General features: G+C 45.1%; 17 non-coding genes across 17 annotated transcripts; all 17 read left to right on the top strand.

Moving 5' to 3' along the window:
* The first annotated feature begins 10,553 nt into the window (after positions 1-10,553).
* LOC142205207 (U4 spliceosomal RNA) lies at positions 10,554-10,688 on the top strand. The gene has a single exon (XR_012716235.1). It is a non-coding gene; the product is annotated as a U4 spliceosomal RNA (small nuclear RNA).
* Positions 10,689-13,939: 3,251 nt separating this feature from the next.
* On the top strand, positions 13,940-14,080 carry LOC142205830 (U4 spliceosomal RNA). Its single transcript, XR_012716790.1, has one exon. It is a non-coding gene; the product is annotated as a U4 spliceosomal RNA (small nuclear RNA).
* Positions 14,081-17,296: 3,216 nt separating this feature from the next.
* Positions 17,297-17,369, top strand: TRNAK-UUU (transfer RNA lysine (anticodon UUU)). Its single transcript has one exon. It is a non-coding gene; the product is annotated as a tRNA-Lys (tRNA).
* A 1,221-nt stretch (positions 17,370-18,590) lies between these two features.
* On the top strand, positions 18,591-18,663 carry TRNAK-UUU (transfer RNA lysine (anticodon UUU)). The gene has a single exon. It is a non-coding gene; the product is annotated as a tRNA-Lys (tRNA).
* Positions 18,664-18,980: 317 nt separating this feature from the next.
* Positions 18,981-19,053, top strand: TRNAK-UUU (transfer RNA lysine (anticodon UUU)). The gene has a single exon. It is a non-coding gene; the product is annotated as a tRNA-Lys (tRNA).
* Positions 19,054-20,119: 1,066 nt separating this feature from the next.
* TRNAK-UUU (transfer RNA lysine (anticodon UUU)) lies at positions 20,120-20,192 on the top strand. The gene has a single exon. It is a non-coding gene; the product is annotated as a tRNA-Lys (tRNA).
* A 1,798-nt stretch (positions 20,193-21,990) lies between these two features.
* TRNAK-UUU (transfer RNA lysine (anticodon UUU)) lies at positions 21,991-22,063 on the top strand. Its single transcript has one exon. It is a non-coding gene; the product is annotated as a tRNA-Lys (tRNA).
* Positions 22,064-27,256: 5,193 nt separating this feature from the next.
* Positions 27,257-27,397, top strand: LOC142205819 (U4 spliceosomal RNA). The gene has a single exon (XR_012716779.1). It is a non-coding gene; the product is annotated as a U4 spliceosomal RNA (small nuclear RNA).
* Positions 27,398-46,021: 18,624 nt separating this feature from the next.
* Positions 46,022-46,094, top strand: TRNAK-UUU (transfer RNA lysine (anticodon UUU)). The gene has a single exon. It is a non-coding gene; the product is annotated as a tRNA-Lys (tRNA).
* A 1,253-nt stretch (positions 46,095-47,347) lies between these two features.
* LOC142205912 (U4 spliceosomal RNA) lies at positions 47,348-47,488 on the top strand. Its single transcript, XR_012716866.1, has one exon. It is a non-coding gene; the product is annotated as a U4 spliceosomal RNA (small nuclear RNA).
* Positions 47,489-51,378: 3,890 nt separating this feature from the next.
* On the top strand, positions 51,379-51,451 carry TRNAK-UUU (transfer RNA lysine (anticodon UUU)). The gene has a single exon. It is a non-coding gene; the product is annotated as a tRNA-Lys (tRNA).
* A 1,210-nt stretch (positions 51,452-52,661) lies between these two features.
* TRNAK-UUU (transfer RNA lysine (anticodon UUU)) lies at positions 52,662-52,734 on the top strand. The gene has a single exon. It is a non-coding gene; the product is annotated as a tRNA-Lys (tRNA).
* A 204-nt stretch (positions 52,735-52,938) lies between these two features.
* TRNAK-UUU (transfer RNA lysine (anticodon UUU)) lies at positions 52,939-53,011 on the top strand. Its single transcript has one exon. It is a non-coding gene; the product is annotated as a tRNA-Lys (tRNA).
* A 4,158-nt stretch (positions 53,012-57,169) lies between these two features.
* Positions 57,170-57,242, top strand: TRNAK-UUU (transfer RNA lysine (anticodon UUU)). The gene has a single exon. It is a non-coding gene; the product is annotated as a tRNA-Lys (tRNA).
* Positions 57,243-59,614: 2,372 nt separating this feature from the next.
* LOC142205200 (U4 spliceosomal RNA) lies at positions 59,615-59,755 on the top strand. The gene has a single exon (XR_012716228.1). It is a non-coding gene; the product is annotated as a U4 spliceosomal RNA (small nuclear RNA).
* Positions 59,756-62,924: 3,169 nt separating this feature from the next.
* On the top strand, positions 62,925-63,065 carry LOC142205221 (U4 spliceosomal RNA). Its single transcript, XR_012716248.1, has one exon. It is a non-coding gene; the product is annotated as a U4 spliceosomal RNA (small nuclear RNA).
* Positions 63,066-68,291: 5,226 nt separating this feature from the next.
* Positions 68,292-68,364, top strand: TRNAK-UUU (transfer RNA lysine (anticodon UUU)). The gene has a single exon. It is a non-coding gene; the product is annotated as a tRNA-Lys (tRNA).
* The last annotated feature ends 75,815 nt before the right edge of the window (positions 68,365-144,179 follow it).

Raw genomic sequence — 144,179 nt, forward strand, 5'->3', positions numbered from 1 at the left:
CATTATCCGCAATCCAGTATATTGTATGGGTGATCAGACTCCCAAGGGGTCTAAAAACAATAAAAAAGTAAAAGTTTCAAAAACTATTAAAAAAATCCAAAACTGTAAACCACCCCCTGCTCCCTGGACTGGACATAAAAATAAGCAACGGAAAATGAACATAAATTAGATATCCCGATGTCCGAAATGCCCGACGCTAGGGTCACACTTGCGCCTGGTGTCCGATTGCTTACAAACCATTTAAAAAAAAACACAACACAGTTTGTACAAAAAGGATTTAGAATTTTTGAACATTTTTGAAAGTTTAGAATTTTTGTAAATTCCCGCCTTCCCGCCGATGGCACTTTTTGACTTCCTGACCAAGCTCGATTTTTCATAACGGACATGTGTCACTTTATGTGGCAATAACTTTGGAACGCTTTAACTTACCAAAGTAATTTTGAGATTGTTTTTTTCGTAACACATTGTACTTCATGTTAGTGGTAAATTTTGGTTGATATGTTTTGTGTTTAATTATGAAAAAATAGGAAATTTGGTGGAAATTTTGAAAAATATGCATTTTATAAAGTTTGAAATGATGTGCATTGCATACAGAAAGTCAGACCGCCAAAATTATATCCTAAATCTCATGTCCCAGATCTCTGCTTTTTGTCGGCATCAAACTTTAGTCACCCTTTTATTTTTTACGGACATTAGAAGATTTACAAGTGAAACAACAATATTCAAAATTTTCAAGAAATTTCCAAAACCCATTTTTTAAGGGACTAATCCAGTTATGAAGGGGTTTTGAAAGACCCTTGTATTAAAGCCCCCCCATAAATCACCCCATTTTCAAAACTGCACCCCTTAAATAAGCCAAAACAACATACACCTAGTAATTTAACCCTATAAGTGCTTAACAGGAATTAATACAAAATGGAGGTGAAATTTTCAAATTTCATTTTATTTTACTAATATTTTTGTTTAGCCCTAGAATTTGCACATTCACAAGGGGTTAAAGGAGAAAACGCATCTCACAATTTGTTAGGCAAGTTCTCCCGACTACCATAGTACCCCACTTGTGGGTGTAAACTAATATATGGACGCACCGCGAGACACAGAAGGGAAGGCGCGCCAAGGAGCTTTTAGAGGGCAGATGTAGCTGTGATCAGTTTCAGGCACCATGTCGCTTTTACAAAGCCCTTGAGGTGTCAAAACAGTGGAAACCTCTAGAAAGTGACCCCATTTTGAAAACCGCACCCCTCAAAGAATTTATCAAGTGATGTCGTGAGCATTAGTAACCCCAAAGTGAATATGTAAGCTGTGCGGAGTAAATTGGGTAAACCAAATCCTATTCTATTTTCCCACTAGCTCCTATGACACGGATGGGGAAGAGGGGCATTCTGGGGGATCAGCGCTGGTGTATTTTCTCTCATCAGCTCTAAATATGGGGTGTCCCCTGAAAACGCTCACACCGCTTACACATTTCCTTCTAGTCACAGCCACTTATGTCCTAATGATTTGGCGACTTTTAGGGTTTTTGTCTTCACATTGTACAAGGTAGATTTTTATTTTTATTTTCTGGCAATGTGGCCATATGAGGGCTTGGTGTTTGCGGTATTAGATGTGCTTTTCAATGGCACCATTTTGGGGCCTGTAACTTATTGACTACATTTTATTAACTCTTTCTGGGTGGGATGTAAAAGGAAAAATCAATTCTGGCATAGATTTTTAGCATTTACTTTTTTTCCCGTGCAGCGTACAGCATAAGTAACATGTTACCTTTATTCTGCGGGTCGGTACGGTTACGGGGACACCTCATTTATATTATTTTTTAATGTGTTGCTATTTGTGCAGAATAAAATTCAATTTAGGGAAAAAAATCTACTATTTTTGCATCGCCATCTTCTGAAAGGCATAACATTTTTATTTTTCGCTAGACAGAGCTGGTTGAGGGCTTATTTTTTGCAGGAAGACCTCTTCTTTTTATTGGTACCATTTTGGTTTTCATCTAACCATTTGATTACTTTTTATTGAACATTTTGTAAGGGAAAGGTGGTGAATAATCATTATTTTGTGCGGTTTTCTACGTTTTTTTTTTTACGCCGTTCGCCGTTCGGGTTAAATAATGTTTTAATTTTATTGTTCAGGTTATTACGGACGCGGCGATACCAAATATGTAATGTTTTTTTCTCTTTTTCTTTATTTTACATAATAAAACATTTTATATGGGGAAAAAGGGATTTTTGGGGCTTTATTTATTTGTAATTTATTTTAAACTTATTTAAACTTTTTTATTTTTACTTTTTTTTCACTGTTTTTTTCTGTCCCCATGGGGGATTGAAGCAGTGATCGGCTGATCACTGCTTCGGTAGATATACGCTGCAATACACGTGTTACACGTGTATTGCAGAGTATAGGAAGCTGTCAGCCTGTGTGGACGCACAGGCTGACAGCTTCATTTACGGCAGGATCGGCCAGGCGCGAGGACGGGGTAAGTGAAGGGGCAGACCCGGGGTCACTGATCAGACCCCGGGCTGCCCCCTACGAACACTGGCACCCCCCGAAACCAGCGCGGGGGGTGCCGATCGGCACCATGTTATGTTGAAACCCCGGAGGTGCCGGTGGTCATGTTGACCGCCGGCATCTCAGGGGTTAACACCCGCGATCGGACCCGGTTCCGACCGCGGGTGTTACGGGGCATTGTCAGCCGTGTATTACGGCTGACACCCGCTGTGCATGGTGCGCACACAGTTTCTGTGTGCGCACCATGCATCCGCTGTAATAGTACGGCGGTTTGCGGGAAGCCCTTCCCTGCAGCGCCTTACTATTACGGCGAATGTCGGGAAGGGGTTAAACATAATAAAAACTATATAAATTTGATATTCCCGTGATCGTCCCGTCCCACAGAATATAGGGAAAGTGTCATTTCCGCACGGTGAACGCTCTAAAAATTAAGTCTTTCAGAAGATTACCAGTTGTGGTTTTTTTTCCCCATATCTGCTCCATTCTGAATTTTGTTGGAAAATTAAATACTACCGCTATATAGTACTGTAAAAAGAAGCTTTCATAGGACTGTCAGCAGAGAAATAAAAAAGTTATAGCTATTAGAAGGTTGAGAAGGAAAAAAAATGAAACGCAAAATCAGAAAATCAATGTGATTAAGGGGTTAATGCGATGTATGATCAGTGAATACGATAGAAGAAGACAGTGAGCTACATAAACAAAGTAATAGCAGTCGGACAGTAGGTGGCTCCACCAGTGAGTCGTTAACTCAGTGCTGTGTACAGAGCCCGGATAGCTCAGTCGGTAGAGCATCAGACTTTTAATCTGAGGGTCCAGGGTTCAAGTTCCTGTTCGGGCACAAGATTTTAATAAAATTAAAGGGGCTCTATCAGCAAAATCATGCTGATAGAGCCCCACATATGTGTGAATAGCCTTTAAAAAGCCGTCTTCTTCAGCCACGCCTCCTCTTCCTGCGATGTCCTCGGGTCCCGTCTTACTCGCGAACTGACATTGCTAAAAAAAAAAAAAAATGGCCTGGGCACATGCTCAGTAGCCGTAGTAGAAGCAGCATGCTACTGCACATGCACCCAGGCCATTTTTTTTTAGCAATGTCAGTTCGCGAGTAAGACGGGACCCGAGGACATCGCAGGAAGAGGAAGCGTGGCTGAAGAAGACGGCGCACGCTGAATGCCCGCCCACCGTGCACTATGGGTAAGTAGATCACATTCTTTTTTAGGGTATTATTTTAAAACTGGGGGGTAGTTTAATATAACATTAGCGGTGCCTGAATAGCCTTTTTAAAGGCTATTCACACATATGTGGGGCATGATTTTGCTGATAGAGCCCCTTTAAGTAAACATGTTTATGGACATGAATGGGAATCATATATAACCTGGATATCATCCAAGCGAATTGTACTATAAAATCCTGTGAAGTTAACCCTTTCATTACCAATAATCTAAAATTGTCTAAGACTAGATTCATATCTGGGTTATATATGATTCCCATCCATGTCCATAAACATGTTTACTTAATTTTATTAAAATCTTGCGCCCAAACAGGTTCATACCTGTGTTGGGTTTAGTCGTAGCAGTAAAACAAGTGATTATGAAGATAATCTTGTTTCTCTTAGTCCTAACAGCGGCACAATGTGGGGTATTTCTGCCCCTGTGTGCTGGTAGGACAGGCGGATATTTAATTAGCCAATCAAATGCGTGGCAGGCCCTATAAGAGGGCACAAGAACCTCCCCTCTGCGTGTAAATACAAAAGTACCTCCATAACATTTATATACAGTTTTATACATAAGATATGATTCCCAGGGTGGAAAATCTTGTGCCGCTGTTAGGACTAAGGGAAACAAGATTATCTTCATAATCACTTGTTCCCTGTCATCCGTACCAGTGGCACAATGTGGGGATATAGCAAGCAGGTCCCCAAGATGGGTGGGACTAACCCATGACCGAACTTAAAACGGTCTGGGCAAAGGCAGTGGAATCTGCCACTTGGTTCTTCAGGCGGTAATGCCGAATGAAGGTGGATTTAGATGCCCAAGAGGCAGCTGCGCATATTTGGTCCACAGACAAAGCACTTCTTTCTGCCCGTGAAGTGGACACTGCCCTGGTTGAATGGGCATGAAGGAAAGATGGAGCCGACAGCCCTTGGGCGGTATAGGCGACTCTAATAGTCTCGGTAACCCACCGGGATATTGTAGCTTTGGCGGCTTTGGCGCCCTTGTTTTTCCCCGTGTAGCTGACCAACAGGTTTTCAGTCCGCCTAAAGGGGCGAGTGCGCTGCAAGTAGATCTAAAGGCATCTAACCACATCCAGCTTGTGCCATCTTTCTTCTTCAGCAGAAGAAGGGAAAGGAAAAAATACTGGAAGGGAAATCAGTTGGTTCCTGCTTACAGCAGATGGCACCTTGGGACGAAACCCAGGGAGGAACCTAAGCTGTACATGGTCAGAGAAAAAGGTGGTATATGGCTCCTCAGCGGACAAAGCTTGTAGTTCACTAACGCGTTTGGCAGTTGTGACTGCCAATAGCAGCGCCATTTTGCCGGTTAGCGACTTGAGGGAGACCTCTTCCAGAGGTTCAAATGGCTGGCCACATAGGGCGTTCAGGACTGGAATAAGGTCCCATTGGTGGACAGGGGTGTTTACCACCGGCCTCAGCCTAGTTGCCCCTTTAATAAAGGTGCTCACTAAGGAATCCTGAGACAAACGCCTCCCCAGATAGGTGGACAGGGCTGCTACGTGTACCTTGAGTGTGGCCGCAGCAAGACCTCTGTCTAGTCCGTCTTGAAGGAAGTCCAGGATCGCCTCCGTAGGGGGATCGGTGGAGTCCACTTGATGCTGCAGACACCAGGCATTAAAGATGTTACCTATTCGACGGTAGTTCCTGTTAGTCGAATCTGCTCTGGTGCTGGATAGGGTCTTCAAGACGGCTTGTGACAGTCCTCTATTCCTCAATAGGGACTGGTCAACCTCCAGGCTGTCAGGTTGAGTCTCCTCAGATCCTGGCATCTCAGCTCCCCTTGGGTTACCAGGTCTGGGAGAGGCGGAAGCCTCCAATATATGCCCTGACTCATTTGTATGAGCTGGGAAAACCAAGCCCTTTTTTGGCCAGAACGGGATTATGGCTATTCCCGAGGCTTGGTCCTGTCTTATTTTTATCAATACCTTCGGTATGATTGGAATTGGAGGGAATAAGTAAAACAGCCTGAACCTCCATGGGATGGACAGGGCATCCACCGCCAAGGGATTGTCCTCCTGGTACAGAGAGCAGAAGGTCCCCACCTTGGCGTTGAGTCGGGTAGCCATAAGATCGACCTCCGGGAGATCCCATCTCTGGACGATCTGTTGAAATACGCCTGGATTGAGAGACCATTCTCCTGATACGGTAATACCCCGACTCAGCTGATCCGCTACTATGTTCAGGGAGCCCTTTATGTGAACAGCGGATAACTGGACCAGATTCTTCTCTGCCCAGGCAAATATGAGATTCGTCTCTCTCAGCAAGGTTGGTGACCTGGTGCCCCCTTGTTTGTTTATATAGACTACCACCGTCGTATTGTCTGACCGGATTTTGACAGACTTGCCTTTCAATTCTGGGGCAAAGTGTACTAGGGCCAGGTACACTGCTCTGAGTTCCTTGAGATTGGATGACCCCAGCTCCGGACATCTCCATCGTCCATGTACAGTTTTGTCTTGACAATGGGCTCCTCATCCCCACTGGGATGCATCTGTTGTCAACAGAGTCCACACTGTCGGGACCATGGACCTTCCGTCTTTCAAGTGTATCCACCATCTGAGGGAAAGACGGGTAGCGGGAGAAAAGGCAGATCTTCTTGTGCAATCCCCATGGAGACCTGTTCCAGGTTCTCAACACTTCCATCTGCAGGGGACGCAAATGCCATAAAGCCCAAGGGACCGCCCTGGCCGAGGATGACATCAGGCCCAGGACTCTCATGGTGGTCCAGATGGCTACCTGCCGAGTGCGCAATAGGAATCGTGCACTGGCTTGGATTCTTTCCTTCCTTGGACTGGAGAGGAAGATCTGCATCGCTTCTGAATCCACTATAAAGGAATTTTCTTCGGGTGGATGGAACGATTTCGGACTTCTCCCAATTGATAATCCATCCTAACTCCTGTAGGAAGTTGATGGCAAGGTTGAGCTGCTGGAGGAGGGCAGTAGGAGACTGAGCTTTCAGTAGCCAGTCGTCTAGATAAGGGACGATGAAAAGACCCTGAAGTATGAGGGCCGCGGCGACCGGAGCAATCACCTTGGTGAATACCAGTGGGGCGGATGTGATGCCGAATGGCAGAGCTGTGAATTGATAGTGCTCCCTGTGGCCGGCCATAGAGATGGCAATCCTGAGGAACTTCCTGTGGAAATGAGCAATGGGGACATGTAGATAGGCGTCCTTCAAATCGAGGGTAAACATCACCTCTCCTGGCTGAAGAAACACAGCCATGGAATCCACGGTTTCCATTCGAAATGACCTCTTCCTGATAAACCGATTGAGGTACCTCAGATCTATTATCATCCTCCAGCCCCCGGTGACCTTGGGGACCAGAAAGACGGGGGAGTAGACTCCCAGACCGAGGTCTGAGGCTGGTACCTTCTCCAGGGAGCCCTTGGTAACATATTCGGCGACCGAGGCTTCTAGACTGGCATGCTGAGAAGGTGGAACAGTTCAGGTGGAAACGAACCGATCTGGAGGTGGAAGATGAAAGTCGATGTGATACCCGTGCTGTATGATCTTCAACACCCATGGGTCTTGGATATGGGTGAACCATGCTCTGGAAAAGGAGGAAAGACGTCCTCCCACAGGAAGGGGGGCCACAGGGAGCTGCCCCACGTCAAAACTCAGGCTTCCTCTTGGTGTCCTCCTTGGAAGCGCCACGACCAGCTCCCCTAGGGCGATATCTAGAACGCCGTTGTGGGAGGGCGTCTATAATTAGAGGAAGAACCTCTGCCTCTAGAGGGAGCACGTCTGCCCCTGGATGCTTGAGGTAGGGACCTTCCCCTACCTTCAGCTAATCCCTCCATAATGGCGTCTAAGCTTTGGCCAAACACCCTTCCCGGCTCAAAGGCAGCACAGAGAGCTGCTTTAGACGCAAAATCTGCCCGCCAAGGCTTTAGCCAAAGGGGTCTACGGGCCGCAGTAGACAACACCATAGATTTGGCGGAGATTTTTAATTGATGGCGGGAGGATTCCGCCAAGTAATCTGCAGCCCTATGAACTCTTTTCATAGAGGTCAGAATCACATCTCTGTCTACACCCGAGTCTATATCCCGCTCCATGGCGGCTAAGCGGTTGCGCAAAAAGTCACCAACCGTAGAGGAGGCTATGGCCACAGAGGCTTGTGCGGAGGAAGCTGAGTAGACCTTCTTCAGAACGGAGTCCGCCCTACGATCCAGAGGGTCCTGAAGATTTGAACCATCTTCCAAGGGCACCAGGGTTCTGCGGGACAGCTTTGCTACGGCCAAATCCACCTTAGGGGAGGCCCCCAGGAATCCCACTGGGCAGTGACCTCTGCACCCGCGACAACGGGCCCACTCGTAGCCTGAAAATAATCGGCAAGTTATAGGACCAGTAGTACCCCGCAGGGAACAACCTTTCAAGCCGCTACCTACCATCAGGGAGCGGTGTGTCGCAATCGAAGCAGGAAAGATGTTTCCTCTTGGAAGAGGTTTTCCTCCTACCATCCCCAGGAGGGGTAGTAGAGGATGACATATCCTACAGAAAGAGATAATAGACCATGCAACACTGTCACCATGACATCATACCAGCTTTAAAAAAGGGTAGATCTTACCAGGTCCTGTAGACCGGACAGTGAGGTGACAGATCTCAATAAAGTTTGCAAACTGGCAAAGAGTTCAAGATCAATGAACACCACAATCGCACGCCTTCAGCAGATACTGCAGGAAGGTCTCTGACACCAGGCCAGCCAGCCTTTTAATTCTGACCGGCTGGAAGTGGGCGGAGCCACAATCAAAGCAGGTGAGGCAACCTGCCCAGACAACTACTCCTGTAATCAGGGGTCTGCAAAGATATACATCCCCCCCCCCCACATCTCCCCGTCTTTTCCGACCTTTAATAAGGCCTGAATCTCAGGATACACAGGATACACAACAGTGTGGTTCCACCTGCCGGCAGTACGCGCGGCCACCAGAGGCGGCATGCGGAGTCCCCGGACTCTCACCAAAATGTCAGGTAAGTCACAAGGAGTGGGGGAAGCGGAGGAGAGGGGGGTAGCCACACATGGCTAACAAGCACCTTCTCCGCACAGGGCACAGAAGGTGACAAGAAGAAAACAACCGCTCAGGAGGTGAGTGATCTTGCTGAGCTTCTCTAAGAGGACACAAGTCCTCCCACCTGTCCTGTGTCCACACAGGACAGAAAAAAACACGCAGAGGGGAGGTTCTTGTGCCCTCTTATAGGGCCTGCCACGCATTTGATTGGCTAATTAAATATCCGCCTGTCCTACCAGCACACAGGGGCAGAAATACCCCACATTGTGCCGCTGGTACGGACAATAGGGAACAGCAGTTACCGTGGACCCCACAGATTATAATGGTCTCCACGTTAAATGTTACATAACAAACATACAATGTACTGTGATATAGAGTCAGACAGTAGGGGGCTCCACCAGTAAATCACAAGCAGAGGAGTGAAGCCTAGAGCTGGGATAGTTCAGTCACGTAAACAGCAGAGTTTTAATCTGGGGCGCTTTTTTTTTTTGTAATTGAAAAGTTATAATTTTATCACTTTTCATCAAAATGGAGTAATTTTTGCACTATATCTGACGTGTGTCTAAAATACCCCACACCAATCTGTTGTTCCGTAGAAATACATCTCACTTCACTTCGACATAACTTCAGCTGTGTTTGCCGTAGAGAGCTAGAAATTACAAACAAAGGCCTCTGAGAAGGTCGGCATGATGTTAAAGAGAGCGCCCTCTATTGGTTTGCTTGACTGAGACTCTGTCTTCCTAATTACATCATGGAAGATAGACTTGCACATTCTCAGTCAGCGCCCTCTATTGGAGTGCATACTTGAGGCATTGGCATCCTAATTACATCATGGAAGTCACATTTGCATATTCTTCCCATGTTCCTTTGCACAGTGGAGCGCTCATGGCTTAATAAGACTCCACACACCTAAATGGTGGTTCTCTCCCTATGGAGTGACGATATCCCCTCAACTAAGTTTATTCACAAATTAATTGTTAAATTGCAAACATTCACTGTACATCACACATCAATATACAGGATGTTCTATCTATCAATCAATCAATCAATCAATCAATCAATCAATCAGTAGCAGACTCATCTATGGGGAAAATACAGATATATACAGAGGTCAATGTGGACAAGAGGGACAGTAATATAAGTAAGGGGCTCGTTCACATCTGCGCCGGCACTCCATACTTCAGGTTTCCGTTTCCTGCATAAAACAGAGCAGGAGACAGAAACCTGCAGGAGTCTTTCCCACCCATTCATTTACTTTACTTACTTTTGGTAGAGTTGGAAGGGACCTCAAGGGCCATCGGGTCCAACCCCCTGCGAGTGCAGGTGTTCCTAAATCATCCCAGCTAAAAATTGTTTCTGCGCGGTTTCGAACCAGGGACCTTTCGCGTGTGAGGCAAATGTGATAACCACTACACTACAGAAACTTGTGTGAGAAAGCTGAATTTGAATGGGTGAGAAAGCTGTCCGTCCATGAGCGGCGGTGAGCGTTTTAGGCTCTCTGCTGTGAAACCGGGCTTTATAATCCGGACACAGAGTCGGACATGCAGTACCCTAAAACGCTCACCGCAGCTCACGGCCGGGTCCGGTCTATGGTTTCCGTCTTCTGGCATGCAGACCATAGAACGGAGACCCTGAACGCAGGTGTGAACCTAGCGTTAGGATTCAGTCCTTACAGCCCGCCTACTGTGACAGAATGAGCTATTAGCATATTCACTCCCAGAATCCCCTGCTCTGTATGTCCTGTCTGCTGGTGTCTCCTTAGGCTTACTGACTACCGTGTATAAGGTGCTCCAGACCTCACCAGTAGGTCTTTAGCTTTGCGCAGTGGCAGTATCATAGCCCATGAGGTTTATCCGAGGTGTGATTATTGCTGATTGAAAACTTTACCCAATACCCCGCCATGATGACTTGAAATAGCATTGGCAATTTTTGACAGTCTCTCAGGAGACTGATATGTGTTGTAAAGGAAATAGATTGTTGAACCTAAGGTTTGTAGGAAGGTGTAAGAAAAACTTATTCGTCATATTCACTTTACTTCTCTGAAGTTGTAATTTTTTAGCATGGAGAGTTCTTCACAGATCAGCCCAATCCAAACTTTTGGGAACAGACTGTTAACCCTTTAGATGCCTCATTCAATTGTCTCCGAGGCACCTAAATATCATGACAGCTGGGAGCCTATAGACGTCTCATAGGTTTGTCATCACTAAGATTCTATGGCAGCGTGTAATAGAAGTAAATGAAGGTTGCAATATACCGCAATCTTGTATATTGTATGGGTGATCAGACTACCAAGGGGTCTAAAAAAATAAAAGTTTCAAAAACTATAAAAAAATATCCAAAAAAAAATGTAAATCACCCCCTGCTCCCTGGACTGGACATAAAAATAAGCAAAGGAAAATGAACATTAACAAATTAGATATCCCGATGTCTGAAATGCCCGAGGCTAGGGTCACACTTGAGCCTGGTGTCCGATTGCTTACAAACCATTAAAAAAAAGGATTTAGAATTTTATAGATAGGTCCCTAGGAGCCCTGACAGTATTCTACACTATGTTATTATTATTGTTTATTTATATAGCACCATTAATTCCCTTGTACTGTATATTATTATATTAATTCCATGGTGCTGTACATTATTATATTAATCCCACACAATACACAAAATATACAAACAGATATAATACTAACAATGACCGACTGGCACAGTGGGGTAGAGGGCCCTGCCCGCGAGGGCTTGCAATCTATGAGGGAAGAGGGATAGAGACAGAAGGAGAGGGGGAGACTGTACAGATGGCGGTGCGGTGATAGTGTTATTGGAGGTTGTAGGCCTTCCTGAATAGGTGAGTCTTCAGGGCCTTCTTGAATCCTGAGCAAACCAGACACCAGACACCCACCAACCAAACAGCCAACCACCAAACCAAAAACACCAACAGATGATAACCAAGGCCGAAATAAAGGCGACCACATAAGGCAAACAGAGAGCGGTACATTGAAGAATGGAGAAACGAAATATATAACTCCAAGAAACTCACTGTGTACCAATCCCTACAAAGAGACTACACCATGGCCACCTACCTGGAGAGAATTCGCCACCCCAAACACAGACAGACCCTGAGCCGGTACAGACTGAGCGCCCACAACCTAGAGATAGAGACGGGGCGATACAGGCAGACGTACAAGCCACGGGAGAACAGACTGTGCCAGCACTGTGACCAGGGGCCCTAGAAGACGAGACCCACTTCCTGCTACACTGCACCAAATACTCAGCTGTGAGGGCCGTCTACTACCAAAGACTCTCTGCCCACATCCCAGACTTCATATCTGCAGACGAGAAGAGGAAACTCTACATCCTACTGGGAGAAGAAGAGGCCACTGTGGAGATCGCTGCCCAATACGTGTCCAGCTGTCACCAAACAAGAGGAAGATGAGACCCCACGGACTGTTATACCCCAAATCACCCCCCCCCCCCTCCCATACAGCTGGCACCAACGAAGAGGAAGATGAGACTCCACGGACTGTTATACCCCAAACCACCCGCCCCACCCCCCCATATAGCGGCCACTAACTAAGAGGAAGATGAGACTCCATGGACTGTAATATTTATCCCAATACACCTGCCCCAACCCACCTCCCCATATAGCGGTCACCAACGAAGAGGAAGATGAGACTCCACGGACTGTTATACCCCAAACCATCCGCTCCACCCCCACCTACCCATATAGCGGTCACCAACGAAGAGGAAGATGAGACTCCACGGACTGTTATACCCCAAACCACCCCCCCCCCATACCCACCCGAATCCAACTCCCCCCCACACACACTTTACTAGCTTTGGCAATGCCAAATATCTATTCGGACGTGCCAATAAAGCTTGTTTGATTTGATTTGATTGTGGGGATCAGTCTTATGTGTCTTGGTAAGGAGTTCCAGAGTATGGGGGATGCACGGGAGAAATCTTGGAGACGGTTGTGTGAGGAGCAGATGAGAGCAGAGCAGAGTAGGAGGTCGTTGGAGGATCTGAGGTTACATGTGGGCAGGTAACGGGAGATTAGGTCAGAGATATATGGAGGGGCCAGGTTGTGGATGGCTTTGTATGTTAGCGTTAGTAGCTTGAACTCAATTCACTGGGCTATAGGTAACCAGTGGAGGGACTGGCAGAGGGGAGCAGCCGATGAAGAACGGGGGGTGAGGTGGATTAAGCGAGCAGCACGGTTTAAGGTGGACTGTTTTATAGATAGGTTCCTAGGAGCCCTGACTGTATTCTACACTATATTTTATAGATAGGTTCCTAGGAGCCCTGACAGTGTTCTACACTATGTTTTATAGATAGGTTCCTAGGAGCCCTGACTGTATTCTACACTATGTTTTATAGATAGGTTCCTAGGAGCCCTGACAGTGTCATACACTATGTTTTATAGATAGGTTCCTAGGAGGCAATGATGTTGGGATTTAGCCAAGAGACTATACCTGGTAAAATCCCAACATCATTACAGACAAAGGCCTCTGAGAAGGTCAGCATGATGTTACAGAGAGCACCCTCTATTGGTTTGCTTGACTGAGACTCTGTCTTCCTAATTACATCATGGAAGATAGACTTGCACATTCTCAGTCAGCGCCCTCTATTGGTGTGCATACTTGAGGCACTGGCATCCTAATTACATCATGGAAGTCAGATTTGCATATTCTTCCCATGTTCCTTTGCACAGTGGCGCGCTCATGGCTTAATAAGACTCCACACACCTAAATGGTGGTTCTCTCCCTATGGAGTGACGATATCCCCTCAACTAAGTTTATTCACAAATTATTTGATAAATTGCAAACATTTACTGTACTGCGACACTGTATAGGATGGAACATAGTACAGTAAATATCTCAGATATACTAAGTAGCGCATAAGTACAACATAGAGCAGAGACAGAGATCCTGCACTAGACATCACACATTGATATATGTTTCATATATCTATAATCAATAAGTAAGAGACAAGTCTATGGGGAAAATACTGATATATACAGAGGTCAATGTGGACAAGAGGGACAGTAATATAAGTAAGGATTCTGTCCTTACAGCCCGTGACTTAATGAGCTATTAGCATATTCACTCCCAGAATCCCCTGCTCTGTATTTCCTGTGTGCTGGTGTCTCCTTAGGCTTACTGACTACCCTGTATAAGGTGCTCCAGACCTCATCAATGTATCTTTAGCTTTGCGCAGTGGCAGTATCATAGCCCATGAGGTTTATCCGAGGCGTGATTATTGCTGATTGAAAACTTAACCCAATACCCCGCCATGATGACTTGAAATACAGTCAGCATTGGCAATTTTTGACAGTCTCTCAGGAGACTGAAATGTGTTGTAAAGGACAGAGATTGATAAAACCCAAGGTTTGTAGGGAGGTGTAAGGAGAACTTGTTGGTCATATTTACTTTACTGTTCTTGAGTTGTACATTTTTAGCATGAAGGGTTTTTCACAATTCAACCCTATCCAAACCTTTGGGAACAGACTGTTAACCCTTTAGATGCCTCATTCAATTGCGTTCCAGGCACCTAAATCTCATGACAGCTGGGAGCCTATAGACGTCTCATAGGTTTGTCATCACTAAGATTCTATGGCAGCGTGTAATAGAAATAAATGAAGGTTACAATATACCGCAATCCAGTATATTGTATGGGTGATCAGACTCCCAAGGGGTCTACAAAAAATAAAAAAGTAAAAGTTTCAAAAACTATAAAAAAAAAATCCAAAAATGTAAATTTCCCCCTGCTCCTTGGACTGGACATAAAAATAAGCAAAGGAAAATGAACATTAACAAATTAGCTAGATGTAGCAGTAAAACAGCAGTTGCTGTGGACCCCACAGATTATAATGTCAGGGCTACACTATGTTTTATAGATAGGTTCCTAGGAGCCCTGACAGTGTTATACACTATGTTTTATAGATAGGTTCCCAGGAGCCCTGACAGTGTCATACACTATGTTTTATAGATAGGTTCCTAGGAACACCGATAGTGTCATACACTATGTTTTATAGATAGGTTCCTAGGAGCCCTGACAGTGTCATACACTATGTTTTATAGATAGGTTCCTAGGAGCCCTGACAGTGTTCTACACTATGTTTTATAGATAGGTTCCTAGGAGCCCTGACAGTGTTCTACACTATGTTTTATAGATAGGGAGCCTGGAGGGGGGAGGGGAGAGAGGGGAGGGGGGAGAGTTGAGGGGGGAGAGAGCCTGGAGGGAGCCTGGAGGGGGGGGGTAGTTTACCCTTTGGGGGGGAGGGAGCCTGGAGGGGGGAAGGGGGGTAGTTTACCCTTTGTGGGGGGAGGGGGGTAGTTTACCCTTTGTGGGGGGAGGGGGGGTAGTTTACCCTTTGGGGGGGAGGGAGCCAGGAGGGGGGGTAGTTTACCCTTTGGGGGGAGGGAGCCTGGAGGCAGGGAGGGGGGGGTAGTTTTCCCTTTGGGGGGGAGGGAGCCTGGAGGGGGGGAGGGGGGTAGTTTACCCTTTGGGGTGGAGGGAGCCTGGAGGGGGGGAGGGGGGTAGTTTACCCTTTGGGGGGAGGGAGCCTGGAGGGGGGGAGGGGGGGTAGTTTACCCTTTGGGGGGGAGGGAGCCTGGAGGGGGGAGGGGGGTAGTTTACCCTTTGGGGGGAGGGAGCCTGGAGGGGGGAGGGGGGTAGTTTTCCCTTTTGGGGGGGGAGGGAGCCTGGAGGAGCCTGGAGGGGGGAATGGAGCCTGGAGGGGGGGAGGAGGGTTAGTTTACCCTTTGGGGGGGAGGGAGCCTGGAGGGGGGGTAGTTTACCCTTTGGGGGAGGGAGCCTGGAGGGGGGGTAGTTTACCCTTTGGGGGGGATGGAGCCTTGAGGGGGGGTAGTTTACCCTTTGGGGGGGAGGGAGCCTGGAGGAGGGGGATAGTTTACCCTTTGGGGGGAGGGAACCTGGAGGGGGGGTAGTTTACCCTTTGGGGGGAGGGAGCCTGGAGGAGGGGGGGTAGTTTACCCTTTGGGGGAAGGGACCGCCAATACAGACCATGTCGGCGTCTACACTCCCCGGCATCCGCCTCTCTATTACAGCGGATGCCGGGTCTGTAGTCGCACTGTGAAGGCTACACTGGTCTCACTAGCTATGAGCGTGCACGCAGGGCCAACGGCATCTCGCCGCTGGCTTTGCATATGTAAACCCCGCCCACCAATGATGCAACAAAGCCGGAAGAAAGAAGAATTTACAGCAACGAAGACTGGTGAGTATGCGACGTGGGAATACCCCTTTAACTTATTGTCCCACTGCTTGGTCTTCTCCACCTGTCAATAGTCAGTGGTAGGAGGACACGTTATAGTACTGGTGTCATATACACTATATAATGTGCTATAGGCTTGAACATGAGGCATTTCAGTGATGGAGGAAGTGTGGATGGATGTGTGATTCGTCACAGCATGATACAGAGGGCTACAAAGCTTGCATTACACCCAGGAGTAGGAGAATTACAACAGAGCTTAGTCAGATGTAATCAAATACAGGCAGGTTATGCTTTCCAACCTGCGTTTGAGTCTCCGTCCTCCATTCCACTTAAAGTTGACGGAGAGAAAAGTCTTGCAAGCAGACTTTTTCTCTCAGTGGTTTTCGGCAGCAACCTGACGAACCCCATTATAGTTTTCATGTGTAACCGCTTTTTAAACAGATAGGGTTTCCATCTTTCAGGTCAACAAGCAAACCCGAAGCAAAGGACGAAAACCTAAACGCTATTGTGAACCTAGTGCTAGTGATAGGTGATTGCACTTTTGGCAGTGGACAGGGATCAGCATGGTCGCTCTGACCGGATTGATGTTACTCACCTCCATACGCAGCAAGCTAGGATCCCCTGTGTATTCGGACCTTTCTGTCATGGCCAGCAGAAACTATTTCAGCAGTTTTGTACTACATTTGCTCTTCACTGGTAATGGATTAGATGGGCTAGTCTTCACCGTACATAGCATCAAAATGCTTTGGGTGTCATTGACCCTGAATGCAGTTCACCTGTTGCCGATATTTCCAGCTTCAAACACTTCATCCTCTAGAACTGACCTTTCACTTGCTGTATGTTGTATTCCCGCACTGCACCATTGTCATGAGCTAGTGGTATTCCCTTCACCTGTCTGTGGTTTTAACCCTTTACAACACATGGCACTGAACCCTCTCTATATCCATAATACAGCCAAGACCTGCCCGATCACAGCTGTCAACCCTTTAGATGCCTTGGTCAATTACAATTGAGGCATCTACTGTATATAGCAAGTATGGCAATTTTCTTTAGTTTTTTTTCCATGCCACAAAACATATAACAAATGGCGATCAAAGCGTCAGACAATTCACAAAGTGTTATTAATAAAACTACAACTTGTCCCACTAAAAAAGAGCCCTTAGACAGCAACGTACATGGAAATATAAAAAAGTTACGGCTGCCACAATATGGTGACGGTAAGAAAGGTTTTTGTGTTTTAGAAGACATTGACATTGCATATCCAGAGTAATAGCAGTTGGATAGTAGGTGGCTCCACCAGTGAGTTATTAGTGCACATTGTGTACAGAGCCCGGATAGCTCAGTCGGTAGAGCATCAGACTTTTAATCTGAGGGTCCAGGGTTCAAGTCCCTGTTCGGGCGCAAATTTTTAATAAAATAAAGCAAACGTGAAAAACTAAATATTACTGACAAAATGAAGACTGTAATAGTCCATCTGCTCTTCACTGTACACTGCATTCTATATAGCGGAACGGTACAAAACAATTCCAAAAGATCTAGATGGTGAGACTAAGGGTAAGTTCACATGGAAGAATTTGACTTCTTGTATTGCTCCATGCTCCAATTGTGAGACTGACGTGTCCATTGTAGGCACTTTTGGCAGTGGACAGGGTTCGGCATGGGCACTCTGACTGGTCTGATGTTACTCACCTGGCGTCTCGCAGCAAAAAAGTGCTGCGGGAAAAGTGGTGGCGGCAACGCATCGCAGATCTTTCCGCAGCGCTTTGCACAAAAAGTTTGCAAAGTTTTCCTATGCAGGATTCTGCTTCAGTTATATCTATAGAGAGACTTCTGGCATCTCCGTCGACAAAATTGACATGGTGCGATTTCCAAAACCGCAATGATTTAAAAAAAAAAAACAAAAAACCCACAATTAACATAAATAAGTGAGATATCCTCACATTTGAAAATGTCTGAACTATTAATGTATAATGCTATTTATGTCTGATGCAGCAGAGCTGAGTGTGCAGCAGGGTTCAGCGGTTCTCCGGTGTAGCAGTGCTGGCCGTGCGCTGAGCTTGGCTGCATCTCCAGAGTAGCCGAGCTGAGCGCACGGCCAGCACTGCTACATCTCCGCATAGGAATGCATTGACCAGCGTCGATTGGCCGAATGCTGTACTCTGTATGGCATTCGGCCAATTAACGTTGGTCAATGCATTCCTATGGGAAAAATTCAGTTCCCGCATATTGCAAGCTGACAGAGATCCTGACATAATACAGTGACTTGGGCATGTTAGATGCCCCCAGACATGCTTCCCCTGCTGTCCCATTTGCATTGCAGAGGTGTTGGCATCATTTGCTGAGGTGTCATAGTGGACTTGGTGACTCTCCTGAGTCGAATGGTGGGATACCCTGAAACAAAGCATTTTTTTCCCATAGACTATAAAGGGGTTCGATATTCGTTCGAATAGTCGAATATTGAGGGGCTATTCGAAACGAATATCGAATATTTTACTGTTCGCTCATCTCTAGTAATGGAAAGAGAGCAAAAATTTTTAAAGTTTTGACACTACATATAGAGCGTAAATTCAGAGTCAGTAGGTGGCTCCACCAGTGAAGTATTGTCTCAGCAGTCTCTGTAGAGCCCGGATAGCTCAGTCGGTAGAGCATCAGACTTTTAATCTGAGGGTCCAGGGTTCAAGTCCCTGTTCGGGCGTAAGTTTTTAATAAAATTAAGCAAACATGTTAAAAAATGAATATCACAGACACAATGAAGACTGTAATGTCTGCTCTGCGCTCCTCCATGTTCTAGAGTGTGGAGACTAAGGGCGAGTTGGCGTGGTGGAATTTGCCATAGATACTACCCCTGAAAAACTAAGCGTCCTGCACTGGCATCCTAATTACATCATGGAAGTCAGATTTGCATATTCTTCCCATGTACGATAGAAGAAGTTTAGCTACATAAACAAAGTAATAGCAGTCGGACAGTAGGTGGCTCCACCAGTGCGTCATTAGCTCAATACTATGTACAGAGCCCGGATAGCTCAGTCGGTAGAGCATCAGACTTTTAATCTGAGGGTCCAGGGTTCAAGTCCCTGTTCGGGCGCACGTTTTTAATAAAATTAAGCAAACATGAAAAACTAAATATTACTGGCAAAATGAAGACTGCAAGCAGTTTTTTCTGTGGACTTTCTGCTTCAGTTATATCTATAGGGAAACTACCGGCGTCTCCGTAGATAAAATTTATTCGAGCTTCCCATTCCAGCGAATGGAAATGAATTAATGCCGCTATATAGCACAACACATCCTGCAGAAAATAAGCCCTCGCATAAAAAAAATGAACTAAAAAATAATTAAAGTTATAGCCTGTATAGTCCATCTGATCTTCACTGTACACTGCATTCTATATAGAGGAACAATTCCAAAAGATCTAGATGGTGAAGACTAAGGGTAAGTTCACATGGAGGAATTTGACTTCTTGTATTGCTCCATGCTCCAATTCTGAGACTCACGTGTCCATTGTAGGCACTTTTGGCAGGGGATAGGGTTCGGCATGGGCACTCTGACCGGTCTTATGTTACTAAGGGCTCGTTCACATCTGCGTCCAGGACTCCGTTCTGCAGGTTTCACGGCCAGACTTGGCATGACAGGTTTCTGTCTTCTGCAAGCAGAAGACGGAAACCTGATAACTGAGTCCAGATGTTGGTGTGAACCCAGCGTCTCCTGGCGTCTCTCAGCAAAAAAGCGCTGCGGGAAAACCTATAGCGGCAACGCATCGCGCACAAAAAGTTTGCAGAAGTTTTTTCTGTGGACTTTCTGCTTCAGTTATATCTATAGGGAAACTACCGGCGTCTCCGTAGATAAAATTTATTCGAGCTTCCCATTCCAGCGAATGGAAATGAATTAATGCCGCTATATAGCACAACACATCCTGCAGAAAATAAGCCCTCGCATAAAAAAAATGAACTAAAAAATAATTAAAGTTATAGCCTGTGGAAAATGGAGATGGACAAAATGAAAAATCAAAATCAATGTTACATAAGGGGTTAATGCTATGTCTGCTCAGTGAACATGGATAGTACAAGACACTGACACTACATGTAGAGAGTAAATACAGAGTCAGACAGTAGGTGGCTCCACCAGTGAAGCATTGTCTCAGCCAACTCTATAGAGCCCGGATAGCTCAGTCGGTAGAGCATCAGACTTTTAATCTGAGGGTCCAGGGTTCAAGTCCCTGTTCGGGCGCAAGTTTTTAATAAAATTAAGCAAACATGTTATAAACAAAATATCACTGACACAATAAAGACTGTAATGTCTGCTCTGCGCTCCTCCATGTTCTAGATTGTGGAGACTAAGGGCGAGATGGTGTGGCAGAATTTGCCATAGATACTACCCCTGAAAAAGTAAGCGTCCTGCCTGGTCGTAGGCTGAATTCACATGGGTTTTTTTGGTCCGGATTTCGAAGTGGAATCCGCCTCAGAATTCGGCTCCAAAAAACGCCTCCCATTGACCTTAATGGCAGTCGTTCACTACTCTTTTCCACTAGTGTTTTTTTGCTGCTCGCGGAGAAAGTGAGGTGCCCTATCTTGATGTGGATGCAGTGCACCGACATCCAGTCACGGCTAGCCATTTTTTGGACCGACGCTGAGGCAGCCTCCGCATCAAAATCCGGTCCAAAAATACTCCATGTGAACTCACCCTTAGGCTTAGACCACGCGGGCCGTATCCGCAGCACTAAAGCACTGCGGGAAGAACCGCGGCGTGAACGCATTGTGGTTCTTTCCACAGCGCTTTTAAGAGAAAGTTCACAGAGTTTTCCTCTGCGGATTTTCGCTTAACATTATATATACGGGAAAGCCGCCGGTGTTTCCGTAGATATAATTGACATGCTGCGACTTGCAAAGCTGCAATGGCTTTGCAAATCACAGCATGTCCGCACTGCAATCTTTTCCACAAAGTGGGGACTTTGCCTGCACTGTACAACGCTGCGATTTTTCCAGGCAAATTGCAGCGTTTACGGTCCGTGGGGCCCCGGCCTTACTGTGGATTCTGACACAGTTAACCCTTTCATTGACAACTATCTAATTTTGTCTAAGGCTAAGTTCACGCCTGCGCTGGGCTAGTTGGACCGCTACAACAGCTCTCTGTGCAGGACTTTTATCTCCTCGTATTTTCGTTGGTCTCTGCAGCGCAGATGTGAACTTGTCCTAAGACTGTTTTCCAATAGAGCAGTTTGATCTGTTCACAAAGTATCGAAGATAGTTTTTACTGACAAAGTCATTCTTGAGATGAATCGCACCCACCTACCCTACTTCTTCTATTGCTCCATTCTCCTGTTCTGAGGTTCACGTGTCCATTGTAGGCACTTTGGACAGGGATCAGCATGGGCGCTCTGACCGGTCTGATGTTACTCACCTCCATACACAGCAAGCTGGGATCCCCTGTGTATTAGGACACTTTTCTATCATGGCCAGCTGTGGTTGGTGCCTACAACCTTTAGATGTCTTGGTCAATTGCAACTGAGACATCTATATAGCATGGAAATATATAAAACTTACAGATGTCATAACATGGTAATGGAAAGAAAGTTTAACATTTTTGAATTTTTGTAAATAAAAACTTTATAAATTTGGGATTACCGTGATTGTTCCACCGCACAGAATATAAGTCATGTGTCATTTTTACTGCATGCTGAATGACGTAAAAAAATTTGTTTTAAAATTGTCCAATTTTTTTAATTTTATTCCAATTTTGCTCTATTCTAAATTTGGTTCCAGATTCTCAGTCCAGCAAATGGAAAATTAAATAGTATTACTAGATAGTACAATTTGTCCTGTAAAAAATAAGTTCTAGCTTTCGGAGGGTGGAGAGGGAAAAAACAAAAAGCAAAATCAGAAAATCAATTTGACTTAAGGGGTTAATGCTATGTCTGGTCAGTGAAAGTGGATAGTAGAAGACATGGACACTACGTCAACAGAGTAAATACAGAGTCAGACAGTAGGTGGCTCCACCAGTGAATCATTAGCTCAGCACTATGTACAGAGCCCGGATAGCTCAGTCGGTAGAGCATCAGACTTTTAATCTGAGGGTCCAGGGTTCAAGTCCCTGTTCGGGCGCAAGATTTTAATAAAATTAAGTAAAGGTGTGAAAACCAAAGTGTTACTGGCAAAATGAAGACTGGAAAAGTCCATCTGCTCTCCTCATAGTACATTGCATTCTCTATAGCAAAAAGATATGAAACAATTCCAAAAGGTCTAGATTGGCAAGATTTAGGGGGAGGAATTTGCGGTGGGGATTTCACAGATTCCCATTGTTTCAATGGGAGACATAGATTGCAGCAGGATGCCGAAAAAAATAAGGGCAGTTGAATGGCAGGGTCACTCTGACCGGTCTGATATTACTCACCTCCATATACCGCAAGCTGTGACCCTCTGTGTATTATGACACCTTTCTATTATAGCCAGCAGGAACTTTTTCAGCAGTTTTGTACTACATTAGTGCTTTCCCTCCATGACATCAAAGAGCTTTGGGTGCCATTGACCTGGCCAGCAGTTCACCCATTGCCCATTTGTTGACCTTTCAAATGCTGCCTAATATACCCCACCCCTTGTTATGAGTTAGTAATATTCGCTTTACCCGTCTGTTTATTACTAGAGATGAGCAAACACTGTTCGGAACAGCACGCTCACAGCACGCTCCCATAGAAATGAATGGAAGCGGCCGGCACGCGGGGGTTAAGCGGCCGGCCGCCGGCAAAGTCTGCTTCCATTCATTTCTATGGGAGCGTGCTGTTCAGATCGGCTGATCCGAACAGTGTTCGCTTATCTCTATTTATTACCCATTAGCAACACATGACATACAAAAAAAATGACGTACAGAAAAAAAAACTGAGAAAAAAAGACAAATTGGACATAATTTCACTCAAAAATCCAAAAATGGGCTGGACAAAATTGTTGCCACCTTTTCAAAATTGTGGATAAGTAACTTTGTTTCAAGTATGTGATGCACATTAAATCTAACCTGTGGCAAGTAACAGGTGTGGGCAATATAAAAATCACACCTGAAAATAGATAATAAAGGAAAGAAGTTGGCACAATCCAGGAGGACCCAACTGCTGACACAGAGACATTTAAAAAAGGAAAAAAAACAACAGAAACTAGACTGCGGTTTGCCAAAATGCACGTGAGTAAGTCAATTTCGTTCTGGGAAAATGTTGTGGCCAGATAAGACCAAGATAGAGCTTTTTGGTAAAGCACATCATTCTACTGTTTACTGAAAACAGAATGAGGCCAGCAAAGAAAAGAACCCAACACCAAATGTCACATATGGTGGAGGGTCAAAGAGGTTTTGGGGTTGCTTTGCTGCCTCTGGCACTGGGTGCCCTGACTGTGTGCAAGGCATCATGAAATCTGAAGATTACCAAACATACTTCAAAAAAGCCTCCAGAAATAGATGGAAACAAAGAGCTGGAGAGATCGAGGTGTCAGCAATGAGTCCGGCTCTAAATCACATTGAACAACTGTGGAAAGCGGCCATTTTCTTGTGTCTGGTGGGCACACGCAGTCGGCTTTGCCCGAGGCCTAAAAATTTGAAGCCAACCCCCTGATGAAGACGTATGAAGACCCCGTTCCGGAAGAAGATGGAGGCGGAGCTGGAGAGTTCTCTCGCAGCATTGGCAACACCCCCCAGTGCTGTTTGAGTGCTGGGGCCCGCCCCCAGTGCTGCGAGAGAACTCAATTGCATATCCGCAAAAACGGGATTTTAACCGAACGGCGGGGCAGAAAAGACCTCTAAAGGTAGGAGAAGAATAGCCTTTCTTAAGGCTATTCCGTCGTGTCAACAAGAAAAAAAAGGTTTTTAATGGTAGAATCTCTTTAAAATTGCTGTTGGGAAAAGAGAAGGTGCCCCCCAAATATGAGAGACCTGGAACAGTTTTCGAAAGAAGGGTCCAAAATTCCAGTTGAGAGGTGTAAGAAGTTTGTTGAGATTTGTAGGAAGCGATTGATTTATTTTTTTACAAAGGGTGTGTAACTAAAAATTAAGTTGAGGGTGCCAGCTGTCACATGACTCTGAACAGAAAAATCAAAAAAATGGAGAGTGTAGAAGAAAACAAACGAAACACAAAATCAGAAAATCTATGTGGTTTAAGGGGTTAATGTCATGTCTGGTCAGTGAACATGGATAGCACAAGACATGGACACTACATAAATGGAGTATAATAGAGTCAGACAGTAGGTGGCTCCACCAGTGAATCTTTAGTAGAGGAGCCATGTACAGAGCCCGGATAGCTCAGTCGGTAGAGCATCAGACTTTTAATCTGAGGGTCCAGGGTTCAAGTCCCTGTTCAGGCGCAAGTTTTTAATAAAATTAAGCAAACATGTTAAAAACAAAATATTACTGGCAAAAAGAAGAATAGAAAAGTCTCTCCACTAGTACGCTACCTTCTCTATGATACAAAACAATTCTATAAGGTCTAGACTGGGAAGACTAAGGGCAAGTTCACATGGAGGAATTTGTTGCGAATTCTACAGATTGCAGCAAGACACTGAAAAAATAAGCGTCCTGCTCGATCTTGTTGTGGATTCTGCGGCCTGAGACTCCCCATTCATCTCTAGGCCTAAACAGCAGCAGAAAGCCACGACTCGTCCACAACACATCCATGTCGTGCTGTAATATCCCGCATGGTTAACCCTTTCATTGCCAATCATCTAAACTGGTATCCATCGCAGGTAGACCATGACTGGTCCTCTTCATTCTCTGCTGTGTGAACTTACCCCTCTCATACAAACAACCAAGTCTCCAGGCCAAGACACAGTGGCGTAACTACCACCATAGCAGCAAATGTAAAGCACCATGGAATTAATGGTGCTATATAAATAAATAATAATAATAATAGCAGCAGAGGCAGCTGGCACAGGGCCCGGGACATTAGGGGCCCGGTGACAGCTACCCCTGCTACCCTCGCTCTTATCACAGACAAACTGTTGTAACTGTGATAAGATCGGAGGAAAGCTTGTAGGACCTGTAGATGAAGGACCTTGTGTGACGTCAGCCGTCACATAACTAGGTGGGCGTGTCTTTATAGCCCGTGCAGTCCTGCAAGAGATGAAGAGTATAAATGTGCTGTTAGGTACTGAAGGGGAGGGGAATGTGAGATGCAAAATGGAGAGTGTGTGTGTGTCTGTATGTATGTGTGGTCTGGAGGAGGGGAGAGGACAGTGTCCTGATATCTGTGTATTAGGAGGAGGGGGAGGTCAGTGTCAGTAGATGGATCAGTACTCTACACATTGTTTGTATTCAGACTTGCCTGCAATTGCTGTTACTAATGACTGTCTAATAGTAGTCAGGGGGCGCTCTGTATATTATATTGTATTGTACTGAAGGGGAGGGGGATGTGAGATGCAGAATGGAGAGTGTGTGTGTGTGTCTGTGTTTGAGTGTGTATGTATGTGTGGTGTGGAGCAATTGAGGAGCAACAGTAACCTAGGGGCCGAGATGGAGGGGAGGACATGAAAATGGGGGTAGAGATGAGGGGTGCATGAAACTGGTGGCAGATGGAGGGAGGGCATGAAATGTCATGTGACATCTGTGCGTTATTAAAGATGGCCAACACCGCCAAAGACTGCAGCGGAGCCGGAGACAGATAAGTAACTTTTTTTTTTTATGTCTGTATCTCCCCTCGGTCTCCGATTATTATACTCTGGGGTCTGAAAATACCCCAGAGTATAATAATAGTTCATGGGTGTTCATTATGGGGCATAATACTGTGTGCAGGGGCCACAATGGGGTATAATAGAGCGCACAGGAATGCGGCGTGGAGGGGAGGGGGGCGGTCGGTCAAGCTCTTCGGTGTCGGTCAGGAAGCCCATGTCAAAAGTTCGCCACGGGGCCCCCGCCATTCCTAGTTACACCACTGCCTGCACAGTTAACATTTTCATTGCCAGTAATCTAACTTTGTCTATGGCTAGATTCATACCTATGCTGGGCTAGCTGAAGTCCTAAAACAATGCTTACTGGCGGACCCCACAAATTTTCATGGGGTCCACCTTTAAATGTTAAATTGCAAACATACATTGTACAGTAACACAGTGTAGGATGGAACACAGTACAGTATATAAACCACATATACAAGTGTTAGGATTGGGTCCCGAAGGCTTCCCGTCCAGCGCAGAGAGCCACCTGCGGGCCAATCTGAACCTCACCCTCGGCGTTGTGCAATAAGATGTCTGGAGTCTAAGTCCAGTTTTCGGCCCACTGAGCATGCTCAGACATTTTGGAGCCGCTCAGAGGCTGCCATTCTCTCCCTACTGAGCATGCTCAGACATTTTGGAGCCGCTCTGAGGCTAAGTCCCAGTTTGGCCATACTGAGCATGATCAGTGATGTTATGCCACCGCCCCTGTTGGGCGGGGACTTGCCTTTAAATAGTGTGAGCCGACGCCCACCTGGTGCTCACACTTTGCTTAATATATGTTGAGACAGGAGGTTAGGGCCAGGTTCCAGTCAATTCTAGGAGCTGAGTAGGGATCCAGCTAGTATTCCTTGGCTCTGCCCTTTGGAACCAGTCAACCCATTCCTAGTCCAACTGCTTTGTATCTCATTGCAGTTTAAGGAGTTTGTTATGTGGCTAACCAGGAGTGAAGTTAACCCCTGGCAGTCTTGTGTTTGCAGTAGAGTGAAGCACAGGCTAAGGCCTGGTTCTCCTGCTGTAAATAGCAGGGGCTTCTGACAAAGCTTCATTTGCTCAACTGCTATACATTGGCACGCTCCCCAGTGATGTTAACTGGAGAGACTCTGTTGCCACCTGTTCACATTTGTTTTGCACAACATCACTGCCAGTGCAGTTCAACTGGTGGTACATAATTCAGACATACGGCTGCCCATCCGGGCCTGTGGACCTCGCCGCAGTGCTCTACAGCTTAGTGGTTCTGGTTGTGTTATTATTTTTATATATACACACAGAACCATAACAACAAGTAGGAGAGAGGGACAATATAGAGTAAAGGCAGAGATCCTGCACCAGACATCACACCCTGCAACACATCATTATTCTGATAAAGCTTCTGATATAATCTATAAGTAACAGACACCTCTATGGGGAAAATACTGCTATATACAGAGGTCAATGTGGACAAGAGGGACAGTAATATAAGTAAGGATTCAGTCCTTACAGCCTGCCTACTGTGACTGAATGAGCTATTAGCATATTCACTCCCAGAATCCCCTGCTCTGTATTTCCTGTCTGCTGGTGTCTCCTTAGGCTTACTGACTACCCTGTATAAGGTGCTCCAGACCTCATCAATGTATCTTTAGCTTTGCGCAGTGGCAGTATCATAGCCCATGAGGTTTATCCGAGGCGTGATTATTGCTGATTGAAAACTTTACCCAATACCCCGCCATGATGACTTGAAATACAGTCAGCATTGGCAATTTTTGACAGTCTCTCAGGAGACTGAAATGTGATGTAAAGGACAGAGATTAATAAAATTTAAGGATTGTAGGAAGGTGTAAGGAGAACTTGTTGTCCATAATTACTTTACTGCTCTGTAGTTGTAACTTTTTTTGCATGGATGATTCTTCACAGTTCAGCCCTATCCAAACCTTTGGGAACAGACTGGTGATCAGTAGAGATGAGCGAACACTAAAATGTTCGAGGTTCGAAATTCGATTCGAACAGCCGCTCAATGTTCGTGTGTTCGAACGGGTTTCGAACCCCATTATAGTCTATGGGGAACAGATACTCGTTAAGGGGGAAACCCAAATCCGTGTCTGGAGGGTCACCAAGTCCACTATGACACCCCAGGAAATGATGCCAACACCTCTGGAATGACACTGGGACAGCAGGGGAAGCATGTCTGGGGGCATCTAACACACCAAAGACCCTCTATTACCCCAACATCACAGCCTAACAACTACACACTTTACACACTCAATACCACCTCTCTGACAGTAGGAAAACACCTTGAAACATGTGTATTTGGCACTTGCAGTGAGGAGAGCTTGTCACCAGCAGTGAATTTGGCCCTTGTAGTAAGTTGAGGTTGGCACCAACATTTGTTTTGAAAATCAGGGTGGATTGAGCCTCTAACCAGCAGAGTTTGGGCAAATTCATGGTGGAGGGAGCCTCTAAAAACCCCAGTTTGGACCAATTCATGGTGGAGGGAGCCTCTAACCAGCCCAGTTTGGGCAAATTCATGGTGGAGGGAGCCTCTAAAAAACCCAGTTTGGACCAATTCATGGTGGAGGGAGCCTCTAAAAAACCCAGTTTGGACCAATTCATGGTGGAGGGAGCCTCTAACCAGCCCAGTTTGGGCAAATTCATGGTGGAGGGAGCCTCTAACCAGCCCAGTTTGGACCAATTAATGGTGGAGGGAGCCTCTAACCAGCCCAGTTTGGACCAATTAATGGTGGAGGGAGCCTCTAACCACCCCAGTTTAGACCAATTCATGGTGGAGGGAGCCTCTAAACAGCCCAGTTTGGGCAAATTCATGGTGGAGGGAGCCTCTAAAAAACCCAGTTTGGACCAATTCATGGTGGAGGGAGCCTCTAACCAGCCCAGTTTGGACCAATTAATGGTGGAGGGAGCCTCTAAACAGCCAAGTTTGGACCAATTCATGGTGGAGGGAGCCTCTAAAAACCCCAGTTTGGACCAATTCATGGTGGAGGGAGCCTCTAACCAGCCCAGTTTGGGCAAATTCATGGTGGAGGGAGCCTCTAAACAGCCCAGTTTGGGCAAATTCATGGTGGAGGGAGCCTCTAACCAGCCCAGTTTGGACCAATTAATGGTGGAGGGAGCCTCTAACCAGCCCAGTTTGGACCAATTAATGGTGGAGGGAGCCTCTAACCAGCCCAGTTTGGACCAATTCATGGTGGAGGGAGCCTCTAACCACCCCAGTTTGGACCAATTCATGGTGGAGGGAGCCTCTAACCAGCCCAGTTTGGACCAATTCATGGTGGAGGGAGCCTCTAAAAAACCCAGTTTGGACCAATTCATGGTGGAGGGAGCCTCTAAACAGCCCAGTTTGGGCAAATTCATGGTGGAGGGAGCCTCTAAAAAACCCAGTTTGGACCAATTCATGGTGGAGGGAGCCTCTAACCAGCCCAGTTTGGACCAATTAATGGTGGAGGGAGCCTCTAAACAGCCAAGTTTGGACCAATTCATGGTGGAGGGAGCCTCTAAAAACCCCAGTTTGGACCAATTCATGGTGGAGGGAGCCTCTAACCAGCCCAGTTTGGACCAATTAATGGTGGAGGGAGCCTCTAACCAGCCCAGTTTGGACCAATTAATGGTGGAGGGAGCCTCTAACCACCCCAGTTTGGACCAATTCATGGTGGAGGGAGCCTCTAAACAGCCAAGTTTGGACCAATTCATGGTGAAGGGAGCCTCTAAAAACCCGTTTGGACCAATTCATGGTGGAGGGAGCCTCTAACCAGCCCAGTTTGGGCAAATTCATGGTGGAGGGAGCCTCTAAACAGCCCAGTTTGGGCAAATTCATGGTGGAGGGAGCCTCTAACCAGCCCAGTTTGGACCAATTAATGGTGGAGGGAGCCTCTAACCAGCCCAGTTTGGACCAATTAATGGTGGAGGGAGCCTCTAACCACCCCAGTTTGGACCAATTCATGGTGGAGGGAGCCTCTAAACAGCCAAGTTTGGACCAATTCATGGTGGAGGGAGCCTCTAAAAACCCCAGTTTGGACCAATTCATGGTGGAGGGAGCCTCTAACCAGCCCAGTTTGGACCAATTCATGGTGGAGGGAGCCTCTAAAAAACCCAGTTTGGACCAATTCATGGTGGAGGGAGCCTCTAAACAGCCCAGTTTGGGCAAATTCATGGTGGAGGGAGCCTCTAAAAAACCCAGTTTGGACCAATTCATGGTGGAGGGAGCCTCTAACCAGCCCAGTTTGGACCAATTAATGGTGGAGGGAGCCTCTAAACAGCCAAGTTTGGACCAATTCATGGTGGAGGGAGCCTCTAAAAACCCCAGTTTGGACCAATTCATGGTGGAGGGAGCCTCTAATCAGCCCAGTTTGGACCAATTAATGGTGGAGGGAGCCTCTAACCAGCCCAGTTTGGACCAATTAATGGTGGAGGGAGCCTCTAACCACCCCAGTTTGGACCAATTCATGGTGGAGGGAGCCTCTAAACAGCCAAGTTTGGACCAATTCATGGTGAAGGGAGCCTCTAAAAACCCGTTTGGACCAATTCATGGTGGAGGGAGCCTCTAACCAGCCCAGTTTGGGCAAATTCATGGTGGAGGGAGCCTCTAAACAGCCCAGTTTGGGCAAATTCATGGTGGAGGGAGCCTCTAACCAGCCCAGTTTGGACCAATTAATGGTGGAGGGAGCCTCTAACCAGCCCAGTTTGGACCAATTAATGGTGGAGGGAGCCTCTAACCACCCCAGTTTGGACCAATTCATGGTGGAGGGAGCCTCTAAACAGCCAAGTTTGGACCAATTCATGGTGGAGGGAGCCTCTAAAAACCCCAGTTTGGACCAATTCATGGTGGAGGGAGCCTCTAACCAGCCCAGTTTGGACCAATTAATGGTGGAGGGAGCCTCTAAACAGCCAAGTTTTGGGAAATTCATGGTGGAGGGAGCCTCTAACCAGCCCAGTTTGGACCAATTCATGGTGGAGGGAGCCTCTAAACAGCCCAGTTTGGGCAAATTCATGGTGGAGGGAGCCTCTAAAAAACCCAGTTTGGACCAATTCATGGTGGAGGGAGCCTCTAACCAGCCCAGTTTGGACCAATTAATGGTGGAGGGAGCCTCTAACCAGCCCAGTTTGGACCAATTAATGGTGGAGGGAGCCTCTAACCACCCCAGTTTGGACCAATTCATGGTGGAGGGAGCCTCTAAACAGCCAAGTTTGGACCAATTCATGGTGGAGGGAGCCTCTAAAAACCCCAGTTTGGACCAATTCATGGTGGAGGGAGCCTCTAACCAGCCCAGTTTGGGCAAATTCATGGTGGAGGGAGCCTCTAAACAGCCCAGTTTGGGCAAATTCATGGTGGAGGGAGCCTCTAAAAAACCCAGTTTGGACCAATTCATGGTGGAGGGAGCCTCTAAACAGCCAAGTTTGGACCAATTCATGGTGAAGGGAGCCTCTAAAAACCCGTTTGGACCAATTCATGGTGGAGGGAGCCTCTAACCAGCCCAGTTTGGGCAAATTCATGGTGGAGGGAGCCTCTAAACAGCCCAGTTTGGGCAAATTCATGGTGGAGGGAGCCTCTAACAAGCCCAGTTTGGACCAATTAATGGTGGAGGGAGCCTCTAACCAGCCCAGTTTGGACCAATTAATGGTGGAGGGAGCCTCTAACCACCCCAGTTTGGACCAATTCATGGTGGAGGGAGCCTCTAAACAGCCAAGTTTGGACCAATTCATGGTGGAGGGAGCCTCTAAAAACCCCAGTTTGGACCAATTCATGGTGGAGGGAGCCTCTAACCAGCCCAGTTTGGACCAATTAATGGTGGAGGGAGCCTCTAAACAGCCAAGTTTTGGGAAATTCATGGTGGAGGGAGCCTCTAACCAGCCCAGTTTGGACCAATTCATGGTGGAGGGAGCCTCTAAACAGCCCAGTTTGGGCAAATTCATGGTGGAGGGAGCCTCTAAAAAACCCAGTTTGGACCAATTCATGGTGGAGGGAGCCTCTAACCAGCCCAGTTTGGACCAATTAATGGTGGAGGGAGCCTCTAACCAGCCCAGTTTGGACCAATTAATGGTGGAGGGAGCCTCTAACCACCCCAGTTTGGACCAATTCATGGTGGAGGGAGCCTCTAAACAGCCAAGTTTGGACCAATTCATGGTGGAGGGAGCCTCTAAAAACCCCAGTTTGGACCAATTCATGGTGGAGGGAGCCTCTAACCAGCCCAGTTTGGGCAAATTCATGGTGGAGGGAGCCTCTAAACAGCCCAGTTTGGGCAAATTCATGGTGGAGGGAGCCTCTAAAAAACCCAGTTTGGACCAATTCATGGTGGAGGGAGCCTCTAACCAGCCCAGTTTGGACCAATTAATGGTGGAGGGAGCCTCTAAACAGCCAAGTTTGGACCAATTCATGGTGGAGGGAGCCTCTAAAAACCCCAGTTTGGACCAATTCATGGTGGAGGGAGCCTCTAACCAGCCCAGTTTGGGCAAATTCATGGTGGAGGGAGCCTCTAAACAGCCCAGTTTGGGCAAATTCATGGTGGAGGGAGCCTCTAACCAGCCCAGTTTGGACCAATTAATGGTGGAGGGAGCCTCTAACCAGCCCAGTTTGGACCAATTAATGGTGGAGGGAGCCTCTAACCAGCCCAGTTTGGACCAATTAATGGTGGAGGGAGCCTCTAACCAGCCCAGTTTGGACCAATTAATGGTGGAGGGAGCCTCTAACCAGCCCAGTTTGGACCAATTAATGGTGGAGGGAGCCTCTAATTACCCCAGTTTGGACCAATTCATGGTGGAGGGAGCCTCTAACCAGCCCAGTTTGGACCAATTCATGGTGGAGGGAGCCTCTAAAAAACCCAGTTTGGACCAATTCATGGTGGAGGGAGCCTCTAAACAGCCCAGTTTGGGCAAATTCATGGTGGAGGGAGCCTCTAAAAAACCCAGTTTGGACCAATTCATGGTGGAGGGAGCCTCTAACCAGCCCAGTTTGGACCAATTAATGGTGGAGGGAGCCTCTAAACAGCCAAGTTTGGACCAATTCATGGTGGAGGGAGCCTCTAAAAACCCCAGTTTGGACCAATTCATGGTGGAGGGAGCCTCTAACCAGCCCAGTTTGGACCAATTAATGGTGGAGGGAGCCTCTAACCAGCCCAGTTTGGACCAATTAATGGTGGAGGGAGCCTCTAACCACCCCAGTTTGGACCAATTCATGGTGGAGGGAGCCTCTAAACAGCCAAGTTTGGACCAATTCATGGTGAAGGGAGCCTCTAAAAACCCGTTTGGACCAATTCATGGTGGAGGGAGCCTCTAACCAGCCCAGTTTGGGCAAATTCATGGTGGAGGGAGCCTCTAAACAGCCCAGTTTGGGCAAATTCATGGTGGAGGGAGCCTCTAACCAGCCCAGTTTGGACCAATTAATGGTGGAGGGAGCCTCTAACCAGCCCAGTTTGGACCAATTAATGGTGGAGGGAGCCTCTAACCACCCCAGTTTGGACCAATTCATGGTGGAGGGAGCCTCTAAACAGCCCAGTTTGGGCAAATTCATGGTGGAGGGAGCCTCTAAACAGCCCAGTTTGGGCAAATTCATGGTGGAGGGAGCCTCTAAAAAACCCAGTTTGGACCAATTCATGGTGGAGGGAGCCTCTAACCAGCCCAGTTTGGACCAATTAATGGTGGAGGGAGCCTCTAAACAGCCAAGTTTGGACCAATTCATGGTGGAGGGAGCCTCTAAAAACCCCAGTTTGGACCAATTCATGGTGGAGGGAGCCTCTAACCAGCCCAGTTTGGGCAAATTCATGGTGGAGGGAGCCTCTAAACAGCCCAGTTTGGGCAAATTCATGGTGGAGGGAGCCTCTAACCAGCCCAGTTTGGACCAATTAATGGTGGAGGGAGCCTCTAACCAGCCCAGTTTGGACCAATTAATGGTGGAGGGAGCCTCTAACCAGCCCAGTTTGGACCAATTAATGGTGGAGGGAGCCTCTAACCAGCCCAGTTTGGACCAATTAATGGTGGAGGGAGCCTCTAACCAGCCCAGTTTGGACCAATTAATGGTGGAGGGAGCCTCTAACCACCCCAGTTTGGACCAATTCATGGTGGAGGGAGCCTCTAACCAGCCCAGTTTGGACCAATTCATGGTGGAGGGAGCCTCTAAAAAACCCAGTTTGGACCAATTCATGGTGGAGGGAGCCTCTAAACAGCCCAGTTTGGGCAAATTCATGGTGGAGGGAGCCTCTAAAAAACCCAGTTTGGACCAATTCATGGTGGAGGGAGCCTCTAACCAGCCCAGTTTGGACCAATTAATGGTGGAGGGAGCCTCTAAACAGCCAAGTTTGGACCAATTCATGGTGGAGGGAGCCTCTAAAAACCCCAGTTTGGACCAATTCATGGTGGAGGGAGCCTCTAACCAGCCCAGTTTGGACCAATTAATGGTGGAGGGAGCCTCTAACCAGCCCAGTTTGGACCAATTAATGGTGGAGGGAGCCTCTAACCACCCCAGTTTGGACCAATTCATGGTGGAGGGAGCCTCTAAACAGCCAAGTTTGGACCAATTCATGGTGAAGGGAGCCTCTAAAAACCCGTTTGGACCAATTCATGGTGGAGGGAGCCTCTAACCAGCCCAGTTTGGGCAAATTCATGGTGGAGGGAGCCTCTAAACAGCCCAGTTTGGGCAAATTCATGGTGGAGGGAGCCTCTAACCAGCCCAGTTTGGACCAATTAATGGTGGAGGGAGCCTCTAACCAGCCCAGTTTGGACCAATTAATGGTGGAGGGAGCCTCTAACCACCCCAGTTTGGACCAATTCATGGTGGAGGGAGCCTCTAAACAGCCAAGTTTGGACCAATTCATGGTGGAGGGAGCCTCTAAAAACCCCAGTTTGGACCAATTCATGGTGGAGGGAGCCTCTAACCAGCCCAGTTTGGGCAAATTCATGGTGGAGGGAGCCTCTAAACAGCCCAGTTTGGGCAAATTCATGGTGGAGGGAGCCTCTAACCAGCCCAGTTTGGACCAATTAATGGTGGAGGGAGCCTCTAACCAGCCCAGTTTGGACCAATTAATGGTGGAGGGAGCCTCTAACCAGCCCAGTTTGGACCAATTAATGGTGGAGGGAGCCTCTAACCACCCCAGTTTGGACCAATTCATGGTGGAGGGAGCCTCTAACCAGCCCAGTTTGGACCAATTCATGGTGGAGGGAGCCTCTAAAAAACCCAGTTTGGACCAATTCATGGTGGAGGGAGCCTCTAAACAGCCCAGTTTGGGCAAATTCATGGTGGAGGGAGCCTCTAAACAGCCCAGTTTGGGCAAATTCATGGTGGAGGGAGCCTCTAACCAGCCCAGTTTGGACCAATTAATGGTGGAGGGAGCCTCTAACCAGCCCAGTTTGGACCAATTCATGGTGGAGGGAGCCTCTAAACAGCCCAGTTTGGGCAAATTCATGGTGGAAGGAGCCTCTAACCAGCAGAGTTGTGGGAAAGCAGGGTGGAGGGAGCCTCTAACCAGCAGAGTTGGTGGAAATCAGGGTGGAGGGAGCCTCTAACCAGCAGAGTTGGGGGAAATCATGTTGGAGGGAGCCTAGTATTAGCAGAATTGTGCAACGCTTATGGTGGATGAGTATGAGGATGCGGAGGAATTGGAGAGGTTGAGTACAGACATGGAGTTTCATGTTGGGGTGCTTTACACAGGTGGGCACAAAAATGAAGGCTCTATCCAGTGGTGGTTCATTTTTATCAAAGTGAGCCGGTCGGCACTCTCAGCTGACAGACGGGTGCGCTTGTCAGTGATGATGCCACCGGCTGCACTGAACACCCTCTCAGATAGGACGCTGGCGGCAGGACAGGACAGCACCTCCAAGGCATATAGGGCAAGTTCAAGCCACAGGTCCAACTTCGACACCCAATACGTGTAGGGCGCAGAGGGGTCGGAGAGGACAGGGCTGTGGTCGGAAAGGTATTCCCGCAACATGCGCCTATACTTCTCACGCCTGGTGACACTAGGACCCTCCGTGGCGGCACTTTGGCGAGGGGGTGCCATCAAGGTGTCCCAGACCTTAGACAGTGTGCCCCTCGTTTGTGTGGACCGGTGAGAACTTGGTTGCCTACTGGAGGAACTGCCCTCCCTGCCGCCAACGTCACATGCTGGAAACATCTCCATCATATTCTGCACCAATTGCCTGTGGCAAGCATTGATGCGATTGGCCCTCCCCTCTACCGGAATAAAAGACGAGATGTTGTTTTTATACCGGGGGTCAAGGATAGCAAAGATCCAGTACTGGTTGTCCTCCATGATTTTGACAATACGCTTGTCGGTTGTAAAGCACCCCAACATGAACTCAGCCATGTCTGCCACAGTGTTAGTTGGCATGACTCCTCTGGCCCCACCGGAAAGTTCAATCTCCATTTCCTCCTCATCCTCCATGTCTACCCATCCGCGCTGCAACAATGGGACGATTCGAAGTTGCCCGGAAGCCTCCTGTATCACCATCACATCATCGGACAACTCTTCTTCCTCCTCCTCCTCCTCCTCCTCCATTAAACGCAGTGAAGCGGACAGATGTGTGGACCTACTCTCCAGCTGTGACGGATCGGATGCTATCCCTAACTCCTCTGTGTGATCTGAGTTATCCCTGATGTCAATCAGGGATTCTCTCAGAACACACAAGAGCGGGATTGTAAGGCTCACCATCGCATCCTCAGAGCTCACCCTCCTTGTGGACTCCTCAAAGACCCGTAGGATGTCACAAAGGTCTCTCATCCATGGCCACTCATGGATGTGAAACTGAGGCAGCTGACTTTGTGGCACCCTAGGGTTTTGTAGCTGGTATTCCATCAAAGGTCTCTGCTGCTCAACCACTCTATTCAACATCTGAAACGTTGAGTTCCAGCGTGTGGGGACGTCGCACAAAAGCCGGTGTTGTGGCACATGCAGGCGTTGCTGGAGAGATTTTAAGCTAGCAGCGGCTACTGTCGACTTGCGAAAGTGGGCGCACATGCGCCGCACTTTCACCAGTAGCTCTGGAACATTGGGGTAGCTCTTTAGGAAACGTTGCACCACTAGGTTGAAGACGTGGGCCAGACATGGAACATGTTGGAGTCCGGCAAGCTCCAGAGCTGCTACCAGGTTCCGGCCGTTATCACAAACGACCATGCCTGGGCCCAGGTGCAGCGGCTCAAACCATATTGCCGTCTCATCGAGGAGGGCATCCCTCACCTCGGAGGCAGTGTGCTGTCTGTCCCCCAAGCTGATCAGCTTCAGCACAGCCTGCTGACGTCTACCAACGCCAGTGCTGCAACGTTTCCAACTCGTAGCTGGGGTCAATCTAACAGCGGAGGAGGAGGCGGTGGCGGAGGAGGAGGCGGTGGCGGAGGAGGAGGCGGTAGAGGAGGAGGAGGAGGGGGGTGTTCTTCTCGTGTCCCTGCCAGGAATGTTAGGCGGGGAGACGAGGTACACCGGGCCAGTTTGGGAAGCAGTCCCAGCCTCAACTACATTCACCCAGTGTGCCGTCAGTGAAATGTAGCGTCCCTGTCCGCATGCACTTGTCCACGCGTCGGTGGTCAAGTGGACCTTTGTGCAAAGCGCGGAACTAAGGGCCCGCCTGATAATAATAATAATAATACATTTTATTTATATAGCGCCAACATATTCCGCAGCGCTGTACAATTTATAGGGTTCAGATACAGACATACATAACAAAGAACGTCATTTCACACAATGGGACTGAGGGCCCTGCTCAAAAGAGCTTACAATCTATGAGGTAGAGAGGGTGACACAAGAGGTAGCAGGGGCGGCATTGCTTATACAGTGTTCAGACAATTTTGTGCATTAGGAATTGTGATAGGCTTGTCTGAAAAGATGCGTCTTTAGTTTGCGTTTGAAACTGTAGAAGTTGGGAGTTAATCTGATTGTCCGGGGTAGAGCATTCCAGAGAAGAGGTGCAGCTCGGGAGAAGTCTTGTATACGAGCGTGGGAGGTTCTGATAATAGAGGATGTAAGTGTTAGGTCATTGAGTGAGCGGAGAGCACGGGTTGGGCGGTAGACAGAGATGAGGGAAGAAATGTAGGGAGGTGCGGCATTATGGAGAGCCTTGTGGATGAGAGTAATAACTTTATATTTTATTCTATAATGAATAGGCAGCCAATGTAGCGACTGGCACAGACCGGAGGCATCGCTGTAGCGTCTAGCCTGATAGATGAGCCTGGCCGCTGCATTCAGAATAGATTGTAGAGGAGAGAGTTTAGTGAGGGGAAGACCGATTAGTAAGGAATTACAGTAGTCAAGGCGAGAATGAATCAGAGAGACAATAAGTGTCTTTAGTGTATCTCTGGTAAGGAAAGGGCGTATTCTGGAGATGTTTTTGAGGTGGAGGTGACATGAACGTGCGAGTGATTCAATATGAGGGGTGAAGGAAAGGTCTGCGTCAAATATGACCCCAAGGCAGCGGGCATGCTGCCTAGGAGTTATAGTAAGGCCTGAGACTGCAATGGATATATCAGGGACAGATCTGTTAGATGGTGGAAACAGTAGTAGTTCAGTCTTAGAGAGATTTAGTTTCAGATAGAGCGAGGACATGATATTAGAGACAGCAGAGAGACAGTCACTGGTGTTCTGAATGAGTGCAGGGGTGATGTCACGGGAAGATGTGTATAATTGGGTGTCATCAGCATAAAGATGGTACTGATGTTGAGTGACACGTGCTGGTGCAAGGCGGGGACGGCACACCGGGAGAAGTAGTGACGGCTAGGGACGGCATAGCGAGGTGCCGCAGTTGCCATCAGGTCCAGGAAGGCGGGAGTTTCAACAAGCCGGAACGCCAACATCTCCTGGGCCAGCAGTTTAGCGATGTTGGCGTTCAAGGCTTGCGCGTGTGGGTGGTTAGCAGTGTATTTCTGCCGCCGCTCCAATGTCTGAGAGATGGTGGGTTGTTGTAAAGAAACGCCTGATGGTGCCTTTGATGGTGCAGGAGAAGGAGATAAGACAGGACCAGGGGAGGATGAGGTAGAAGTCAACAAAGTGGCGGAGGCAGATGAAGTGGTGTCCTGGCTCGTCCTCTGGAGTGCATCGCCAGCACAGTCAGCAGTGGCAGTGGCAGAGGCAGAGGCAGTGGCAGAGGCAGTGGCAGTGGCGTGAACGGCAGGCGGCCTTTGTCCTGCCGTTGCTGCCTGCCACTGATTCCAGTGCTTGGATTCCAAATGACGGCGCATTGAAGTGGTGGACAGGTTGCTCTTCTCAGAGCCCCTAATCAATTTCGAGAGGCAAATTGTGCAGACAACACTATATCTGTCCTCGGCGCATTCCTTGAAAAAACTCCACACCTTCGAGAAACGTGCCCTCGAGGTGGGAGTTTTTCGGGGCTGGGTACGAACTGGAACATCTTGGGAGATTCCGGGTGTGGCCTGGCTTCGCCTAAGCTGCTGACCTCTGCCTCTGCCTCTAGCTACCCTTTTTGGTGCTGCACCTGCCTCAACATCCACACTACTTTCCCTGCTTGACATCCCCCCTGTCCAGGTCGGGTCAGTGTCCTCATCATCCACCACTTCCTCTTCCAACTCCTGTCTCATCTCCTCCTCCCGCACAATGCGCCGGTCAACTGGATGCCCTGACGGCAACTGCGTCACATCATCGTCGATGAGGGTGGGTTGCTGGTCATCCACCACCAAATCGAACGGAGATGGAGGAGACTCTAGTGTTTGAGCATCTGGACACAGATGCTCCTCTGTTAGGTTCGTGGAATCGTGACGTGGAGAGGCAGGTTGAGGGACAATGAAAGGAGCGGAGAACAGCTCTGGGGAGCAGGGACAGTTTGGGTTATTGTTCTGTAAAGCTTCGGAATTTTGGGAGGAAGGAAGACAAGACTGTTGGGTAATAGGAGGAGAGGAGGCAGAGTCTGACTGGCTGCTGGACAATGTGCTGTAAGCGTTCTCTGACAGCCATTGCAAGACCTGTTCCTGGTTCTCGGGCCTACTAAGGTTTGTACCCTGCAGTTTAGTTAATGTGGCAAGCAACCCTGGCACTGTGGAGTGGCGCAATGCTTGCTGCCCCACAGGAGTAGGCACGGGACGCCCTGTGGCTTCACTGCTACCTTGCTCCCCAGAACCATTCCCCCGACCTCGCCCACGGCCTCGTCCACGTCCCTTTCCGGGAGCCTTGCGCATTTTGAATTCCTAGTTAGAAATTGGCACTGTATACCAGTAGTAAAAATTGTGGGTGCACGTAACCCCAATATATTCTTTGAATTCCCAGTCAGACACTGGCACTATATGGCAGTAGCAAGAAATGAGGGTATTTATAACCCCAATATATTCTTTGAATTCCCAGTCAGACAATGGCACTGTATACCAGTAGTAAAAATTGTGGGTGCACGTAACCCCAATATATTCTTTGAATTACCAGTCAGAAACTGGCACTATATGGCAGTAGCAAGAAATGAGGGTATTTGTATTCCCAATATACTCTTTGAATTCCCAGTCAGACAATGGCACTGTATACCAGTAGTAAAAATTGTGGGTGCACGTAACCCCAATATATTCTTTGAATTACCAGTCAGAAACTGGCACTATATGGCAGTAGCAAGAAATGAGGGTATTTATAAACCCAATATATTCTTTGAATTCCCAGTCAGACAATGGCACTGTATACCAGTAGTAAAAATTGTGGGTGCACGTAACCCCAATATATTCTTTGAATTCCCAGTCAGAAACTGGCACTATATGGCAGTAGCAAGAAATGAGGGTATTTGTATTCCCAATATACTCTTTGAATTCCCAGTCAGACAATGGCACTGTATACCAGTAGTAAAAATTGTGGGTGCACGTAACCCCAATATATTCTTTGAATTACCAGTCAGAAACTGGCACTATATGGCAGTAGCAAGAAATGAGGGTATTTATAACCCCAATATATTCTTTGAATTCCCAGTCAGACAATGGCACTGTATACCAGTAGTAAAAATTGTGGGTGCACGTAACCCCAATATATTCTTTGAATTCCCAGTCAGAAACTGGCACTATATGGCAGTAGCAAGAAATGAGGGTATTTGTATTCCCAATATACTCTTTGAATTCCCAGTCAGACAATGGCACTGTATACCAGTAGTAAAAATTGTGGGTGCACGTAACCCCAATATATTCTTTGAATTACCAGTCAGAAACTGGCACTATATGGCAGTAGCAAGAAATGAGGGTATTTGTATTCCCAATATACTCTTTGAATTCCCAGTCAGACAATGGCACTGTATACCAATAGTAAAAATTGTGGGTGCACGTAACCCCAATATATTCTTTGAATTACCAGTCAGAAACTGGCACTATATGGCAGTAGCAAGAAATGAGGGTATTTATAACCCCAATATATTCTTTGAATTCCCAGTCAGACAATGGCACTGTATACCAGTAGTAAAAATTGTGGGTGCACGTAACCCCAATATATTCTTTGAATTACCAGTCAGAAACTGGCACTATATGGCAGTAGCAAGAAATGAGGGTATTTGTATTCCCAATATACTCTTTGAATTCCCAGTCAGACAATGGCACTGTATACCAGTAGTAAAAATTGTGGGTGCACGTAACCCCAATATATTCTTTGAATTACCAGTCAGAAACTGGCACTATATGGCAGTAGCAAGAAATGAGGGTATTTATAACCCCAATATATTCTTTGAATTCCCAGTCAGACAATGGCACTGTATACCAGTAGTAAAAATTGTGGGTGCACGTAACCCCAATATATTCTTTGAATTCCCAGTCAGACACTGGCACTATATGGCAGTAGCAAGAAATGAGGGTATTTGTATTCCCAATATACTCTTTGAATTCCCAGTCAGACAATGGCACTGTATACCAGTAGTAAAAATTGTGGGTGCACGTAACCCCAATATATTCTTTGAATTACCAGTCAGAAACTGGCACTATATGGCAGTAGCAAGAAATGAGGGTATTTATAACCCCAATATATTCTTTGAATTCCCAGTCAGACAATGGCACTGTATACCAGTAGTAAAAATTGTGGGTGCACGTAACCCCAATATATTCTTTGAATTACCAGTCAGAAACTGGCACTATATGGCAGTAGCAAGAAATGAGGGTATTTGTATTCCCAATATACTCTTTGAATTCCCAGTCGGACAATGGCACTGTATACCAGTAGTAAAAATTGTGGGTGCACGTAACCCCAATATATTCTTTGAATTACCAGTCAGAAACTGGCACTATATGGCAGTAGCAAGAAATGAGGGTATTTATAACCCCAATATATTCTTTGAATTCCCAGTCAGACAATGGCACTGTATACCAGTAGTAAAAATTGTGGGTGCACGTAACCCCAATATATTCTTTGAATTCCCAGTCAGAAACTGGCACTATATGGCAGTAGCAAGAAATGAGGGTATTTGTATTCCCAATATACTCTTTGAATTCCCAGTCAAACAATGGCACTGTATACCAGTAGTAAAAATTGTGGGTGCACGTAACCCCAATATATTCTTTGAATTACCAGTCAGAAACTGGCACTATATGGCAGTAGCAAGAAATGAGGGTATTTATAACCCCAATATATTCTTTGAATTCCCAGTCAGACAATGGCACTGTATACCAGTAGTAAAAATTGTGGGTGCACGTAACCCCAATATATTCTTTGAATTACCAGTCAGAAACTGGCACTATATGGCAGTAGCAAGAAATGAGGGTATTTGTATTCCCAATATACTCTTTGAATTCCCAGTCAGACAATGGCACTGTATACCAGTAGTAAAAATTGTGGGTGCACGTAACCCCAATATATTCTTTGAATTACCAGTCAGAAACTGGCACTATATGGCAGTAGCAAGAAATGAGGGTATTTATAACCCCAATATATTCTTTGAATTCCCAGTCAGACAATGGCACTGTATACCAGTAGTAAAAATTGTGGGTGCACGTAACCCCAATATATTCTTTGAATTCCCAGTCAGAAACTGGCACTATATGGCAGTAGCAAGAAATGAGGGTATTTGTATTCCCAATATACTCTTTGAATTCCCAGTCAAACAATGGCACTGTATACCAGTAGTAAAAATTGTGGGTGCACGTAACCCCAATATATTCTTTGAATTACCAGTCAGAAACTGGCACTATATGGCAGTAGCAAGAAATGAGGGTATTTATAACCCCAATATATTCTTTGAATTCCCAGTCAGACAATGGCACTGTATACCAGTAGTAAAAATTGTGGGTGCACGTAACCCCAATATATTCTTTGAATTACCAGTCAGAAACTGGCACTATATGGCAGTAGCAAGAAATGAGGGTATTTGTATTCCCAATATATTCTTTGAATTCCCAGTCAGACAATGGCACTGTATACCAGTAGTAAAAATTGTGGGTGCACGTAACCCCAATATATTCTTTGAATTACCAGTCAGACACTGGCACTATATGGCAGTAGCAAGAAATGAGGGTATTTGTATTCCCAATATATTCTTTGAATTCCCAGTCAGACAATGGCACTGTATACCAGTAGTAAAAATTGTGGGTGCACGTAACCCCAATATATTCTTTGAATTACCAGTCAGAAACTGGCACTATATGGCAGTAGCAAGAAATGAGGGTATTTGTATTCCCAATATACTCTTTGAATTCCCAGTCAGACAATGGCACTGTATACCAGTAGTAAAAATTGTGGGTGCACGTAACCCCAATATATTCTTTGAATTACCAGTCAGAAACTGGCACTATATGGCAGTAGCAAGAAATGAGGGTATTTATAACCCCAATATATTCTTTGAATTCCCAGTCAGACAATGGCACTGTATACCAGTAGTAAAAATTGTGGGTGCACGTAACCCCAATATATTCTTTGAATTCCCAGTCAGAAACTGGCACTATATGGCAGTAGCAAGAAATGAGGGTATTTGTATTCCCAATATACTCTTTGAATTCCCAGTCAAACAATGGCACTGTATACCAGTAGTAAAAATTGTGGGTGCACGTAACCCCAATATATTCTTTGAATTACCAGTCAGAAACTGGCACTATATGGCAGTAGCAAGAAATGAGGGTATTTATAACCCCAATATATTCTTTGAATTCCCAGTCAGACAATGGCACTGTATACCAGTAGTAAAAATTGTGGGTGCACGTAACCCCAATATATTCTTTGAATTACCAGTCAGAAACTGGCACTATATGGCAGTAGCAAGAAATGAGGGTATTTGTATTCCCAATATACTCTTTGAATTCCCAGTCAGACAATGGCACTGTATACCAGTAGTAAAAATTGTGGGTGCACGTAACCCCAATATATTCTTTGAATTACCAGTCAGAAACTGGCACTATATGGCAGTAGCAAGAAATGAGGGTATTTATAACCCCAATATATTCTTTGAATTCCCAGTCAGACAATGGCACTGTATACCAGTAGTAAAAATTGTGGGTGCACGTAACCCCAATATATTCTTTGAATTCCCAGTCAGACACTGGCACTATATGGCAGTAGCAAGAAATGAGGGTATTTGTATTCCCAATATATTCTTTGAATTCCCAGTCAGACAATGGCACTGTATACCAGTAGTAAAAATTGTGGGTGCACGTAACCCCAATATATTCTTTGAATTACCAGTCAGACACTGGCACTATATGGCAGTAGCAAGAAATGAGGGTATTTGTATTCCCAATATATTCTTTGAATTCCCAGTCAGACAATGGCACTGTATACCAGTAGTAAAAATTGTGGGTGCACGTAACCCCAATATATTCTTTGAATTCCCAGTCAGACACTGGCACTATATGGCAGTAGCAAGAAATGAGGGTATTTGTATTCCCAATATATTCTTTGAATTCCCAGTCAGACAATGGCACTGTATACCAGTAGTAAAAATTGTGGGTGCACGTAACCCCAATATATTCTTTGAATTCCCAGTCAGACACTGGCACTATATGGCAGTAGCAAGAAATGAGGGTATTTGTATTCCCAATATATTCTTTGAATTCCCAGTCAGACAATGGCACTGTATACCAGTAGTAAAAATTGTGGGTGCACGTAACCCCAATATATTCTTTGAATTACCAGTCAGAAACTGGCACTATATGGCAGTAGCAAGAAATGAGGGTATTTGTATTCCCAATATATTCTTTGAATTCCCAGTCAGACAATGGCACTGTATACCAGTAGTAAAAATTGTGGGTGTATATAGCCCCAATTCTATTGCTAGGGGACTTGCAGGGTATTTCTGGGGTGAAGGTGGGGGGGCACACCGTTGGAACGGGTATCGGGGTATATATCGGGTATACGGGAATACACTGACAGTGTATTCCATTCAGGATCCTGGGAAAGCTGGGTTGCGGCGATTGAGCCCGTCAGTGCCACGTTACACTGACAAGCTTCTCCCTGGAATTTAGCTCTTACAAGAGCTGTTGGTTGTCTTCTCCTTCCTATCCTAGCCTGTCCCTGCCTACCCAGAATCTAAGCCCTAGCTAGCTGGACGGAAACCTCCGTCCTCGGTGAATTGCAAGCTCAGAATGACGCGAAGCTGGGCGTCGCTGTTCTTTTAAATTAGAGGTCACATGTTTTCGGCAGCCAATGGGTTTTGCCTACTTTTTTCAACGTCACCGGTGTCGTAGTTCCTGTCCCACCTACCCTGCGCTGTTATTGGAGCAAAAAAGGCGCCAGGGAAGGTGGGAGGGGAATCGAGTAATGGCGCACTTTACCACGCGGTGTTCGATTCGATTCGAACATGCCGAACAGCCTAATATCCGATCGAACATGAGTTCGATAGAACACTGTTCGCTCATCTCTAGTGATCAGACTCCCAAGTCTAAAAAAAAAAAAAAAATTTCTAAAACAATAAAAAAAAATCCAAGAATGTAAATCCCCCCCTGCTCCCTGGACTGGACATTAAAATAAGCAAAGGAAAACGAACATAAGCAAATTACATATCCCGATGTCCGAAATGCCTGACGCTAGTTTCACACTTGCGCCTGGTGTCCGATTGCTTACAAACCATTTAAAAAAAAAACAACAAACACGGTTTGTACAAAAAGGATTTAGAATTTTTTAACATTTTTAAAAGTTTTGAATTTTGTAAATTAAACATAATAAAAATGATATAAATTTGGTATTCCCGTGATCGTCCCGCCCCACAGAATATAGGGAAAGTGTCATTTCCGCACGGTGAACGCTCTAAAAATTACGTCTTTAAGAAGATTACCAATTGCGGGTTTTTATATAGTACTGTAAAAAAGAAGCTTTCATAGGACTGTCAGCAGAAAAATAAAAAAGTTATAGCTTTTAGAAAGTCGAGAAGGAAAAAAAACGAAATGCAAAATCAGAAAATCAATGTGATTAAGGGGTTAATGCGATGTATGATCAGTGAATACGATAGAAGAAGACGGTGAGCTACATAAACAAAGTAATAGCAGTCGGACAGTAGGTGGCTCCACCAGTGAGTCATTAGCTTACTGCTGTGTATAGAGCCCGGATAGCTCAGTCGGTAGAGCATCAGACTTTTAATCTGAGGGTCCAGGGTTCAAGTCCCTGTTCGGGCGCAAGATTTTAATAAAATTAAGTAAACATATTTATGGACATGGATGGGAATCATGTATAACCCGGATATCATCCAAGTGCGTTGTGCTATAAAATCCTGCGAAGTTAACCCTATCATTACCAATAATCTAAATTTGTCTAAGGCTAGGTTCATACCAGTGTTGGGCTAGTTGTAGCAGTAAAACAGCAGTTACCATGGACCCCACAGATTATAATGGTGTCCACATTACATGTTACATTACAAACATACAATGTACTGTGATATAGAGTTGTTTTATAGATAGGTTCCTAGGAGCCCTGACAGTGTTCTACACTATGTTTTATAGATAGGTTCCTAGGAGCCCTGACAGTGTCATACACTATGTTTTATAGATAGGTCCCTAGGAGCCCTGACAGTGTCCTACACTATGTTTTATAGATAGGTTCCTAGGAGCCCTGACAGTATTCTACATTATGTTTTATAGATAGGTTCCTAGGAGGCAATGATGTTGGGATTTTACCCAAGAGACTGTACCTGGTAAAAATCCCAACATCCTTGCAAACAAAGGCCTCTGAGAAGGTCGGCATGATGTTAAAGGGAGTGCCCTCTATTGGTTTGCTTGACTGAAACGCTGTCTTCCTAATTACATCATGAAAGATAGACTTGCACATTCTCAGTCAGCGCCCTCTATTGGTGTGCATACTTGAGGCACTGGCATCCTAATTACATCATGGAAGTCAGATTTGCATATTCTTCCCATGTTCCTTTGCACAGTGGAGCGCTCATGGCTTAATAAGACTCCACACACCTAAATGGTGGTTCTCTCCCTATAGAGTGACGATATCCCCTCAACTAAGTTTATTCACAAATTCATTGGTAAATTGCAAACATTCACTGTACTGCGACACTGTATAGGATGGAACTTAGTACAGTAAATATCCCAGATATACTAAGTAGCGCATAAGTACAACATAGAGTAAAGGCAGAGATCCTGCACTAGACATCACACATCAATATATGTTTCATCTATCTATAATCAATAAGTAACAGACTCGTCTATGGGGGACATATTGATCTATACAGAGGTCAATGTGGACAAGAGGGACAGTAATACAAGTAAGGATTCAGTCCTTACAGCCTGCCTACTGTGACTGAATGAGCTATTTGCATATTCACTCCCAGAATCCCCTGCTCTGTATTTCCTGTCTGCTGGTGTCTCCTTAGGCTTACTGACTACCCTGTATAAGGTGCTCCAGACCTCACCAGTATATCTTTAGCTTTGCGCAGTGGTAGCATCATAGCCCATGAGGTTTATCCGAGGCGTGATTATTGCTGATTGAAAACTTTACCCAATACCCCGCCATGATGACTTGAAATACAGTCAGCATTGGCAATTTTTCACAGTCTCTCAGGAGATTGATATGTGTTGTAAAGGACAGAGATGGTAGTGTTATGGTGCTATCTTATACCTTGTTCTCATTTGTATGCCGAATAGGGGCATTGCAAAATAATGCAAAGCCACAAGTGGATTTGTTCAAATAACTACCCTAGGTGCCATGATAAATTTGTATTTTCATATGTAGAACTTAACTTTCTGATGATTTGTTATTACATGGATCTATATGACTATAATGGGGTCCATTTGGTGTTTATTTTTTTTTTTATCTGACGGAACAAAAAGTTGGCCTTGCATGACCTTTCCTTCCAGGATTTCAGATGGACTCCTGTAGATGTTACTATAGCCTAAAGCACCCGTGACCTTGATGTTGGTTGACTGGTTGTCCGTCTTTGGACCACTTTTGGTAGGTAGGTTTGGCCATGTTTTTAGCTTCAAAACTTAAAGGGATTCTACCCCTAAAACACATTTTTTTCTAGTTAACACGTCGGAATAGCCTTTAGAAAGGCTATTCGTCTCCTACCTTTAGAAGTGCTCTCCGCTGCGCCGTTCGTTCAAAATACCGGTTTGTACCGGTATGCTAATGAGTTCTCTCGCAGCGATGGGGGCATCCCCCATCGCAGGAGCAGCGATGGGGGCGTCCCCATTGCAGCTCGAAAACCAACCGCAGCGCCGCCTCTATGGTCTTGCGTATCCTCCCCTTGCTTCTTCAGCGTCCTGTCGCACGCCTGCGCAGTACGCTCTGTTCGGTGAAGATTGCCGAACGTACTGCGCATGCGCGAAATTGCGGTCTCAGCCATAGTGCGGGCACTGCAATTTCGCGCATGCGCAGTACGTTCGGCAGTCTTCGCTGAACAGAGCGTACTGCGCAGGCGTGCGACAGGACGCTGAAGAAGCAAGGGGAGGATACGTAAGACCATAGAGGCGGCGCTGCGGTCGGTTTTCGAGCGGCAATGGGGACGCCCCCATCGCTGAGAGAGAACTCATTAGCATACCGGTACAAACCGGTATTTTGAACGAACGGCGCGGTGGAGAGCACTTCTAAAGGTAGGAGACGAATAGCCTTTCTAAAGGCTATTCCGACGTGTTAACTAGAAAAAAATGTGTTTTAGGGGTAGAATCCCTTTAAACTTCATGAATTGACCTTTTTACTTGCTGCCTAATATATCCCACCCCTGACAGGCACCATTCTCATAAGCAGTCAGTGATATTCACTTGATTGGGTTTAATGTTCCGTTTGATCAGGGAACATGTATAGTAGAAGACATTTACACTATATAAACAGATGGTAAGTGGCTCCACCAGTCAAATACTAGTAGATGGTCTACACATAGAGCCCGGATAGCTCAGTCGCTAGAGCATCAGACTTTTAATCTGAGGGTCCAGGGTTCAAGTCCCTGTTTGGGCGCAAGTTTTTAATAAAATTAAACTTGTATTAAACAGAATATTACTGCCATACATGTATAAAGATATGTATAGCAAATCTCCAGATTTAGCAGCTGTGACTTTTCAAAAAGTCACAAAAATTGTCTCAATATTCCTCCATTGAGTGGGTGGAGTAACATTTCAGGTCAGACATGCCAGACTTATAGATGCCTCTATTCTATCAAGCATTGTGTGACATTTGACAAGTTCTGCCAACATAGACTCCAGCAGATGTATGTAGACAAAAGTTTTCATAAGCCCTGTCGGTGGAGGGGGTGGAGGGGGTGATTCATATAACATGGCACTCGCCTCCTCGGCCCCTTCACCGGGCCAGGCTCATAGCTGGCATACATTTCCTGCATTATTACACTCAAATTTCTGGTGGAGCTGGAGCTGCTGTAACCAGGCACTGCTGGACCTCCAGGACAAGGTCCACCCTAAACTGCATCCATGACTTTCGTGACTTTTGGGGGCCCTATGTGTGGCCCTAGACATTATGTGTTATTAGTATTCTCAGGAGGACTTGGTTGGTGAAAATACTGAAACCGATACGGCTAGGTTCACATCTGTGCTGATCTTTCCGTTATTTGGTTCTGCCAGGGAACTTGAAAGATGTTGAAGGACCACAGTTTTAGACATCGACATTTTTGAGAGACTATGCCACGTATGTGAAGACCACAGTTAGAGATTGACATTTTATGGTACGTATGTGAAGTTTGCAAAGAATTTTCTGAATAGTGTAAAGATATGGAATGGGAAAAGATGTTTTTCAGTTTGGATAACAGAAGAAATGATAAATTCTTTAAAGGGATTCTACCATTAAAAACCTTTTTTTTGTGGATAAGACATCGGATTAGCCTTTAGAAAGGCTATTTGTCTCTTACCTTTAGATGTGATCTCCGCCGCGCCGTTCCTTAGAAATACCAGTTTTTACCGGTATGTAAATTAGTTCTCTTGCAGCGATGGGGGCGGGCCTCAGCGCTGAAAATGCAATGAGGGCGTCCCCACTGCTGCTCGAGAACAGGATCCTGCGACGCCTCTATCTTCTGCTGGATCCTCCCCTTCTTTCTTCGTCTTTCTTCTGCAACGTCACCTCCGACGCCTGCGCAGTTGGCTCTGCCAGTGAGACTAGTAGAGCCAATTGCGCATGCGCGCAATTGCAGCGTCGGAACTATGGCCACAGGCCGGCATGCGCAGTCGGCTCCACTAGTGTCTCACTGGCAGAGCCAACTGCGCAGGCGTCGGAGGTGATGTCGCCGAAGAAAGACGAAGAAAGAAGGGGAGGATACAGCCGAAGATAAAGGCATCGCAGGATCCTGTTCTCGGGCAGCGGTGGGGATGCTCCCATCGCATTTCCAGCGCTGGGGCCCACCCCCTTTGCTGCAAGAGAACTAATTTGCATACCGGTAAAAACTGGTATTTCTGAGGAATGGCGCGGCAGAGATCCCATCTAAAGGTAAGAGACAAATAGCCTTTCAAAAGGCTATTCCGATGTCTTATTCACAGAAAAAAGGTTTTTATTGGTAGAATCCCTTTAACTGGAATTTTTCTCAGTGCATGAGGAATTTTTATAGATCTGATGGTTAGACTGGGCCGCATCATGGTACTTTTCCCACTTATTTATTTATTTTTATGGTTACCATTTGTTTCTCACTGTATTGCAGGGGTGCAGATGCCCATTTGGGACCCTCCTGAAGACTAGGAGAAGGATTTGTATGGCCTTTAGCTTCCCTACTACCCAGCTCACCTTGGCTTCTGTGGAGGTGGGTAAGTTGTTGGCTCCTGGTATTACACTGGGGTGAGAGTCCCCTTGATTCGGGAGATCATTGGTGCCCTGACCCTTCTGGTGCCATTTGGATCAGAGGATTGGGGTTTGTTTGACGCATCTTTGTGCACTTATTTAGTATGGCGCATACCCAATTTTTTGTCATTTGGGTGAAAGATTGCATGATCTCAGCCTTCAAAAAATAAAAAATCTGAGATGTCATTATTGGTGATTGAAAACTTTACCCAATATCCCGCCACGATGACTGGGCAATGTGAGACTGAGACTGAGATATGAGACTGAAATGAGTTGCAAAGGACAAAGATTGGTGGATTATTGGGTTTGTAGGAAAGGGGTTTAAAAAGGGGAATTTTCTCTTGTATCACTTTTTAGGAAGGTATATTATAATAGATCAGTGCTAGGGATAGGTGAACCTCCTAAGATTTGTTTTGGGTTGAACAAGTTCAGATAAAATCAGAAGTGACTTTATTATAGTCTGGATCTGTCTCCTCGGGGTAGTCATACGCCCCGCTTTATGAAGTTTGTCGTGCCCAAGTGACTGCTGTAGCCCAGTGGCATCACCAAGAGAGGTTTTGCCATAAAAGTAAAATAAATTGGTCATTCAGTCTATATAGTGGACGATATTGGTAAATACAGTAAAAGCCGTCAGATACTTGGCATATCCAGCAGAAAACCATTAGATTACATCATATGCACAGAGCCCGGATAGCTCAGTCGGTAGAGCATCAGACTTTTAATCTGAGGGTCCAGGGTTCAAGTCCCTGTTCGGGCGTATAATTTTACATTTACATTACTTGAAGGGAAAGTTTTCCCATAATGTAGACAGGGAAAACTGAGTGTATAGATTATGGAAAGTTACATGGTAAAGCAGGTAAATCTAGGTGACATCTGGACAATCTCCTGAAATTCTGTTATATCTAGAGATGAGCGAACACTGTTTGGATCAGCCGATCCGAACAGCACGCTTCCATAGAAATGAATGGAAGCACCTGTGACGCTGACTTTGCCGGCGGCCAGCCGGCGTCACAGGTGCTTCCATTCATTTCTATGGGTGCATGCTGTTCGTATCGGCTGATCCAAACAGTGTTCGCTCATCTCTAGTTATATCATCTCATCTGCTAAGGCTTCCTGCGGCCTCCACTAGGGGGAGCTGGCTTCCTGTAAGTTTGGCTACGTTCACATTCGTCTGTTGCAGAGTCTGCCGAAAATTGGTGGAGGAAAACGCCCTGCATGGAGGACTCTTTCAAAACAATTTGCAAACGACAGACTCTATTATAGTCGACGGGGGCTGCCGATCTCCATTTGTACCCGCTATTTTAGCGGTCCACCTCTAGAGCCAGCGCTAGTGTGAACCTAGCGTTATATAGCACCAACGAATTCTGCATCGCATTATAGAGCATACTTTATTCTGATTGTTCCTGTGTACTAGGAGATCCGTTATATACAATGGGAGTCAATAGATAAACCTCCGGTGTAAGAGTCGGTAGATTTTGGATATGTACATAAAATTGTGAAAAATCTTATCTGTCAGTCAGATGACTCCCCTGAATTCAGGATATACATACAAACTCGGATCTAGTGATGTCAATGTAATAAAATCCGCTTGTATATAAGTGCAGGTCCCCTAAATACTCTACTGTATACGTATAGTAACTGCTACACAACTTGCACTAGGTTTACTCTAGCTTCAGTCCGTTGTTCTGGTCCGTTGGAGGATAGGACGGCGGCTACAACCCGGTCTCATACGGTGCCTGAGGAACTCTATTAACTCTAATGGGATCTTTTGGGCATCCATTCTTTAAAACTCCTGGATGAAAAACTTGGACTTGTAGTACTTTCATTGAGTGATTTTGGATGCACACTGTGACGGGGTCTAAAAATGGAGGCTCCAACACAGGTATGAACGTAACCTAAGGCAAAAAGTGTCACTGAGTGGATGTTTCCAGCAGGAAATCATTAAATGGCAACCTTGTACTCATAGAGCCCGGATAGCTCAGTCGGTAGAGCATCAGACTTTTAATCTGAGGGTCCAGGGTTCAAGTCCCTGTTCGGGCGCATGCTTTTAACCCCTTCCCGACATGCGCCGTAATAGTACGGCGCGTGTCGGGTCTGTAACCATGGCGACCGCCCGGGAGCCGGGCGGCCGTCATAGCCGCCGGGTGTCTACTGCTGTATTTACGATATTGGTAAATACAGTAAAAGCCGTCAGATACTTGGCATATCCAGCAGAAAACCATTAGATTACATCATGTGCACAGAGCCCGGATAGCTCAGTCGGTAGAGCATCAGACTTTTAATCTGAGGGTCCAGGGTTCAAGTCCCTGTTCGGGCGTATAATTTTACATTTACATTACTTGAAGGGAAAGTTTTCCCATAATGTAGACAGGGAAAACTGAGTGTATAGATTATGGAAAGTTACATGGTAAAGCAGGTAAATCTAGGTGACATCTGGACAATCTCCTGAAATTCTGTTATATCTAGAGATGAGCGAACACTGTTTGGATCAGCCGATCCGAACAGCACGCTTCCATAGAAATGAATGGGCTCTAATGCCTCCGATCGGTCTCCTGCTGTCAAAGGCGCCGGAGGCGCCATCTTCCCGGCGGCGCATGGGCGCCGCCATTTTGGCAAGGATCGCCGGCTCCTGGAGCATGCTCCAGGGCCGACCCCCCGTTGCCATGACAGCCGGGAGCCTTGTTAAGGGCTCCCAGCCAGTCTGCAAATTCTCTCTTTTGCAGGCTGGTGTATACAGCCTGCAAAAGAGATGATGATTTTTTGCAATGCATTGCAATGCATTAGCATTGTAATGCATTGCATTAGTGATCAGACCCCCTGGGGTTCAACACCCCTAGGGGGTCTAATAAATGCAAAAAAAAAAAAAAAAAAAAAAAAAAAAGTAAAAAAAAATATAAAAAAATATAAAAAGTATTAAAAGTTCAAATCACCCCCCTTTCCCTAGAACACATATAAAAGTAGTTAAAAACTGTGAAACATATACATGTTAGGTATCCCCGCGTCCGAAATCGCCCGCTCTACAAATCTATAAAAATATTTTTCCTGTTCGGTAAACGCCGTAGCAGGAAAAATAGTCGAAAGTGCTAAACCGCCGTTTTTTCACTGTTTTAATTCTGATAAAAATTTGAATAAAAAGTGATCAAAGCAATAACATTTCCCGAAAATGGTAGAACTAAAAAGTACACCCGGCCCCGCAAAAAAAGACGCCCTATGCATCCCCGTACACCTATGTATAAAAAAGTTACGGCCGTCGGAATATGGCGACTTTTAGAAAAAAAATTTTTTAACACCGTTTTGGAATTTTTTTTAGGGGTCAAAATGTAAATAAAACCATATAAATTTGGTATCCCTGGAACCGTACCGAAACACAGAATACAGAGGACATGTCATTTCGGCTGCACAGTGAACGCCGTAAAACCAAAGCCCGTAAGAAAGTCGCAGAAATGCATTTTTTCTTCAAATCCACCCCATTCTGAATTTTTTTCCTGCTTCCCAGTACATTATATAGAATAATTAATGATGGCATCATGAAGAAAAAATTGTCCCGCAAAAATTAAGACCTCATATGACTTTGGGAGCGGAGAAATAAAAAAGTTATGGGGTTTAGAAGGAGGGGAGTCAAAAACAAAAAACGAAAATCAAAAAATGCCATCGGCGGGAAGGGGTTAATAAAATTATACCTGTTAAAAACAAGATATTACCGCCATATATGTATAAAGGTATGTACAGCAAAAACATCTAAAGTTCTTCCATGCCCACTTTACGAAAAAGATTGCAGTGCGGACATGCTGCGATTTGCAAAGCCGTTGTGGCTTTGCAAATCGCAGCATGTCAATTATATCTACGGGAAACGCCAGCGGCTTTCCCGTAGATATAATGTTAAGAGAAAGTCCGCAGAGGAAAACTCCGCAATGCCTTCACACAGCGGTTCTTTCCGCAGCGCTTTAGTGCTGCGGATACACCCAGTGGGGCCTTAGCCTAAGTATACATTCACATTCTCTGCTGGACTCTGTTGTTTGGATCCCAGCGTACTCAAACATCAGAAAGCTGTTCCCAATAGCGTGCGCGCGTGGGCGGCCGCTCACATATTGCAGCCGCCCCGCTCAGCCAGAATTAATGCCCGCACACTCAGGAGGACAGGCAGCAACCAACGGATTGCTGTCTGTCCTCCTGAGCCCTGAGCATACCTCCCAACCGTCACGATTTCTGTGACGTGTCCCGCGGTCCCGGTTGGAGGGAGGTATGTCCCGATTTCAACTCAGATCTGCGTCCGCTGCATTCCAGCTAGTGGCTGTGTAGACGTGATGACGTCACATCGCGCCTACAACAGTATTAGCGAGACTGCGGAGAGAGCGGCGGGGAAGCGAGGAAAAGGTGAGTGTAATGTGTGTACACATTGTGGTGGAACATGAAACTGGGGGCAGATGAAGGGGGGATGGCATAACACTGGGGGCAGAGATGGAGGGACATGAATCTGGGGGCAGAGATGGAGGGGACATGAATCTGGGGGCAGAGATGGAGGGGACATGAATCTGGGGGCAGAGATGGAGGGGACATGAATCTGGGGGCAGAGATGGAGGGGACATGAATCTGGGGGCAGAGATGGAGGGGACATGAATCTGGGGGCAGAGATGGAGGGGACATGAAACTGGGGGCAGAGATAGAGGGGGGACATATCATTTATGGGTGACTGTAGGAGGATTATACTGGGTGGGAGCACGTGAAAAATGAATGAGAATGGGCAACATAAAAGTGGGCGGAGCCAAATTTGCTGCGGCGCACTGGCGCGCCACACATTTTGTCCCTCTTTCTACTTTTCAAGAGTTGGGAGGTATGCCTGAGTGCTGGGTTGGCCCGTCACTTTCCTCAGCACCAATCACGCTGTATGTTACACTGAGTGTGAAGTAACATACAGCGTGATTGGCTAGTCACCACAATCTAATCTGCATGTCATTACTACTGGTGGTACTGCTTGGCCATCGGGTCGCCCATCATTGACTGAGCCTTGCCCAGCTCACTAGCTGCTTCCAGGGCTTAGAGGGAACATTGCCCACAGGCCCTGGGACCTTAGGAGGCCCCTAATGTGTTTTTTGGTTTTTTTTAAATAGGCCATTACCGTTTCCCCTTCTGACTTCCATATCATGTCTTCGGGGCCCCCTGGAGGGAAGAAGGGGAAGCAGAGGTGGCTGTGAGCTGCACTGCTAACAACCAGCTAATTTTGTGGATTATTCTGATCGTTAATTCTTTTTGTCCCCCCCCCCCTTTTGTTGTTATGTGGTCAATATCTATAGGTGTTATTTATGTCTTTTATCAAAATATTTAATAAATATGAATTGTTTCAATCTGTATGCGGAATTGTTTTGTTTGATTTTGCTATTGCCTCAAATGAACTGTCGAGTTTCACATGAAAGTTCTCTTTTTCTGGCCATTTTGAGAGTTTAATGGAAACAACAAATGTAATGATTCTCAACTAGCTGAAAGGAAGGTCAGTTTTATAGCTTCTCTAACCAGCAAAACTGTTCTCAGTTGTGCTAACATACTTGTACGAGGGTTTTCTAAACATCCATTAGCCTTCTTACACATGGTAAGAATATGCAAATCTGTCTTCCATGATGTAATTAGGAAGTCAGGTGCCTCAGTGTTGCAAACCAATAGAGGGCGCTCACTGGAATGTGCAAGTCTGATGTAATTAGGAAGACAGAATCTCAGTGATATAGCCCAATAAAGGCTATACGGGCTGACAAGATGCAAGTACATCGAAACCGCCGTCCTTGGTTGAGAGACTATACCTGGTAATAATCCCAGCATCATTGCAAAACAAAGGCCTCTTGGAAGGTCGAGCATGATGTTAAAGGGAGCAAATCTTTATTGGGCCATATCACTGAGATTCTGTCTTCCTATTTACATCAGGGAAGACAGGCTTGCACGTTCCAGTGAGCGCCCTCTATTGGTTTGCAACACTGAGGCAGCAGCTGACTTCCTAATTACATCATGGAAGGCAGATTTGCATATTCTTCCCATGGTCCCTTGCGAAGTGGAGTGCTAAAGGCTTAATAAGTCTCCACACAGCTATATGGTGGTCTCTCCCCAAGGAGTAACGATATCCCCTTAACCCTTTCTTACACAGTTAGCAAACACAATGTTCCATTAGAACACTGGAGTGATGGTGGCTGGAAATGGACCTCTATACACCTATGAAGATATTGCATTAAAAAACCAGACGTTTGCAGCTAGAATAGTCATTTACCACATTTACAATGTATAGAGCGTATTTCTGATTCATTTAATGTTATCTTCATTGGAAAAAAAAACTGCTTCTATTTAAAAAATAAGGACATTTCTAAGTGACTCTAAACTTTTGAACGGTAGTGTATATATAGTGTATATAGTAGTCAGCAATGGAAAATAAAGTATAAGCTGTCAAGATACTTAGGGCATCAAGCAGAAAGTCATTACACATCAGCTTACTCATAGAGCCCGGATAGCTCAGTCGGTAGAGCATCAGACTTTTAATCTGAGGGTCCAGGGTTCAAGTCCCTGTTCGGGCGAGAAATTTTAGGTTCACATACTCTATATTACTTTATGGGAAAGGTTTCCCATAATATATATGGAAAGACTGACTGTATAGATTATGAAATGCTACATGGTAAAGCAAGCAAACGTAGTTGAAACATGGACAATCCCCTAGAAGCCTGTTATGTTATCTGTAAAGGCTTTTGGCAGCCTCCACCAGGGGGAGCTGCTTCATATTGATTTGGCTACGTTCACGTCCATTGGTGACTCAACCTAAACAGCAACTACCTGCGCCACACAAGCAGACCCTATAGACAATAATATAATCGGTCTACTGTTTTTATACTGAAACCAGAGGAGAGAACATATCTTCATACAGGACTTCTCTCCCCAATTTCTGATGGTTTTTGTGGCAGAGACTCCGATGCAGATGTGAATTTAACCTAATAAAGACATCATAAATAAATAATTTATAGATAGGTTCCTAGGAGCCCTGACTGTTCTCTACTATGTTTTATAGATAGGTTCCTAGGAGCCCTGACAGTGTTCTACACTATGTTTTATAGATAAGTTCCTAGGAGCCCTGACAGTGTTCTACACTATGTTTTATAGATAGGTCCCTAGGAGCCCTGACAGTGTTCTACACTATGTTTTATAGATAGGTTCCTAGGAGCCCTGACAGTGTTCTACACTATGTTTTATAGATAAGTTCCTAGGAGCCCTGACAGTGTTCTACACTATGTTTTATAGATAGGTCCCTAGGAGCCCTGACAGTATACTACACTATGTTTTATAGATAGGTTCCTAGGAGCCCTGACAGTGTTCTACACTATGTTTTATAGATAGGTTCCTAGGAGCCCTAAGAGTATTATACACTATGTTTTATAGATAGGTTCCTAGGAGCCCTGACAGTGTTCTACACTATGTTTTATAGATAGGTTCCTAGGAGCCCTGACAGTGTTCTACACTATGTTTTATAGATAGGTTCCTAGGAGTCCTGACAGTGTTCTACACTATGTTTTATAGATAGGTTCCTAGGAGCCCTGACAGTGTCATACACTATGTTTTATAGATAGGTTCCTAGGAGCCCTGACAGTTTTCTACACTATGTTTTATAGATAGGTTCCTAGGAGCCCTGATAGTGTTCTACACTATGTTTTATAGATAGGTTCCTAGGAGCCCTGACAGTGTTCTACACTATGTTTTATAGATAGGTTCCTAGGAGCCCTGACAGTGTCATACACTATGTTTTATAGATAGGTTCCTAGGAGCCCTGACAGTGTTCTACACTATGTTTTATAGATAGGTTCCTAGTAGCCCTGACAGTGTTCTACACTATGTTTTATAGATAGGTTCCTAGGAGCCCTGACAGTGTTCTACACTATGTTTTATAGAAAGGATCCTAGGAGTCCTGACAGTGTTCTACACTATGTTTTATAGATAGGTTCCTAGGAGCCCTGACAGTGTCATACACTATGTATTATAGATAGGTTCCTAGGAGCCCTGACAGTGTTCTACACTATGTTTTATAGATAGGTTCCTAGGAGCCCTGACAGTGTTCTACACTATGTTTTATAGATAGGTTCCTAGGAGCCCTGACAGTGTTCTACACTATGTTTTATAGATAGGTTCCTAGTAGCCCTGACAGTGTTCTACACTATGTTTTATAGATAGGTTCCTAGGAGCCCTGACAGTGTTCTACACTATGTTTTATAGAAAGGTTCCTAGGAGTCCTGATAGTGTTCTCTACTATGTTTTATAGAAAGGTTCCTAGGAGTCCTGACAGTGTTCTACACTATGTTTTATAGATAGGTTCCTAGGAGCCCTGACAGTGTCATACACTATGTATTATAGATAGGTTCCTAGGAGCCCTGACAGTGTTCTACACTATGTTTTATAGATAGGTTCCTAGGAGCCCTGACAGTGTTCTACACTATGTTTTATAGATAGGTTCCTAGGAGCCCTGACAGTGATATACACTATGTTTTATTAAAGAAAAAATGCAACACAGAATTCTATAAACATACAATCTTGTATTCCTGTAAAAGTCTTAGACTTTTGTGGGCTAATATGTGGCACTAGATACTTTGTGGTATTTGTATTCTCAGGAGGACTCATTTGGTAAAAATGCTGATACAGATAACTAAATGTGGATAAAAAGCTCAGCTTTGCATGTCAGTGTTCACTCCTTACAGTCCACCTACAGTGAATTTATGTGCAATTAGAGGACTGCTAGTGTTCAGTCCTTATGGCCCGGGGCAACAGTGCGCCTGCAGTGAATGAATGAATGAGCTATTAGCATATTCACTCCCAGAATCCCCTGCTCTGTATTTCCTGTCTGCTGGTGTCTCCTTAGGCTTACTGACTACCTTGTATAAGGTGCTCCAGACCTCACCAGTATATCTTTAGCTTTGCGCAGAGGCAGTATCATAGCCCATGAGGTTTATCTGAGGCGTGATTATTGCTGATTGAAAACTTTACCCAATACCCCGCCATGATGACTTGAAATCTAGTCAGCATTGGCAATTTTTGACAGTCTCTCAGGAGACTGAAATGTGTTGTAAAGGACAGAGATTGATAAAACCTAAGATTGGTAGGAAGGTGTAAGAAGAACTTGTTAGTCATATTCACTTTACTTCTCTGAAGTCATAATTTTTTAGCATGGAGAGTTCTTCACAGATCAGCCCAATCCAAACCTTTGGGAACAGACTGTTAACCCTTTAGATGCCTCATTCAATTGCGTCCCAGGCACCTAAATATCATGACTGCTGGGAGCCTATAGAAGCCTCATAGGTTTGTCATCACAAAGATTCTATGGCAGCGTGTAATAGAAGTAAATGAAGATTACAATATACCGCAATCCAGTATATTGTATGGGTGATCAGACTACCAAGGGGTCTAAAAAAATAAAAGTTTCAAAAACTATAAAAATATATCCAAAAAAATTTAAATCACCCCTTGCTCCCTGGACTGGACATAAAAATAAGCAAAGGAAAATGAACATAAACAAATTAGATATCCCGATGTCTGAAATGCCCAACGCTAGGGTCACACTTGCGCCTGGTGTCCAATTGCTTACAAACCATTAAAAACAAAGGATTTAGAATTTTATAGATAGGTCCCTAGGAGCCCTGACAGTATTCTACACTATGTTATTATTATTGTTTGTTTATATAGCACCATTAATTCCCTTGTGCTGTACATTATTATATTAATTCCATGGTGCTGTACATTATTATATTAATCCCATGGTGCTGTACATTATTATATTAATTTCATGGTGCTTTACATTTGGGGGTTACATACAATACACAAAATATACAAACAGATGTAATACTAACAATGACCGACTGGCACAGTGGGGTAGAGGGCCTTGCCCGCGAGGGCTTGCAATCTATGAGGGAAGAGGGATAGAGACAGAAGGAGAGGAGGAGACTGTACAGATGGCGGTGCGGTGATAGTGTTATTGGAGGTTGTAGGCCTTCCTGAATAGGGGAGCCTTCAGGGCCTTCTTGAATCCTGAGCAAACCAGACACCAGACACCCACCAACCAAACAGCCAACCACCAAACCAAAAACACCAACAGATGATAACCAAGGCCAAAATAACGGCGACCACAGAGGCAAACAGAGAGCGGTACATTGAGGAATGGAGAAACGAAATATATAACTCCAAGAAACTCACCGTGTACTAATCCCTACAAAGGGACTACACCATGGCCACCTACCTGGAGAGAATTCGCCACCCCAAACACAGACAGACCCTGAGCCGGTACAGACAGAGCCCACAACCTGGAGATGGAGACAGACCGACACAGGCAGACGTACAAGCCACGGGAGAATAGACTGTGCCAGCACTGTGACCAGGGGGCCCTAGAAGACGAGACCCACTTCCTGCCACATTGCACCAAATACTCAGCTGTGAGGGCCGTCTACTACCAAAGACTCTCTGCCCACATCCCAGACTTCATATCTGCAGACTAGAAGAGGAAACTCTACATCCTACTGGGAGAAGAAGAGGCCACTGTGGAGATCGCTGCCCAATACGTGTCCAGCTGTCACCAAACAAGAGGAAGATGAGACTCCATGGACTGTAATATTTATCCCAATACACCCGCCGCACCCCACCTCCCCATATAGCGGTCACCAACGAAGAGGAAGATGAAACTCCACGGACTGTTATACCCTAAACCACCCCCCCCCCATACCTACCACTCACCCCCCCCCATACCCACCACTCACCCACCCGAATCCAACTCCCCACACACACACACTTTACTAGCTTTGGCAATGCCAAATATCTATTCGGACGTGCCAATCAAGCTTGTTTGATTTGATTTGATTGTGGGGATCAGTCTTATGTGTCTTGGTAGGGAGTTCCAGAGTATGGGGGATGCACGGGAGAAATCTTGGAGGTGGTTGTGTGAGGAGCGGATGAGAGCGGAGCGGAGTGGAGTTGGAGGTCATTGGAGGATCTGAGGTTACGTGTGGGCAGGTAGCGGGAGATTAGGTCAGAGATATATGGAGGCAACAGGTTGTGGATGGCTTTGTATGTCAGCGTTAGTAGCTTGAACTCAATTCGCTGGGTTATAGGTAACCAGTGGAGGGACTGGCAGAGGGGAGCAGCCGATGAAGATCGGGGGGTGAGGTGGATTAAGCGGGCAGCGCAGTTTAAGCTGGACTGTTTTATAGATAGGTTCCTAGGAGCCCTGACTGTATTCTACACTATGTTTTATAGATAGGTTCCTAGGAGCCCTGACAGTGTTCTACACTATGTTTTATAGATAGGTTCCTAGGAGCCCTGGCATTGTTATACACTATGTTTTATAGATAGGTTCCTAGGAGCCCTGACAGTATTCTACACTATGTTTTATAGATAGGTTCCTAGGAGCCCTGACTGTATTCTACACTATGTTTTATAGATAGGTTCCTAGGAGGCAATGATGTTGGGATTTAGCCAAGAGACTGTACCTGGTAAAATCCCAACATCATTACAAACAAAGGCCTCTGAGAAGGTCGGCATAATGTTAAAGGGAGCGCCCTCTATTGGTTTGCTTGACTGAGACTCTGTCTTCCTAATTACATCATGGAAGATAGACTTGCACATTCTCAGTCAGCGCCCTCTATTGGTGTGCATACTTGAGGCACTGGCATTCTAATTTCATCATGGAAGTCAGATTTGCATATTCTTCCCATGTTCCTTTGCACAGTGGAGCGCTCATGGCTTAATAAGACTCCACACACCTAAATGGTGGTTCTCTCCCTATGGAGTGACGATATCCCCTCAACTAAGTTTATTCACAAATTAATTGTTAAATTGCAAACATTCACTGTACTGCGACACTGTATAGGATGGAACATAGTACAGTAAATATCTCAGATATACTAAGTAGCGCATAAGTACAACATAGAGTAAAGGCAGAGATCCTGCACTAGACATCACACATCAATATTCTGATAAGGTTTCATATATCTATAATCAATAAGTAACAGCCACGTCTATGGGGAAAATACTGCTATATACAGAAGTCAATGTGGACAAGAGGGACAGTAATATAAGTAAGGATTCAGTCCTTACAGCCCGCCTACTGTGACTGAATGAGCTATTAGCATATTCACTCCCAGAATCCCCTGCTCTGTATGTCCTGTCTGCTGGTGTCTCCTTAGGCTTACTGACTACCCTGTATAAGGTGCTCCAGACCTCACCAGTAGATCTTTAGCTTTGCGCAGTGGCAGTATCATAACCCATGAGGTTTATCCGAGGCGTGATTATTGCTGATTGAAAACTTTACCCAATACCTCGCCATGATGACTTGAAATACAATCAGCATTGGCAATTTTTGACAGTCTCTCGGGAGACTGAAATGTGTTGTAAAGGACAGAGAATAATAAAATTTAAGGATTGTAGGAAGGTGTAAGGAGAACTTGTTGTCCATATTTACTTTACTGCTCTGTAGTTGTAACTTTTTCGCATGGAGGGTTCTTCACAGTTCAGCCCCGTCTTAACATTTTGGAACAGACTGTTAACCCTTTAGATGCCTCATTCAATTGCGTCCCAGGCACCTAAATATCATGACAGCTGGGAGCCTAAGATTTCTGTCATCACTAAGATTCTATGGCAGTGTGTAATAGAAGTAAATGAAGGTTACAATATACCGAAATCCAGTATATTGTATGGGTGATCAGATTCCCAAGGGGTCTAAAAAAAAAAAAAAGTAAAAGTTTCCAAAACTATAAAAAAATCCAAAAATGTAAATCTTCCCCTGCTCCCTGGACTGGACATAAAAATAAGCAAAGGAAAATTAACGTAAACAAATTAGATATCCCGATCTCCGAAATGCCCGACGCTAGGGCAGTGGTGAACCTAGCCTCTCTGATCGAAAGACGCCCCCCGTCCGGGGGGAAGGGGGGGGGTGATGTTCATCTTTTGATCGTCAGCCAAAGACAGCAGGGGGGGGGAATATTACAATAAATACAATGCAGTAATACTCACAGGAGACGTCTCCCCACATCTCCAGTCTCTTCCCTTTGGACCGCCATGACCACTTCTTTCAGCTGTGACTTGACTCTGTAAAGTTTGAAACATAGACATCTTTGACTCCTCAATTCTCCCACAGCGGCCCCTGCAGCCTATATTATGCCCCACAGTGGCACAATAGAGGTTACAGGGGCCACAGTGGAACCTTCAAGCTCTATTATGCCCCACAGTTGCACACCCATGAACTATTATTATACTCAGGGGTCTTTTCAGACCCCCAAGTATAATAATCGGAGCCCCAGGGGAGATGAGGGAACATAATAAACACTGTTACTCACCTCTCCGGGACCCGATGTTAAAGAGGACCTTTCATGGGTTTGGGCAAAGGCAGTTCTATATACTGCTGGAAAGCTGACAGTGCGCTGAATTCAGCGCACTGTCGGCTTTCCAATCTGTGCCCCGGGTGAAGAGCTATTGGTGCCGGTACCGTAGCTCTTCACAGTCAGAAGGGCGTTCCTGACAGTCTGTCAGGAACGTCCTTCTTCCCAGCAGCGCCTATAGTGCTGTGTGAGCCCCCTCCCTCTGCTCAAAGTATTCGTCCATAGAAGAGCACTATCAGGAGGGGAGGGGGTGTTCCTCCCCGCTCACACAGCACAGCACTATAGGCGCTGCTGGGAAGAAGGACATTCCTGACAGACTGTCAGGAACGCCCTTCTGACTGTGAAGAGTTACGGCACCGGCACCAATAGCTCGTCACCCGGGGCACAGATCGGGAAAGCCGACAGTGCGCTGAATTCAGCAGTATATAGAACTGCCTGTGCCCAAACCCATGAAAGGTCCTCTTTAATGCTGGCAGGCTTCGGGCCTATATGGTAATGCCCAGACATCACGTGGTCTGGGATATTACCATATAGGCCCGAAGCCTGCCCTAGCAGTACCATACAGGCCAAAGCCTGTGTTAGCAGTAACAGGCTATTACTACTAGCACAGGCTTCAGGCCTATATGGTACTGCTAGGGCAGGCTTTGGGCCTATATGGTAATATTCCAGACCACGTGACGTCTGGGCATTACCATATAGGCCCAAAGCCTGCTAGGAGTAACATTGGATCCCGGAGAGGTAAGTAACATTGTTTATTATGTTCCCTCACCTCCCCTGGGGCTCCGATTATTATACTCGGAGGTCTGAAAAGACCCCCGAATATAATAATAGTGGTAGTGGGATCGCGGCCTGCCCGGGCCTACTCACTGCCGGCCTCCGCGGCCTAAAGTACAAGGGGAAGCGGGGGCGGCAGTGAGCAGGTCTGGGGAGGTAGGTAAATAGGCCGCTACCTGCTGGAGATACTCCAGCAGGTAGCGGCCTATTATAAAACAAAAAAAGAAGTTTTATACTCACCGATCTTGTTGTTGTTCCCGCCGCCTCCGCGATCCTCTTCTCCTGCAGGCTGACGTCTGCGTAGGCGGCGTCACTAGTCCGCGGACGCACGCTGATACGTCCTCGGACATCTAGGTATCAGTGAGCGTCATCACGTAATGACGCCGCCCACGCTGATACCTAGACGTCTGAGTACGTATCAGTGTGCATAGGCGGCCTAGTGACGCCGCCTACGCAGACGTCTGAACCAGAGCAGAGAGAAGCAGCTCTCCTGCGCTGGTTCGAAGTAAAAAAAAAAAAAAAAGTAATAATAAAAAAAAGTCGCCCGTGCGCCACCCCCCTCCCGTGTGCCGCCCGAAGCGACCGCCTCAGGTCGCCTCATTAGAGGTGCGGCCCTGCGCTAGGGTCACACTTGCGCCTGGTGTCCAATTGCTTACAAACCATTAAAAAACAAAAAAAACACGGTTTGTACAACAAGGATTTAGAATTTTTTAACATTTTTGAAAGTTTAGAATTTTTGTAAATTAAACATAATAAAAACGATATAAATTAGGTATTCCCGCGATCGTCCCGCCCCACAGAATATAGGGAAAGTGTCATTTCCGCACGGTGAACGCTCTAAAAATTAAGTCTTTCAGAAGATTACCAATTGCGTTTTTTTTTTTTTTCCCCCAATCTGCTCCATTCTGAATCTTGTTTGGAAAATTAAATAATACCGCTATATAGTACTGTAAAAAAGAAGCTTTTCATAGGACTGTCAGCAGAGAAATAAAAAAGTTATAGTTTATAGAAAGTCGAGAAGGAAAAAAAAATCAATGTGATTAAGGGGTTAATGCGATGTATGATCAGTGAATACGATAGAAGAAGACGGTGAGCTACATAAACAAAGTAATAGCAGTGAGACAGTAGGTGGCTCCACCAGTGAGTCATTAGCTCAGTGCTGTGTACAGAGCCTGGATAGCTCAGTCGGTAGAGCATCAGACTTTTAATCTGAGGGTCCAGGGTTCAAGTCCCTGTTCGGGCGGAAGTTTTTAGCCAAACTAAGGACACATTATTTGCATGAAGATAGTGTGGACATATAAAATGCCTTGATTGATCAGCACAGTTGGCACAGAATAATCACCTTGGAATGGCTCTTTGTAGGTGTTGTGATCTCTTTCTGTCTTACATTGATTTCAATGGGCAGTGCTAGTCAATTTCTACATATCTGGATAGTACACGCTCTATATCCTTGGAACAGACTGCACTCATGGTCATGTGTGTGAGGCCAAACTGAGTTATATAACACATTGAAACTATAAAAACAGAGTAAAAGAAGAGTCGAACATTAGGTGGCTTCACCTCCGAGACCTGGGCCTATCTCATGGCAAGCCCATTCACATCAGGAACAAGATGGGGGATCAGGCTGTGATAACCGCCATTCTCAGGATAGTTCTGGTCCTTGAGGATTCTTCAAACATGTCAACGCATACAGGTGTCAGGGGTCTGTGATAAACTGGTCGTTCAGTGTATATATATTACATAGCATTGAATAGAGTAATAGCAGTCAGGTACTCGGTAAATCAGAGTCATTACATCCTTCATACAGAGTCTGGATAGCTCAGTCGGTAGAGCATCAGACTTTTAATCTGAGGGTCCAGGGTTCAAGTCCCTGTTCGGGCGAATGAATTTTAAAACAAAGTCCTTTGTTAATGTAAAATACATAGAAGACCAATGTCAACTAGAATAGTCATGGGTCAACAATGGTGAATAGATACTCTGAGCAACTCTGACACAGATGTGAATTCAGCCTGGTTTGTTTTTAATGGACATAACTCAGATGTCAATCTGGTTTCACATCTGTTAAAAAACGGACCCATTGGTTTCTATTAGGTCCGAGTGACTGTCAAAACAGACAGATATAATGCGTCTATTTTGTTATCAGAAAATAGACATGTGAAAACACTCATTCACTCTTGTGATGTCCATTGACTTCATAGACTTCATATCTGCAGACGAGAAGAGGAAACTCTACATCCTACTGGGAGAAGAAGAGGCCACTGTGGAGATCGCTGCCCAATACGTGTCCAGCTGTCACCAAATAAGAGGAAGATGAGACTCCACGGACTGTTATATTTATCCCAATACACCCGCCCCACCCCACCTCCCCATACAGCGGTCACCAACTAAGAGGAAGATGAGACTCCACAGACTGTTATACCCAAATCGCCCCACCCCCACCTCCTCCACCTCACCCACCTCCCCATATAGCGGTCACCAACTAAGAGGAAAATGAGACTCCATGGACTGTTATACCCCATACCATCCGCCCCGCCCCACCCCACCCCACCCACCCATATAGCGGTCACCAACGAAGAGGAAGATGAGACTCCACGGACTGTTATACCCCAAACCACCCACCCCACCATACCCACCACTCACCCACCTGAATCCAACTCCCCCCCCACCACCACTTTACTAGCTTTGGCAATGCCAAATATCTATTCGGACATGCCAATAAAGCTTGTTTGATTTGATTTGATTTGAAAAAAAAAACAGCATCACAGGTTCACTTTTCACTTTAGTGTGAATAAGGCCTTACTGTGAATAGTCATTGATTCCACAAGTAGCTGGTGAATGGTGGCCGAAACCCCTCGAGGCGGTATTAGATTATGTGAACCCCCCCTGCTGTCAGTCCTCCTCAGTCACCACAGAAAGCTAGGACTGAGCGATACACATGATACGGTAGGGGGTATTCACCAATCCATGTTCATTTTATCACGTGTATTGTTGTATGACGTGATTAAAAATAAAAAAAAAATGTTAAAGGGGAAGTCCACACAAGTATACGACTTTTACATAATAATGCTCCAGAATGAACGTTCCTAAATCTACTATCTCACCGGGTGAAGCAACTGAATACAGGCAAAACATGATTGGGAAGGATAATATGGCCGCCTGGCAATCTCTATTAATTTGTATGGGAGTTAGATTAGCAGGTCTGATAGTTTTTAAGGCCTCCTATGGTACCTCTCTAAGTTTCATTTGGATGGCTGTATTTTAGTGTCCATATTATGTTGCAAGTCGTACCCTAGCTGTGGGCCTAGAGATCTGCAATGGTCACTTTGGCCCATTATACCTGTGCTCAGACCAGAAATTGCACAACTAATATGGGAACTACAAACAAGGGTCAATGTGCAGCTGCAGGCGGTGTGTATTTTCCTCAGTAAACGTGTAGCCCCGTGTTTCCTCAGAGCCCGGATAGCTCAGTCGGTAGAGCATCAGACTTTTAATCTGAGGGTCCAGGGTTCAAGTCCCTGTTCGGGCGCACAATTTTGTTTTACATAAAGTGGAATAAAACTCAACATTAAAACCTTTATATCCTTATACCATACAGACATATCATATCTTTTGGATAATAGGAGAATTTAGTATTCAAGTCTCAATGTTGGAAATGGTATAGCAAAAAGACGCAACAACTTCTCGTTTTTGCTCAGGTGAATGGTTTATTGACCCTGAGTGATTTCTATTGGATGCGTACCTGATGTATGGATGTGGCTTAGAAGATAGAGAAAAAATGTTGTTCTATTAATTTAAAATAAAGGTGCATATATGAAAGAATAGAGCTATACAATGCCTAAATAATACCGCTATAAGATAATCCTTTAATAGTCCCACAGTGGGGAAATTTCAGCATGTTACAGCAGCATAGTAATACAGATACAGGATAATACACAGTAATACATTACAGACGTAGGCACACATATGCTGGGAAGAGAAGATATACTAGGAGTCCATAGCAGCTAAGGAAGAGAAGAAGAAAGAAGGAAGACTTCATAGTCATACAGTATACAGTATCCAATAAATAATACCAAACAGTGACCAAACTCTACACCTATGCAACACTTATACATTACTGCACATACCTTCATAGAGTATTGACCTCCAATGCCGCTACTGCTAGGCCGCGTGCTGACACACTGAGATGGGAAAACCCCTTTAATCCAAATTGTCAGTTTCTCAATTTTAAACATGCCGGGGAAAAAGAAAATCTAATTTGTCACAAAATTCTCAAAAAACGAGAGTTCTGAAGGTAGCCAGAAGTCAACAGACTTCTCCTCAAGCAGAGCTGAGGAGGATTGAGCAAGCTAGGCATCAAATTGTTCTTAGAATAAGCGGATCATCAACTCCAACAACACTCTCATTATACGGCGTCCCAGCGAGCTGCTGAGTTGCCGGAACAATCACAGGCATGGCTCAAGGAACAAGTTCAGCAGCAGGACAGCTTGAGAGCTGCCGAAACGCCGGAGCAGGCGAACCATCTACGGCAGAAATTTGCTGAATATAGGCGGATCATTGATGCCAAAAAAACGCAGACGAAGTTGTGGGCAGAAGCTAGTACAACATTGTGCAGAAGATTTTAGAATATTGCTTAAGTGCTCAAGCCCTATAATAAATGAATTCATAAATGTAACAAAAAAAAAAAAGATTAAGAAAACATAGATATAATATTATAGTATGTAAACCCCCTGTGTGCCGCAGGCATTCTTCAACTTCCAATTTTCATATTTGAAACCCATAACTTCTTCTTTATTCTATATTTTTATAAGTTTATAAACCGGGCGTATTAGACACAGGGATACCTGACGTGTATATGTTTCATATGTGTCATAGGAAGTACAATTTATTCCACAGAACACACGTTCTCAAATGTCAATGTGCACAGGAAACAGAAAAGTTATGACTTTTATAAGACAGGGGAGAGAGACTATACTGCAGTCCTATGAGATAAGAATTCATATAGGATAGGATTACCAGCCTCAGATTCTCAAGATATGTTTTATCTGTAACATTTTACATTAGCCCATGCAATGTCAGATGATGCCAGGAGGGGTCACTGTTGTAAAGGATTTTCTGAGGCGCTGAGAGTGGTCTGGCTGGAACATCACTATTTGTACTCTGCAGCCCTGAGGTGTAAATCTTATCCTGTGGTCCTACAGCTCAGGCCACAATAATTTCATCTATGACGTTGAACATATGGATTTTACATGATATCATTGCTGTGCTGCAATTCAGAACGGAAAATAGAGAAAATTTAGACTGTAACCGCACAATACTGAAAGCCAGCGACGTCAAGATCAAGATGTGATACTGAAGATACAGTTAAAGTGGGATTCCAGCCCAACAGAGACCTTCCACCTTGAGTTCTGCAAGTACCTGCTTCATGTCCATCGCAGCACCTCCAACATGGGATGCCGGGCAGAGCTAGGCAGGCTCCCCCTATGGCTCACCATGCAGAAGAGGGCGCTATCATTCTGGACACACATACAGGGCAGCAGCCCTGGCTCTTACCACCACCAAGCCTGGCTAAACCACAGAGCCCCGAGACAAACTGATATCCCCCAATCAAGCATCAGCCACCTGCCAAGCCAAAATCCCAACATGCCCTGAACAAGGCTCAAATAAAAGGAGCTATTGAGAGAGACAAAGAGCGGTACATCGAGGAATGGAGAAGCGCAATAAATAACTCCAAGAAACTCACCGTGTACCAGTCACTGCAAAGAGACTACACCATGGCCACCTACCTGGAGAGAATACGCCACCCCAAACACAGACAGACCCTGAGCCGGTACAGACTGAGCGCCCACAACCTGGAGATGGAGACGGGGCGATACAGGCAGACGTACAAGCCACGGGAGAACAGACTGTGCCAGCACTGTGACCAGGGGGTCCTAGAAGACGAGACCCACTTCCTGCTACACTGCACCAAATACTCAGCTGTGAGGGCCGTCTACTACCAAAGACTCTCTGCCCACATCCCAGACTTCATATCTGCAGACGAGAAGAGGAAACTCTACATCCTACTGGGAGAAGAAGAGGCCACTGTGGAGATCGCTGCCCAATACGTGTCCAGCTGTCACCAAACCAGAGGAAGATGAGACTCCACGGACTGTTATACCCCAAACCACCCACCCCACCCCCCCATATAGCGGTCACCAACTAAGAGGAAGATGAGACTCCATGGACTGTTATACCCCAAATCACCCCCACTTTACTAGCTTTGGTGATGCCAAATATCTATTCAGTGCCAATAAAGCTTGTTTGATTTGATTTGATTTGATTTACAGACCACAACACCATAAAATTCTGACATAAGAATCTCATCAGCATTGTATAATGATAATATCTATTCTGCACTGTATACACTGATAATGTCACCTGTAGAGATGAGCGAACACTAAAATGTTCGAGGTTCGAAATTCGATTCGAACAGCCGCTCAATGTTCGTGTGTTCGAACGGGTTTCGAACCCCATTATAGTCTATGGGGAACAGATACTCGTTAAGGGGGAAACCCAAATCCGTGTCTGGAGAGTCACCAAGTCCACTATGACACCCCAGGAAATGATGCCAACACCTCTGGAATGACACTGGGACAGCAGGGGAAGCATGTCTGGGGGCATCTAACACACCAAAGACCCTCTATTACCCCAACATCACAGCCTAACAACTACACACTTTACACACTCAATACCACCTCTCTGACAGTAGGAAAACACCTTGAAACATGTGTATTTGGCACTTGCAGTGAGGAGAGCTTGTCACCAGCAGTGAATTTGGCCCTTGTAGTAAGTTGAGGTTGGCACCAACATTTGTTTTGAAAATCAGGGTGGATTGAGCCTCTAACCAGCAGAGTTTGGGCAAATTCATGGTGGAGGGAGCCTCTAAACACCCCAGTTTGGGTAAATTCATGTTGGAGGGAGCCTCTAAAAACCCCAGTTTGGACCAATTCATGGTGGAGGGAGCCTCTAACCAGCCCAGTGTGGGCAAATTCATGGTGGAGGGAGCCTCTAAAAAACCCAGTTTGGACCAATTCATGGTGGAGGGAGCCTCTAACCAGCCCAGTTTGGGCAAATTCATGGTGGAGGGAGCCTCTAAAAAACCCAGTTTGGACCAATTCATGGTGGAGGGAGCCTCTAACCAGCCCAGTTTGGGCAAATTCATGGTGGAGGGAGCCTCTAAAAAACCCAGTTTGGACCAATTCATGGTGGAGGGAGCCTCTAACCAGCCCAGTTTGGGCAAATTCATGGTGGAGGGAGCCTCTAAACAGCCCAGTTTGGGCAAATTCATGGTGGAGGGAGCCTCTAAACAGCCCAGTTTGGGCAAATTCATGGTGGAGGGAGCCTCTAACCAGCCCAGTTTGGACCAATTAATGGTGGAGGGAGCCTCTAACCAGCCCAGTTTGGGCAAATTCATGGTGGAGGGAGCCTCTAAACAGCCCAGTTTGGACCAATTCATGGTGGAGGGAGCCTCTAAAAAACCCAGTTTGGACCAATTCATGGTGGAGGGAGCCTCTAAACAGCCCAGTTTGGGCAAATTCATGGTGGAGGGAGCCTCTAACCAGCCCAGTTTGGACCAATTCATGGTGGAGGGAGCCTCTAACCAGCCCAGTTTGGGCAAATTCATGGTGGAGGGAGCCTCTAAACAGCCCAGTTTGGACCAATTCATGGTGGAGGGAGCCTCTAAAAAACCCAGTTTGGACCAATTCATGGTGGAGGGAGCCTCTAAACAGCCCAGTTTGGGCAAATTCATGGTGGAGGGAGCCTCTAACCAGCCCAGTTTGGACCAATTCATGGTGGAGGGAGCCTCTAAACAGCCAAGTTTTGGGAAATTCATGGTGGAGGGAGCCTCTAACCAGCCCAGTTTGGACCAATTCATGGTGGAGGGAGCCTCTAAACAGCCCAGTTTGGGCAAATTCATGGTGGAGGGAGCCTCTAAAAAACCCAGTTTGGACCAATTCATGGTGGAGGGAGCCTCTAACCAGCCCAGTTTGGACCAATTAATGGTGGAGGGAGCCTCTAAACAGCCAAGTTTGGACCAATTCATGGTGGAGGGAGCCTCTAAAAACCCCAGTTTGGACCAATTCATGGTGGAGGGAGCCTCTAACCAGCCCAGTTTGGGCAAATTCATGGTGGAGGGAGCCTCTAACCAGCCCAGTTTGGACCAATTAATGGTGGAGGGAGCCTCTAAACAGCCAAGTTTGGACCAATTCATGGTGGAGGGAGCCTCTAAAAACCCCAGTTTGGACCAATTCATGGTGGAGGGAGCCTCTAACCAGCCCAGTTTGGGCAAATTCATGGTGGAGGGAGCCTCTAAACAGCCCAGTTTGGGCACATTCATGGTGGAGGGAGCCTCTAACCAGCCCAGTTTGGACCAATTAATGGTGGAGGGAGCCGCTAAACAGCCCAGTTTGGACCAATTCATGGTGGAGGGAGCCTCTAAAAACCCCAGTTTGGACCAATTCATGGTGGAGGGAGCCTCTAAAAAACCCAGTTTGGACCGATTCATGGTGGAGGGAGCCTCTAACCAGCCCAGTTTGGACCAATTAATGGTGGAGGGAGCCTCTAAACAGCCAAGTTTGGACCAATTCATGGTGGAGGGAGCCTCTAAAAACCCCAGTTTGGACCAATTCATGGTGGAGGGAGCCTCTAACCAGCCCAGTTTGGGCAAATTCATGGTGGAGGGAGCCTCTAAACAGCCCAGTTTGGACCAATTCATGGTGGAGGGAGCCTCTAACCAGCCCAGTTTGGGCAAATTCATGGTGGAGGGAGCCTCTAAAAAACCCAGTTTGGACCAATTCATGGTGGAGGGAGCCTCTAACCAGCCCAGTTTGGGCAAATTCATGGTGGAGGGAGCCTCTAAACAGCCCAGTTTGGGCAAATTCATGGTGGAGGGAGCCTCTAAACAGCCCAGTTTGGGCAAATTCATGGTGGAGGGAGCCTCTAACCAGCCCAGTTTGGACCAATTAATGGTGGAGGGAGCCTCTAACCAGCCCAGTTTGGGCAAATTCATGGTGGAGGGAGCCTCTAAACAGCCCAGTTTGGACCAATTCATGGTGGAGGGAGCCTCTAAAAAACCCAGTTTGGACCAATTCATGGTGGAGGGAGCCTCTAAACAGCCCAGTTTGGGCAAATTCATGGTGGAGGGAGCCTCTAACCAGCCCAGTTTGGACCAATTCATGGTGGAGGGAGCCTCTAACCAGCCCAGTTTGGGCAAATTCATGGTGGAGGGAGCCTCTAAACAGCCCAGTTTGGACCAATTCATGGTGGAGGGAGCCGCTAAACAGCCCAGTTTGGACCAATTCATGGTGGAGGGAGCCTCTAACCAGCCCAGTTTGGACCAATTCATGGTGGAGGGAGCCTCTAAACAGCCAAGTTTTGGGAAATTCATGGTGGAGGGAGCCTCTAACCAGCCCAGTTTGGACCAATTCATGGTGGAGGGAGCCTCTAAACAGCCCAGTTTGGGCAAATTCATGGTGGAGGGAGCCTCTAACCAGCCCAGTTTGGACCAATTAATGGTGGAGGGAGCCTCTAAACAGCCAAGTTTGGACCAATTCATGGTGGAGGGAGCCTCTAAAAACCCCAGTTTGGACCAATTCATGGTGGAGGGAGCCTCTAACCAGCCCAGTTTGGGCAAATTCATGGTGGAGGGAGCCTCTAAACAGCCCAGTTTGGGCACATTCATGGTGGAGGGAGCCTCTAACCAGCCGAGTTTGGACCAATTAATGGTGGAGGGAGCCGCTAAACAGCCCAGTTTGGACCAATTCATGGTGGAGGGAGCCTCTAAAAACCCCAGTTTGGACCAATTCATGGTGGAGGGAGCCTCTAAAAAACCCAGTTTGGACCGATTCATGGTGGAGGGAGCCTCTAACCAGCCCAGTTTGGACCAATTAATGGTGGAGGGAGCCTCTAAACAGCCAAGTTTGGACCAATTCATGGTGGAGGGAGCCTCTAAAAACCCCAGTTTGGACCAATTCATGGTGGAGGGAGCCTCTAACCAGCCCAGTTTGGGCAAATTCATGGTGGAGGGAGCCTCTAAACAGCCCAGTTTGGACCAATTCATGGTGGAGGGAGCCTCTAACCAGCCCAGTTTGGGCAAATTCATGGTGGAGGGAGCCTCTAAAAAACCCAGTTTGGACCAATTCATGGTGGAGGGAGCCTCTAACCAGCCCAGTTTGGGCAAATTCATGGTGGAGGGAGCCTCTAAACAGCCCAGTTTGGGCAAATTCATGGTGGAGGGAGCCTCTAAACAGCCCAGTTTGGGCAAATTCATGGTGGAGGGAGCCTCTAACCAGCCCAGTTTGGACCAATTAATGGAGGAGGGAGCCTCTAACCAGCCCAGTTTGGGCAAATTCATGGTGGAGGGAGCCTCTAAACAGCCCAGTTTGGACCAATTCATGGTGGAGGGAGCCTCTAAAAAACCCAGTTTGGACCAATTCATGGTGGAGGGAGCCTCTAAACAGCCCAGTTTGGGCAAATTCATGGTGGAGGGAGCCTCTAACCAGCCCAGTTTGGACCAATTCATGGTGGAGGGAGCCTCTAACCAGCCCAGTTTGGGCAAATTCATGGTGGAGGGAGCCTCTAAACAGCCCAGTTTGGACCAATTCATGGTGGAGGGAGCCTCTAAAAAACCCAGTTTGGACCAATTCATGGTGGAGGGAGCCTCTAAACAGCCCAGTTTGGGCAAATTCATGGTGGAGGGAGCCTCTAACCAGCCCAGTTTGGACCAATTCATGGTGGAGGGAGCCTCTAAACAGCCAAGTTTTGGGAAATTCATGGTGGAGGGAGCCTCTAACCAGCCCAGTTTGGACCAATTAATGGTGGAGGGAGCCGCTAAACAGCCCAGTTTGGACCAATTCATGGTGGAGGGAGCCTCTAAAAACCCCAGTTTGGACCAATTCATGGTGGAGGGAGCCTCTAAAAAACCCAGTTTGGACCGATTCATGGTGGAGGGAGCCTCTAACCAGCCCAGTTTGGACCAATTAATGGTGGAGGGAGCCTCTAAAAACCCCAGTTTGGACCAATTCATGGTGGAGGGAGCCTCTAACCAGCCCAGTTTGGGCAAATTCATGGTGGAGGGAGCCTCTAAACAGCCCAGTTTGGACCAATTCATGGTGGAGGGAGCCTCTAACCAGCCCAGTTTGGGCAAATTCATGGTGGAGGGAGCCTCTAAACAGCCCAGTTTGGGCAAATTCATGGTGGAGGGAGCCTCTAACCAGCCCAGTTTGGACCAATTAATGGTGGAGGGAGCCTCTAACCAGCCCAGTTTGGGCAAATTCATGGTGGAGGGAGCCTCTAAACAGCCCAGTTTGGACCAATTCATGGTGGAGGGAGCCTCTAAAAAACCCAGTTTGGACCAATTCATGGTGGAGGGAGCCTCTAAACAGCCCAGTTTGGGCAAATTCATGGTGGAGGGAGCCTCTAACCAGCCCAGTTTGGACCAATTCATGGTGGAGGGAGCCTCTAACCAGCCCAGTTTGGGCAAATTCATGGTGGAGGGAGCCTCTAAACAGCCCAGTTTGGACCAATTCATGGTGGAGGGAGCCTCTAAAAAACCCAGTTTGGACCAATTCATGGTGGAGGGAGCCTCTAAACAGCCCAATTTGGGCAAATTCATGGTGGAGGGAGCCTCTAACCAGCCCAGTTTGGACCAATTCATGGTGGAGGGAGCCTCTAAACAGCCAAGTTTTGGGAAATTCATGGTGGAGGGAGCCTCTAACAAGCCCAGTTTGGACCAATTCATGGTGGAGGGAGCCTCTAAACAGCCCAGTTTGGGCAAATTCATGGTGGAGGGAGCCTCTAACCAGCCCAGTTTGGACCAATTAATGGTGGAGGGAGCCGCTAAACAGCCCAGTTTGGGCAAATTCATGGTGGAGGTAGCCTCTAAAAACCCCAGTTTGGACCAATTCATGGTGGAGGGAGCCTCTAACCAGCCCAGTTTGGGCAAATTCATGGTGGAGGGAGCCTCTAAACAGCCCAGTTTGGGCAAATTCATGGTGGAGGGAGCCTCTAAACAGCCCAGTTTGGGCAAATTCATGGTGGAGGGAGCCTCTAACCAGCCCAGTTTGGACCAATTAATGGTGGAGGGAGCCTCTAAACAGCCAAGTTTTGGGAAATTCATGGTGGAGGGAGCCTCTAACCAGCCCAGTTTGGACCAATTCATGGTGGAGGGAGCCTCTAAACAGCCCAGTTTGGGCAAATTCATGGTGGAGGGAGCCTCTAAAAAACCCAGTTTGGACCAATTCATGGTGGAGGGAGCCTCTAACCAGCCCAGTTTGGACCAATTAATGGTGGAGGGAGCCTCTAAACAGCCAAGTTTGGACCAATTCATGGTGGAGGGAGCCTCTAAAAACCCCAGTTTGGACCAATTCATGGTGGAGGGAGCCTCTAACCAGCCCAGTTTGGGCAAATTCATGGTGGAGGGAGCCTCTAAACAGCCCAGTTTGGGCAAATTCATGGTGGAGGGAGCCTCTAAAAAACCCAGTTTGGACCAATTCATGGTGGAGGGAGCCTCTAAACAGCCCAGTTTGGGCAAATTCATGGTGGAGGGAGCCTCTAACCAGCCCAGTTTGGACCAATTAATGGTGGAGGGAGCCTCTAAACAGCCAAGTTTTGGGAAATTCATGGTGGAGGGAGCCTCTAACCAGCCCAGTTTGGACCAATTCATGGTGGAGGGAGCCTCTAAACAGCCCAGTTTGGACCAATTCATGGTGGAGGGAGCCTCTAAACAGCCCAGTTTGGGCAAATTCATGGTGGAGGGAGCCTCTAAAAAACCCAGTTTGGACCAATTCATGGTGGAGGGAGCCTCTAACCAGCCCAGTTTGGGCAAATTCATGGTGGAGGGAGCCTCTAAACAGCCCAGTTTGGGCAAATTCATGGTGGAGGGAGCCTCTAACCAGCCCAGTTTGGACCAATTAATGGTGGAGGGAGCCGCTAAACAGCCCAGTTTGGGCAAATTCATGGTGGAGGGAGCCTCTAAACAGCCCAGTTTGGACCAATTCATGGTGGAGGGAGCCTCTAAAAAACCCAGTTTGGACCAATTCATGGTGGAGGGAGCCTCTAAACAGCCCAGTTTGGGCAAATTCATGGTGGAGGGAGCCTCTAACCAGCAGAGTTGTGGGAAAGCAGGGTGGAGGGAGCCTCTAACCAGCAGAGTTGGTGGAAATCAGGGTGGAGGGAGCCTCTAACCAGCAGAGTTGGGGGAAATCATGTTGGAGGGAGCCTAGTATTAGCAGAATTGTGCAACGCTTATGGTGGATGAGTATGAGGATGCGGAGGAATTGGAGAGGTTGAGTACAGACATGGAGTTTCATGTTTGGGTGCTTTACACAGGTGGGCACAAAAATGAAGGCTCTATCCAGTGGTGGTTCATTTTTATCAAAGTGAGCCGGTCGGCACTCTCAGCTGACAGACGGGTGCGCTTGTCAGTGATGATGCCACCGGCTGCACTGAACACCCTCTCAGATAGGACGCTGGCGGCAGGACAGGACAGCACCTCCAAGGCATATAGGGCAAGTTCAAGCCACAGGTCCAACTTCGACACCCAATACGTGTAGGGCGCAGAGGGGTCGGAGAGGACAGGGCTGTGGTCGGAAAGGTATTCCCGCAACATGCGCCTATACTTCTCACGCCTGGTGACACTAGGACCCTCCGTGGCGGCACTTTGGCGAGGGGGTGCCATCAAGGTGTCCCAGACCTTAGACAGTGTGCCCCTCGTTTGTGTGGACCGGTGAGAACTTGGTTGCCTACTGGAGGAACTGCCCTCCCTGCCGCCAACGTCACATGCTGGAAACATCTCCATCATATTCTGCACCAATTGCCTGTGGCAAGCATTGATGCGATTGGCCCTCCCCTCTACCGGAATAAAAGACGAGATGTTGTTTTTATACCGGGGGTCAAGGATAGCAAAGATCCAGTACTGGTTGTCCTCCATGATTTTGACAATACGCTTGTCGGTTGTAAAGCACCCCAACATGAACTCAGCCATGTCTGCCACAGTGTTAGTTGGCATGACTCCTCTGGCCCCACCGGAAAGTTCAATCTCCATTTCCTCCTCATCCTCCATGTCTACCCATCCGCGCTGCAACAATGGGACGATTCGAAGTTGCCCGGAAGCCTCCTGTATCACCATCACATCATCGGACAACTCTTCTTCCTCCTCCTCCTCCTCCTCCTCCTCCATTAAACGCAGTGAAGCGGACAGATGTGTGGACCTACTCTCCAGCTGTGACGGATCGGATGCTATCCCTAACTCCTCTGTGTGATCTGAGTTATCCCTGATGTCAATCAGGGATTCTCTCAGAACACACAAGAGCGGGATTGTAAGGCTCACCATCGCATCCTCAGAGCTCACCCTCCTTGTGGACTCCTCAAAGACCCGTAGGATGTCACAAAGGTCTCTCATCCATGGCCACTCATGGATGTGAAACTGAGGCAGCTGACTTTGTGGCACCCTAGGGTTTTGTAGCTGGTATTCCATCAAAGGTCTCTGCTGCTCAACCACTCTATTCAACATCTGAAACGTTGAGTTCCAGCGTGTGGGGACGTCGCACAAAAGCCGGTGTTGTGGCACATGCAGGCGTTGCTGGAGAGATTTTAAGCTAGCAGCGGCTACTGTCGACTTGCGAAAGTGGGCGCACATGCGCCGCACTTTCACCAGTAGCTCTGGAACATTGGGGTAGCTCTTTAGGAAACGTTGCACCACTAGGTTGAAGACGTGGGCCAGGCATGGAACATGTTGGAGTCCGGCAAGCTCCAGAGCTGCTACCAGGTTCCGGCCGTTATCACAAACGACCATGCCTGGGCCCAGGTGCAGCGGCTCAAACCATATTGCCGTCTCATCGAGGAGGGCATCCCTCACCTCGGAGGCAGTGTGCTGTCTGTCCCCCAAGCTGATCAGCTTCAGCACAGCCTGCTGACGTCTAACAACGCCAGTGCTGCAACGTTTCCAACTCGTAGCTGGGGTCAATCTAACAGCGGAGGAGGAGGCGGTGGCGGAGGAGGAGGCGGTGGCGGAGGAGGAGGCGGTAGAGGAGGAGGAGGAGGGGGGTGTTCTTCTCGTGTCCCTGCCAGGAATGTTAGGCGGGGAGACGAGGTACACCGGGCCAGTTTGGGAAGCAGTCCCAGCCTCAACTACATTCACCCAGTGTGCCGTCAGTGAAATGTAGCGTCCCTGTCCGCATGCACTTGTCCACGCGTCGGTGGTCAAGTGGACCTTTGTGCAAAGCGCGGAACTAAGGGCCCGCCTGATGTTGAGTGACACGTGCTGGTGCAAGGCGGGGACGGCACACCGGGAGAAGTAGTGACGGCTAGGGACGGCATAGCGAGGTGCCGCAGTTGCCATCAGGTCCAGGAAGGCGGGAGTTTCAACAAGCCGGAACGCCAACATCTCCTGGGCCAGCAGTTTAGCGATGTTGGCGTTCAAGGCTTGCGCGTGTGGGTGGTTAGCAGTGTATTTCTGCCGCCGCTCCAATGTCTGAGAGATGGTGGGTTGTTGTAAAGAAACGCCTGATGGTGCCTTTGATGGTGCAGGAGAAGGAGATAAGACAGGACCAGGGGAGGATGAGGTAGAAGTCAACAAAGTGGCGGAGGCAGATGAAGTGGTGTCCTGGCTCGTCCTCTGGAGTGCATCGCCAGCACAGTCAGCAGTGGCAGTGGCAGAGGCAGAGGCAGTGGCAGAGGCAGTGGCAGTGGCGTGAACGGCAGGCGGCCTTTGTCCTGCCGTTGCTGCCTGCCACTGATTCCAGTGCTTGGATTCCAAATGACGGCGCATTGAAGTGGTGGACAGGTTGCTCTTCTCAGAGCCCCTAATCAATTTCGAGAGGCAAATTGTGCAGACAACACTATATCTGTCCTCGGCGCATTCCTTGAAAAAACTCCACACCTTCGAGAAACGTGCCCTCGAGGTGGGAGTTTTTCGGGGCTGGGTATGAACTGGAACATCTTGGGAGATTCCGGGTGTGGCCTGGCTTCGCCTAAGCTGCTGACCTCTGCCTCTGCCTCTAGCTACCCTTTTTGGTGCTGCACCTGCCTCAACATCCACACTACTTTCCCCGCTTGACATCCCCCCTGTCCAGGTCGGGTCAGTGTCCTCATCATCCACCACTTCCTCTTCCAACTCCTGTCTCATCTCCTCCTCCCGCACAATGCGCCGGTCAACTGGATGCCCTGACGGCAACTGCGTCACATCATCGTCGATGAGGGTGGGTTGCTGGTCATCCACCACCAAATCGAACGGAGATGGAGGAGACTCTAGTGTTTGAGCATCTGGACACAGATGCTCCTCTGTTAGGTTCGTGGAATCGTGACGTGGAGAGGCAGGTTGAGGGACAATGAAAGGAGCGGAGAACAGCTCTGGGGAGCAGGGACAGTTTGGGTTATTGTTCTGTAAAGCTTCGGAATTTTGGGAGGAAGGAAGACAAGACTGTTGGGTAATAGGAGGAGAGGAGGCAGAGTCTGACTGGCTGCTGGACAATGTGCTGTAAGCGTTCTCTGACAGCCATTGCAAGACCTGTTCCTGGTTCTCGGGCCTACTAAGGTTTGTACCCTGCAGTTTAGTTAATGTGGCAAGCAACCCTGGCACTGTGGAGTGGCGCAATGCTTGCTGCCCCACAGGAGTAGGCACGGGACGCCCTGTGGCTTCACTGCTACCTTGCTCCCCAGAACCATTCCCCCGACCTCGCCCACGGCCTCGTCCACGTCCCTTTCCGGGAGCCTTGCGCATTTTGAATTCCTAGTTAGAAATTGGCACTGTATACCAGTAGTAAAAATTGTGGGTGCACGTAACCCCAATATATTCTTTGAATTCCCAGTCAGACACTGGCACTATATGGCAGTAGCAAGAAATGAGGGTATTTGTATTCCCAATATATTCTTTGAATTCCCAGTCAGACAATGGCACTGTATACCAGTAGTAAAAATTGTGGGTGCACGTAACCCCAATATATTCTTTGAATTCCCAGTCAGACACTGGCACTATATGGCAGTAGCAAGAAATGAGGGTATTTGTATTCCCAATATATTCTTTGAATTCCCAGTCAGACAATGGCACTGTATACCAGTAGTAAAAATTGTGGGTGCACGTAACCCCAATATATTCTTTGAATTACCAGTCAGACACTGGCACTATATGGCAGTAGCAAGAAATGAGGGTATTTGTATTCCCAATATATTCTTTGAATTCCCAGTCAGACAATGGCACTGTATACCAGTAGTAAAAATTGTGGGTGCACGTAACCCCAATATATTCTTTGAATTCCCAGTCAGACACTGGCACTATATGGCAGTAGCAAGAAATGAGGGTATTTGTATTCCCAATATATTCTTTGAATTCCCAGTCAGACAATGGCACTGTATACCAGTAGTAAAAATTGTGGGTGCACGTAACCCCAATATATTCTTTGAATTCCCAGTCAGACACTGGCACTATATGGCAGTAGCAAGAAATGAGGGTATTTGTATTCCCAATATATTCTTTGAATTCCCAGTCAGACAATGGCACTGTATACCAGTAGTAAAAATTGTGGGTGCACGTAACCCCAATATATTCTTTGAATTACCAGTCAGACACTGGCACTATATGGCAGTAGCAAGAAATGAGGGTATTTGTATTCCCAATATATTCTTTGAATTCCCAGTCAGACAATGGCACTGTATACCAGTAGTAAAAATTGTGGGTGCACGTAACCCCAATATATTCTTTGAATTCCCAGTCAGACACTGGCACTATATGGCAGTAGCAAGAAATGAGGGTATTTGTATTCCCAATATATTCTTTGAATTCCCAGTCAGACAATGGCACTGTATACCAGTAGTAAAAATTGTGGGTGCACGTAACCCCAATATATTCTTTGAATTACCAGTCAGACACTGGCACTATATGGCAGTAGCAAGAAATGAGGGTATTTGTATTCCCAATATATTCTTTGAATTCCCAGTCAGACACTGGCACTATATGGCAGTAGCAAGAAATGAGGGTATTTGTATTCCCAATATATTCTTTGAATTCCCAGTCAGACAATGGCACTGTATACCAGTAGTAAAAATTGTGGGTGCACGTAACCCCAATATATTCTTTGAATTACCAGTCAGAAACTGGCACTATATGGCAGTAGCAAGAAATGAGGGTATTTATAACCCCAATATATTCTTTGAATTCCCAGTCAGACAATGGCACTGTATACCAGTAGTAAAAATTGTGGGTGCACGTAACCCCAATATATTCTTTGAATTCCCAGTCAGACACTGGCACTATATGGCAGTAGCAAGAAATGAGGGTATTTGTATTCCCAATATATTCTTTGAATTCCCAGTCAGACAATGGCACTGTATACCAGTAGTAAAAATTGTGGGTGCACGTAACCCCAATATATTCTTTGAATTACCAGTCAGACACTGGCACTATATGGCAGTAGCAAGAAATGAGGGTATTTGTATTCCCAATATATTCTTTGAATTCCCAGTCAGACAATGGCACTGTATACCAGTAGTAAAAATTGTGGGTGCACGTAACCCCAATATATTCTTTGAATTCCCAGTCAGACACTGGCACTATATGGCAGTAGCAAGAAATGAGGGTATTTGTATTCCCAATATATTCTTTGAATTCCCAGTCAGACAATGGCACTGTATACCAGTAGTAAAAATTGTGGGTGCACGTAACCCCAATATATTCTTTGAATTCCCAGTCAGACACTGGCACTATATGGCAGTAGCAAGAAATGAGGGTATTTGTATTCCCAATATATTCTTTGAATTCCCAGTCAGACAATGGCACTGTATACCAGTAGTAAAAATTGTGGGTGCACGTAACCCCAATATATTCTTTGAATTACCAGTCAGACACTGGCACTATATGGCAGTAGCAAGAAATGAGGGTATTTGTATTCCCAATATATTCTTTGAATTCCCAGTCAGACACTGGCACTATATGGCAGTAGCAAGAAATGAGGGTATTTGTATTCCCAATATATTCTTTGAATTCCCAGTCAGACAATGGCACTGTATACCAGTAGTAAAAATTGTGGGTGCACGTAACCCCAATATATTCTTTGAATTACCAGTCAGAAACTGGCACTATATGGCAGTAGCAAGAAATGAGGGTATTTATAACCCCAATATATTCTTTGAATTCCCAGTCAGACAATGGCACTGTATACCAGTAGTAAAAATTGTGGGTGCACGTAACCCCAATATATTCTTTGAATTCCCAGTCAGACACTGGCACTATATGGCAGTAGCAAGAAATGAGGGTATTTGTATTCCCAATATATTCTTTGAATTCCCAGTCAGACAATGGCACTGTATACCAGTAGTAAAAATTGTGGGTGCACGTAACCCCAATATATTCTTTGAATTCCCAGTCAGACACTGGCACTATATGGCAGTAGCAAGAAATGAGGGTATTTGTATTCCCAATATATTCTTTGAATTCCCAGTCAGACAATGGCACTGTATACCAGTAGTAAAAATTGTGGGTGCACGTAACCCCAATATATTCTTTGAATTCCCAGTCAGACACTGGCACTATATGGCAGTAGCAAGAAATGAGGGTATTTGTATTCCCAATATATTCTTTGAATTCCCAGTCAGACAATGGCACTGTATACCAGTAGTAAAAATTGTGGGTGCACGTAACCCCAATATATTCTTTGAATTACCAGTCAGACACTGGCACTATATGGCAGTAGCAAGAAATGAGGGTATTTGTATTCCCAATATATTCTTTGAATTCCCAGTCAGACAATGGCACTGTATACCAGTAGTAAAAATTGTGAGTGCACGTAACCCCAATATATTCTTTGAATTACCAGTCAGAAACTGGCACTATATGGCAGTAGCAAGAAATGAGGGTATTTGTATTCCCAATATATTCTTTGAATTCCCAGTCAGACAATGGCACTGTATACCAGTAGTAAAAATTGTGGGTGCACGTAACCCCAATATATTCTTTGAATTACCAGTCAGAAACTGGCACTATATGGCAGTAGCAAGAAATGAGGGTATTTATAACCCCAATATATTCTTTGAATTCCCAGTCAGACAATGGCACTGTATACCAGTAGTAAAAATTGTGGGTGCACGTAACCACAATATATTCTTTGAATTACCAGTCAGAAACTGGCACTATATGGCAGTAGCAAGAAATGAGGGTATTTATAACCCCAATATATTCTTTGAATTCCCAGTCAGACAATGGCACTGTATACCAGTAGTAAAAATTGTGGGTGCACGTAACCCCAATATATTCTTTGAATTACCAGTCAGAAACTGGCACTATATGGCAGTAGCAAGAAATGAGGGTATTTGTATTCCCAATATATTCTTTGAATTCCCAGTCAGACACTGGCACTATATGGCAGTAGCAAGAAATGAGGGTATTTGTATTCCCAATATATTCTTTGAATTCCCAGTCAGACAATGGCACTGTATACCAGTAGTAAAAATTGTGGGTGCACGTAACCCCAATATATTCTTTGAATTCCCAGTCAGACACTGGCACTATATGGCAGTAGCAAGAAATGAGGGTATTTGTATTCCCAATATATTCTTTGAATTCCCAGTCAGACAATGGCACTGTATACCAGTAGTAAAAATTGTGGGTGCACGTAACCCCAATATATTCTTTGAATTACCAGTCAGACACTGGCACTATATGGCAGTAGCAAGAAATGAGGGTATTTGTATTCCCAATATATTCTTTGAATTCCCAGTCAGACAATGGCACTGTATACCAGTAGTAAAAATTGTGGGTGCACGTAACCCCAATATATTCTTTGAATTACCAGTCAGACACTGGCACTATATGGCAGTAGCAAGAAATGAGGGTATTTGTATTCCCAATATATTCTTTGAATTCCCAGTCAGACAATGGCACTGTATACCAGTAGTAAAAATTGTGGGTGCACGTAACCCCAATATATTCTTTGAATTCCCAGTCAGACACTGGCACTATATGGCAGTAGCAAGAAATGAGGGTATTTGTATTCCCAATATATTCTTTGAATTCCCAGTCAGACAATGGCACTGTATACCAGTAGTAAAAATTGTGGGTGCACGTAACCCCAATATATTCTTTGAATTCCCAGTCAGACACTGGCACTTTATGGCAGTAGCAAGAAATGAGGGTATTTGTATTCCCAATATATTCTTTGAATTCCCAGTCAGACAATGGCACTGTATACCAGTAGTAAAAATTGTGGGTGCACGTAACCCCAATATATTCTTTGAATTCCCAGTCAGACACTGGCACTATATGGCAGTAGCAAGAAATGAGGGTATTTGTATTCCCAATATATTCTTTGAATTCCCAGTCAGACAATGGCACTGTATACCAGTAGTAAAAATTGTGGGTGCACGTAACCCCAATATATTCTTTGAATTCCCAGTCAGACACTGGCACTATATGGCAGTAGCAAGAAATGAGGGTATTTGTATTCCCAATATATTCTTTGAATTCCCAGTCAGACAATGGCACTGTATACCAGTAGTAAAAATTGTGGGTGTATATAGCCCCAATTCTATTGCTAGGGGACTTGCAGGGTATTTCTGGGGTGAAGGTGGGGGGGCACACCGTTGGAACGGGTATCGGGGTATATATCGGGTATACGGGAATACACTGACAGTGTATTCCATTCAGGATCCTGGGAAAGCTGGGTTGCGGCGATTGAGCCCGTCAGTGCCACGTTACACTGACAAGCTTCTCCCTGGAATTTAGCTCTTACAAGAGCTGTTGGTTGTCTTCTCCTTCCTATCCTAGCCTGTCCCTGCCTACCCAGAATCTAAGCCCTAGCTAGCTGGACGGAAACCTCCGTCCTCGGTGAATTGCAAGCTCAGAATGACGCGAACCTGGGCGGCGCTGTTCTTTTAAATTAGAGGTCACATGTTTTCGGCAGCCAATGGGTTTTGCCTACTTTTCTCAACGTCACCGGTGTCGTAGTTCCTGTCCCACCTACCCTGCCCTGTTATTGGAGCAAAAAAGGCGCCAGGGAAGGTGGGAGGGGAATCGAGTAATGGCGCACTTTACCACGCGGTGTTCGATTCGATTCGAACATGCCGAACAGCCTAATATCCGATCGAACATGAGTTCGATAGAACACTGTTCGCTCATCTCTAGTCACCTGGAAAGTTTCTGGGCAGGCCAACTGGCATATGAGTCACTGGGCCGGCAAGCTAACTGCCCTGAGGCCCGGCCCTTACCCTAACTATTGCTGCTGAGTGCAGGCAGGCGGTCCCCCGCTATAACTTTAGAGAGGAGGCCGCCAAGTGGCCCTGAGAGATTCACCACGCGAGGTTCGGTACAGGCCCGAACCAAAACTGTCATTCTCTGTCTCTTCAGACCCCAGAGTATAATATACTGAGGCCCAGGGGAGGTGACAAACATAATAAACCTGGGCACTGTTGCGGGTCTTCCCGCCTCTTCTAGTTTTAGAGATGTCATTAATGACGTCACAGATGTGGAGGCTTGTGACTGGGCCTCAGCGAGCAAGTCGCAGTCATGACACAAAACGGCGCCAGCATGACCCAAGTGACGTTACGCCGGCGTCATCTCAATGACAGAGCCAGTAGAGGGAATAATCTGTGTTTATTATGTTTAATTACCTCCCCGGGGCCTCCAATCATTGAACTCTGGAGTCTTAAGAGGCTCCAGAGTATAATAATGGTTTATGGGTGGGGAACTTCCCAAAACTTTGAGACTACAGAGTGTGAAGTGGCCACTATGGGACACTATACTGTGTGAAGGGGCCTTTTTTTTATGTTACACTTGCCCCGGGCCCCTCCAAATCCTGAGAGCCTCTAGATTGAGGAGTCAGTGAAGTGTATGATGGCAGCTGCTGATGTACAGTTTATTGGTGACCCTGAGCCCCACTGCCTATAAATTTACCTGGCGGATCTACTTGTGCAGGCCCTGCTGGCTTGTATTGACTCGAATTACCTGCACTGAGCCCTTCTATAAAATAGGACCACTTTAAAAATGTCAGGTCCCAATCTGCCCGTGCTTGTACTGTATGAGAATAGGCATCTTAGGCTTTGTCTCACATAGCAGTTGTATTAGAGCCAGTGTCCTGTTTACTTGACCTTATACAGTCGGTAGTAGATCTTCTTTCTCAGACAGACTTGTACATTTGGCTGACCTCAATATGTTCTTAATTATACTCGGGGCCCGGAGACCTCTGTTCAGGAAGCACATTAAGAAGCGTACACACCTTCCATGGCTGCTAGTCGGTCATTATCCTATTAGTATGCTCATGGGAACTGTATGATCCAGGTCAGTGGGGTCTCCCCAACCCTGAGCTTATACCCATCAATATAAGGGTTAATTGTCTGTATATTACAGCACGAGTATCTACGACCGGATTATAATTAAAGCCTCGTCAGCTCTTTCCAATGGAAATAAATACCCTGAACGATGAATAATATAAAGAGGCTGAGGTCATGTGCTAAATTATGGGGTATCAATCCCAGAAATTCTTCCCTTTAGCCACGGGACAAACTTAAATATAGGTTTCCCCAGTTCTGGAGCTCTGAGAGATGTCGTACAACATCATGTAAGAATTACACACGAGGGAAGGAGATTTATGGATTAAAGTAGTAGGTAATGCAGTTTTAGTTTTCGAGACGGTCTACAGGTTTTTCCGAACCCATGGTTGGATCCATCGCCCTATCCCAGAAAAATGTCAACACCTCTAACATTTGGAATTAGATAATGCGGGTCCCAGCAAGATTCAGGTAGATGGGATGAGGGGTAAATTAGTGTAGGTACTATCTTCCATCAAAGATTGGGGGCAAATGGCAATGGTACTAAATTTATGCATGACTTTTATCTGCTGAGGGACCTGCGCAGATGTGGTCACATGACCATATGAGTGCAGGTTCTGTTTCTGTAGAAGGACTTGTACAGATCAGGTTACATAACCAGTGAGCTTCGCTGCCTGGGGTCTGCATTTGTTTAGGGAGTCTGTCAGGGGGTATGGGCCGCATCCTGAAATTATTTTGGTGCTATTTTTATTTTTGGGTCTGTTCTAGCTAATGTGGGGTCTGATATATTTTGTTTTTCTTTAAAGCCATTTTAATACTCTTTTGTGGTCCAGTGCAAAGGTCTCATAAATGGACCCCCCCTCCCCAGCACGTACCACTTAATTACAGAGTTGAAGCCACATGTTGCCTGGATAGAGTTGGACAGTGCATGAAATCTGGGACTGTCCCACAGGATCAGGAGAAGCGGATTTGGTGCCATGTGCTTTCATGGGGCCTAGTGCAAGTTCACCATTTGCCCTATGGTTAAAGGTCTGTCCTTGATCTGTGGTTATTTTGGGGGGTCTGTATTCATTCAAGTGATCTGATCTGGTCTCTGTATTTATATTGGGGGTCTGGGGTCTGTTTTTATTCAGGAGCCTGGCACCTTGTGCCATTCAGAATATTGGATTCTTTAATATTTTTGTATTTTTTGAGGGTCTTGCATGGATCTAAATTTTGGGGTCTCTTTATTCTAAGGTTCAGTCTGGGTTCTTTATAACGTTCAGTTGTGTTGACTCTATCACTCAATGCTTGTGACTGGAACACAGTAAGTTGGCTGATTTATTTATTTATTTATTTTGGGGGGAGGGGATGAATGCCGGGCACATGGTAAAACAAAATGGGCAAGGCTGATCACACTACTTTTTAGAATCTCAGACCCTGATATCACCACTTAATACTTGGTATCTGTATAATGGGATATCCGCAGTTTCAGATCTAACTATAACCAGTGATTGGGGCATCAGCCTATGGAGGTGAACAACCAATGGATACCAAAAATGTGCCCATTAACCCATTCAATAACTCAGACCACCAATGAAATCCCATTTGCTTGAGGTGTCTATGAAACAAATGGACTGTGCAAAGCTCAGTATGTTGTATTGTACTTTTTGACTGTCTTGTTGTGTAGGTCATTTTAGGATTTTTCTAAAAACTTAAAAATGGAGCTTTGAAACCTTCACATCTGAGAATGACATTTACTGTCTCACATAACGGCATTAGATGGTTTGCTGAGAGCTGTGAGGACATGGAAATGAGGCGTAGAAGCCACAGGGTAAAAACCACATCTACATCAGAAAGTCTGGGACTCTGCCATCTCTGTGGATTTCATTCTTGGAAATCTTTTTTCATTTAATTTGTTTCCTTCAATTCTAATAAATCTTCTGTCTTCTAGGTACTTCACATGGGTATGGGTCTCAACACTATGAAAACTGAACACTATGGCCAAGAATCAACAAGGCTCTTTACAAAACTTGGCACAGCACTTTGTCATGTTTTAGGTGGAGGGTTGGATTAATATTGGTGGAAGCCCCGAGGCAAAAATTTTCTGGAGGCCCCAATCCATCCTCTGAAACAAGGTCTGCCTATAGAAGACAAGCCAGCAAATAACTTATCAGTCTCTTTATGGCAAGATGGAATTATTGATCAGAAATAATCCTGTTTTTCTGAGAAGTGGATGTCACACACGCCTTGCTACCTCATTATAGGTTCTTGCCATTGAGGGCCACTCAAAACCACCACGTCTGTGTCATTTGATGTGTTTTTCTGGTCTATTGTAGGAGCAGAAGAATGGATTAAACAGTAAAGATGGTCCATCTAATGACAGACAACAGCAGATACCAAGGGACCCCAAAATGTGGTCTATCAAGTATCTGTTGTTTTTCGTCCTTACATCGCCAGACAAAAAAATCCAGATTCTGTGACGTATGGACATTGGAGCTTTAGATGGCTCCACCTGGGACATCTTTTTAATTGCTCTCTGCTATGAGACTAATATATTCTGAAGGCAAGGAAATAATTTCAGACCCCCGACCAGACCCTGTGTAATGACATCCAGAGGTGGAGAGTAAGTACTTGCTAATATCTATTGGATTCAATAGACAAAAGTTTGCACCCAGGCCCACAAGACACTTGTTACGCCACTGGTTTGAAGGGTTAGTTCCATCTCAGAGAGCCATTGCTGAGCATATAATACTTTGTGGGGGCCACCGCTGGGCATACAATACTATGTGCGGGAGGAGACGACACTGGTGGGCATGTAATACTGTGGGAGGGGGGCCACTGGTGGACATGTAATACTGTGGGTGCAGGGGGACACTGGTGGGCATGTAATACTGTGGGGGGCGGGTCACTGATGGTCATGTAATACTATGGGTGCAGGGGGACACTGGTGGGTATGTAATACTGTGGGGGGGTCACTGGTGGTCATGTAATACTATGGGTGCAGGGGGATACTGGTGGGCATGTAATACTGTGGGGGGGGTCACTGATGGTCATGTAATACTATGGGTGCAGGGGACACTGGTGGGCATGTAATACTGTGGGGGGGGGTCACTGGTGGTCATGTAATACTATGGGTGCAGGGGGACACTGGTGGGCATGTAATACTGTGGGGGGGGGGTCACTGGTGGTCATGTAATACTATGGGTGCAGGGGGACACTGGTGGGCATGTAATACTGTGTGTGGGGGTCACTGGTGGTCATGTAATACTATGGCTGCAAGGGGACACTGGTAGGCAGGTAATACTGTGGGTGCAGGGGCACACTGGTGGGCATGTAATAATGTGGGGGGGGCACTGGTGGGAAGTAATACTGTGGTGCAGGGGGACACTGGTGGGCATGTAATACTGTGGGTGAAGGGGCACACTGGTGGGCATGTAATAATGTGGGGGGGGGGGCACTGGTGGGAAAGTAATACTGTGGTGCAGGGGGATACTGTTTGGCATATAATACTATGGGAGGGCCACTGCCGGGCATATAATACTGTGTGGGGGCTCTGGGGGGGGCAGAGAAAAGTTTTCACCCAGGACCACAAGACACTTGTTACGTCTCCTTGTTGTCAGACATGTGACCTCACTGTCTCACTGTCATTTCAGCCAGCAGAATTTTCTAGCTTTAGGAAAGTTGTAAACTTTTCTTTGACTCTTTTCCTTTAAGACTGACTGTGGCGTGATATAACCAGGTTTCTTTTAGTTTTACATTATATATGTTTCTCATCTTCCTGTAAATTACCCATGGCTGGTAATATGGCAACCACATAGAGAATTCTATTATGTTTGAGGTTGAATCCACCCGGGCTGATCTTGCTGACATGCCGAGATGTGTTATTAGGCTGAATCTTTACTGATGATGACTTGTAAGCAATGATCCTGCTGAGAGGTGGACAAGGACCCAAAACCAAACTGGGAAGAGGAATCTGTTCTTTTTGGAAAGGGTATGTAAACTTTCGCAACAACCTTTAGTTTTCTGACTTAAAAAATGATGCAATATGCAAATAATCTTGATCTCGTATGGCGTACGCAGCTCCTGTCCAAAAACCCGGATCAAGTCACAAGTATGTATGAGTCTACGGACTGCACCGTTAATATACTTATAAGATTACTGGTATATTAATGTATATATATTCCATACATTAAATTTATCCCATGAGAATTTTCATGTCGACTCATCTGCTGCCAACTATGTAAATTCATTTTACAGTTGAAAGTAATGCCGTGGTCCAGCTGCCGCCATGAAGGGGTTGGGCTGGTTTACTTGTATTGATTGTTACTGTCTAAGAATGAGGGTGCGGGGAGCAGCTGATGGCACAGCTGGGAATTCACTATGAAGATAGTATAACTTATATATACATATCATCTAGGTTAATGCAGGCAGATTGGACACACTAAATTTTAGATAGAGCTATGGCAAGTTATGACCAGTTTGGTAGAAGGAAGGAAGCACCACATATGGACCTGTACCCGACCGCACAAGATATTGTTGCACTGTATGGCGGTATTTAGTTGCTGCCTAGGCACTGTGCAGTATATTGCCTTTGTGCATTGTATATCGTTCATATTAAGGCAAGAGTATGGTAAGTGTTTTATGGCCTATATATAACACTTAATTAGGTGTCATAGAGTTGTAACCAAAGTAGAGACTAAAAAAAAATCCAGAATCAGAAGACCAATTGAAACCGACAACAGAACCAGAGAGTTGACCACAAGAAGGACCAGAAATGGAGAAGGTAGCATGATGGTCAATTGGAACGGTATGGATGAGAAGTATGACTAGTGTCAGGGTTGGACATACAGCATATACCCATTCAGATGATATTGTTTGTCAGTGGCGTAACTAGGAATGGCGGGGCCCCGTGGCGAACTTTTGACATGGGGCCCCCCCAACCGACACCGACGTCGAAGACCTCGACCGGCCCCCTCCTCCGCACCTTATTATGCCCCATAGTGGCCCCTGCACACAGTATTATGTCCCTTACTGGACCCTGCACACAGTATAATCTTCAATAGTGTCCCCTGCACACAGTATTACGCCCCTTACTGGCCCCTGCACACAGTATTATCCCCCATAGTGGCCCCTGCACACAGTATTATGTCCCACTATGGACACCCATAAACAATTATTATACTCTGGGGTCTTTTCAGACCCAGGAGTATAATAATCGGAGACCCGGGGGAATAAAAACATAAAAAATTACTGTTTCTTACCTGTCCCCGGCTCCTACGCTGTCTTCTCCGCTGTCTTCTGAAATTATGTCAGACTTCACATGACCCGGGACGCAGGCCGGGTTCATGTGACGTCAGAGATGTCAAAAAGGACGTCTGGACGGAGGCCTGACAGGATCGTGGAGAAGTAAGTAACAGTGTGTTTTATGTTTATTACCTCTCCCGGTCCGCCAATCATTATACTCGGAGGTCTGCAAAGACCCCCAAGTATAATGATAGTATATGTGGGGCCCGCGGTGTCACTTACCGATCCCGGCCCAGCCAGGATCAGCAAATGAATAGGGCCCGTAACGGCCAATTAAAAAAAAACAAAAAAACGCAGCGGTAGCGGCTGTCACCGGGCCCCCTAATGGCCCGGGCCCTGTGGCAGCCACCTCCGCTTCCTCTATGGTAGTTACGCCCCTGTTGTTTGTGTTACTTGTCAAGGCTAATGAAGACCAGTGCAAGACCAGAAGAAGTTGAGTGACATGGCTTCATCAGGAGGAACCAGAGAGTAGGAGGACATTTGATCAAGATGCTTCACCACATAATGATGTTATAGAGGTGTTCTCACCAGAAACAAGTCATTTCAAAAAGCAATCATTGGAGAGGTCAGCTGATCGATCAAGGATGGCTCAAGCAAACAAATGATTTTTCCTATAGCGGCCACTGCAGGTAAAATGTAGTATTACACTTTAGTGATCCAGGTGGAAGGGAAGAGGGCTTGGTCAGATTACATACCCATCTAGGTTAGGAGAGAACTAATTTAGGAGCTTTTTGCTATTGCCCCATGGTTTCAGAAGATGAAGACGAAGTCTAAGACGGTTTTTTTTTAAATTTGTCCCAATGCCAAAATCCCCAATCTAGTCTTGAAGACTCCACAAACATTTGGCTTCTACCTTAGCATACTTCACTGTAGTAAGAGCTACTCAGGTTCCTCTAAGAGGGTAAGGCCATATTATTATGTCCTAAGATTGATCTTCCTGGGCTCTACTGAAGAATGCTATATCAACTCAAGTGGATACTAGAGATGAGTAACCTCATGAGATTCGCAATGTTCATACAACTCCTTTTGTTTCAGCCTGAACTGGACATACTATTCTTATACTGTGGGGTCTCTTCAGACTCCTGAGTATATTAAGCAGAGGAAGGAGCAGGGAAGGAGCAGAAACAGAATAAACAGTCTCGTCTTGCCTTACTTCTCATGCCATCCAGTGGAAGCTCAGCACCATTCCCTGGGTGACAAGGGCCAATGATTGGGCCTCAGTGGTCATTTGGAGCATGCTGACACCTTGACGTGACCCCAGAGTATAATGGTGATAAGTGAGTGGTGTAAATCATGATTACACGAGGGTTCCCGCACAACATATATGACTGAATTCCCCACCGATGAGCTGCAGCAGAATACCCTGGCTGTTCTACCAGTATAACACATTACCAGTATTTCTCAGTACATTGGTTACAACAACATGCATACAGTATATACAGCAGCATCATAATAAAGTAACAGGTCCAATCCCATAACACCATGTTACAAAGTTGCAGGTAGGTGCAAGTTGTTTTTTTTTTTTTATTGCAATGCAAGTGAACAGAAAAATACATCAATTATTGAGTCATCTTCTTTCAACTTGAGCTACAAAGTAGATACTGAATATATGAAGTGACTAAAGTGCCCTTAGGAGAGGTGCAAGAAAAGTGGGAGGTCCTTGAATAAATAAAAACTGTTGTGACCCCCTTTCTGATAGCATTGTCACATGTGATGATAAATATCGGTATAAAAAGTGTCTTTCTGAGGAGGACCAGCACGTCCATACATTACACAGATATTCCATTGTTTTCAATGGGAGCTATGTAATACTTCATGTGTCCTGCAGAGGTGCTGTAGGGAAAGTAAACTCTTCCCACTGGATATTTCTGCTCATCACAACTGTGATCAGTGTATTTTTGGGACCTCAAACAATTTGTAAAATCGTCATAATGTCATATTCAAGAATGAAGATTTCGGTCATGTAGGCCCAATCTAAGTGGCCTTGTATGGTGACAGACGGCAAAGGATACAGAATGAGGAGCATGTAGTATAAGGAATCCATTTAGAAGGTGATTAAGTGTCTTCTCCTCCTCAGGCTTCAGCCATAAAACCTCAGATACATATATTTTACAACCTCTTTATCCATCACTTTGTTCCCTTGATCCCGTCACTGTCCCTACCCTGTCCAGGCGCCCCTGATCCTTAGTCAGCTGCCCCGGATCATCAGGTTCTGCATTCCTCCTCTCAAGGATCATTTTACACTTGTAGCATAAAGAGCAGATGAAAGGGTCACACCAGCCGGGAAGACAAGCTTCCCTAAATAATAATCCACCCCATAAAGGGCGAGGACATTTCCCTGACACGTGCGTAGCAGCATCCTCTACTACAGCAAGTTAAGCACCTTCATGGAACTTCTATCCCATCCAATCGATGATCCCAAAAGCCTAAGAATACTAAAAGTATAATAAAAGTATAGTAAAATTCTGATAATCCAGGACCACCGCAATGTCCCTATGTTCCCTATCTCTCACTTATAAGCAAACACCAAGATCAATGTCCTAAGAATGAACCTACCAGCCTGGAGTATGCCTGCCAACTGGGGTGTCCTGAGGACATTGCGCTTCCCTTTATCCCTATACCGATTTTGCTCCGGCTAGACACTGTTTATGCTTTGCTTTAGGAAAGCCCCAAAATGCGTTTCCTGTGATTAATGAAGAGCGAACGGATTTAATCCTTCTCTGGTATACTAGGCTTTAGTCTAGAGATAAACATATAAACTCACTCCAAAAATAAGATATTTAGTCTCAAAATCCTTACCTACATCTTAGACTTCAATATTAAGCGGAAGGTTTTGGTTTCAGAGGAACTTGAAGTGCTGGATAAGTTGTCCCCCGTATTTAGAATTCATGGTTGAGCCATTATAATCTATCTCAATTTTACAGTGCCCCCGCAGGCAAGACAAAGTATAACAGACTTTAGTCCTCCAGTATAGGTTTATCTATGTCTGAATCCAATTAGACTATATATTCAGAGGGAAAATAAATTAGATTTGTTGGGATAAATCTTCATTGTTTACACCTGTGATTAGCGCCATTGAAAGTGCCGACTACCACTCACTCTCCATCATTCCATAGTCATTTTAATACACAGCAGATGAAGTAGACTCCAAGCCAAAAATAGACATTTCACATTACTCCAGAATTTCTGAAATTTCCCCAAGGTGGGACTATTAAAGGATTATCTTATCTTATCTTATCTTCTTAAACTACAAACTAATTTTTTTTTTTTCGTTAAGTCTTTGCCAATGTCATGAAAGACTAGGTCAAGTGCATAGGGCTGCAGTCTGGTCTCTTGGGCTCCTTCTCAGATTACAAACCAGACTGTTCCCTTAGCTCTCCATCCTCCTCCTTTCTACATTTGTGTTCCTGTGAGTTATTTTGAGTACCCTCCCACTGTCAGAGTCTATTCCTACTGAGTGCTTTAAGGGGATATTGTCACTCCTTAGGGAGAGACCACCATATAGGTGTGTGGAGATTCATTAAGCCTTTAGCACTCCACTTCGCAAGGAACCATGGGAAGAATATGCAAATCTGTCTTCCATGATGTAATTAGGAAGTCAGAAGCTGCCTCATTGTTGCAAACCAATAGAGGGCGCTCACTGGAATGTGCAAGCCTGTCTTCCCTGATGTAGTTAGGATGACAGAATTCCAGTGAAATAACCCAATAAAGATTTGCTCCCTTTAACATCATGCTCGACCTTCCAAGAGGCCTTTATTTTGCAATGACGCTGGGATTATTACCAGGTATAGTCTCTCAATCAAGGACGGCCGTTTCGATGTACTTGCATCTCATCAGCTCGATGTAGAGAAGGGAGCAGCCTTTAGTCTCTGTCACTACAGGTACATGGGATATCCCAGAACTAGTAACAGGCCAGAACCTCTTACTAAATTTGTTGCATATTGCGCCAGCAGGGAATTAAGTCTGGCATAGGAAAGGCCAGTCTTAATGAATTCCCCCTGGTATGTACAGAGTCCATCCTACCAGAGCTTGACTTGTCATTTTGGAGGTCCAAAGCAAAATTATGCTCCCCCAAAATTGGTAGCCTATGCTCCCTGTTTACCAGATTCATCCCCCAAATGCAGGTAAAAAAAATCCCCCTTATTGGCTCCAATATAGTATAATGCCTCCTTTACTGGCCCCCACAGTATATTACCCACTTTACCAGCCCCCATACAGTATACTGCCCCCTTTTTGCCCCCGCCCCCCCCATTATATTGCCTTTTGTATTTCATATTCGGTCCCCACATAGTGAAGGGTTAGGCCACTACCCATTGAATTATTTTTAATATCAGTGGCCAATATCGTACTTACTCATCCTTGCTCCTGTTCAGGCCCGCTTCAGCCTCAAGGGAGTGCTGCACATTATTTCCTGAGACTGAAGAATGTTCAACCGATATATTACTCACATAATCCCTATCCAGACCCGATTCTGCTTTGGCCTCCAGATGGGGCTGCACAGTATGTTTCAATGCTGAGAAACCTATGCATACCTCCCAACTTTTGAAGAACCGAAAGAGGCACAAAATGTGCGGCGCGCCGTGGCAAATTTAACCCCGCCCACTTTTGTGTTGACTCCGCCCATTCTCATTAATTTTTCATGTGCCCGCACACGGTATAATCCTCCTACATTTACCCGTAAATTATATGTCCCCCCTCCATCTCTGCCCCCAGTTTCATATACACCCTTCATCTGCCCCCAGTTTCAAGTCCCCCCTCCATCTCTGCCCCCAGTTTCATGTCCCCCCTCCATCTCTGCCCCCAGATTCATGTCCCCCCCATCTCTGCCCAGATTCATGTCCGTCCATCTCTGTCCCCAGATTCATGTCTCCCATCTCTGCCCCCAGATTCATGTCCCCCATCACTGCCTACAGATTCATGTCCCCCCTCCATCTCTGCTCCCAGATTCATGTACCTCCATCTCTGCCCCCAGATTAATGTCCTCTCCATCACTGCCCCCAGATTCATGTCCCCTTCATCTCTGCCCCCAGATTCATGTCTCCACATCTCTGCCCCAGATTCATGTCCCCTCCATCTCTGCCCCCAGATTCATGTCCCTCCATCTCTGTCCCCAGTCTCATGTCCCCCCATCTCTGCCCCCCAGGATTCATGTCCCCACATCTCTGCCCCCAGATTCATGTCCCCTCCATCTCTGCCCCCAGATTCATGTCCCTCCATCTCTGCCCCCAGATTCATGTCCCTCCATCTCTGCCCCCAGATTCATGTCCCCTCCATCTCTGCCCCCAGATTCATGTCCCCTCCATCTCTGCCCCCAGATTCATGTCCCTCCATCTCTGCCCCCAGATTCATGTCTCCACATCTCTGCCCCCAGATTCATGTCTCCACATCTCTGCCCCCAGATTCATGTCCCTTCATCTCTGCCCCCAGATTCATGTCTCCACATCTCTGCCCCCAGTGTCATGCCGTCCTCTCCTTCATCTGCCCCCAGTTTCACGTTCCACCTCAGTGTACACATTACACTTACCTTCTCCTCATTCCCTCACCACTCTCTCTCTCTCGCGCACAGTTGTAGATGCAATGTGACGTCATCACTTCGCGTCTACACAGCCAGTAGGCGGCGTGCAGCGGCGAAGCAAGGAGCTGTACTGTGACAGCTTCTTGCTTCAGCCGCGTATGTGTTCAACTCAGATCGGCGTCCAGAGAGGACGCCGATCTGAGTTGAAATCGGGACATACCTCCCTCCAACCAAGGTATGCCTATGGGCATCATGATAAACTATGCAGCACCCCCTGGAGGCTGAAGAAAAGGTGGGCCTAGAAAGGGGCAGGGACGGGTGAGTAAAATATTGGCCGTTACCTGTTGGAATAATCCAATAGATGGTGGCTGATTTACAAAAAAGCACAACAACCCACCACTGCGGGGACCCAATGATCTCGGGAGCCCATATAATTGTGTTGGTTATATTATGGCTAAACCTGACCCTGCACAGTATGATGTGCAAGGAATCATAGTCATAAGGTGATATCATTAAAGAGGAAGGTCCTGGCAGGGAAGTATCTATGTCAGAGCTCAGAGCCTGAAACAAGAGCACATAAATACACAAACTAGGCACAAATTTACACCCTATTTTTGGGTCTGCTTCAAAGTAATAGTTTAGCAAACAGTTTAAGTTCAGGTTACATAGCCCCTTATTTTACATTGGTAGCGGACTACATTCAGTTCCGCTTCTTTGACAATTTTTGAATAGATTCTCACATATTAAGTGACATCACTGCACCTGTGTGATGACATCACTAACTCTCGCCCAGAGGTCCAGACAACTGTCAGTCAGCCCGTATCTATGTCATTATCTGCTGCAGATTTGTCTTTCCTGTTGCTCTGCGTCCAGAGGCCTTTGAAGTGACAGCGAGGAGCTAAGCAGGTCTGGGAAAACATTGTGAGCTTTATTCACAGGCCAAAGGATGACCTGACATGAGCTGGATGGTGGTGATACCAGTCCAGATGCCTCCTCACAGGGCCCTGCCAGATAAGATAGCTGACCCCATCGCTGCAGCTTTCCCATCTATCTATATATGAGCGCTGTATAATAATATGTGACCCCTGACCCTCGGAGGGAGATGAAAACTTCACAGTTCTGTAGGTTCTTTTTGGAGAGGTGGTTGTCCACGTGCAACCAGAAGATCCTTTGAGGGCCCAGGCTCTAATACAATAATGGTCCAACAGAAAACACCCAAACTTGAAGGAGACTAAGCTCTATTTCCTAGGGGTTGTTGTAGAGTGTTGCCCAGGAACATTTTATATGGTGTACCCAAGGTTCCTCGGTCTGACACAATGTGCAACACTCCACATTGCAATGAATGGGTGTCATTTAACAGTAGGGATCAGATCCCAACCAATCACACTACAAAGCAGGGGTGTAACTACCGTGGTAGCAGTGGAGGCAGCTGCCACAGAGCCCGGGATTTTTTTAAAATAGGCAGTTACCTGCTGGTGTAACTCCAGCACGTAACGGGCCCTATTTACTGCAGTGCCGGGGGGCTGCCTGAAGATGGAGAGGAGCTGCCTCCTCCACAGTCCATTTTTTAACAGTAGTAAAGTCAGCCATTGCTGCCTTTACTACGGCACCAAAGCAGGGGCCGCCTGCTATCCGGGCCCCTGCTGCCTCCCAGCACTTGCATAGTGACAGCGGGCAGGAGAAACTTCTATCTCCTGCCCGCTGTCCCCAGGCCCTGTGCCGGCATCTATACTAGCAGATTGAAGGACCTGAGACCTTTAAAGATCCTTTAAAGGGATTCTACCATTAAAACCTTTTTTTTGTGTGGATAAGACGTCAGAATAGCCTTTAGAAAGGCTATTCGTCTTTTACCTTTAGACGTGATCTCCACTGCGCCGTTCCTTAGAAATACTGTTTTTTACTGGTATGCAAATGAGTTCTCTCGCAGCGATGGGGGCGTCCCCACCGCTGCCAGAGAAGCGTCTCCAGCGCCGCCTCCTTCTGCGTCCACAGCGTCATCTTCAATGTCTTCTACCGGCGTAGGCTCGTAACTTCTAGGCCAAAGGCCCTGGGCAGAGCAGACTGTGCAGGCGTAAAGGCCACGGGAAAATGGCCGCTTGCACAGTATTGTTAGCAGCCATTTTCCCGTGGCCCGTACGCCTGCGCAGTCTGCTCTGCTCAAGGCCCGAGGCCTACAAGTTACAAGCCTGCACCGGAAGAAGACATTGAAGATGACGCTGCGGACGAAGAAGGAGGCGGCACTGGAGACGCTTCTCTGGTAGCGGTGGGGACGCCCTCATCACTGTTTGAGCGCTGGGGCCTGCCCCCATTGCTGCGGGAGAACTCATTTGCATACCAGTAAAAAAACGGTATTTCTAAGGAACAGCGCAGCAGAGACCACGTCTAAAGGTAAGAGACGACTAGCCTTTCAAAAGGCTATTCCGACGTCTTATCCACAAAAAAAAAAAAAAGGTTTTAATGGTAGAATCCCTTTAATCTACTAACATAGACTCACTGTCTTTTGTGGGCTGAGCTACCCAGATTGTACAGGTCAGTGTACAATGGGGGGAATAGGTTATAGGCTGTGAGGAAGAGGGGTACATGGGTGTGCAGGCTGTGTGTGAGCAAAGAGGGTGACCTGGGGGCACAGGCTGTGTGTGAGAAAGAAGGGGGAATGGGGGTGCAGGCTGTGGGTGAACAACAGTGTGGTAGAATGGGGGGTTTCCCCCTCCAGATCACCCTCTTGCTCGCACACAGCTTACACCCCCATTTCCCCTCTTGCTTACACACTTCACCCTACGTCACCCTCTTATTCACAAACAGCCTGCACGCTGAATCATGACCTGGAGTCATCCTTTTCTGGGAAAATATGGGTGACAAGGAGCGCAGCCAGAGATTCCCTGCTCCGATGACTTCTCCTTATAATTCCCAGTCACATAGGACACTCAGGGCAGGATTTCCTCTTCTTAGCAGCATCCTCTCCCTCAGTTACATATGTGACCTCTATATAGTGCAGTCCTAGTCTGTATACCGTACATCAACATTACATGTGGGAATCTACTCACAGCCACAGGCTACATGTTCTTCTTTAGATACCCCGGATTAGTGGATAGTAACTATTACACATGACAGGCTTAGATACATTACTCACCATATAGGATCCCATAGGCTTAGATAAATCAGCTTGGCAGATGGTATCACACGTTATTGGCTTTGATACAGCAACTAAACTGAAAGAATCACACGGGCTAAGTTTAGAAACGGCGACTGAGCAGACAGTATCATACATGATAGACTTAGATACATTGCTGAGCAGACAGTATCATACATGATAGACTTGGATATATTGCTGAGCAGACAGTATCATACATGATAAACTTAGATACATTGCTGAGCAGACAGTATCATACATGATAGACTTAGATACATTGCTGAGCAGACAGTATCATACATGATAAACTTAGATACATTGCTGAGCAGACAGTATCATACATGACAGACTTGGATACATTGCTGAGCAGACAGTATCATACATGATAGACTTAGATACATTGCTGAGCAGACAGTATCATACATGATAGACTTAGATACATTGCTGAGCAGACAGTATCATACATGATAAACTTAGATACATTGCTGAGCAGACAGTATCATACATGATAAACTTAGATACATTGCTGAGCAGACAGTATCACACATGACAGACTTGGATACATTGCTGAGCAGATAGTAGGCTCCGTTCACATCTGCGCTGGCTCTCCATTCCATTCCCCTCTCTGCATTTTTCGCCCCTTTTTTTTGGCGGAAACCAAGTGGAAACTACACAGACCACATTATAGCCTATGGGGTCCCCCACAAAATAGCAGGAATCCACAGCAGTTACTTCTTGCTATATACGTGCAAACCAGCTTTTGTTAGGGGTGTCCCCCCCACAAAATAGCAGAAATACAGAGCAGTTGGAACTGGCTATATAAGTGCAAACCAGCTTTTCAGTGTGTAACCCCAAAACAGGGATACAGAGCAATTAGGTCCAGCTATGAACACTCAATCCAGATATCCAGGGTGTGTACTCCCAAAACCTAGGTGGGAGACACCGAAATTCAGTCCGGCTATGCACACTCAATCCAGATATCCAGGGTGTGTACTCCCCAAAACCTACCTGGGAGACACAGAAATTCAGTCAGGCTATGCACACTCAATCCAGATATCCAGGGTGTGTACTCCCCAAACCTAAGTGGGAGACACTGAAATTCAGTCAGGCTATGTACACTCAATCCAGTTTTCTCAGTGTGTACCCCCAAAACCTACCTGGGAGACACAGAAATTCAGTCAGGCTATGTACACTGAATCCAATTTTTAAGGGTCTACCCCCCAAACCTAAGTGGGAGACAGCAATTTAATCAGGCTATATCGGCTCAATCCAATTTTTAAGGGTCTACCCCCCGAAGCTAAGTAGGAGACAGCCATTCATTCAGTCAGGCCATGTATGGTCAAACCTGTTTTTAATGCTGTACCCCCCGAAGCTAAGTGGGAGACACAGCAATTCAGTCACACTATATTAGCTCAATCCAATTTTTAAGGGTCTACCCCCCAAAAGCTAAGTGTGATACACAGCAATTCAGTCACGCTATATCAGCTCAATCCAATTTTTTGTTCAATCCAGTATTGTTTGCTCTCCATGATGTGAAGTATGCCTTTGTCTCTTGAAAAGCAACCCAACATGAAGTCAGCCATGTGTGCCAGTGTGTTACTTGGCATGACTTCGCTGCCCCCAACTGTAAGGGTCACTCTCCATTTCCTCCATTTTCCTCTCCCCTTCACACCATCCGTGCTGAAGCAATAGGATGCACTGAAGTGCACCCTCAAGCCTCGTGTGGGACAGTGAAATGAAATGCCATTTCATCCCCCTCGTCTTCCTCTGCCAGCCAACGGTGCGAAGATGAGAGGAGTGTGCTCTGAGTGTTTTCAGCCTAGCAGAGGCTACTTCTCACTTACGAAAATGGCCGCACTTTGACCAGTATATCAGGCACAATTGTGTAGGTTTCAAAGAACCATTGCACCAACAAGTTGAAAATGTGGGCCATGTGTGGACCGTGTTTGAGTCTGGCAAGCTCCAGATCTGCCAGTTTCCAGCCATTATTACATACACCAACCTGCACCTTTGCCCAGGTGCAGCAGGGCAAAAACATTGCCATCTCAACCAGGATGGCATCCCTGACCTCAGAGGCAGTGTGCTGTCTGTCCCCCAAGCTGATGAGCTTCAGCATGGCCTGCTGACGTCTCACCTCGCCAGTGTTGCAGCGTTTCCAGTTCGTAGCTGGGGTCGATTTAACGGTGGAGGAGGAGGAGGGTGGTGTTTCAGCACTCCTGCCAGGAATATTGGGCGGGGAGACAAGGCAGGCCGCCACAGTTTGCGACCCGGTCCCAGCCTCAACTGCATTCAGCCAGTGTGCGATTGAGATGTAGCGTCCCTGGCCGCATGCACTTGTCCACGCGTCGGGGGTTAAGTTTAACTTTGTGCAACTTAGCGCAGAACTTAGGGCCCACCTGATGTTACAGGACACACGCTGGTGCAAGCCTCAACTCACCCTAAGGGCCAAAAACACTGCTGGTGAATTTTGTTCAGTTCCAAAGGACTCAGTGTTTAGATTTGGCTCAGTCGCAGCTCCAGGACATGCCTTTGAAGGCAAGGTTTCCTTTAGTGGCTCCATCTCAGCAGGATGATGATGGTGAAGCTTGGTTAAATCTGGTGTCGGAAGGGAAAATGGTTTCTGACCTACATCTAAAGTACTGGAGCATGTTGTTTGGACTATTAACACCTGATCAGAACCCTGTAGAGGTAATGTAGAGTCCCATATTAGAGGACCATTACCGCTAGTAGTGGTTGCAGCCAATTCTCCACCTTTGCGGTCCTCTAAATAAAAGTTACCCCCAGGACTTGATGCCAAAAATTCCCAATTAAAATCAAAGTCAATGTCTGGGTCCTCAGTCCAATCCACTGCATCAATCCATCACAATCAGAGTGATGGTTCTGGAACCACCTTTTTAGGTGCTAAGAAATGTAAAGGGGCTAACACTCTGCTGGTGCAAGGGTCTACTTACTCCAAGGGCCAAAAACACTGCTGGTGCAAGGCTGAACTCACCCAAAGGGCAAAAAACTCTGCAGGTAGAAGGCTGAAGTCACCTGAAGGGCCTCAATCTCTGCTGGTAGCTCAGCTTAAGGGCCTGTAACTTAATTTGGAAGGGCTCACGTTAAGGGCCAGAAAAGTTAATTTTTGAAGGTCTTACCACATCACACACACATAAGCAATGAGGCTGCATTCACACTGAGTAACGCTGGCGTTTTTTGTGCTTATTTTTGCACATAGCGCCGCGTTAACGCCGGGTAACGCGTATAACGCGGTGCTATGTGCAAAAATAAGCACAAAAACCGCCAGCGTTACTCAGTGTGAATGCAGCCTGACAGTTAAGGGTGGGGGCTTTTGGATTTCCCATTGCCTATTCCATCTGTGGTTGTCATGGGCAAGGTGATTTAAAAGGGTGCTTGTTAATGTTTCTTTAGCTTAAATTTGGGTTTCTGTCCATCCATTTGGGGAAGAAAGAAGGTTTCTAGGTATTTTTCCACTTTCATAGTGGGTTTTTTGAGTGTGGAAAGTGTAGTTGTTAGGCTGTTTTGTTGGGGTAAAACTGTGACTTGGGCTTGTTAGATGCCCCCAGACATGCTTCCCCTGCTGTCCCAGTTGCAATGCAGAGGTGTTGGCATCATTTCCTGGGGTGTCATAGTGGACTTGGTGACCCTCCTGAGTCGAATGGTGGGAAACGCAGCATTTTTCCCCATAGACTATAATGGGGTTCGATATTCGATCGAATAGTCGAATATTGAGCGCCTATTCGAAACGAATAATGAATATCGAATATTTTACTGTTCGCTCATCTCTAATGGACAACAATAGATCCTGAACATCGACTATAATGGTGTCCGCCAGGTGTCCATTATTTATTCACAGACATCGCTGGATGAAAAATTTGGAGCGTGCAGGACTGTTTTTTGTCTAAGATCTCTGCTGGATTCTCAGAGACCTCAATGCAGTTTAGAAACAGCAGCTCAGCAGTGAGTATCACGCAATAGGCTTAGATACAGCGGCTAAGCAGTCAGTATCACGCAATAGGCTTAGATACAGTGGCTAAGCAGTCAGTATCACGCAATAGGCTTAGATACAGCGGCTAAGCAGTCAGTATCACGCAATAGGCTTAGATACAGCGGCTCAGCAGTATCACACATGACACACCAGTAAGATGAATGGCTGTGTGAGAAATGATGACATCACACATGAGTTTCCCCTATATTGTATCATCACATGGATATCTCCCTGGGTTCCGCACGTAATCCTTGCACCCATTTAAGGGCTGTCGGTGTTTGGGTTTAGGAAGACAGCCCAGCCCTGTCCTTAAACAATGGCAGGATGTGAGCGCGCAGCGTCCGACTACCGCATTTCCCTATAGATAACAAGACAGGACTTAAGACTAATGACACTGACGTCCAAGATATAATGAGCCCCCTGCCCACGTGATGTGTGGAGTGATCCAGTGACGGGAGGGGGTCACTTTCACTACAGAACACAAAACTGAAAATCGCACATATGTTTATTGAGAAAACTGGCGCGTATCCAGTCACACATTGTTCATCAGGGTTGTCGAAACGAGGCGTGATGGGTCACATGAGACCCCAAGAAATGATATCCTGTAGAAATCCCAAAGGGTTTGTAAACTTTTTCAACCATTCATATTGCTTTTTCAATACATTTAAAATTTTTTAAAAAATTTAAATAATAAAGTAACTTCATACTCTAGGTTAAAAAAAAATTTTTTTAAAAAATCCACCATTTCATGTTTATAGCTTCTATGCAGGCCTGTAGGTCTTAGAGTCATCATAGTTTTTTAGATCAAGATTTGCAATTTTTTTTAAATTTTTTTTTAGATATAATATAAAACCAGGTTGCAAAAGTATACACACCTTTCACAGGAAAAATCCTAGAGTTGTTTTTTCTTTAATTTTTTTTTTCAGCCATGTTATGAATTCACTAGAGGGCAGTAGTGAATATATGGACAGCAGTGACATTGGGCTGTCATCACTAACCTGTACTGGAACATCTACTATGTGACTTCATGTATGGGATAATAGGGCCCAGTACACACAAGCACGGGCCCTATTTAAAGCAATAAAGCTTCGTATGTAATGCCCTCACTATTCCTGAATTGTTTGGTGTGAGAATTTAGGAGGTTTATCGACTTTAAAGGAAAACGTCAAGCAAAATAGATCCATTGTGTTATGTATTGTTCAGGGCCTCAGGGGCGGGGCATGACACATGGACAACAAAGGATCAGTCCTGCCCCCACAGGTCCTACACTAGACATAACGCCGCTATAGAAGCATCTAAAGAATGGGGCCAGGAAACCCCCATGATTCCTTCTGCCTCATCTCCAGAAGAACCATCTCCAGGGGTATAGCTGAGGGTGCATAGGTAGCAGTGACCCCCAGGTCCCGATGCTTTATGGGGCCTAAAGCTTCCTCTGATACATGAAAAGACACCAGTATATGGTACATCAGGGGTAGGGAACGTACGGCTCTCCAGATGTTGCAAAACTACAACTCCCAGCATGCATACTTGGGAGTTGTAGTTTCACAGCAGCTGGAGAGCCGAAGGTTCCCTACCCCTGTGGTACATAGTAGGTGGTGACCCTGTGGTAGATCTTGCATTGGGACAATTCTGACCTTTCATAAATCCAATTGTGAATTTTGGCAAACAATTTTGAGAAATTTGAGCATGTCCAGCCCATAAAGGGGAGTGGTTTACAATCTTCCCTCGTCCAAAAGTGGATGGTCTTATTCCTCTTAGGAGTGTGTTGGGGTGGTTTAGGGGCATCCCTATGTAAAAGTTGATAAGTATGCAAATCCCAGGGTTGGTACCAGGAAATGGAATCAGAATGGCGGGTGTAAAGAAGATGCACCTATTTCGACTATAGTAGCTGTATATCAGCTTTGTAGCTAGGATTTTCTTAATTCAAGGGCAAAGGTTCAGTTTGCTGTTCTACCTAAATCCCCTAATGAAGGCAAACTGGGCATGTAGGCATCACCCACTTAGATGAATGACTCAATAGTCCCCCTGACTTCCTCCCTCATTAACAGAAAGACTAGGATCCGGGGGGGGGGGGGGAACTATTATTCATAACACCCCAGTACAAGCCCAAAAATATCCCACCATCACTGACTCCACTTGTTGACAGTGAACTGAACTTTTGCTTGAAGAGCAGGCCACGTATAAGTTTGAGATAGTAGAGAACCACCACCAAATAGTACAATTGGCTATACCTCTTCAGGTTCTGCCGCCCCTATTCTTCTCCAACCATAGCTTCTTCTCTTCAATTAAAATAGTCAGGTCTTAACATTGTTCTAAACCACAAGTTTCACTTCTACCCTTCACAACACTGAGCCAGTAACTGTGCTATTCATAGATGTGGTGACCTCCAGTAATACCACCACAGAACCTTCTTCAGTCTTCAGCCTTCTTCTTCAGTTCAGCTCTCAGATGACTGGTCACTTAGAAAAACTTCCAAGACCATATCAAACTTTATCTCTATGAAACTTGACTTATGGAGAACCATTGATAGAAAAGTCACAACCAAAAACAATACACAAGGGGCAAACGTGAGACAGCCAATGGTAAATACACTGGTGGAAATACCCCTTCGAAGGGAATCAGAAGAGCTCATAGCAACACTTCACTCCACGAGTAAGGGACATTCCTGTCTCCAGGCTACCATACGGCATGCCAACTGGTCTCCCCTTCCCCCAGCTGTCCTCCAGCCACAGTGTCTTCCAATTGGTTGCCCAGGTCACCATACAATGGGATATTCTCCCCTCAAAATAAGGAATTTAATAGTAAAGCTTCCTTCAGAGACATAATTTGGTCATGTGCATGAGCTATAAGTGTAGAGTTGGCCATACATGGATAGATGACACCAGGAAAAGAATCATTTTTCAAGGAGATATCAGTCATGGACAAAAGATCCTTCAAAAGAAAGAAAAATGTATCTCATCTATTGGAAAAGAATTTCCTACACCATAGATTTATTTCCAATTGGTCATTCATGGTCTAACTTTTGAGCAAGTTTCCCAAGGCTGTATAATTTTTGTCTCAAGACAAGCCCCACTTGCGATAACAATGTCTCCCAAAGCCCTTAACCATTAGCCTACATATGTGGTCATCTAATGAGTTTGTAAGATGGTTCCAGACATCAGAAGATGCCACAATGGTAGATCTTTGGCCAAATGCCCACGTCCAATTTTTGCTCTTCTCTTTGACCTGCAAACTGTATGACGTCCATGTTATAGAAAAGCAGAGGAACCCAATGATAGTAACATAGGAATAATAGTACAACATCCACATTACCACCACACATATATTAAAAGAAGTGGCTTTATGGCAGCTTTATGGCATTTTTTGAAGTCCTAGTGGTTTTGAAGTTTCATGAGACGACCCATTGTAGAGATTGTGATTTCTGCTTTGTAATTTTGTGAGAAGGAAGATGAATGGATGTGTGGAGGAATTAAGATCTTCTGGGCATTGAAGTCACCTTGTAAAGACAATCCCGGGATGTCTTGAAGCATTGTTTACATTTAAGACCCCAACGCTCTGATGAACGACGTGCGACTATTGGAAGGATTTATAGAGAAATGATGTCAGGGACAAGGACACAGGAAAATGTGATGACAGGAAATGAAGATAAGAATGTCCCAGGGGATAATATCAGGACATACAGCAAGGGGGGAAAGGAAGAGGATAACAGCACACAAACTACATGGGCAGATATCAAGCCCATTATTGATAGAAGGCAGTATTATAGAAGTTATGTTTTTGCATGCAGTGGGCAGTATTATATGAGGTAGTACATAAGAGGTAGTATTACAGTAGTTATATTCTTGTACATAGGAGCAGTATTATAATAGTTATATTCTTGTACATAGTAGGTAGTATTATAGTAGTTATATTCTTGTGTATAGGAGCAGTGTTATAGTAGTTATATTCTTGTACATAGGAGTAGTATTATAGTAGTTATATTCTTGTACATAGGAGGTAGTATTATAGTAGTTATATTCTTGTACATAGGAGGTAGTATTATAGTAGTTATATTCTTGTACATAGGAGCAGTATTATAGTAGTTATATTCCTGTACCTAGGCGGCAGTATTATAGTAGTTATATTCTTGTACATAGGGGGCAGTATTATAGTAGTTATATTCTTGTACATAGGGGCAGTATTATAGTAGTTATATTCTTGTACATAGGAGCAGTATTATAGTAGTTATATTCTTGTACATAGGAGCAGTATTATAGTAGTTATATTCTTGTACATAGGAGGTAGTATTATAGTAGTTATATTCTTGTACATAGGAGCAGTATTATAGTAGTTATATTCTTGTACATAGGAGCAGTATTATAGTAGTTATATTCTTGTACATAGGAGCAGTATTATAGTAGTTATATTCTTGTACATAGGAGCAGTATTATAGTAGTTATATTCCTGTACCTAGGGGGCAGTATTATAGTAGTTATATTCTTGTACATAGGGGGCAGTATTATAGTAGTTATATTCTTGTACATAGGGGCAGTATTATAGTAGTTATATTCTTGTACATAGGAGCAGTATTATAGTAGTTATATTCTTGTACATAGGAGCAGTATTATAGTAGTTATATTCTTGTACATAGGAGGTAGTATTATAGTAGTTATATTCTTGTACATAGGAGCAGTATTATAGTAGTTATATTCTTGTACATAGGAGCAGTATTATAGTAGTTATATTCTTGTACATAGGAGCAGTATTATAGTACTTATATTCTTGTACATAGGGGCAGTATTATAGTAGTTATATTCTTGTACATAGGAGGTAGTATTATAGTACTTATATTCTTGTACACAGGAGGTAGTATTATAGTAGTTATATTCTTGTATGTAGGAGGTAGTATTATAGTAGTTATATTCTTGTACATAGGGGGAAGTATTATAGTAGTTATATTCTTGTACATAGGGGGCAGTATTATAGTAGTTATATTCTTGTACATAGGGGGCAGTATTATAGTAGTTATATTCTTGTACATAGGAGGTAGTATTATAGTACTTATATTCTTGTACACAGGAGGTAGTATTATAGTAGTTATATTCTTGTACGTAGGAGGTAGTATTATAGTAGTTATATTCTTGTACATAGGGGGCAGTATTATAGTAGTTATATTCTTGTACATAGGGGGCAGTATTATAGTAGTTATATTCTTGTACATAGGAGTAGTATTATAGTAGTTATATTCTTGTACATATGAGCAGTATTATAGTAGTTATATTCTTGTACATAGGAGCAGTATTATAGTAGTTATATTCTTGTACATAGGAGGTAGTATTATAGTAGTTATATTCTTGTACATAGGAGCAGTATTATAGTAGTTATATTCTTGTACATAGGAGCAGTATTATAGTAGTTATATTCTTGTACATAGGAGCAGTATTATAGTACTTATATTCTTGTACATAGGGGCAGTATTATAGTAGTTATATTCTTGTACATAGGAGGTAGTATTATAGTACTTATATTCTTGTACACAGGAGGTAGTATTATAGTACTTATATTCTTGTACACAGGAGGTAGTATTATAGTAGTTATATTCTTGTACATAGGAGGTAGTATTATAGTAGTTATATTCTTGTACATAGGGGGCAGTATTATAGTAGTTATATTCTTGTACATAGGGGGCAGTATTATAGTAGTTATATTCTTGTACATAGGAGTAGTATTATAGTAGTTATATTCTTGTACATATGAGCAGTATTATAGTAGTTATATTCTTGTACATAGGAGCAGTATTATAGTAGTTATATTCTTGTACATAGGAGGTAGTATTATAGTAGTTATATTCTTGTACATAGGAGTAGTATTATAGTAGTTATATTCTTGTACGTAGGAGGTAGTATTATAGTAGTTATATTCTTGTACATAGGAGCAGTATTATAGTAGTTATATTCTTGTACATAGGAGCAGTATTATAGTAGTTATATTCTTGTACATAGGAGGTAGTATTATAGTAGTTATATTCTTGTACACAGGAGGTAGTATTATAGTAGTTATATTCTTGTACGTAGGAGGTAGTATTATAGTAGTTATATTCTTGTACATAGGAGCAGTATTATAGTAGTTATATTCTTGTACATAGGGGCAGTATTATAGTAGTTATATTCTTGTACATAGAAGGAAGTATTATAGTAGATATATTTTTGTACATAAGCTACAGTACTATAGTAGTTACAGTATATTTATGTATATTGTTGGTAAAGATATTTATTCTAGTATATAATGACATTGACTACACTGATATACCTTGAGCATCATCTAGCATGTATAGTATTATGTATGTACAGCTAGCATATGCTATATATGTTATGACAGGTGTTCATGTAATATTACCAGTGAGTATGCACAGTGGACTTTTTCCTAAGTAACCCTGGGGTATTGTGACAATATGGCCTCACATGTGTTCATTTATAGCCTAATCCTAGGATGAATGTTCCTTCAATGCTTTTTGTCCTGACTTGGGTTCAAGTATTTCTCTTCTCATTTTGTGCAGAATTGTATCTTTACCTCCTTTTTTTTATTTTTTTAGCAATGAAAGAGAAGTATTGTTGTGGTTCTTTCATCCCACAATGAACAGGCAGGCAATGGAGCAGATTTATGGAGGACAGAACATAGTATACTTTAAAGAAACAGACTATATGGAATTGAGCACCCTAAAAATCGTGTCAATGATTTTAATCAGGCTGATGCAACCCTTGTGACTATGCCATGATCAGGAATGAAAACTAGTATGTCATTACACCAGGAATGTGGCCGAATCTGTGAACAAGTCTATGGGGAGGAGCTTGTAGACCTCTACAGGGAGCATTTCGACCAATCACATTCCTGGTGGTCACTCAGCATTGAATTCGGTGTTATATAGTTGATCATTCTGCTCAGGGTATAGAGCTAGGTGGTCAATTTTGGATTATTCTTAGAGGATAATTCTGTGTCTCACATTCAATTCCATATAGTGCAAGTAAAGGCTCAAAAAGATAAAAAGTCATAAAAAGTTACATTCGTCCAACCTTTAGAGTGATTCAGATGAAGAGTCATTTGAAGATAATAAACCACCTCCACACTCTTTATAGCATCGGGTGTAGATCTCACGCCAGGAAATCTTTCTACATCTTACATCTCGTGTATATAATCTTAGAGTCATTTTCTGAGTTTTGCTCCCACAGTCACCACAAAGTATCAGAACGGCGCTACAGTAGGAAGAATAAAACTTTGATCACTCACGTCATGTTATGTGCAGAAATATTTCACTGGATGTTGCATGACACTGATTTCAGTAGTGAAGTCATCTCTCTATTACACTCCATTCTCAGTGGAGACCCCAAATTTCCACCAATGTAATAACATGGACAAGCAGAATGGTAACTTGGAGCTCCTGGGCATATCACTATTGGTGAGGGTACAACCTCTGCCAACACCAACGATCTTGATATCCTAATTTAGTGTTGCATCCCCTAAAAAAACTGCATCTTGTTCTTTTACCTAGGTACCAAAGTTGATGAAAAAGCAACCTGGCAATTATAGGAATGTGTTAAATCACACAGAGCATCGCTACTTGTTGTGTATGCTCGCCCATATCTTACCCCCATTGGTACGTGACTTTCACAAGTGGACCGAGGAGCAATTGAAGAAGGTGTCCTGATTAGAGATGAGCGAGTAGTATTCAATCGAATACCTCGCTCCCATAGGAATGCGTGTAAGCGGCCGAAGACCAATGGGTTAAGCGCAGTGATTATTCGATGCACTTAACCCCTTGGTGTTTGGCTGCTTACACGCATTCCTATGGGAGTGAGGTATTCAATTGAATACTACTCACTCATCTCTAGTCCTGATCTATCTGATCACTTGAGCATCATGTTTTCTTTTATATGATCTACAATTTACCCCCATGCCCCCACACAGTCTAATGTTCCTGCAGGAAACCGTTCACAGTTTAATGTTCCCACAGTGACAACCACACGGCCCTCCCAGTGGCCCACGCCCAGTATAATGCCGCCTTATGAACCTCCCAGGAAAATATAATGCACCCCCAGTGGCCCACACATAGTATAACATCCCCCTTTTGGCCTCCACACTATAATACCCTAGTGGGCTCCATAGTACACCCACAAGATAAACTAGTACTGGTCTGGTCTGTTCTCTGTAGTCGGTGGCGACATCAACCTTGTCTACTTTGCAGCTGCCAGCAGCAGAGATAAGGGCTGAATGGTGAAATAGAGAGCAGACTAACTCCTTCCTCATTGTTGACATGCTGCCCATTGAATCCAGGGTGGTATATATTTTGAGCCCATTATTTATTATGCAGGGCTAGTAGAAGTTCTCTTCTAAACACATACAAAGATCATAGCATCAAAGACTCACAAACACCATCAAGAATTGACGTGTGCGTTATAGATGGTGTCACTTCTGAACTTCACAAGCTTTGTTGTGTCTGGACCTTCTTATTGCTTCAAGAATTCAAGATCTTCTGGACTGTGGTTCTGAATGTAAAAAAAAAAATGGTGGAGATCAAATGGTCACCAGACAACTGGACACTCCACACCAAAGGGCAGCTGAGAACATTGTGCCACAATATAAGATGTGCATCTTACCTTTAGGCCCTTCTGAGATGGAAACAATCACAATTTTTGTCTTTTCTCCATATTTTTCTACCACCAGTGATCCAAAGGCTTGGTCATTGACATTAGACCTGACCTGTTTTTTACCAGCAGAACAACAGAACGTAGGCTGGAGATGATCTAATAGACATTTGTATAAATGCACTAAAAGAGATTTAAGAATTGGTCTTGGGCGCCAGTGAAACAAGATACAAGCGTCTCCTCCTTTTATAAAGTGTCTTGGATTGTTTAGTCCAGCTTTCACTTTTATAATCTCTCGTGCTATTAAGCCATTCCTTCTCCGTGCAAACAGAAGTTCTGAGAGGTGACAGGAGATACGGGAGGGATGGAGGAGACTGTGGGAGAAAATCTGCAAGGAGAACGACTACTCCAGCTATTGAGGAGCGTTTAGGGCAGAAGTGGATGAGAAATGACTGGACCCAACAGCAAAGTTATATATTGGACCTAACTATCCCCCCAGGCTGGTGCCAGATGAAGCCTTCACGATGCCAGCTACAGCCCCCTCACCCAGGGTTGATGCCTCCAACAACACAAGCATCCCCCCCACTACCAGCTATTATAATAGGACATGAAGAGCGGTTGACTAGCTGCAAGCCATTGCCACCCAAGACCTCATCTACTCAGTGACATCAATACAATATATACAATATATACAATATATTTAACATTACATATGTAGAAAGCATATTTAAGCAGTCCTGACACCGCCAGAGGACTTGTATGATGAGTTAGTCACATCCACCAGGGGGCCGTGTCCCTACACTGAAATCTATACCGGCACGATGAATTTTCAGCATGGGGGCATTACACCAGAACTGGTAAAGGGGCATTTTGCTCATGTTTCTGCACTAATATAAGGCTAGTAGTACGAAACAATAAATTCAAGCAGCATTTTGATCCTACAAAAATTTTCTGTGGCGCATGTCTGGATATCCCCAAGGTGACATTTCAGGGTTCACCCCTTGCTGTGCCGCACACATTGCTCAGTCCATTCACCATGTGCATGCAGCTCGGCCTGAGCACTGAATACTCGGATGCGACCTTGCAAATAAACACAGCTGTGTCCTCATCCATGGACCATGAGATGTGCTCCCAGGGATTACATTTACAAGTCATAGAAACACATTTAACACTTTGGTTACTAATTCTAACAGGTTGTGGTTTCTAAAGGGTTAAATGGACGTGCATATAATCTATTGTTTCCGGTTGCAAAAATTTATGGAACGTCTAATCATAATCCTTGCCCCTATAATCAATGCCGCTGTCATACCACTATATAGTGCCATGTATAGCCCATACAATATCATCATATAATGCCATGTATAGCTCATACAATACCGCCATATAGTGCAATGTTTAGCCGATACAATACTTCCATATAGCGCTGTATATAGGCCATACAATACCACCATATAGTGTACAAATAATATGCAATAGCTAAATAATACTCCTTTATAATGCACATATACTGTAATTCTGCCATATGGTACGACATACTACTCTATGGTGTAACTAGGAATGGCGAGGACTCGTGGCAAACACCGAAGATCTTCACCGACCGACACACCCCCCCCCCTGCATTCCTGCGTGCTCTATTATTCCCCACAGTGGCCCCTGCACACAGTATTATGCCCCATAGTGGCCCCTGCACACAGTATTATGCCCCATAATGAACACCCATCAACAATTATTATACTCTGGGGTCTTTTCAGACGCAACGCTTTACAATGTGTAGAGTTCAAATACAGACAGAAATACATTACAAGAAAAGTCATTTCACACAATGGGACTGAGGGCCCTGCTCGCAAGAGCTTACAATCTATGAGGTAGAGGGAGTGACACAAGAGCTAGCAGGGGCGGCATTGCTTATACAGAGGTCAGACACTTTTGTAATAGAGGTGACGGTCATTACACAAACATAAGACTTTATGAGCCGTCACTAGTCGTGTCCTTTAACATGTGGATGGAGCTTGGACATATAGAGTTAGCCTGAAATGGCATCCTATCATGTGGGGTAATGTGGGAGCGGGGACAGAGGAGGGTTAGATTTTGGGGATTCTAATTACGGTATGGAAGGGTTTACATTAGAAATTGTGATAGGCTTGTCTGAAAAGATGTATCTTTAATTTGCGCTTGAAGCTGTAGAAATTGGGAGTTAATCTGATTGTCCGGGGTAGAGCATTCCAGAGAAGTGGTGCAGCTCGGGAGAAGTCTTGTATACGAGCGTGGGAGGTTCTGATAATAGAGGATGTAAGTGTTAGGTCATTGAGTGAACGGAGAGCACGGGTTGGGCGGTAGACAGAGATGAGGGAGGAAATGTATGGAGGTGCGGCATTATGGAGAGCCTTGTGGATGAGAGTGATAACTTTATATTTTATTCTATATTGAATAGGCAGCCAATGTAGCGACTGGCACAGACCAGAGGCCTCGCTGTAGCGTCTAGACTGATAGATGAGCCTGGACGCTGCATTCAGAATAGATTGTAGAGGGGAGAGTTTAGTGAGGGGAAGACCGATTAGTAAGGAGTTACAGTAGTCAAGGCGAGAGTGAATCAGAGAGACAATAAGTGTCTTTAGTGTATTTCTGGTAAGGAAAGGGTGTATTCTGGAGATGTTTTTGAAGTGGAGGTGACATGAACGTGTGAGTGATTCAATATAGGGAGTGAAGGAAAGGTCTGCGTCAAACATGACCCCGAGGCAGCGGGCATACTGCCTAGGAGTTATAGTAAGGCCTGAGACTGAAATGGATATATCAGGGACAGATCTATTAGATGGATGTCACACAACTAGGCCTGATGCCTGTATGGAGCACGGAGAGGTAAGTAACTGTGTTTTTTATGTTCCCTTACCTCTCCTGGGCCTCCAATCATTATTCTCGAGGGTCTGAAAAGACCCCCGTGTATAATGATAGTGTTTGTGGGGCCCGTGATGTTACTTACTGATCCCGGCCCCTGCCAGTATCAGTAAGTAAATAGGGCCCGTTACCAGCTGGAGTAACTCCAGCTGGTAACGGCCTATTAAGAAAAAAAATGCAGCGGTAGCAGCTGTCACCCAGGCCCCTAATGTCCCAGGCCCTGTGGCAGCCGCTACCCCTGCTACCCCGGTAGTTACGCCACTGATATTACTATAATTCACTTCCAAAGTAATACCACCATAAACTTGTATAGGATACTGGATTGTTTCAGTTTGCTCTTGGGCTTCCCTTTCTTAGCAGTTCCATAGGAAATGGGAACCTTGGGCAATTCTCTACTTTGCCATAAAACTGTCACTAGTGACATCATCTTATAGGAACTAGAACCCATCACATCAATCGAACTCCGCTCATAAATAGGTTAGGGTCACCTGAATCAAACAGTGTTTCCCCCTTATGATTGGGGGCCTTCATTGCCGAGATATCACCATGTTTGTCAATTGCAACGTCCGTATTGCTTCAAAGAGCTCATGGTTCCAATGACAAAAATGGTGATATATCTCGGCAACAGGGGTACCAACTCACAAAGGGTGAATACAGTTTGATTCAGGGACCCTAACCTATCTATATGCAGGGCTGAGTTGATATGCCGGGTTCTGGTGACCAGTTCCTGTAAATTCTCCGCATTAGATTCACATAGAATTCATGTAGACATCTGCTCTACCATCATCATAGGGATTCGGTTTACACTACATTTTGTGAGAAAGAATGCCGGCGTCCGCTTAGAAAATAGCCGGGCGGCTCGCTCCAGCCTCAGGCGCTCAGATTCGAGGCCAATATCATAACTTTGATGGATAAACAGAAACACATGTGATACTGGGTAGAAAAGACGTTAACAAAACAGGATTGGGATTAAACATAACATGAACTTGTATTGTAGTAAATATTACACGGAACCGCCAGCTGTGATTTTACGATTGTGCGTCTCCTAGTCTTCATTTATCACACGAGACAATGCGCAAATACAGTATGAAAAATACACACATATATGGGCTGGTTTAGGGGAAGTTCACATGAGGCAGAATCTGCCTCAAAAAATGGCTCCCAGCTCTCCCATTCATTTCAATGGGAGTCAGGAGCATCATGACCTATCTTCAGTGGATTCAGCCTTGCACACCCCATAGAAATGAATGGGATGCAAAAAAAAAGCTGCTATGGATTTTTTTTTTTGCAAAATTGGCCTAAAAAAATGCTAGCGTTTTTATTCTGCCTCCCATTCAGTAAATGGGATTTGTAAGGTAGAATCTGCCTGAAGATAAATCCTAAATAGAGATGAGCGAACACTAAAATGTTTGAGGTTCGAAATTCGATTCGAACAGCCGCTCAATGTTCGTGTGTTCGAACGGGTTTCGAACCCCATTATAGTCTATGGGGAACAGATACTCGTTAAGGGGGAAACCCAAATCCGTGTCTGGAGGGTCACCAAGTCCACTATGACACCCCAGGAAATGATGCCAACACCTCTGGAATGACACTGGGACAGCAGGGGAAGCATGTCTGGGGGCATCTAACACACCAAAGACCCTCTATTACCCCAACATCACAGCCTAACAACTACACACTTTACACACTCAATACCACCTCTCTGACAGTAGGAAAACACCTTGAAACATGTGTATTTGGCACTTGCAGTGAGGAGAGCTTGTCACCAGCAGTGAATTTGGCCCCTGTAGTAAGTTGAGGTTGGCACCAACATTTGTTTTGAAAATCAGGGTGGATTGAGCCTCTAACCAGCAGAGTTTGGGCAAATTCATGGTGGAGGGAGCCTCTAAAAACCCCAGTTTGGACCAATTCATGGTGGAGGGAGCCTCTAAAAACCCCAGTTTGGACCAATTCATGGTGGAGGGAGCCTCTAAAAACCCCAGTTTGGACCAATTCATGGTGGAGGGAGCCTCTAAAAACCCCAGTTTGGACCAATTCATGGTGGAGGGAGCCTCTAAACAGCCCAGTTTGGACCAATTCATGGTGGAGGGAGCCTCTAACCAGCAGAGTTGTGGGAAAGCAGGGTGGAGGGAGCCTCTAACCAGAAGAGTTGGTGGAAATCAGGGTGGAGGGAGCCTCTAACCAGCAGAGTTGTGGGAAAGCAGGGTGGAGGGAGCCTCTAACCAGCAGAGTTGGTGGAAATCAGGGTGGAGGGAGCCTCTAACCAGCAGAGCTGTGGGAAAGCAGGGTGGAGGGAGCCTCTAACCAGCAGAGTTGTGGGAAAGCAGGGTGGAGGGAGCCTCTAACCAGCAGAGTTGGGGGAAATCAGGGTGGAGGGAGCCTAGTATTAGCAGAATTGTGCAACGCTTATGGTGGATGAGTATGAGGATGCGGAGGAATTGGAGAGGTTGAGTACAGACATGGAGTTTCATGTTGGGGTGCTTTACACAGGTGGGCACAAAAATGAAGGCTCTATCCAGTGGTGGTTCATTTTTATCAAAGTGAGCCGGTCGGCACTCTCAGCTGACAGACGGGTGCGCTTGTCAGTGATGATGCCACCGGCTGCACTGAACACCCTCTCAGATAGGACGCTGGCGGCAGGACAGGACAGCACCTCCAAGGCATATAGGGCAAGTTCAAGCCACAGGTCCAACTTCGACACTCAATACGTGTAGGGCGCAGAGGGGTCGGAGAGGACAGGGCTGTGGTCGGAAAGGTATTCCCGCAACATGCGTTTATACTTCTCACGCCTGGTGACACTAGGACCCTCCGTGGCGGCACTTTGGCGAGGGGGTGCCATCAAGGTGTCCCAGACCTTAGACAGTGTGCCCCTCGTTTGTGTGGACCGGTGAGAACTTGGTTGCCTACTGGAAGAACTGCCCTCCCTGCTGCCAACGTCACATGCTGGAAACATCTCCATCATATTCTGCACCAATTGCCTGTGGCAAGCATTGATGCGATTGGCCCTCCCCTCTACCGGAATAAAAGACGATATGTTGTTTTTATACCGGGGGTCAAGGATAGCAAAGATCCAGTACTGGTTGTCCTCCATGATTTTGACAATACGCTTGTCGGTTGTAAAGCACCCCAACATGAACTCAGCCATGTCTGCCACAGTGTTAGTTGGCATGACTCCTCTGGCCCCACCGGAAAGTTCAATCTCCATTTCCTCCTCATCCTCCATGTCTACCCATCCGCGCTGCAACAATGGGACGATTCGAAGTTGCCCGGAAGCCTCCTGTATCACCATCACATCATCGGACAACTCTTCTTCCTTTCCTCCCCCTCCTCCTCCATTAAACGCGATGAAGCGGACAGATGTGTGGACCTACTCTCCAGCTGTGACGGATCGAATGCTATCCCTGACTCCTCTGTGTGATCTGAGTTATCCCTGATGTCAATCAGGGATTCTCTCAGAACACACAAGAGCGGGATTGTAAGGCTCACCATCGCATCCTCAGAGCTCACCCTCCTTGTGGACTCCTCAAACACCCGTAGGATGTCACAAAGGTCTCTCATCCATGGATGTGAAACTGAGGCAGCTGACTTTGTGGCACCCTAGGGTTTTGTAGCTGGTATTCCATCAAAGGTCTCTGCTGCTCAACCACTCTATTCAACATCTGAAACGTTGAGTTCCAGCGTGTGGGGACGTCGCACAAAAGCCGGTGCTGTGGCACATGCAGGCGTTGCTGGAGAGATTTTAAGCTAGCAGCGGCTACTGTCGACTTGCGAAAGTGGGCGCACATGCGCCGCACTTTCACCAGTAGCTCTGGAACATTGGGGTAGCTCTTTAGGAAACGTTGCACCACTAGGTTGAAGACGTGGGCCAGGCATGGAACATGTTGGAGTCCGGCAAGCTCCAGAGCTGCTACCAGGTTCCGGCCGTTATCACAAACGACCATGCCTGGGCCCAGGTGCAGCGGCTCAAACCATATTGCCGTCTCATCGAGGAGGGCATCCCTCACCTCGGAGGCAGTGTGCTGTCTGTCCCCCAAGCTGATCAGCTTCAGCACGGCCTGCTGACGTCTACCAACGCCAGTGCTGCAACGTTTCCAACTCGTAGCTGGGGTCAATCTAACAGCGGAGGAGGAGGCGGTGGCGGAGGAGGAGGCGGTGGAGGAGGAGGAGGAGGGGGGTGTTCTTCTCGTGTCCCTGCCAGGAATGTTAGGCGGGGAGACGAGGTACACCGGGCCAGTTTGGGAAGCAGTCCCAGCCTCAACTACATTCACCCAGTGTGCCGTCAGTGAAATGTAGCATCCCTGTCCGCATGCACTTGTCCACGCGTCGGTGGTCAAGTGGACCTTTGTGCAAAGCGCGGAACTAAGGGCCCGCCTGATGTTGAGTGACACGTGCTGGTGCAAGGCGGGGACGGCACACCGGGAGAAGTAGTGACGGCTAGGGACGGCATAGCGAGGTGCCGCAGTTGCCATCAGGTCCAGGAAGGCGGGAGTTTCAACAAGCCGGAACGCCAACATCTCCTGGGCCAGCAGTTTAGTGATGTTGGCGTTCAAGACTTGCGCGTGTGGGTGGTTAGCAGTGTATTTCTGCCGCCGCTCCAATGTCTGAGAGATGGTGGGTTGTTGTAAAGAAGCGCCTGATGGTGCCTTTGATGGTGCAGGAGAAGGAGATAAGACAGGAACAGGGGAGGATGAGGAAGAAGTCAACAAAGTGGCGGAGGCAGATGAAGTGGTGTCCTGGCTCGTCCTCTGGAGTGCATCGCCAGCACAGTCAGCAGTGGCAGTGGCAGAGGCAGTGGCAGTGGCGTGAACGGCAGGCGGCCTTTGTCCTGCCGTTGCTGCCTGCCACTGATTCCAGCGCTTGGATTCCAAATGACGGCGCATTGAAGTGGTGGACAGGTTGCTCTTCTCAGAGCCCCTAATCAATTTCGAGAGGCAAATTGTGCAGACAACACTATATCTGTCCTCGGCGCATTCCTTGAAAAAACTCCACACCTTCGAGAAACGTGCCCTCGAGGTGGGAGTTTTTCGGGGCTGGGTACGAACTGGAACATGTTGGGAGATTCCGGGTGTGGCCTGGCTTCGCCTAAGCTGCTGACCTCTGCCTCTGCCTCTAGCTACCCTTTTTGGTGCTGCACCTGCCTCAACATCCACACTACTTTCCCCACTTGACATCCCCCCTGTCCAGGTCGGGTCAGTGTCCTCATCATCCACCACTTCCTCTTCCAACTCCTGTCTCATCTCCTCCTCCCGCACAATGCGCAGGTCAACTGGATGCCCTGACGGCAACTGCGTCACATCATCGTCGATGAGGGTGGGTTGCTGGTCATCCACCACCAAATCGAACGGAGATGGAGGAGACTCTAGTGTTTGAGCATCTGGACACAGATGCTCCTCTGTTAGGTTCGTGGAATCGTGACGTGGAGGGGCAGGTTCAGGGACAATGAAAGGAGCGGAGAACAGCTCTGGGGAGCAGGGACAGTTGGGGTTATTGTTCTGTGAAGCTTGGGAATTTTGGGAGGAAGGAGGACAAGACTGTTGGGTAATAGGAGGAGAGGAGGCAGAGTCTGACTGGCTGCTGGACAATGTGCTGTAAGCGTTCTCTGACAGCCATTGCAAGACCTGTTCCTGGTTCTCGGGCCTACTAAGGTTTGTACCCTGCAGTTTAGTTAATGTGGCAAGCAACCCTGGCACTGTGGAGTGGCGCAATGCTTGCTGCCCCACAGGAGTAGGCACGGGACGCCCTGTGGCTTCACTGCTACCTTGCTCCCCAGAACCATTCCCCCGACCTCGCCCACGGCCTCGTCCATGTCCCTTTCTGGGAGCCTTGCGCATTTTGAATTCCCAGTTAGAAACTGGCACTATATACCAGTAGCAAAAATTGTGGGTGCACGTAACCCCAATATATTCTTTGAATTACCAGTCAGAAACTGGCACTATATGGCAGTAGCAAGAAATGAGGGTATTTGTAACCCCAATATATTCTTTGAATTCCCAGTCAGACAATGGCACTATATGGCAGTAGCAAGAAATGAGGGTATTTGTAACCCCAATATATTCTTTGAATTCCCAGTCAGACAATGGCACTATATACCAGTAGCAAAAATTGTGGGTGCACGTAACCCCAATATATTCTTTGAATTACCAGTCAGAAACTGGCACTATATGGCAGTAGCAAGAAATGAGGGTATTTGTAACCCCAATATATTCTTTGAATTCCCAGTCAGACAATGGCACTATATGGCAGTAGCAAGAAATGAGGGTATTTATAACCCCAATATATTCTTTGAATTACCAGTCAGAAACTGGCACTATATACCAGTAGCAAGAAATGAGGGTATTTGTAACCCCAATATATTCTTTGAATTCCCAGTCAGACAATGGCACTATATACCAGTAGCAAGAAATGAGGGTATTTATAACCCCAATATATTCTTTGAATTACCAGTCAGAAACTGGCACTATATACCAGTAGCAAGAAATGAGGGTATTTGTAACCCCAATATATTCTTTGAATTCCCAGTCACACAATGGCACTATATACCAGTAGCAAAAATTGTGGGTGCACGTAACCCCAATATATTCTTTGAATTACCAGTCAGAAACTGGCACTATATGGCAGTAGCAAGAAATTAGGGTATTTGTAACCCCAATATATTCTTTGAATTCCCAGTCAGACAATGGCACTATATACCAGTAGCAAGAAATGAGGGTATTTATAACCCCAATATATTCTTTGAATTTCCAGTCAGACAATGGCACTATATGGCAGTAGCAAGAAATGAGGGTATTTATAACCCCAATATATTCTTTGAATTCCCAGTCAGACAATGGCACTATATGGCAGTAGCAAGAAATGAGGGTATTTATAACCCCAATATATTCTTTGAATTCCCAGTCAGACAATGGCACTATATACCAGTAGCAAGAAATGAGGGTATTTATAACCCCAATATATTCTTTGAATTACCAGTCAGAAACTGGCACTATATACCAGTAGCAAGAAATGAGGGTATTTGTAACCCCAATATATTCTTTGAATTCCCAGTCAGACAATGGCACTATATACCAGTAGCAAAAAATGAGGGTATTTGTAACCCCAATATATTCTTTGAATTCCCAGTCAGACAATGGCACTATATACCAGTAGCAAGAAATGAGGGTATTTATAACCCCAATATATTCTTTGAATTACCAGTCAGAAACTGGCACTATATACCAGTAGCAAGAAATGAGGGTATTTGTAACCCCAATATATTCTTTGAATTCCCAGTCAGATAATGGCACTATATACCAGTAGCAAAAATTGTGGGTGCACGTAACCCCAATATATTCTTTGAATTACCAGTCAGAAACTGGCACTATATGGCAGTAGCAAGAAATGAGGGTATTTGTAACCCCAATATATTCTTTGAATTCCCAGTCAGACAATGGCACTATATGGCAGTAGCAAGAAATGAGGGTATTTATAACCCCAATATATTCTTTGAATTACCAGTCAGAAACTGGCACTATATACCAGCAGCAAGAAATGAGGGTATTTGTAACCCCAATATATTCTTTGAATTCCCAGTCAGACAATGGCACTATATACCAGTAGCAAGAAATGAGGGTATTTGTAACCCCAATATATTCTTTGAATTCCCAGTCAGACAATGGCACTATATACCAGTAGCAAAAATTGTGGGTGCACGTAACCCCAATATATTCTTTGAATTACCAGTCAGAAACTGGCACTATATGGCAGTAGCAAGAAATGAGGGTATTTGTAACCCCAATATATTCTTTGAATTCCCAGTCAGACAATGGCACTATATGGCAGTAGCAAGAAATGAGGGTATTTGTAACCCCAATATATTCTTTGAATTCCCAGTCAGACAATGGCACTATATACCAGTAGCAAGAAATGAGGGTATTTGTAACCCCAATATATTCTTTGAATTCCCAGTCAGACAATGGCACTATATACCAGTAGCAAAAATTGTGGGTGCACGTAACCCCAATATATTCTTTGAATTACCAGTCAGAAACTGGCACTATATGGCAGTAGCAAGAAATGAGGGTATTTGTAACCCCAATATATTCTTTGAATTCCCAGTCAGACAATGGCACTATATACCAGTAGCAAGAAATGAGGGTATTTATAACCCCAATATATTCTTTGAATTCCCAGTCAGACAATGGCACTATATACCAGTAGCAAGAAATGAGGGTATTTATAACCCCAATATATTCTTTGAATTACCAGTCAGAAACTGGCACTATATGGCAGTAGCAAGAAATGAGGGTATTTATAACCCCAATATATTCTTTGAATTCCCAGTCAGACAATGGCACTATATACCAGTAGCAAGAAATAAGGGTATTTATAACCCCAATATATTCTTTGAATTACCAGTCAGAAACTGGCACTATATGGCAGTAGCAAGAAATGAGGGTATTTGTAACCCCAATATATTCTTTGAATTCCCAGTCAGACAATGGCACTATATACCAGTAGCAAGAAATGAGGGTATTTGTAACCCCAATATATTCTTTGAATTCCCAGTCAGACAATGGCACTATATACCAGTAGCAAGAAATGAGGGTATTTATAACCCCAATATATTCTTTGAATTCCCAGTCAGACAATGGCATTATATACCAGTAGCAAGAAATGAGGGTATTTGTAACCCCAATATATTCTTTGAATTCCCAGTCAGACAATGGCACTATATGGCAGTAGCAAAAATAGTGGGTGTATATAGCCCCAATTCTATTGCTAGGGGACTTGCAGGGTATTTCTGGGGTGAAGGTGGGGGGGCACACCGTTGGAACGGGTATCGGGGGTATATATCGGGTATACGGGAATACACTGACAGTGTATTTCATTCAGGATCCTGGGAAAGCTGGGTTGCGGCGATTGAGCCCGTCAGTGTCACGTTACACTGACAAGCTTCTCCCTGGAATTTAGCTCTTATAAGAGCTGTTGGTTGTCTTCTCCTTCCTATCCTAGCCTGTCCCTGCCTACCCAGAATCTAAGCCCTAGCTAACTGGACGGAAACCTCCGTCCCCGGTGAATTGCAAGCTCAGAATGACGCGAAGCTGGGCGTCGCTGTTCTTTTAAATTAGAGGTCACATGTTTTCGGCAGCCAATGGGTTTTGCCTACTTTTTTCAACGTCACCGGTGTCGTAGTTCCTGTCCCACCTACCCTGCGCTGTTATTGGAGCAAAAAAGGCGCCAGGGAAGGTGGGAGGGGAATCGAGTAATGGCGAACTTTACCACGCGGTGTTCGATTCGATTCGAACATGCCGAACAGCCTAATATCCGATCGAACATGAGTTCGATAGAACACTGTTCGCTCATCTCTAATCCTAAAGCTTCATTTTTGGCTGAAAAAGCTACCTGACTCCCATTGAAATTTTCGGAGGCGTTTTTTCCAAGGCAGATTCTGCCTCAAAAATCTGCCAGCAAAAAACTCTTCGTGAACTTACCCTAAGGCTAAGGCTGGGTTCACACAAGGTTTTTTGGTCCCGGAATCTGAGGCGGTGGACGCCTCAGTTTCCGGACCAAAAAATAGGTAGCTGCGACTGGATGCCGGTGCAGTATACCGGCATCCAGTCGCACTCTCCGCTCCTGATTAGGCCTAGTTGGGAGTAAAAGAGCGTCTCCCGGCGTATTCATGCGGCTAATGCCTGAAGAATGAACATGTCACTCCTTTTTTGATTTCAATGAGAGACGTTTTTTTGGTCACGATTTTGAGGCGGATATGACCTCAAAATCCTGACCAAAATACCCCGTGTGAATGCAGCCTAAGGCTCCATGGGACGATACGCAGCGCTAAACTGCTGCAGGAAAAAACATGGCAGGAACGCATTGCGGTTCTTCCCACAGCACTTTGAACAGAAAGTTCACAAAGTTTTCCTCCGTGAACTTTCTGTTACCATTATATCTATGGGGAGGCCACAGGCGTTTCCATAGATATAATTGACATGCCAGTTTTGGAATTCGCAGCGTGTCCGTGCTGCAGTTTTAACCTCAAAGTGGGCATTGGATGCCAATGAATCCCATCCACTTTGCCTGTACTGTATAACGCCATGATTTTTCCAGCGGCGGCAAATTGTGGCGTTTTCCTAAAACAGTCCATGGAGGCCCAAAAGGAAAAGGACCCTGGGTAATTGTGCTTTTTTGTGGAGTGTATTATTTAGACAGTGAGTGGAAGTTTTCTTTAGCCACTAAATGGTAACATTGTGTGAGAAATATATAACAGAATGGGTTCTCTATATAGGTTCTCAATTGATGTAGCCTGTTATGTTTCATTGAACAGGTCATTTGGTTGTTTGGGGGCTCGTCCGGGATGTCCATTCATGAACACAGACACATTCCTGATATAGGGGGAAAATATTTAAAAAAAAACTAACAAGAAACTAAACATAAAAATGAAACAATTGTCATCTATTCCCTCTACTGTCAAAGTCATAAAATCTAGGAAGTCGTTATTTTACTATTTTCCTGCCTCCTTACTTCTCCCAATTTCTTATTTTTTCTTCATTTCAGCTAGTCATTTTTTTTTTAACCCTATGTATATGAACAGATTTAGCCCCTACAACCCGACTCAATGTGGCCGAATATAATTTTCCCCTATGGAAACTCACAACCTGAAGATCAGACCTGACTCTACGGGGGGTCTGTAAGGTCTGTGACTCAATATAATGGAAGCACAGTTTTTCGTGTATATAGTAGTAAGACAACCAGACTCTTGTATGGGCTGTGATAATAACACATGTCGGATGCTGCGTGTGTTCTGTGTACATGGATCTCACCGCAGGATGTCTAAACGAAGAAAGTGCTGAGGAACAATGACTGCGAGAAGATCCTGGAGAGATTGTTATAGCAGACAGATCCTCGGCTGGAAGGCGGATTGAGGAGTCGACCAGAAAATATATTTATTGTGGTCATATGATGAAACAACACAAATGTTTTTAGTAGAACTCATGTTAGACAAGTATTCGGGGTATGTGGATCAAAACCAGGTTGGGTCGAAGGGCAAGTGAAAAAAAAAATTATTAGTCTGTGGTACGACGTTATACAGAGGAGCAAGTCTAGTCTGAAATCTGAGGATTTTTTTTTTCCTACTTCAGCAAAAACAAAAATAATTGGTCTCTTTGGGGTGATAGCTTCATTTGGTAACCATGGCGGTGACGGTATTGAGAATAACTTTTTTTTTTTATCAAGGATTCGGTTAAAAAGAGACTAGACACCACTTCCTTCTTTGTCTCAAAAGCCAAATATTTTCTTTTACACATAGATTTTTTTTAAATATTCTGTTCTAGTCTTCCTGGCAAAAACTTTTAACTGTTCGGCCAACCATAGGTATACAAAAGTAGTTGGCCAAAAGATCTAGCTGTCAGTTCCAATGTCTGTATTCACACTGGCATACATGTTATTAGGAGCAGATGGAGGTACGGACTCATGTTTTGGAGAAGTAAGGCGTTAGATCAGAACCACAATTTGCGGTTCCTGAGGTCTCATGCAACATATGTAACAAAGTCCCACCTACCATGTGCCATTTATAATATGGGGGTCATCTTATTTAACCGTATGTTATAGTGTACATACATATGATCAGCACTGGTTTTAGGGTCTAAGAAACAAGGTCATTGCTCAGGATCCCTTTATTAGTAGGCTCCTATGGATTGGATCCATCTTCACTATCCTGAAACGCCAATATTTTTACATAAGAGTAGTTTGGTAATATTATATGGACACAGAATGGCAAGTTCATTTGGACACAGAATGTCAGTGTTATGTGTGGAAATGCATTTAATTTTAGAAGCTGCAAAATAGATTATTTAGAGATAATACTTAGCTGTTGTATGGCGGTACTATTTGGACTAGATACAGTATGTAGTGCTATGCAGATATGGTATGGGAATTATTTAAGCTCTGTATGGCAGTTTTATTTAGGCACTAGATGGGACTATGGTGTGAGAAACATACAGCAGTATGGTCACTATATATTGGTAGTAGCCTCTGGCTGCGACTTCGTCTGCGTGTTGTTGGTGTTGATGGTCCGCCTATATTCAGCAAATTGCTGCCGGCGATGGTTTGCCTGCTCTGGCGTTTCGTCAGCTCTTAAGCTGTCCTGTTGCTGAACTTGTTCCTCACGCCGTGCCAGTGATTGTTCCGGCATCTCAGCAGCTCGCTGGGATGCCATATAATGAACGTGTTGTTGGCGTTGATGATCCACCTGCTCCGACAATTCAGTAACTGTCAAGCTGGCCTGTCGCTGAACTCATTCCTCAAGTTGTGCCTGTGATTGTTCTGGCATCTCAGCAGCTCGTTGGAAAGCCATGTAATGAGTGTGTTGTTGGCGTTGATAATCCGCCTGCTCTGGCGTTTTGGCAGCTGTCAAGCGGGCATGCCACTAATCTCGTTCCTTGCGCTGTGCCCGTGATTGTTCCGGCATCTCAGCAGCTTGCTGGGACGCCATATAATGAGCGTGTTGTTGGCACAATGATCCCCGTTACCTCTGCTTGAGGAGAACTCTGTGACTTCTGGCTACCTTCATAGATATCATTGTTCTAGAATTTTGCAACAAATTACATTTTCTTTTTCCCGGCATGTTTAAAAGTAGCAAACTGCCAATTTGGATTAAAGGGGTTTTCCCATCCAGTGTGTCAGCATGTTGCCTGGAGCTGATCAGATAATATGAAAATGCATGTACACAATCCACTGAGGGTTAGCTGAGTGTTTACCGAGACAGATAACAGACCTGGCTGTGATAAGCTGAAGCCAAGAGCAGAGTAATATAGTATGTGAACATACATTCATAACAGTCGTGATGCCATGTCATTTACCGAGAAAAAAAGTAACCTATGTTTTAATGGAGGTTAAAGTCTATCTATGTGCCAAATTCATTCAAATCCCTTCAGCCGTTTTTGCATGATTGAGGAACAAAAATCCAAACACACAAACGTTCACATTTATAATATTAATAGGATAGGATTTGGATGCTATATGGCGGTAACATTTAGGCACTGTATGACAGTATTATTTGAGTTGTATATGTAGTATTATGTAAACACTGTGTCATAAAATTATTTAGGCACTGTATGACAGTTATATTTTATTTCTTAACTTAAGTGATGGGAAATTACCCATTAGGGGCTAAGGTCTATCATAAAATGTTTCTCCAGACATGACCTCCACCCCAACATTGGTTGAAGAGCTACATACATGAAGTAATAGAAGTATGAATAATAGTAAAATAAGTCACGTCACTTCAGGATTTCTAGAAAATAGAGACTGTTCTGGGAACGTGAAGACATCCGGAAGACCCTATATCGATTAAAAGAAGCAAAAAAATGAAGAGCTCGAGATTATGTCTAATTTATAGAGAGTTCAATGAATAAACAAGATTCTCTGAGGGAAGTTTTGTTTTGTTTGCATTCTGGGAGAGAATAAAGAAGCCTGAGAATATGACCCGGAGTCCTCGCAGTGCACAGCACAAATCCCCCAGGAGTACACACTCAACACAGGAAGTCGTGCTGCTCTACAGCGATACTGAGTGTGGCCATAATTAGAACCCTAAGGCTCGTCTACACCGTTAAGTGGTGATAGAAAACATGTCAACACAAGGTTACTTTATCGTCTCGAAATGTCACGTCTTAAGCTTCGACATGAAAATGAGTTGTGGGGTTATGTTAGTCACTCACATTGACATACTAAGCGGTGAGGGCAAGACCATAACTGGACATAGATCTGAAGATTTGCCAACCATAAGTCAACAACAGTATGATATATTTCATCAGAAGACTCAGTCTGACCTCCTCAAGACCATGCAAACCTTGAGATGATGCCAATGTTGTCTCCAAGACTGAGTCCACCTGCTATGACCTCTTTGAAGGCAGCCACTGGTCCTTTTCATGACTGCCTAGGCCAAAACACACACCAGGGGTCTCCAGTGGTGCTTGTATCTCTACTAAATTAACTAAATTAAGCAAGGTCTCCTGCTATGGAGCTGTTGAGACACTTGACATGGTCGTGACGTGCTAGTAACACTGGAGACCACAAACACCAATAGATAAAAGCAAATGATAAATTTAATTTTCCAAGTAAAGTTGGGCAGGAGGTTCATGGTCTTCTGCAGCTCTCTAAACTTATCCAACCACTTTACACTCTGCTCCCATATCTCATTCTGTACTTTACACCTAGCCTACAGAAGAACAAAGTATGGGCAACACCCCTAAAATCCTTCACCTTTTCTATGTAGATATTTCGGTAGCATAGACCAAAAACCGGCCAATCAACGCTGGTTCTGCCGGAGGAGGCAGAGTCTAAGATTGGTCCACAGCAGTCTCCATTCTGGTCCGATCTTAGACTCCACCTCCTCACAGACGAGCCTCCGGCAGAACCAGCGTTGATTGGCCGAATGCTGTACTCTGTATGGCATTTGGCCAATCAACGCTGGTTAATGCATTCCTATGGGAAAAAGTCAGCTCGCGCAGATCGCAAGCTGACAGGGATCCCGACCAGATAGAGCCCCAAAGAGCTGGGTGAGTAACATTCCCACCTAAATAAAGGTAATGCCTAGCTAACCCTGCCAGTACATCTATCCCTGTCTCAGAGTCACATAGTTTACAGTCTCATATGTACCGGATATTAAATCCACTGTTCGGATAAATTGGATGTACCTGAACCTGATTTCGGCAGCCAATTACTTTTTCCGTTTTTTTTTCCGATGCCTCCGTTGTAGTTCCTGTCCCACCTCCCCTGCGCAGTTATTGGTGCAAAAAAAGCGCCAGGGAAGGTGGGAGGGGAATCAAATTTTTAGTGAGTTTTCCACCTGGTGTTCGACTCGAATTGAATACCTCGAACAGCATGATAACCGATCGAACATGTACTCGATCGAACGCTGATCGCTCATCTCTAATAGTGTACTATCTCTACAGTCTCACCATGCGTGCTCCAAGCAAAGTTGTGGTTGTCCATTGAGGGGACTCAGGTCCACTGTTTAAATTATCGTGGTGGTCACAGTGGTGAGATGTCATATTAACGTTCCTCACTCTGAGGCCCTTCCATTACTACAGTTATATACTCCATAGTTACTTAAGGCATCACGAATGTGTTGGGTGATTTAATGAGGGGCTCTGGAGGTGCTGCACCGTCACCAAAAAGTGTCACCAGTACTCCACCACTGCTATACGGTACATAATAACTTTTATAATGCTACGGTCCTAGGACATCAGAGGACACAATGTGATCTTATTATTGTCACGCTCCGATTAACCAATAACCAGGGGACTATTTACGCGTATTCGGATAATTTATGACTAGTGTCCATGATGAGAAGACTGCGTAGTACAAACCATCGACCTGGCAACCAGACAGGGCCCCTGATTTAAGATGTTTCACATAACTAGAAAATGTGGTTATTTTGGGAACATAAATAGACAGTTTAATAGCACTGTGCACCGAAGTGTTAAAGTTATGTTACTGAGGAGGGTGAAGGAGCTATGTGACATCGAGGTCTGCCCCGAAGATCACCACAGGGTAAAGGAGGGAGAAACCACGTGACTTGGAGTCTGCTCCCCCATCTATAGGGTGACTCAGAGTAGACCCTGACATTGTCCTCTATGAGGAACAGGTGGAGACAACGTGACGAGTGTCAGTTCCTCCCTTAGTTCCCAAGGGATCTCTTCTGAGGTCAGAGAAGACAGCACACTATAACATAGATACGGGTCACTTCAAGGCTACTATGCTGTCCTGGAAAGAATGCAGACCAGTAGGAGTTACAGTCCTATGAAAAAGTTTGGGCACCCCTATTAATCTTAATCATTTTTAGTTCTAAATATTTTGGTATTTGCAACAGCCATTTCAGTTTGATATATCTAATAACTGATGGACACAGTAATATTTCAGGATTGAAATGAGGTTTATTGTACTAACAGAAAATGTGCAATATGCATTAAACCAAAATTTGACCGGTGCAAAAGTATGGGCACCTCAACAGAAAAGTGACATTAATATTTAGTAGATCCTCCTTTTGCAAAGATAACAGCCTCTAGTCGCTTCCTGTAACTTTTAATCAGTTCCTGGATCCTGGATAAAGGTATTTTGGACAAACAATTCAAGTTCAGTTAAGTTAGATGGTCGCCGAGCATGGACAGCCCGCTTCAAATCATCCCACAGATGTTCAATGATATTCAGGTCTGGGGACTGGGATGGCCATTCCAGAACATTGTAATTGTTCCTCTGCATGAATGCCTGAGGATTTGGAGCGGTGTTTTGGATCATTGTCTTGCTGAAATATCCATCCCCGGCGTAACTTCAACTTCGTCACTGATTCTTGAACATTATTCTCAAGAATCTGCTGATACTGAGTGGAATCCATGCGACTCTCAACTTTAACAAGATTCCCGATGCCGGCATTGGCCACACAGCCCCAAAGCATGATGGAACCTCCACCAAATTTTACAGTGGGTAGCATGTGTTTTTCTTGGAATGCTGTTTCTTTTTGGACGCCATGCATAACGCCTTTTTTTATAACCAAACAACTCAATTTTTGTTTCCAAAATGAAGCTGCCTTGTCCAAATGTGCTTTTTCATACCTCAGGCAACTCTATTTGTGGCGTACGTGCAGAAACGGCTTCTTTCTCATCACTCTCCCATACAGCTTCTATTTGTGCAAAGTGCGCTGTATAGTTGACCGATGCACAGTGACACCATCTGCAGCAAGATGATGCTGCAGCTCTTTGGAGGTGGTCTGTGGATTGTCCTTGACTGTTCTCACCATTCTTCTTCTCTGCCTTTCTGATATTTTTCTTGGCCTGCCACTTCTGGGCTTAACAAGAACTGTCCCTGTGGTCTTCCATTTCCTTACTATGTTCCTCACAGTGGAAACTGACAGGTTAAATCTCTGAGACAACGTTTTGTATCCTTCCCCTGAACAACTATGTTGAACAATCTTTGTTTTCAGATCATTTGAGAGCGGGCTGTCCATGTTCGGCGACCATCAAACTTAACTGAACTTGAATTATTTTGTAGAAAGAAATGGTCCAAAATACCTTCATCCAGGATCCAGGAACTGATTAAAAGCTACAGGAAGCGACTCGAGGCTGTTATCTTTGCAAAAGGAGGATGTACTAAATATTAATGTCACTTTTCTGTTGAGGTGCGCATATTTTTGCACCGGTCAAATTTTGGTTTAATGCATATTGCGCATTTTCTGTTAGTACAATAAACCTCATTTCAATCCTGAAATATTACTGTGTCCATCAGTTATTAGATATATCAAACTGAAATGGCTGTTGCAAACACCAAAATATTTAGAACTAAAAATGATTAAGATTAATAGGGGTGCCCAAACTTTTTCATAGGACTGTATCTGAAGTAGTCAGATCCTTGTCATATGTCCTTTGTAATGGTGGAGGAGGACCATATAAAGGTGTACCTTACTAATAGACCATGGGCTGAAGCCCTTGGACAGTCTGAGGGGCTAAAGAGAAATTCCTCTTCAACTTCCACTCGCCTTTTTCCGGCCACCGGCTACTTACAATGGGGTGCCAATACAGGTGAACACAGCGAGGAGTCTCGAGTCGTAGACTATTCAGCCATGGCCTCCGCAGCAAGACTGAGTAGGATACTTATTATTTCAGTGTCCTACTGCAATCTCTGCATCCCATTGTTTTCAAAATTTGTCTGAAATCTAATGTGAAATGGGATGGAATCAGCAATCAGCTAATCCCTACATGTGAACAGCCCCTTACTTGGTCCCAATACATTGTTAGCAAGTAAGGAGGAAGGGAATTGGTCCAAGGGCCATGGAGGAGGGAAGCAAACACTAGGTTCTTAGTGCTAGAACCAAGAGACCTGTTTTAGAAACCTTGGAAGTCATGAATAGAACTGTTCATACAGGTCCCTTTAAGGATCTGTACAGGATTTGAAAAACATTGCTGTTTTTTGTTTCCTTTCAAAGAAACACAAAGAGACACTCCTGACCATAGGTTGTGTCTGGTATTGCAGCTCAGCGCCATTAAAATAAATAGTGTAAGAATCTCCACCCTCTAACTGAATGGGGTTGAACTGCGATAACACAAACAAACTGTGGACAGGTTTGGTGCAGTTTTTTTTGGAAAGAATTGCCCAGAAGAAGACTCCTTTTTGCGTTAACTTGGTAGACACTCACTAGTCTAGAGTTTCTTTATGGATAGAAGAGGGAACCTTAGAATCGAGTGGGAACAAGGAACCTTAGTCTGAGACTTCTTATGTCTATAGGAGGCTTGAGACGGGTGAAGTTCTGGGCAGAACCTGTACCCTATGGAGTTTGGTGTCCACTCGTGAGTGATTTGTGAAAGTGACTACACCTTGTGGACTAAAGCTCCATATAAAGCCTTGTCTGATGGGTTTGGAGAGCCCTGACAAGGGGGGTTAGGTCTGTTCTACATCATAGCCTTGTCACAGTCGGACTCTGGCTCTTCATAACCAGGGTGGTGCTTACCCTGGGGGGGAAGGCGGACACGAAATAATGTCAGCTCAGCCCTGATAAACACACTTCAGCATGTAATAATGATGGATAGTACGGTAATGGCCGCCTGCTTTGTGTGAGGTCTGCAGGGGGTCTGCTTATAGGTGTAGAATCGAGAGAATTAGTTTAGTTTCACAATTTGACGGGAAACACCAAAAACTGTCTTTGTGGTTCTCGGGTCATATGTGATAGGTTATATGGATTAGAGGTGTGTGGGCCCGGGTCCTGTCTGTGATGTCGCTTAACCCCTTAATGGACATGAATCAGACAAGGGGCTATGGAACTAAAGGAGATCAACCAGACCTAATGTTGGTCCATGACTAAGGTGGTCACCAGTTAGTAAGTGACTGGCCAGCCTGGTAACTGATGCTAACCACTGAGCCATCTCGTACTGCTGTAGGCCTCCAGGAGCATCATAGACATTAACCCCCTTACTGCCCTACACCATCGACAATTTTAAAATGAACCCCTGACTATTCTAGACCACAGGGGATACTAACATTAACCCCATACTGCCCTAGACCACCAGGGATGTTAAAATTAACCTTTTGCTAATCTAAAGCCAGAAATGTTAAAATTATCCCCTTACAATTCAAGACCACCAGGGATACTGACAATAACCTCTTGCCGACCTAGTCCATAATGAATGTAAAAATTAACCTCTTACTAAGACAACCACGAATGTTGACATGAAATTCTTATTACCCTTGCCCATCGGGGTGAGAATATACTCTTACTTCCTGTCCCAAGGTACCAGAGTAACTTACGCTGGACCCCTTCAATGCCCCATACCTCCGGGATGTTAGTATTAACCCTTTTAGTACCCCAGATAATATAACCACTTATTTTTCAATTTATAGTTGCTAATGGAGAGCCAAGGACAACATAGATGACGCCTCCCGTCTACCCCAAGCACTGGCCAGATACAACTCATTAGGTAAGTCACAGAATAGATTTATGGAATTACCAGACAAATCTTTAATCTGCTTTTGGACATAGGGAGGAAATGCAGAATTTATGTCCGGCTATTACAGATGATATATTCTATAAGTCTTTGCCCCTCTCCCTGGTGCGTCACTCCAGATATATATGAACTATACATAGTCTACTGAGTGGCCGCATGTATCTGGCCTGTTTACTGTATGTGTCATGGTGATGAAGAAAAGACCTCCGCTTTGTGCCAGGGTGGGTGTGGCGCCCTATGATGGATGCATATATGGAGTCTGTGTACATTAGCGAAGATGGTGGAGATAATCCATCCTTTTGATGGGGCTGGATATAACTTACTTGTTTACTACTCAGGAACTTCTACAGGAAAACAGACGCTCGCTACATGGAAGTGGAAAGTCCCCAAATTAACTATTTATACCCCAAAGAAGCATTATAATAAGATCTAAAGTAGTAAAAATAAGACTATGATGTCCTCCCAAAGACGACTGAAGCAGCTTCTCATAAGTACATGATGAATACAATGCCAGAAATATAGTGAAGACTGACACACATTTTGGGATAAGGTTACACAATTTTTTCACCGTATGTCTTAGATATGACAGTCGCAGGACCACTGCACATCACATGCTACAAAATGTCGGTGTGTAGCCCCTGCATGGGACAGAGATGAAGCATGGGGGAAGGGATACACAAGATAGCATGTATAATACATATTTATATGCCGTTACAGATCAGTAGACAGGTGAGTGACACCCCCTATAGATGCCGTAATGGCAGCTGTTAATGTACGCCAGATGTCACCTGCTACCTGTGTCATGCACACAATAGTGGAAAGCAGGCGTGTGATGTTTTTGTCATGGTGCCCCATTGATTTCAATACGGCTACTCACGTGTTCTTCTTTATACGGTCCATTTTTGCCCTATTTTTGTCTGTTTTATGGAGACATAGGCTGATGTCTGTAAGGTCTCTGTGAAAGCAGTTACCTCATGGTGCAAAATGATCATTAAAAAATTGATATTTCTTCCATTTTTAACATGTTTTTTTTTTTTTTTTCCCTCCAATCTTTGTGTGCATGAGGCCTTAAAGGGATTCTACCATTAAAAACTTTTTTTTTGTAGATAAGACGTCGGAATAGCCTTTAGAAAGGCTATTCGTATCTTACCTTTAGATGTGATCTCCGCTGCGCCGTTCCTTAGAAATACCGTTTTTTACCGGTATGCAAATTAGTTCTCTCGAAAACAGGCTCCAGCGACGCCTCTATCTTCTGCTGGATCTTCCCCTTCTTTCTTTGTCTTTCTTCAGCGTGACCTCCGACACCTGCGCAGTTGGCTCTGCCAGTGAGACACTAGTAGAGTCGACTGTGCATGCCCGCGGCCATAGTTCCGACGCCGCAATTGCGCGCACGCGCAGTCGGCTCTACTAGTGTCTCACTGGCAGAGCCAACTGCGCAGGCGTCGGAGGTGATGCCGAAGAAAGACCAAGAAAGAAGGGGAGGATCCAGCAGAAGATAGAGGCGTCGCTGGAGCGTGTTCTCGAGCAGCAGTGGGGATGCCCCTATCGCATTTCCAGCGATGGGACCCGCCCCCATCGCTGCGAGAGAACTAATTTGCATACCGGTAAAAAACAGTATTTCTAAGGAACGGCGCGGCAGAGATCACATATAAAGGTAAGAGACGAATAGCCTTTCTAAAGGCTATTCCGACGTCTTATCTACAAAAAAAAAGTTTTTAATGGTAGAATCCCTTTAAACAGGGACAGCTTAGGCTAGGTTCACACAGCGGAAACCTGACGGACACCATTATAGTCTATCAGATCAGCGCCTGTCCTGTACACTATAGCAGAACGCTCCGTCACTACAGCTCATCTTGCCCCCAACTGATCATGTATGTATGGCCTATCCTCCTTGCTTGTGCCCAGACAACCCCTGTAATAAGACCCATATAGTTCAGGGTTAATTTTACTGTTCATCCTGAGCTACCTGATTCATGAACGTAATGCCAAATCGCAGTACAGAATGACACGTCCCAACTAACAGTTGAATAATTGATACAACCTATTCCATTATCATCATGGCCATTCAGTTTATGTTAATTGTACAGATTACACGGAGATAAGTGACCGCCTAACATTTTTGGCACCGCTTTTTGTGGAAAGCAATAAAAACAGATAGGGAAGAATCAATCTGATGGCTTTATTTTTTGCGCCAATGATTTTCTCTGTATCTGTAGGTGCTCTGTTGCTGGGGCCTGGCCGCGGAGTGGTTAAGGCATTCGCTTTCTACTCCTCTGATTTCAGGCCTGACTCTTTTTGTGGTGTTTGAGACCTTTCAGTGTTGGGGAATGTCAGGGAGGAGGGTGGGGGGGACCCATGTCAGATAAAGGCGGGTGACTCACTACAAATCTGAGAGGGGGAGGTTTCCATAGTTTCTTTAGAAAGCCTTTCATGACCAGGTTTACATATGAATGCAGTCTCCCCTCTGTGTCCTCGCTGCCCTCATCCCTCCCCGCTCCTGCCGCATACTGTCCACATTCTCCCACACACAGTCTCTGAAATCTCCCTGTGTTCTGCTCTCCTCCATACACAAGCCCTATCAGTGTGGGAAGGAGGAAAGCGGGCCAAGTTCTCAGGAGTTCCCAGGTCTGAGACATGAAACCGGAGCATGTCCTGTAAGGCTGCCCCTCCCTGTAAGGTCTGGCAGGTGGGGTGGAAGGTGTGCGCCGCTCGGAGGTATACCTATCTATTAGACAGTCAGAAAACTGGCACCCAAATTTACTCTTCTGTGAATTTCGTGCCAATTTTTCGGTATAAGGTTGTGGTTTGGGACTTTATAACACTATTTGCGACTAAAGTAATGGTAAATTTTATGACAGCCTCGCGCCCTCACCATTTTTAATTTTTCAAAAAGTTGAAAGCGACACCAAATTCACTAACATTTGCGCTACTTGGTGATACGCAAGTCAAGACGAAACCAACCTTTTGTGTTTCAATTCTTCACTATTTTCAAGATCTCTGTTTATTCACAATCCCCAAGTGGACCCCCCAACCCAACCCTCCCCCCCCCCCCCCCCCCCCGAGTGGAAACCCAAATGCAGACGTGAACCTAGTGTCAGCTGTGAGATACATTAGGTTTTTGTACCGGACATACATAATGATATTTCCATTCACTGACAGCAAGCAGAGTTCGTAGCCCTTCCATCCATACTATTTTTCGTTTTTTCCTTTTTTCACACCTCACCTTCCAAAAGCCACAATTTTTTTTCATTATCTTTCCATTCACAGAGCTATATAAGGGCTTATTTTTTGTGGGGCAAATTATACTTCATAATAGTTGCATGCAATACTATACTATACTATACTATACTATACTATACTATACTATACTACTAATACTATACTATACTACTAATACTATACTATACTATACTACTAATACTATACTATACTACTAATACTATACTATACTACTAATACTATACTATACTATACTACTAATACTATACTATACTACTAATACTATACTATACTATACTACTAATACTATACTATACTATACTACTAATACTATACTATACTATACTACTAATACTATACTACTAATACTATACTATACTATACTACTAATACTATACTATACTACTAATACTATACTATACTACTAATACTATACTATACTACTAATACTATACTATACTACTAATACTATACTATACTACTAATACTATACTATACTACTAATACTATACTACTAATACTATACTATACTATACTACTAATACTATACTATACTACTAATACTATACTATACTACTAATACTATACTATACTACTAATACTATACTATACTATACTACTAATACTATACTATACTACTAATACTATACTAAACTACTAATACTATACTAAACTACTAATACTATACTATACTACTAATACTATACTATACTACTAATACTATACTATACTACTAATACTATACTATACTATACTACTAATACTATACTACTAATACTATACTATACTACTAATACTATACTATACTACTAATACTATACTACACTACTAATACTATACTACTAATACTATACTATACTACTAATACTATACTATACTATACTACTAATACTATACTACTAATACTATACTATACTACTAATACTATACTATACTACTAATACTATACTATACTACTAATACTATACTATACTACTAATACTATACTACTAATACTATACTATACTACTAATACTATACTATACTACTAATACTATACTATACTACTAATACTATACTATACTATACTACTAATACTATACTATACTATACTACTAATACTATACTATACTACTAATACTATACTATACTACTAATACTATACTATACTATACTACTAATACTATACTATACTATACTATACTACTAATACTATACTATACTATACTACTATACTATACTATACTACTAATACTATACTATACTACTAATACTATACTATACTACTAATACTATACTATACTACTAATACTATACTATACTACTAATACTACTAATACTATACTATACTATACTACTAATACTATACTATACTATACTACTAATACTATACTATACTACTAATACTATACTATACTACTAATACTATACTATACTACTAATACTATACTATACTACTAATACTACTAATACTATACTATACTATACTACTAATACTATACTATACTATACTACTAATACTATACTATACTATACTACTAATACTATACTATACTACTAATACTATACTATACTACTAATACTATACTATACTACTAATACTATACTATACTACTAATACTATACTATACTACTAATACTATACTATACTATACTACTAATACTATACTATACAACTAATACTATACTACTAATACTATACTATACTACTAATACTATACTACTAATACTATACTATACTATACTACTAATACTATACTACTAATACTATACTATACTACTTATACTATACTACTAATACTATACTATACTATACTACTAATACTATACTACTAATACTATACTATACTACTAATACTATACTACTAATACTATACTATACTACTAATACTATACTATACTACTAATACTATACTATACTACTAATACTATACTATACTACTAATACTATACTACTAATACTATACTATACTATACTACTAATACTATACTATACTACTAATACTATACTATACTATACTATACTACTAATACTATACTATACTATACTATACTACTAATACTATACTATACTATACTACTAATTTGTGTGTTTGGATGTTTGTTCCTCAATCACGGCCAAATGGCTGAGCGGATTTGGCTGACATTTCACACATACCTGGATGGTCACCTGGAAGGAAACAGAGGCTACTTCGTATGCCGCTAAATGCTCCGAATTAGCGACCGCTAGCGCCGAGCATATTCTCCAGCTGCGCTTCAGGACCCGAGATTACGTTATCCCAGGTCTTTCAGCCGGGCTCCGATAGGTTCGCGGCATTGTGTGCGTGGTCCGATGAACAGTGTGTGAGCCGGAGAAAATGGCGCCTACTCACAGCTCCAGAGTGACGCATACATGCGGCCTGGCTCTGTGGGGCACAACACGTGGATCGGGTGTTCCGGCTGTGTGAGTACCCTGGGGGACTGTAGGGTCCAGGGGGGCACCCGGGGCCGCACAGCAGGTGGGGCAAGGAAGATGGCTTTGGGGGGGCACACAGGAGCAGGGGGGCGCAGGAGAGGGTTTGGGTGGGCCGGTGAGGGACCCCAGAGCCGCGGGCAGGAGCTTGGGGGACCTCACGGCAGTGCTTGGGAGGGGTGGCCGCGCGAGATGGGTTTGGGGGTGGGCGGCGGGGGCTAGCGTGACAGGAGTGACACGGGAGAGGAATTTGGGAGAGGGGAAAGGGGGCCGCCTGGGAGATGGGTGCGTGCGCATATACAGAGATGTTCCACAGTCGAGATGCGGGCGCAAACGGATTGTCCCCAACAACGACACGCGGATGAAGTCGCGGGCAAATGCTAGTATTCCATATAATCTATTGGGGAGCTGGAAACAAAATCGGAATGGGGTGGAATTAGAGAAAATCTGAATGTACACCATATTCTGTTTTTTTTTTTTTTTTCAATGGCATTCACTGTGCAGCCAAAATGACATGTTTTCTGTATTCTCAGTACTATAACAATGATGCCAAATATATATGGTTTTTGTTATGTTTCCGCGCCTTAACAAAATAGGATGTAGATTAGTAAAAAATAGAAGTGGAGTGACAAATGGCTGCAGGATCTGACTACACAGGGTTTGCTTGTAGTCTGTAATCATGGAGACACACTAGACTAGATGCTGTATACACCATTGGTAATAAAAACTATTTACAAAGTTGCTCCATTCCTAATTCAGATGCATTGGCGGAATACAAAATTGTTGGAAAAGTTAATGAATTCAGATATCCCCATTTACACCCAGCAGGCGGATTTTATTTTGTAATTTTAGCCTTGGGCCCCTCCTCCTCCTCCGCCTTTGCATCACTTTTCTCCCATGTCCTACATTATGGCAGCACATCCTTCCCGCTTGGCTCAGCCCTGTTTACCCTCATCGAACTCGTTCCCCCGCTTTCATTACGCTGTACCCAATTCTGTTCCTTTCCCCCTCCTCTTACACCTTTCCGCACGCTTCACTGAATGTCCTCAGCAAAGCACTCTGGGTAGAATTAAGGTCAATCAGAGTTGATTCCACCATTGTTGGTCAAATTCTTGGGGATTAACCCTTCCCTCGCTTTCCCTCAGGGCATCTAGTTGTGCTAAGAGTATCCGGGATTACACAGCTGCGGAGTAAATCTTTGAACCAGCAGGAAGTTTGTACATAAGGTATATTGTAACGTATATAGACAATCCATAGGGGACTATTTTTTTAGGGTGCATGAGAGTGTATAGGATTTCTGGAAGTCCCATTGATGTGAATGGAGAGAGCTGCACATGTACAGTGCACCGTCCTCTCACTGCAGCCACTAGACGGGAGTCATGGACCCCTGTTCTTGAAATAGCTACAGGTCCCTGAGGTGGGACCAAAATGGCCGCTATTACAGCTCCTATAGACTCCTCAATCCCCCCTCATTGTGAAGGAATTTAGAAACAGGTTTTTG

This window comes from Leptodactylus fuscus, chromosome 5 (genome assembly GCF_031893055.1).
Source record: "Leptodactylus fuscus isolate aLepFus1 chromosome 5, aLepFus1.hap2, whole genome shotgun sequence".
NCBI lineage: Eukaryota > Metazoa > Chordata > Amphibia > Anura > Leptodactylidae > Leptodactylus > Leptodactylus fuscus.